Source organism: Hemitrygon akajei, chromosome 7, assembly GCF_048418815.1.
Source record: "Hemitrygon akajei chromosome 7, sHemAka1.3, whole genome shotgun sequence".
Taxonomy (NCBI): domain Eukaryota; kingdom Metazoa; phylum Chordata; class Chondrichthyes; order Myliobatiformes; family Dasyatidae; genus Hemitrygon; species Hemitrygon akajei.
The window spans coordinates 161,903,626-162,017,602 of record NC_133130.1 but is presented as its reverse complement, the minus strand read 5'-3'; the positions used below and the strand labels follow the sequence as shown (position 1 = coordinate 162,017,602).

The 113,977-nt window shown below is 43.7% G+C and overlaps 2 protein-coding genes across 4 annotated transcripts; one reads left to right on the top strand and one right to left on the bottom strand.

The window, feature by feature from the left end:
* Positions 1 to 18,775: 18,775 nt before the first annotated feature.
* On the bottom strand, positions 18,776 to 62,922 carry LOC140731114 (inactive phospholipid phosphatase 7). The gene is made up of 2 exons (XM_073052412.1): positions 62,359 to 62,922; positions 18,776 to 19,386 (listed from the first exon to the last, which is right to left on the bottom strand). Exons 1-2 carry the CDS (start codon positions 62,798 to 62,800, stop codon positions 19,016 to 19,018), a joined length of 813 nt encoding a protein of 270 aa, XP_072908513.1. The 5' UTR covers positions 62,801 to 62,922; the 3' UTR covers positions 18,776 to 19,015.
* A 17,611-nt stretch (positions 62,923 to 80,533) lies between these two features.
* fam78ab (family with sequence similarity 78 member Ab) lies at positions 80,534 to 113,427 on the top strand. 3 transcript variants are annotated; one of them, XM_073052408.1, is made up of 2 exons: positions 80,534 to 81,774; positions 110,798 to 113,427. In XM_073052408.1, exons 1-2 carry the CDS (start codon positions 81,443 to 81,445, stop codon positions 111,321 to 111,323), a joined length of 858 nt encoding a protein of 285 aa, XP_072908509.1. In that variant the 5' UTR covers positions 80,534 to 81,442; the 3' UTR covers positions 111,324 to 113,427. The 3 variants fall into 3 exon arrangements, with proteins under 3 accessions (XP_072908509.1, XP_072908510.1, XP_072908511.1); XM_073052409.1 differs by lacking the exon at positions 80,534 to 81,774 and adding an exon at positions 81,776 to 81,877; XM_073052410.1 differs by lacking the exon at positions 80,534 to 81,774 and adding an exon at positions 81,916 to 81,932.
* The last annotated feature ends 550 nt before the right edge of the window (positions 113,428 to 113,977 follow it).

Below are 113,977 nucleotides of genomic sequence, written 5' to 3'. Positions count from 1 at the left end.
AACAGTGTTCATCCCTGCAGTCAGTGTTCCCAGTTCTGGTTCTCCTGATGATGCTCCCCATTGTCTTTGATGCTTTCAATTTGCTGCTTCTGTCCTGTTTGACTGCCAGGAGCCCACGACTGCATCAGTTTGAGTGAGTTCAGAGCCTGTGCAGGCTGCCGCCCATGGTCATTAATTATACATCGGGCAGATGCGAGGAGCTGGCACCTGAATTGTAATTTCAGACGTCGGCCTCCCCTCCTCCCCCTGACCTCTGGTTTAACGTTTCCTCTCTGCCTCTCAAGTCTAACTTGCAAACAAGTATCATGCAGGCTGGGCAGCGACCGGAGTAAACAGGAAGGTGTGAGGGAGAGTCTGCTGAGGGTTCCACCCCTTTGCCCCGGCATCTCGGACTGGCTGGGCATTTTGCCTGTGCCCGCTGGTCGTGGAAACAACCCTCAGTGAAGGAGCCGTCATCTTCTGCCATTGGCTGCCGTGCAGAATCATCTCCCCCAGACCTCAGCAGCCAAACCTCCAGGACCGCCTAGAGTCTCTCGGGATCAAAGATTGTTCTCCAGGTCACTACGCTGGGCAACACCGTAGACAGACCATAATCTATTTGTGATGCAAAGGGACAATCTCATTGGCTTGGAAGGGCAAGCTATGATGATTGACAGGTTAGGTGACCAATGACAAGAATAAATTGATGGAAATGGGAAACCCAAGAATACGTCCAGGTTCCGTACGGTTGTCGTAGCCGGGTGGAGACAGTGGGGATAAGCTCACTATCTATTGAATGCTCCCAATGGTGTGTGTGTGTCTCAGATAGTTTTAGGGCTACTGGTGCCTTAAAACCAGCCGCTTCGGGCGGATGGGGTTTGGCAGCTCATCAAAGAGAAGGAAGTCTCTGATCTCAAACCTCCGCTGCCTGGCGGTTATACCCACTCATGGGGAAGGCTTCAGGAGTGAACCCCGAGGGGAATGTCTGGAGCTAGAGTCCCTAAGGCAGTCCTATGTGTACTGGCAATTCCTGCAACGCCGCTGGTGTCAAACTGTATCGGTCTCTGTCATACGAGAGGCTGGTGCCCACGATGGAGCTGACTACTCTCCGTAGCTTATTCCCATCCTGTGTAGTAGCCCTACCCCCCAGACGTTGATGCAGCCAGTTAAAATGCTCTCCGTGGTACATCTGCAGAAATTAGTGAGTATCATTGGTGACATACCAACTCTCCTCAAACTCCTAATGAAATACAGCCTCTGTCATGCCTTCTTTGTAGCCGCATCGATATGTTGGGACCAGGTTCGATCCTCAGAGATGTTGACACCCAGGAACTTGGAACTTCTCACTCTTTCCACCCCGATCCCTCTGTGAGGTTTGGTTTGTTTTCCCTCGACTTACCCTTTCTGAAGTTCACAATCCGATATTCGGTCTTAATGACTTTGAGTGCAAGGTTATAGATGGTATTTGAGCTGTGCCTAGCCGCACAGTCATGGGTGTACAGAGTAGAGCAGTGGGCCAAGCACACATTCATTCGCGTTGATTGTCAGCGAGGTGGAGATGTCGTTTCCAATCCACACAGATTGTGGAGCTTTTCGATCAGAACTGTAGGAATGATTGTGTTAGACACTGAGTTATGGTCAATAAACAACACCCTGACACAGGTGTTTATATTGTCCAGGTGCTCGGCAAATTTCAGTGGCTCCAGTCCTTGCTGAGACAGGAGTTAAATTAGATCAGATTGGATTCAACTTTATTGTCGTTGTGCCGAGTACAGACACAAAACCAAATGAAATGCAGTTAGCATCTAACCAGAAATACAAAGGATAGTGTTATTTACAAAATAACTGTGAATAAAAAGTAAGTGCTACAGCACACAAATATAAAAGTACTGAAACAGTACAGTATGGGTGCAATACTGTTTAGCGCTGTGATGTGAGGTTCAGCAGGGTCACAGCCTCAGGGAAGAAGCTCTTCCCGTGCCTGCTGGTGCGGGAGCGGAGGCTCCTGTAGCACCTACCGGATGGGAGGAGAGTAAAAAGTCCATGGTTAGGGTGAGATGCATCCTTGATAATGCTTTTCGCCCTGCCCAGGCAGCGTTTATGGTAGATGTTCTCAATCTAGCCATGATCAATATCTCAAAGCACTTTCTCACCATAGACGTGACTGCTACTGGACATTAGTCACTGAGGCAGCTCACCCCTGCTCTTCTTGGGCACTGGTAAGATTGTTGGGAACTTCCCGCTGAAGCAATGAGAGATTGGAAAGGAACACACCCACCTGTTGGTTGGCACAGGTTTTCAGAGACCTTTGGGGCCTGTTGCCTAGCAAAGGGTTCACCCTCTTGAAAGACAGTCTGACGTTGGCCTCTGAGACAGTGATCACAGGGTCACCAGATGCTGCAGGGGTCATAAGAAATAGGGGCAGGAGGAGGCCATCCGGCCCATCGAGCCTGCTCCACCATTCAATAAGATCACGGCCGATCTGGCCATGGACTCATCTCCACCTACCCTACCTGCCTTATCCCCCTAACCCTCAATTCCCCTACTGTGCAAAAAAATCTATCCAACCTTGTCTTAAATATATTTACTGAGGTAGCGTCCACTGCCTCATAGCTGTAGTTTTATTCTCCCTTTCAAAGTGAGCGTAAAAGACGTTGATCTCAGGTAGAAGCAGAAGAAATCCCAAGGTACTAATTTAGAGAAGAACAGAAGTATTCTCCTGTGTGTCTAAACGTACTGTGTTGAAGACACATGATCTGGTTTTTGTCACCCTGCTGTTTATTGGAGCTTGCTGTCTGCTTTATACTCGACACTTGTATTTACGTTGGAAAAATGTAGTTGGTTGTGAAACGTCTCAGGGCTATTTGAGGTTGTGAAAACATTGTATTGATGCAAGTTTGTCTTTTTAGTATTCTCGGATGTCAGCACATCTTTTCCTCTGGTTCTAATACTCAGCTTCCACTGTGAATCTTGCAGAGACAACCTCATCATGTGAATTCTCACCAGTGAAGGGCATAAAAATGGAATTTGTATTTAGGTTGAAGATACTACAAACGTGGATGGAAGCTTTCTTTGCCGGTGATGGATTTGCTTTATTTTCCACTTATCCCTGCGACTCTGTTCCCCTTCAGGGAGTGACCTTTCAAAACCAAATAACGTCCATGTGCATCAACAACAGGCTGGGTAGATCAAATGATCTCCCTTGTCTGCTATTGTCAGTCTCTTTGTGCTCTTATTATAATCCTCTCTAAAGGAGAAGCCCACCCAATACAGCTTGTTAAGTTAATTTTCTTCTTATATAGGGTTAAAAGTTGTTCTACCCCAGCCTGGCTAGAATTTGATTCAAATTCTCTCAAGTTGAACTCAGACCATATTTACTGGTAACTCTCTGTTCCTGCACTCCATTTTATGGGCCCGGCTGATTTGCAGGCTGCCGTATAATCAGCTAATATAGCAGAAAATGAAAAGTGAAGCTGCTATTAGTACATTCATTCCACAGCGTTCACTTTAGGGAAGAGTATGATTTATGAATTTAATGGATTGAATGAGGTTGAAAAGATTGGACACTGGGAGCTGGGCCTTAACACAACACTGAATGTAAAAATGATGTTCAAATATGTTCCCCAAGACCTTAATTCAACAGAGTTAGTAACTGCACCTTCAGGGAATCGCGAGGGATCTTAGCACAGTTTACATTTTGAGAGAGACAGAGACACTATTTGCAGAATGTTCCTAGAAGCAAATTATTTACAAATATTCTCCGCAATATGTATATTATTAGTAATATACTGGTGTGGTCTTTGCTTGCTTTTGCATTAATTTATTTTAGTATACATTTCCTATTGTAATTTATAGTATTTTTATGTACTGCTGCTGCAAAACAACAAATTTCGAGACATACATCAGTGATATTAAACTGGATTCTGGACTGAGGGTTGGTTAATGGACAGAAAATACAGAGCACATTGATATTTGTCAGTCTTCATCCATTTACGTATAGTTCTTTCATAAAATTCTATTCCTTACCTGTATGTGCCTGCAAGAAAATGTACCTCAACTTAGTGTATGGTAACATATTATATAAAGTATTCAACCCCCTCCCCCCCACCCCGGAAGTTTTCATGTTTTATTGTTTTACAACATTGAATCATGGTGGATTTAATTTCCCTTTTTTGACACTGATCAATAGAAAAGTGAAAACAAATTTCTACAAATTGGTCTAAATTTATTACTAATATTAAACAAAATAATTGATTGCATAATTACTCACCCCCTTTAAGTCGATATTTAGTAGATGCACCTTTGGCAGCAATTACAGCCTTGAGTCTGTGTGGATAGGTCTCTATCAGCTTTGCACATCTGGACACTGCAATTTTGCCTCATTCTTCTTTACCATACTGCTCAAGCTCAGTCAGATTGCGAGTGAACAACCCTTTTCAAGTCCAGCCACAAATTCTTAATTGGACTGAGGTCTGGACCCTGACTTGGCCACTTCAGGACACTATCTTTGTTTTTAAGCCATTCCTGTGTAGCTTTGACTTTATTCTTGGTGTCATTGTCTTGCTGCAAAACAAATCAGCTCCCAAGTTGCAGTTCTCTTGCAGTCTGTATCAGCTCTTCCTTCAGGATTTCCCTGTATTTTGCTGCATTCATTTTACCCTCTACCTTCACAAACCTTCCAGGGCCTGCTGCAGTGAAGCATCCCCACAGCATGATGCAGCCACCACCATGCTTCACGGTAGGGATGGTGTGTTTTTGATGATGTGCAGTGTTTGGCTTATGCCAAACATAGCGTTTAGTCTGATGGCCAAAAAGCTCAGTTTAATGAGGCTGTGGAAAATAATGTGGGGTCATGCTTTGGAGGAAAAAGGTGAAAAATGGACCTTATGTTAAGTGGTGAGGTATTTAAAAGTTTTAGTGCTGGGGGGGGGGGGTGGCTGTTCTTTTACACAAATCACTCCTGAAGTTAACATGTCGGTGCAACAAGCATTTAGGAAGCAAGTGGTATGTTACGGGAGAACAGAAATGTACAAGTGTAGATGCCCTGGGAGAAGGCCATGAGGAACAGGCGCTGGAGAAACCGTGCTTGACATACGGTACTAGTCTGGTCTCCTCACCCAAGGGTGAAGATGCTTTATATAGGAAAACAAAGGTTCATCTTATTGTTTCCTGGGGTGGGAGGGATTGTCTTGTGAGGAGAGATTAAACCGACTAAGCCTATATCCTAATCACAAACGAGAGAATATCTGCAGATGCTGGAAATCCACAGCAACGCACTCAAAATGCTGGAGGAACTCAGCAGGCCAGGCAGCATCTATAGAAAAGAGGACTCAACTCCAAACGCCCACTGCGCTCTTTTCCAAAGATGCTACCTGGCCTGCTGAGTTCCTCCAGCATTTCGTGTCTCTGTTGCCTAGCCTATATTCTACAGAGTTTAAGAGGTGTGAGCTGACCTTGGTGAAATGTACACAATTCTTCAAGGGTTTGAAAGGGTAGATGTAGGATATTGTTTCCCCCCGAGTGGTGTGTCCATCCTTAAATTAAAGCATCAGCCTTTCAACAGACGAAAGGTGAGGTGCCTCAGGAAACCTCGACCTGAGAGGGCTGTGCAGACTCGATGTATTCAAAGCAGTGAGTTTTCAAATGAATAATGGAATAGAGGTTAAGTGCAGGAGGTGACAATAAGGTGAAAGATCAGATCAGGTTTGGCTTCACCGTGGCTGGGTCACGTTTGATCTTTAGGATATCAGTATTTAGAGCAGCCTCCTCCAAAGCCTGACCGAGGAATTATCCCACTCCGCTTGGGAAATAGTGCGAGAATCGAGAAGGCAGGAGACGGGAGGAGGCCGAGAGAAATATATCGGGAAGAGACCGATAGTTTCCCAAAGACAGTCCTCACCCCCTTCAGAAGAGCCATAAGGTTTGGCTAACTTTAAAAATGTTGAGAAGCTAAATGGAAGCAAAAGTAGACGGTGATATACCTATCTCGAGAAATACTTATTATAATGTGGATTTTATATTACTTAGTTGTTATTCTTTATTCGCTCACTTACTCCTTTTTCCCCACCAAAATGAGAATATATATAATGTATATAATGTGTGTGTGTGTGTGTATATATATATATAAGGAGTACACAGGGAAATCTTTTCTGTGTAATGGATTTGTTCACTGACTTTTATGAATTCTGCAATGGGGGCCCTCAACTCACAAGTAGGAGGGGTTATCCCCCACAGCTAGACATTTCCTCTAGCTCAACGCAGGGTCATCTACTAGAGCCCTCAGCCTTGGAATCACACCTTCGTTGCCATTTTTGTTATTATTTGAGTTTCTTGGTTCTTATTTGTTCAGGGAGTAGATCGATTAAGTTTTATTCTAATTTCAATGATACATTGACAGATAAATACAGATGGCTAAGGACAAGGTAAAATTCATTTCTTTTAATGTCAATGGGCTATTAAATCCAATCAAACGTAAGAGAATTTTATCCAACTTGGAACAATTTGATTCATACCGGGAAAAATGGTTTAACTACATAATTCCTCATAGGCCTGATTTTATCCTCACAAATCAATGAATCTGTTGTAAAAATAAAAAGATCACTCCCTACTTGTACATAGTTCTTTCCTTTTGCTTGTTTTTTCTTTCCACTCTTTTCTATAAGTGTGTACCTCAGATAAATACTTTGTGGAGATTTGTGATATATATGATTATATGATATATATGTACAATGTCTGAAATACATCTTATGGAAATGTTTGTTTGATGATGAACTTCAATAATAAAATAGATTACAAAAAGAGCAGCCTCCTCCATCAACACTTCTCGAACCCCAGCGTCCTTGCATTTGACTCTCAGAAAGTGCGGAAACTTTTCAGACCATGCCGCGTTAGTATTCACGATGAATTGTAGCAGGTCTCGGGGACGGTTCTGAAATGTGTGGGGTTTACTGTTCCACTGTTAAGGTACACTGCATTTGTTCCCGAGCCTGAAATCAAAACTCTGCACCGCCCCCCCCCCCCCCCTCACTGCCACATGTAGGTGGGAGTGGGCAGGAACAAGACTGCTGCTTATTAGCCCAAGGAAACCAGGTCAATGACAGTTTCTAAAGCACTTCCACAGTCACCTCAGCACAGACTCGAGAGTTAAGCCACACGACACAGCTGGCTGAGTTTTAATTTATAAAACTGATATGGATGACGCGTCTGTGTCTCCAAACAGGAAAATCGGGGTCTGTAGCCATCCAAAGTGCATGATGTTTTATTACCTGAGAGTACCTCCACTGTCCAGATGAATAACTTCTCGAGAATGTTATGTAAGCATGTATATTTTTAAATTTTGATCAGTGTGGGGCCAATTGATGTGAAAATCTTCTAGGTTCTCAGCAAGATGTCGGAAGACAGTGTGACCTGTCTAAATATTCCTCTCTTTCAAACAGAGATCTGGCTCTCTTCAAAGTGCAGTCACTCAAAGACTGGTTTCCTATTTCCAACCAAACATGTTCCTCAACGTATTTAAAATATAAACCTGCTTTATCCCACAGTGGAATCCTGGATAATCTCTTCTCTTCCCTGCACAAATTGCTGGTCCAGAAGGGCCATTCCTCTCTTGTCACCAGCCTCTCTCCCACAGATACTTTGTCATTCAATCTTAAAACATAGGAGCAGAATTAGGCCATTCAGCCCATTGAGTCTGCTCTGCCATTCCATCATGGCTGATTTATTATCCATCTTAATCCCATTCTCCTGCCTTCTGCCCATAACCTTTGATGCCCTGACTGATCAAGGACCTGTCCACCTCAGAGTTGGAAGTTCGTGGGTTCAGCTCCCACTTAAGCAGAACCATCCCCAGCTGAAAATCCAAATACAGTACAAAGAGTGTGCCGCACTGTTGAAGGTGCCATTTTCAACCTGCTCTTGACACGTGAAATATCCCCCGACACTAGACTGAGCTGCTCTTGACACAAGTGAAACACCCCTCGACACTAGACTGAGCTGCTCTTGACACAAGTGAAACATCCCTCAACTCTAGACTGAGCCTGCTCTTGACACAAGTGAAACATCCCTCGACACTAGACTGAGCTGCTCTTGACACAAGTGAAACATCCCTCGACACTAGCCTGAGCTGCTCTTGACACAAGTGAAACATCCCCCGACACTAGACTGAGCTGCTCTTGACACAAGTGAAACATCCCCCGACACTAGACTGAGCTGCTCTTGACACTAGTGAAACATCCCTCGACACTAGACTGAGCTGCTCTTGACACAAGTGAAACATCCCTCGACACTAGACTGAGGAAGTGCATGAGAGTTCTCCCCATTGTCCAGAGGTCAATATTTATTCCTCACCTACCACCCACAGAACAGATCATCTAGCTATTAACATGAGCACAGCTACTCCCACTGGAGTTAAGTGCCACAAATCCATGCTAATAACTGTCCTCCAAAAGTACTTCATGGCTGCTAAGTGCTTTAGGATATAATGGCATGTGCAAAGTGTTATGCAAATAAAAAATCTGTTGTTATAGAAGGAGCATTTAATGACTGCATACATTTTCCATTAAATCTTCCTTATGGCAAATCCTGAAACTCTACAATGAAGTGAATGTGCACTGTTTTTGTATGCTAACACCTCAGAAGACTTTTCTCTTTCCAGACTATGAAACTCTCACCATAAATACAAAATTGGAAATTTGTCTTTCTTTCTTTATCCCCCCCAAACTAATTAACACAGGGCAGGTGGGTGGGGGGGGGGGGGGGGATGTGACATTTGACAGATACATCCATTATTCCACAGCATCAAGCAAAATTCCTTGCATTTCTATCGGTATCTGCCGAGGGACCCTCGCACAGGACGATTTACTTCCATTCCATTCCGTGGGCTCTAAGGTCAATGTAGGTCCCGCATATTCTGTGGCTGTTGAGCAGTAAACACTTGCGGAGCGAAGCTTCAAATTACATTTATCATTAAAGTACGTGTGCAGTACACAACCCCGAGATTTGTCTTCCCCACAGACAGCCATGAAACAAAGAGACAAGGAACCAACCCGTTCAAAGGAAAACATCAACCCCCACCCCCCCCACCAACTCCGTGTGCAAACAGCAACAAAAGAAAAAGGAGCAAAAACACGGAATATAAAGCAGAAACTCAAAAGGCATATTTCAGCTCGGCTCATTGCTCATCCGCTGGCTGTCTGTCCCGACTCAGAAGTCGCCCAGAAGTAGCAACAAGATGAAAGGAGCAACCGGAACTGGGACAGGTGGGCATTTTTAGGACTTTGCACTCTCCTGCGGCCTCTTGGAGGGCCTTCTGAATGTTTGCGCTATCGTCTGGTATGGAAGAACGAATGCAGAGGATCAAGGAAAGCTGCGGGTGTTTGTAAACGCAGCCAGCTCCAGCAAAGGCACTAGCCTCCCCACCACTGAGGACACCCTCATAAGGCAATGTCTCAAGAAGGCAGCATCCATCATTAAGGACCCTCATCTCCTAGGACATGCCCTTCTTTCAGTACTTGCATCAGGAGCCTGAAGCCACACACTCAGCATTTCAGAAACAACTTCTTCTCCCTCCGCCATCAGATTTCTGAACGGTCCATGAACCCTGCCTCACTATTTTGTTCTCTTACTGCACTACTTATATTTTTTTATATTTCTTGTTGTAGCTTGTAGTAATTTTTCACCTATTGCACTGTACTGCTGCTGCAAAACAACAATTTTCACGACAGTAGTGCCTTTTGTGGATAGCCTAAGATGCTTTCAGGAAGTCAGGGATCACTGCTGATCAATAGAGCATGATGTTACGTTTTGTAACTTCGAAAGAAAAGCACAGAATCGGGAATAACGTGTATGCTTCTTAGTCTCAGTTTTAGTGAGATGACATGGTGGTGTGATAACGTATGCCATTCACATACTTTTACATATAACCCATAATGAATTATGTAAACAACAAGGAATGCATAATCAAACAATATATTTATAATATTTCTCAAATATTATTGAAATATTAAATACACTACACTCTTCCGTGCTTAGTTATAAACTTAGTTATATATAACTAACTGCTTAGTTATATATATCTACTATACAGACATCCACTGCATAGTAAATTTTAATTTGTAGAGATTTAATTGCTGTAGAGGATTTCTTACTCTTGTGGGATAACATCTTTCCTGACATGGGAGATCACTCTGCTTGGCAGGTGAGACTTGTGGCTGTGAAACAATCTCATGTTCTGGGGCCTCCTCCATGCTGGCTATAGGAGTGGACTCTGAGACAGCTCTGGGTACCTTTCTTCTCTAACAATTGACGCTGCTCTCCTCAACTGATTGGTGTGTCATCTCCAGCTGACATCAGATGCAATCTCCACCGTGTAGGAGAGTGGTCCAGTTTGGTCCTTAATCTTTCCAAGCACCCACTTTTGATCACCTCGGTAGTGATTGACAAATCCTAAAAAGGACCCCACATGCGATATGTCCTTTGGCCTTGAGGTGCTCAGCACATCTCAGCACACTTGTGTAATTCTTGTGCATCGATGGTGTGACCGCAGTAAGTAATACTTGGTTTAAAGAATTTACACTTATTGTGTCATGCTCTGAGCCCATAATCTTCTAGTCTTTTTACAACTGTCTTGAGATTTTGTAGATGTTCCTCGTTATCCTAACCAGTAATAGTGAGTGCCTGGGGAGCCTTGCAGCACCTGTTCCTTGGCATTCAGACAGAGTGCAAATGCAGATACTACTTCAGAAATAAGCCCATTATAGTGATAAAGCCATTTGTGAGTGTTTACAGTGAGATAAGCTTCTAGCTCCATCTCTAGGTAGGCCTCAGCTAAGTCCACTTTGCTGAAGTGTTATCCTTCAGAAAGCTTTGCAAAGATATCTTCTACCCGGGGCAGAGGGTATTGATCTACTCTCAGTACTGGGTTGATGGTGACCTTAAAAATCACTGCAGATCCTGACTGACCTATTCTTCTTATCTACTGCGACCACTGGACTCCACTCAACCTTGGGAAAAATTCCTTCAGTCTCCATGTGACCCAGCTCATTTTTCAGCGCATCATTAAGCCCATTACTGAAGTGACGATGCATGGACAATTTCTTCAATTCAGCCACATACACTGAAATGGACTCCCCTTCCTTTTGATTCCACTTATGAAAGCTAAATTGCTCTGCAATCATCAGTGGTTTTGGTTCTAAATGTTCCTGTATTACGTTCATGATATCAGCAAAGCTCGTATCAGCTGGTTTGTTGGAGCAGTTAAACTTCTCAGCAAATTGTATTATATTCAGCAAAACTGGCACTCATATCTTATCAGGCATTCCATTTGTTTTAAAATACTGCTCAGTTTGTTCAATATACATCATCCAGCTCTGCAATCAGACGTGTCTATCTTTCTGATGTACCAGCCACTTCTACTTTTTAAAAAAGAATGTATTGTCGTTATCAGCTGGTACTCACTGTTTCTGAACCCGTGAATCTCATCCATTTTCTGCTTCTTTTTTTTTTACTCGACTGTCTCTCCCCTTTTCTGAAGAGACACATGTTGCACTATTTTTAAAATCTCAATCCGTCTCTCAATTCTTGTGAAGAAAAAAAGTGTTGTGCTTCAACAGGTTCATTTTAAAACTTCCTTGTTGCCACTGTTATGTTTTGTAACTCCAAAGCATAAAACTAATTGAAAGAACATGCAGCCCAGAATAACGTGTACACTTCTTAGTTTTGCTTTTAGAGAGGCACGGGCTTATGTCATGGTGGAATTGATGACGTATGGCATTCACATACTTTTACATATAACCTGTAATGAAAATGTAAACACCAAAGAATGCTTCATCAAACAATATGCTTATAATATTGCTCAAATATTAATGTAATATTCAATACACTCCAAGTTTGCGGATGACACGAAGCTGGGCGGCGGTGTTAGCTGTGAGGAGGATGCTAAGAGGATGCAGGGTGACTTGGATAGGTTAGGTGAGTTGGCAAATTCATGGCAGATGCAATTTAATGTGGATAAGTGTGAGGTTATCCACTTTGGTTGCAAGAACAGGAAAACAGATTATTATCTGAACGGTGGCCGATTAGGAAAAGGGGAGATGCAATGAGACCTGGGTGTCATTGTACACCAGTCATTGAAGGTGGGCATGCAGGTACAGCAGGCGGTGAAAAAGGCAAATGGTATGTTGGCATTCATAGCAAAAGGATTTGAGTACAGGAGCAGGGAGGTTCTACTGCAGTTGTACAAGGCCTTGGTGAGACCGCACCTAGAATATTGTGTGCAGTTTTGGTCCCCTAATCTGAGGAAAGACATTCTTGCCATAGAGGGAGTACAGAGAAGGTTCACCAGATTGATTCCTGGGATGGCAGGACTTTCATATGAAGAAAGACTGGATCGACTTATACTCACTGGAATTTAGAAGATTGAGGGGGGTTCTTATTGAAACGTATAAAATTCTAAAGGGATTGGACAGGCTAGATGCAGGAAGATTGTTTCCGATGTTGGGGAAGTCCAGAATGAGGGGTCACAGTTTAAGGATAAAGGGGAAGCCTTTTAGGACCAAGATGAGGAAAAACTTCTTCACACAGTGAGTGGTGAATCTGTGGAATTCTCTGCCACAGGAAACAATTGAGGCCGGTTCATTGGCTATATTTAAGAGGAAGTTAGATATGGCCCTTGTGGCTAAAGGGATCAGGGGGTATGGAGAGAAAGCAGGTACAGGGTTCTGAGTTGGATGATCAGCCATGATCATACTGAATGGCGGTGTAGGCTCGAAGGGCCGAATGGCCTACTCCTGCACCTATTTTTTATGTTTCTATGAATGACTTCTGGACTGTGAGGTGATAATCTTCAAGCCATCCTTTCCTCAGACCACAATGTCTATGCTGGTGCTGTCTGCCTTCACCAAGAGTTGGTTCCTGAGATATGATAATTATTAAAAGCATAATTATTATCATAATGGAATACACAATTCAGGAAGAGCTGTGTGAATTAAGCAATGTAGTCAGAGGTGCAGAATCTTTTTGAGAGAGTGTGCCAAATCAGCGATAATTTTCTAGAAAATCTCTTGTATTCTATATTAATTTTGTGACAAGACTATCACTGATTAATGAATTAGTAACAATAATTATGTACTTAAAGGGAAAAAAAGATGAGTCCTGTTGTTTACTTACTTGTATCATCGTTTTACTATTAGTAATAGCAGAACAGACACAGATTGAAATAAAAGAAGCATTTTAGAAAAGCTGTTCAAAAATAATTGATATGAATCTTTCAAAGAGACAACTTAAAAATAACAATTTTACGTGGCCATTTTCTGTCCAAATGCTGATGTGTTCACCAGGTCTGCAAAACGTATCATCCAATGTCTCGTGCTATCACAATGTCTAGCTGATGCCAAACCAGCATGAGCATTTCCTGTAAAAACATCTCACTGCTCTTGAGTTGTATAACATCATTTGCTGCATCATTTAGCATTAATCATTTTATATCTTCTTAGGGTTTAAAGAATCAAGGGGCATCACTGCATGCTGAGTGCCAACAGAATTTTTGCATGTACCACCTTTGGCACACGTGCCACGGGGTTCCCCATCCTTAGCTCTGACAATGGCTGGTGATGTCTGTCCAGCATAATACCACCCTGTTAGAAGGGTTGTAAGGTCTGTGGAAGACTGCAAAGGTGATTTATGGGAATGATACCAGAGGTAAGGAATGTTGGGACCAGGGAATGTTAAAGGAATATTTAATACAGGCAAAGTCTTTTGAAGACGAGTTGGGATTTAGAAATAAGTAGAAGGGTTAGTATCACGATGACATAGATTTATCTTATGGTGAAAAAGGCTCCAGGAAGATTTTTATTTAAACAGTCACTCAATGGGTGGTTATGATCTGGAAAGGGCAATACTTTAGATTCATTATAATTTTCATCAGGGAAATAGATAAATATTGGTTGCATTGGTTGCAAACTCCCTCAGAGTTTCAGGGAGCTGGGTTCAATTATGCTGTCAGAGTGGAGTTTGTATGTTCTCTCTGAGACCTCATAGATTTCTTTCTGTTTCACCAAAGATGTGCTAGTAGATTAATTAGCCATTGCAAATTACCCCTTGGTGCAGCTATCTGGGAAATAAATAATCAAGTCGATGGGCATTAGTTGCAGGGAATATGTTGACAAGGAGGGCAGTGGAATAGATGGGATTGCTCTGCTGGGAGATGGCATGGACCCACCAGACCAACAGCTCCGGTGTTGCAATAAGTATCAAGAATAACGGGGATAAGGGATGGCTCAGCAAGAACCATGCATTCTGTATGGTTCTTGATTGTATGAATTAAGAATGATAAAATTTGAAGTGTTCCTTTGAATAATTGCCAGTTTTCATGCGTCACTGGAAGGCTGACAGGTTTTGGCCGTCACTTCTCGTCCTTTATGTTGGGCCTTTGTGAGAAAGTACATGCTGGATTAGAAGGGTATTTTTCTAACACAATTGTGAATTTAAACTATGGCCAAACATAACAATGGTCCAGAACTTAAGGGTCAGGAAAAAACATAGCTCTACAAGTATTAACTTCTGCTGAAAGCAAAACTGTCTGAATAAAGATAGTCAGAATTTGTGAAATGAGATAAGCCAGGGACAAATGCTGGAAAGCAGCACAGTGAATGTGATGACTGGTTTCATTTTGGGATGATAAATGAGTCATCGTCTGGTGTTTTATAGCAACTGCCTCATTGCTGGGATGTTTTGTTCTGAATAACTATACCAGGACATAATGAATCATATTGGACACTACACTCACAGCTAGAGGCCCAGAGACATTTTAAGCTTCCTTTCATGACTTATAGAAATGAATAACAGAAGACTTAAGGATAACAACAACTCCCCCAGGAAACACAAACTACTATTTCTCAAAGACATTGGACAAATCAACAACATGTTAAACACAAGAGTTGCAAATCCATTTCAGACGTGAGATTGGAAGCCCCTTGTACCCTGTTCAGGAACGTTGCGATCAGTGCGATCAGAGGGCGTTCCGGGATTTTGACCCAGTGACAAGTGGTCAATGGCTGTCTAATCAGGCACCGTGTGTAAGCTGGTGGGAAATCAGATGGAGGTGCTGGTGTTTACATGCACTTGCTGCCTTGGTACCTTTTAAGTGAAGGAAATCTTTGACGTGGTTTGAAGAGGGCTGGTTGACACACTGAAATTACTTTACCTTCAGAACTGCTCCATTCTTCTGTTTAATCTTGGGTGACCTCCTCCTGGCCAGCTTGGTGATGATGACATACGTGCAGCCACCACACAGACTTGTATGGATGACAGAGGAGTTGTAATGTGGTAGGAGATACCAGCTCACCAAGGTAAAGCTTCTTTTCCCACAGATGCTCTTGCCAGTTACCATATTCCTCCTTCCAACTTTCGGCCAGGTAGGCAGAGGACCAGTCAAGAATTCTTCAAACACTATCCTGATGTTACAACAGTGAGAGGCCTCCAGCTTTCCTATTCCCTCCTCACTTCCTTGTCAACATCAGGGCCAATGAAAGTGGGACACCAAAGACCATGATGCTTCATCCTGCTAGCTCTGTCTAGAAAACGGTAAGTAACTAGTCAACCACAATCTTCCGGGAAATGTGATTAATAAGATCGCCTGGTGAAGAACAATGACAGGTAGAAAAAATTGGCCAAAGTTGACCTTTCATTGTGTATACAATTCAAGTCATACTCAGTCACTGAACAAGTAATGACTTTTCAACATTGCCCACTAGTCAGAAGGAAGTCTGGTCATGCCTGTAAACTATCGATGTAATTTAACCCACTACCATTAAAGATTTAGAAGACAGTATATGTCTATTTTGAAAAAATCTTGTGCTTAAAAATAAATCTGAGCATCTTAAAAAAAGATTCACATTTATATGTGACCTCAGAATGTCCCAGACACTTTACAATCAGTGAAATACTTTTAAAATGTGGTCACTACGGGAAGACCGTAGCCAATATTTGCCCAGCAACCTCCCACTAACAATAACGTCGAAACTCCTCAGCACAGAAAGAGACAACAAATCAGTGACAATTTCTGCACCTCATTGGTGTGTCTGAGGCTCTCCCACACCTACCTGAGGAAGGGAACCTCTGGAGTTCTATCAATGCTGGACTGACCAGTGCAAGACACTGCACTCCTAGGCTGACTGCTCCTCTGGCCCACCTATCTGCATGTCCTTCCTGTAGGGGACTGTCTTACCCTGTTCTAGGCCCGTGATGAGCCAAATGAAATCAACCAGTGACCATGTGGATGACTTGCCAACTGCCGTTGGATGATCTGTGAGAGCTTTTGACATATGAATTTCCGTTCCAGCCATCGGTCAGCTAACATGTCCATTTGCATCTTTCATACCAGCCAGAAGATGACTAGAACTGTTAACTGACAAACCTTGAGTCAAGCAAACTTTTTTTATTCTCCTCAACGTATTTCTCATTGCTCTGACCAAGTTAACTGGAGCACCTGGACGAAATCTGTGTGGTTCCTCTATGCAGATAGCACCCAAGGTCAGGATTGAACCAGGGTGTCGGGCGCTATGAGGCAGTGGCGTTATCAGCCGCGCTATTGGGCGGTCCCTAAAGGAGGGACTGTAAAGGCAACAGCGCCCCATCCTGCAAAATATGGTCACTTGATTATAGAAAGCCAAACCTGAAGGGGAATCTTACAGCACAAGAACTGGACAGCTAGTCCCCATCTCCTTCTATGTTGATGTCAATATAACCCAACTTGAGACATGGCCTTTATACAGCGGCTTTAAAATGTTGTGACCAAACAGACATAGAGGAATCACATCAGATGACCAAAAACTTGGAGAAGCAAGTTTGTTTTAAATGATTTTCGATGAGAAAGGGGAGTTGGAAAGCGGACAAATCTAGAGAGAGGACTCCACGGCTGCCAGTGGTGCAGTGAGGAAATACAGGGACGTACAAGAGTTCAGAGACCTTAGAAGATTAAAAACGGTGAAGGCCAAATGCTGGAGGAATTTGAATGGGTAAATTGGAATCTGGGGGGAACATAGGTCTGTACCTGCAGGCGTGGCAGTAAACTAGTCTTTGTCAGATTAAGGGCAAAAGCATGTCAGAGTAGCTCCTGTTTATGGTGGGTGGGAGTGCTTTAAGATAATTTTAGCTGCACTTAACCAAAATTTGAGCCGCTTTGTAGAGCATTTCCACCGGGCACTGGCTGACTTGGCTGTTTTAATTTTTATATCCAGTGTTTTGTTTTGATCACACTGTACAGTTATAATAGTAATCAATGAAAGCTGTAATTTACTGTTCGGGCAAGGGAGGCAATTATGTTTCATAATAAACTGTTTCAGAAATAGTTTGAGATCTCTTATTTTAAAAAAAAACCCATTTCATAACCTTAGACTTTTCCGAAGTCTGTACACGAAACTCTTGTGTAGATTGTTCAAACTGGGATTAATGACTCAATCTTGAGCTGAAATGGATTCTATAAAGTAAGTTTTGAACTGAAGTATTAGTTTGTGAGATTAGCTTTTGTTATCCTGAGTAAGCCATCTTCTTGCCCCGGCCATGGATGTGGAGTGAGAAGAGTTTTGTGATGCTGCTGGCCAGTGACTACAAGGACTCTGATCCAACGGCAATGAAGGAATAGTGATATTTTTCCAAATTGGGATGTTGTGTGGCTGTAGAGAATCCTGTACGTGACAGTATTTCTCTACAAATGAATATTAGAAGGCTGGGTTTACTCAACTCCAATCAAACGTCTGCAGCCTGAGGTCACTGTTTTGAATAGCAGCAGAGAGTTATTCCCAGAAAACAAATGATTGTACTGAAGTTCGTTGGGGGTAAGCTGTGGAGAAATGGCTGCTGCTTTCAGTGCTGTTGAGCCCGTTTTAGAAATGACCTCTTTTGTGAAGTGCTAAAGGCTTTGACGCGGTGGTGGAAAGTGCTTTCGAAGTGTGAGCTCTTTCTTCCTTCTGTAGCAGGAAGTTCTTCCTGTGTCCTGGGCCAGTACCCTTTCCCTCACCACCAGAGGCAGACTAAATGGAAATTCAGTTTACTGCAAGTGGACTCTGCTTGGGCAGTGGCAATAACTGTTCTTAATGGCAATCCCTTGCCAGGCACTTGAGAACTTTCTGAGGCACACAAGTATACGACTGCAATCAAAGCTTTACACGGAAATAATCCACCCAATATCCCTACAGAATACAAACACGTTTAATGCATCAAGGCTATAAACAAGAAAATAGTCATGCTTATTCCAAAGGGTTACATAATTGCGGTCTTCCCACAAATCCCAGTCATATTTGTACCACTGACGTGCAGCTCCCCCCATCGCCCCATTCAGAAACAGCGAACTGCATTAACAAGGCTCGTCACATCACTTTATGGCTTTTGGATCACAGCTGGCTTGTGACGGCCAGTGGGCTTCTTCCAGCTGTCTTCGTGTGGCCGGCGGTTTGGAAGCAGATGGTCAGTGGGAAGCCAACACCCATTCAAGCCCACGAGGTTTTAAATCCATGATGAGTATTCATTTATTCACCTGCAAGTTACTTTGCAACAGCAGACCACGCTGTCAGTAAGATATAGATGAAGCGATGGCAAGAACAGCCAGTTTTTGACGTCGGTCGGAAATGATAGCACCCTTCCCACATTTCTACCAGCTGAACGTTCCAGCATTTCCTATTGAACAGACTCTGGCATCCTTCACTGTTATTAAAAGTCTCATTCATGGTCTTTTGATAAGTTGAAGGTATTGCGATATTGGCAGCCAATGCAATGTCCCACCCACCCATCCCCACAACCCAGCAAATATTACAAGCAAATATTTTGAATTTTTCAAATGCAATTTTGAAGAGTTCTATCTTCTAAAGAATCTAAAAGGCAGAAATGTCTTCCACTTTTCCAAAAATGCACTATTGAAGGGCTGCAGGAGGCATTGCAAATTCTAGTTCCACCATTTCACCAATGCAGGTGCTGGTGTCCACCCCAACATCCAGTGCCCCATACCCATCTTTTATCTGCTTCATCCTTGCAGCTCCAGTGTCTGTCATATTGGAATCACTGATGCCAGTAATTGGCAGGTACCAAATGGTAACCATAGCAACTCCACAAAGTTGAACTGTAAATAGCCAATGAGAAACCCGCAGAAGACGTCAGTCAGGTGATGTCGCCCAATCATCACACGAGAGAGGCCGATGACGCCAGCCCAGATAACGAGCAGGATTCGCAAGGGCACCGCTAGGACCAGGTGGTTGAGGAAGAATCGCGTCACCATCGCTGCTCTGCTGGCCTGAGCAGCTGGGAAAGCAAACACATCCATGACGACGTAATCCAAAATCCCCCGAGTCACCTCAGAAGGCCCTTTCCTCTTCACTAGCTTCTGTACTCCTGCCCCCACCAGCATGTCGAGGATCAAGGCTGGAAAAGTAAGCATTCACACGGTCAAAAACTTTTTGTCAAAACACATGAGAGGAAACAACTTATCCAGATGTTAAATACATCATTATGTAGACCTATTAGCATAATAATAGTCTGAAGGCAGGACAGCTGCGTGAGAATGCTGGGTTTATATATGGTAAAGTTTTATATCTTTCTTTCAATGTATACTGCATAAAGTTAAAATGTCTATCTTTCTTCAGGCAGTTCTCCTTACGTGATTACAAAAGCTTGTGTATTCATGTTGGTGATCTGGAAACTAACCTTTAATTGCTGGAGGTTCCAGGGTAATTCTGCAATGTCGGAAAGCTCTATTCATGGACCTGCTTCAGCATCGTTCATGGAGAAACAAGCTTCCAGTAAGAATAACAAGAAAGTTCGAGAATTTGAAGAGGTAACCAATGAGGAAAGGAATAAACAAAATGTCATTAGGGTGTCATGAGATACACAGAGTAGAGGAAGTTTGTGGTGTATTTTGCTGATTGGTCCATTATAAACTCATCTGATAAAGTGGAAGATGGACAATCTACACTCTACCACTGTCAATTGAACAGATCCAGAACGGATAGTTCTTCTTTTTGTAAGCTCATATGATACTGGCCTGGTGTTTGACGGAATGATGGTGGAAATTGCTGCAGCTTTGAAAGACTACAGCTTAAACACTTTAGCAATACCAAAATGTTGGACGGAAAGTTGAGGTTTGAAAAAATATTCTGTGACCTCACTCTAATATTACCAGCTTCATCAGATCAGATTCTGATGAACCCGATATTTTAGAACGTCTGGCTTTTCCCATGACTTGTAAATAGCACATACAGCTATTTTCAGATAACTACTGCTATATATCCTTAGAAGGATGCCTTGGGTTGGGGTTTTTATGAGATGCATTAACTTTCTAGCAATTGTATTTTACCAGTTTTTGGGTAGCTCAGAATTGTGCCAAATCAGATAACCCTGCAAAAAGGCAAACAGAATTAGTCAAAAAGGCAGTTGAAATAGCTTTAGGGTGAGTTAAACCCAGAGAAAAATACTATATATGACTTGCAGTTTCCAACAGGACCATGCTCAGTGCAGCTGACTGCCTGCTGGACAAGCATCGGAGAAGAGGACAACTTCCCCAGGGTAACAGCTTGTATTATAGCCGCCGTGCAGAGGGAGCTGAGGAAATGGAGACAGTTCCAGGACTTTTGCAAGTGAGATAAAGCCACAAGCAAAATGCTGTGTGCTGGAGTTGGGGGTGGGAACAAATGGGCAAGAAATCCCAAGTGGACAAACAAAAAGTGTTTGGCAGGAGTGACAGGAATGGTCTCCTCCAGGAGGGAGAATCGCCAGACAACAATGGAAGAATGTTACAGAATATTTCATGTTTTCACTAGATATGTGGAAGTGAACCAAACCAGAATACAGACACACGCACGTACGCACATGGAGCTCCTCTACCCACAGACCACACATTCCAATTAGCCCCTTCCCGCACATGAAAGGTGAAACATTGCTCCTCAAGCCTTCAAATATATTATAATGAAATAGTTTAAGGCAGCACCTTCCATACTGCCCAACCACTTGGCCCATCAAACATCTCATGCTTCGCCTCTGTGTGGATCTCACTTTGGCCTTGTTGAACTCACAGGACTAAAATGGAGGTAAAGTCATCCTTGACCTCAACTCAACAGCTGGCTGCAGCATGGCACTAGATGTGCTGAAGGGGTCCACACATCATATAGCCCCCGAGGTGGCCCATGGTCTCACCTTCATCCGACACTAGGCCAGTCTACCTTCCAGTTCATTGTAGATAAGTACATATAAAGCATTGCCAAACTTCTATAAGGAGCCCATGTCTTCTCCTCTATAGCTACCCTACACATGCCTTTTTGTCATCTGTTTATCTCCCACCCCAAGACTAAAATGCAAATCTACACCAGGCCTCCTGATGTCATCTCCTGGGGACTCATTCCAAAAAGACCAAAGCAGTTTTCACGAGTATCCCAGCCAATGCTTATTCACCATCGAAATTATCCCCAGTGTGGGTTCTTGCTATGAGCAAATCACAGACTGTATGTCCTTCAACAGTGATGACACTTCATAAATATAATCATTGGCTGTAAGCATTTGTAGAAATGCTGAGCTGTGGCACCATTTTATTGCTACTTCAGGATTGAAGTTGCCAAAGTGTCTTTTTGCAGTTTTTTTCCCCCTTTCTCCTCCCTCACACATGCCTTCTGTTTTTCTACTTCCATTCAGGCTCTTAGATACCAAGAGAATTAAGGAAGATAAGGTAAATGCAGGAATGAAGGGTTTAGCTAGAAGTTCAGATGGAATTCCCATTCTGACACGTCGGTCCATGTGCCCAGATGAGACCACCCTCAGGGTGGAGTATTCCATCTGGGTAACCTCCAATCTGATAGCATGAATATCGATTTTCCCTTCCAGTAAAAAAAATCCCTCCCTCCTGGCCTCTTAACTCTTCTCATCTGCCTATCACCTCCCCTGGGGTGTCTTCACCTTCCCTTCCTCCCATGGCCCACCCTCCTCTCCAATCAGATTCCTTTCTCCCCAGCCCTTTATCTTTCCTATCCACCTGGCTTCACCTATCACCTTCTAGCTATCCTCCTCCCCCCCCCCCCCACCCCCCCGGCATCTTTTCCCCTTGCTTCCCAGTCCTGAAGAAGGGTCTCGGCCCAAAATGTCGACTGTTTGATCATACCACGGATGTTGCCTGACCCGCTGGGTTCCTCCATCATTTTGTGCAAGTTGCTCTGGGCTTCCAGCATCTGAATTTCTTGTGTTCAGATGGAATCTGTCTGAATGGCAGGAAGAGGGCAGAGCTGGTCTGAAAGCTTAAAGACTTTAACTGGTGTGAAGGATTGAATATCCTGGTGCCAACATCTGCACTGGACGTGAATAATTGTCAATGCAAAAGAATCAGTTAATAACCTGAGATGTGCACATGAACATTATTTCATTAATTTTGTTTTGTTTATTTTTACAGTAATAACTCATTTACCAAACTTGTAGCATAAGTCCTTACTTTACAATTCAAACATATTGATAGTTGGGCAATGGGTAAAGCAGCTAACAACTTAAGCTGTCTGGTAGGCCAACACATTTATCTTCAGCCAACAGTAAAGCTAGATGTTATTCAGAAGATCAAAGTACATCCATGTCACCATATGCAACCAAGATTCATTTTCCTATGGACAATCTCAACTAATATAACGGCAAAGGGTCAGCCAGAGTGCAGAAGACAACAAACTGTGCAAATGCAAATATAAACAGCAATAAATAACGAGAACCTGAGATAAAGTGATAGAGAGTCCTTAAAGTGAGATCGTTGGTTGTAGGAACATTTCAATGATGGCGCAAGTGAGTGATTAAAAGGGTATTTCAAGAGCCTAATGGGTGAGGGACAGTAACTGTTCTTGAACCTGGGGGTGCGAATCCTGAGGTTCTTGTACCTTTTACCTGATGGCAGCAGCGAGAGAAGAGCACGGCCTGGGGGGGTGAGGATCTCTGATGATGGATGCTGCTTTCCTGTCTTACAACCATGTCATTGTTCTGTGCTGGATCTTTGAGAGATTTAAGCAATATCCCACTCCTCCTACCTTTCCCCAAAGTCCTGTAAACCTTTCCCTTCCAAGTAATATCCATTTCCCATTTTAAAGTTATTACTTCACCTGCATTCCCACCCTTACAGCGCAATCCAGATAACCTATGTATACAGTATACTTTTTTCAAGTTCAAGTTTATTGTCATCTGACTTGTACCTATATACAACCAAATGAAACAACATTTCTCCGGACCACAGTGCACCCACAAAACGTGTACTACACACAGCACATAAATCAAAACATTACCATAAATAAGTTAATAAAATATAATTTAAAAATACATGTAGTAAACCACAGCACTGGTAAACAGTAAACAGCTCGCTGTCCTAGTGATGAGACCTTGGTGGTGGCAGGGTATTCACTAGTTCACAGTCTGAGGGAAGAAACTGTTACTCATTCTGACAGGCCTGGTCCTGATGTTCCTGTACGTCCTCCCTGACGGTCATGGGTTAAAGAGATGTGGAATGGGTGGCAGGGATCCTCAACGAAGCTTTGGGCCTTTCGTCTACAACGTTCACAGTAAATGTCACTAATGGAGGGTAGGGCGACTCCAGTGACGCTCCCGGTGGTTTTTACTGTCCTCTGTAGGGTCTGGTGTTCCATACACAATGATGCAGCCAGACAGGACTCTCTCAATGGTACTCCTGTAGAAAGTTGCTAGAATGGGGGTGGGGAGCCTTGCACACCCCAATCTCCTCAGAAAGTGTGGGCACTGTTGTACCTTCCTAATTAATGATGAGGTGTTGTAGGTGATGCACCATCAATAACTCACTCTGAGACGTAAGAAACGAGGTATCGGCTTTTATTGACTGGAAGAATGAACAACACTACATCCTGGGGAATGAGTCCGGGCACAGGCCTCAATCGCCTTTATACAGGGGTCTGTGGGAGGAGTCACAGGAGCAGTCAGCGGGGGTCTGTGGGAGGAGCCACAGGAGCAGTCAGCGGGGGGGGGGGGGTCTGTGGGAGGAGTCACAGGAGCAGTCAGCGGGGGTCTGTGGGAGGAGCCACAGGAGCAGTCAGCGGGGGTCTGTGGGAGGGGCCACAGAAGCAGTCAGCGGGGGTCTGTGGGAGGAGCCACAGGAGCAGTCAGCGGGGGTCTGTGGGAGGGGCCACAGAAGCAGTCAGCGGGGGTCTGTGGGAGGAGCCACAGGAGCAGTCAGCGGGGGTCTGTGGGAGGAGCCACAGGAGCAGTCAGCGGGGGTCTGTGGGAGGAGCCACAGGAGCAGTCAGCGGGGGTCTGTGGGAGGAGCCACAGGAGCAGTCAGCGGGGGTCTGTGGGAGGGGCCACAGGAGCAGTCAGCGGGGGTCTGTGGGAGGAGTCACAGGAGCAGTCAGCGGGGGTCTGTGGGAGGGGCCACAGGAGCAGTCAGCAGGGGGTCTGTGGGAGGAGCCACAGGAGCAGTCAGCAGGGGGTCTGTGGGAGGAGCCACAGGAGCAGTCAGCGGGGGTCTGTGGGAGGAGCCACAGGAGCAGTCAGCGGGGGTCTGTGGGAGGGGCCACAGGAGCAGTCAGCAGGGGTCTGTGGGAGGAGCCACAGGAGCAGTCAGCAGGGGGTCTGTGGGAGGAGCCACAGGAGCAGTCAGCGGGGGTCTGTGGGAGGAGCCACAGGAGCAGTCAGCGGGGGTCTGTGGGAGGGGCCACAGGAGCAGTCAGCGGGGGTCTGTGGGAGGAGCCACAGGAGCAGTCCAGACAGGTATATGTAGTTCACCACAGTAGGTTAGATCGTCTGTTACATGCACACCAAGGAACTTGATGCTCTTCACTCTCTCCGTGGCAGAGTCATTGATCTGCAATGAACAGTGGTTGATGTGTACCTGCATGAAGTCCACAATCATCTCTTTTGTCTTGTCTATGTTGAAACTCAGGTTGTCCTCACACCTTTTTACAAGCCTCTTTACCTCCTCTCTGCTTGCCGACTCATTATTGTTCTGAAGAGGCCAACTATCGTTGTATCGTCAGTGAAACTGATGATGCAGACTGAGCTGGGTTTGGCAGTGGAATCGTGAGCCAGCAGGGTGAGCAGCATTGGGCTGATCACACAACCCCGGGGGACACCAGTGCTCGGTGTGATGGAGCTTGAGATGCTGCTGCCAACTCAGACTCACCGGGGTCTTTCCATCAAGAAGTCCGAGATCCAGTTACAGAAAGGGCTGTTGAGTCCCAACAAAGACAGTTTACCCACCAGCCTCTGAGAATGATCGTATTAAGTGCCGAGCTGATGTCGTTGAACAACATCCTGGCATATGAGGCATTGTTCTTCCAGGTGGGACAGGATGGAGTGGAGGGCCGAGGCTATGACATCATCAGTGGACCAGTTTGAATGGTAGGTAAAAACTGGAAAGGGTCCAATGTAGCTGGAAGGTGGGATTTTATACGATCCATTACCAGCTGCTCAAAGCATTTCATGATTGTTGAAGTAAGTGCCACTGGGCGGTAATCATTTAGGCCAGTTACCGTCGCTCTCTTGGGTACCAGAATGATGGTGTCTGCCTTGAAGGCTGCTGTAGACTGTCTCAGAGCGATATTAAAAATGTCCATTAAGACTTCTGTTACCTGCGCCTCACAATCCCTCAGCACCTGACCAGGTGCGTTGTCCAGCCCCGCAGCTTTGTGTGGATTTACCCTGGCTAGGATTCCCCTCACCTCGACTGCAGCCAAGGGGAGAGGGAGCTTTCCCCAATGTCACAACACTCTTTGCTTCAAATCGTCCACGGAAGGCCTTCAGCCCACCAGGAAGGGAGGTGTCGCTGTCATTGGCGTGCAGCGTGGACGTATAGTTGGTTATGGTATGTACACCTTGCCGCATACACCAAATCTCCCTCGCGTCACAATGGTGTCTCTGGATTTTCTGTGCGCCTTCACCCTTTGCCTTCCTGATGGATCGGGAGAGCATAGCCCTTGCTGACCTTAGAGTTGTCCTACAGCCTAAACTGAAGGCAGTGTCCTGATCCCAAAGCAGTACACAAACCTCTGCGGTCAGCTATGGTTTCTGATTTGCCCTGGCAGTGTAGTGTTTAACCACGGAAATGTCCTCAATGCATTTTCCTATGTAGTCAGTCATCAAACCCGTGGGAATAAAAGGATCCTTGTCTGGTTGGCTGCCAGTGACTAGTGCTGTTCCACAGGGGTCGGTGTTTGGACTGCTTTTTTAATGCTGTATATCAATGATTCGGATGATGGAATAGATGGCTTTGTTACCAAGTTTGCAGATGATATGAAGGTTGGTGGAGGAGCAGGTAGTGTTGAGGAAACAGCTAGGCTGCGGAAGGACTTAGACAGATTAGGAGAATAGGCAAGAAAGTGACAAATGAAATATAATGTTTGGAAAATAAATGTGCAGACTATTTTCTAAATGGGGAGAAAATCCAAAAATCTGAGATGCAGAGTGACTTGGGAGTCCTTGTGCAGAACACCCTAAAGGTTAACTTGCAGGTTGAGTCGGTGGTGAGGAAGACAAATGCCACGTTCGCATTCATTTCAAGAGGTCCAGAATACAAGAGCAGGGATGTGATGCTGGGGCTTTATAAGGCACTGGTGAGGCCTCACCTTGAGTATTGTGAACAGTTTCGGGCTCCTCGTTTAACAAAAGATGTGCTGGCATTGGAGAAGGTTCAGAGACGGTTAACAAGGATGATTCTGGGAATGAAAAGGTTATCATACAAGGAATGCTTGATGACTCTGGGTCTGTACTTACTGGAATTCAGAAGGATGAGGGAGGATCTCATTGAAACCTTTTGAATGTTGAAAGGCCTAGACAGAGTAGATGTGGAAAGGATGTTTCCCATGGTGGGGGTAGTCTAGGACAAGGGAACACAGCCTCAGGATAGAGGGGCGTCCATTTAAGACAAAGTTGCGGAGAAATTTCTTTAGCTAGAGGGCGGTGAATTTATGGAATTTGTTACCTCAGGCAGCTGTGGAGGCCAGGTCGTTGGGGATATTTACGGTGGAGATTGATAGGTTCTTGATTGGACACGGCATCAAAGGCTATGGGGAGAAGGCCAAGGAATGGGGTTGAGGAGGGGAGAAAAGGATCAGCCATGTTTGAATGGCGGAGCAGACTCAATGGGCCAAATGGCCTAATTCTGCTCCTATGTCTTATGGTGTTATATTCATCAATGTTGATGTGATGATCGTAGGTAGCCTCCTTCCTGAGCATGCTCCAGTCTGTGCTCTCAAAACAGTCCTGCAACACCAAGGTGGCACCTTCTGACCAGGTCCTGATCTTCCCCCAAGATGGTTTGACTCGTTAAACCAGTGGTCTGTATGCAGGGATTAGGAAAATTGACATGTTGTCTGTGTATCCAAGAAGAGGGTGAAGGGTTGGGGGGGGGGGGCAGCCTTGTAGGCTCCATGAACATTGGTATAAACCAGGTATAATATATTTTCTCCCCGAGCTGCAAAGTTGACCTTCCAGTAGAACTCTGGAAGAACTGTTTTTGAGTTGGCATGATTGAAACATTAACAACAATGAACACACCATCCGGGTGAACGCCTTCAACATCGCGGAATGGCGCAATTCAGCTCCTGCAGCGCTTCCCCAGCACAAGCACGGTCGGTGGGGGGGGGGGGGGGGGGTGTAAACAGCAGCAATCACGATGGCAGTGAACTCACTGAGTAAGTAGAAGGTCCTGCACTTCACCATTTTATCTATGGCATGCAGTGGGTCATTATCATCGAGGTATCATCGCATCAGTTCTTAATGACATAGACACACAGACCTACTCCGCGGTTCTTGCTGGAAGTCCCAGCCTTTATGTCTCCCCGAAAGGAGATTAGGCCTTCTAGCTGAATAGGAGACCTGAAGCCATGTTTCTGTCAGGACAAGTGTGTAGCAGCCCCTCATCTCCTGCTGGTTCAGACGCAGGTAATTCAGCTAATTTTCTGGTGATCGGACATGCATGAGCAGAATCGTCAGAAGCACAGGTCTGCCGGGATCCGCTTTAATGACTTGCTCACACTTCTACATCCCTACACACCATTTCCAATGGCCACTTCCTCGAGTAGCTGTAGTAGGCAGCAGCATAGAGAGAGAGGGCCCACTCCACGCGTTAGACCGTTACTGTGCAACGCCTTCGTTATCCCATGAGCTGGACTTCAGTGTTTCTTATGATCAGCGCTGTTTTTTGATCATAGTAAAGACGAATAGGATGAGAAATTTCACCACTGATTGGAGCCACTGCAACCATGGGTATGGCCATCTTCTGATATTTTCCCCTTGTTCTTTTGCCAAATCTTATAAAGTTATGTCCTCTGACTACTGATTTTTTTGTCTTTGCTTGTCTCTACTAAATCTCACCTTAACCCTCTTTGCTCAAAGGAGAACACCGATCTCTCCAGACAATTTAAGTGCCTCATCCCGGATAAAACTCTGAATAAATCTCTTGACATTCTTCCTGAAGCATAATAGCCAAATTTGGACACAATCCTCCAGCAGGGGCTTAACTATTGGTTTTGTATGATTTATATTGTGTCAACAAGACATGTCGAATTTTGAGTTTGGCTGACTTTGGATACCAAAAATATGACTGGTAATTTTCACAGAACATACATTCCTTAGCTCAGATCTTGGCAGAAACATTAACCACCTTATCCTTTTAGGCACAGCAAATTTCCGGTATTTATACAAGACATTCTGAATGGAAACAGGCTGGAATCATTTTACTGATGGGACTGAAACTATTTGACAAAAGAACCATCACCAATGCATCTCCCTCCCACTAAAGTCAGTTCTTTTTTTAAACTCGTCCATTTCCTCTGCATAATTTTCAAATTTAAATTCTTCTACCCATACGTCTAAGTGAACTCTCACAATCTCGGGGCATCTCAAAGTGCTTTTCCAGCCAATTAAATACTTCTGAAGTATTGCATCATAAGGAGACATGGCAGCCAATTTGCACAGCAAAATATCTCCCAAACAGCAATGAGATACATACATGACCAGATAGATCAGCTATTTTGGTGATGCTATGTGAGATTGAAATTGTTGGCCAATCACCAAATATTAAACTAATACTAAGTGAAAGGTAAGATTTGCTGACTGTTAGGCTATATTGTGTTTTTAAATCATGCTAAAATGTTGCTGATTCATTAGTCCTCAATGATTAATGCTTGATACTTAGAGACAGTTAGATTCTAACATGTATTTTAATCATAGGTCAAGAAATCCTGCACAATACCAAATTATGTTCGTGAAGAATAGATAACAATGCTTTTCCCAAAATTGTCCACCGCAGGAGATTACTGATCTCATACCTGGGCCTGTTGCAGAATAACTCATAAATATTGTTTAGAAGGGAAATCAAAGACCGTTGCCATTGATCACCACATTGGTGGGATGACGAGCTTAAGCATTTACTACTCACAAATCCTTTAATTCTATTTTGTTTAAAGAAATACTGAAACAAACATCTTCTGCCCATTTCAATTTCTCTCCCCCACCCCTAAAAAACTTGCAGATGCAAGAAATCTGAAATAAAATTTTTTAAAAATGCTGGAAATGCTGCAGGCGAGGCAGTATCTGTGGAAAGGAGAAACAGTCGATGTTTTAGGTGAACTCAGCAGAACTGGGGGAATAAAAACAGATTGTAAAGTTTTAAGTTGCAAAGTAAGTGGCAGAAAGGATGGATAGGACAAAGGGAACGTTTGTGACGAGTGAGGAAGGAATGAGTTGTCTGATCATAAGTGTTAATGAGGGTAGTTAGAAGGTGATTATTTTAATTTAATTTATTTTACTGAGATACAGTGCGGAATAGGCCATTCCAGCCTGTCAAGGCAAGCCATGTAGCAATCTCCCAATTTAACACTAGCCTAGCCACAGGACAATGACCAATCAACCCACCAACCAGTACGTCTTTGGAATGTGTATTGTGTTTATAGCAGAACCATGGGACATGCCCAATTAGTCAGGTTATATGAATGGAGAGAGAAAATCTGAGCCAATATTTCAGATGGATGACTGCTAGCAGTGCCAGAAAAGGCAGGCTACTTAAAATTGTGAAATGCAATATGGAGTCTGGAAGGTGTACAATTGGAAGTGAGGGGTCATTTCTCAGGCTTGCATTGGGCCATGGGAGGCTATGAGCAGACGGGTCGGAGTGGGAATGTGATGGAAAATTAAAGTAGCAGAAACCTCAGGGTCACTCCAGTGGAATGAATGCAGGTGTTTCACAATCTGATCAACCAATCTATGTTCGGTGAAGGGAAAACAAGGACACATCAGAGGCACCCGTGTGGAAATTCTCGCTATCAAAGTGAATGTAATGGAGAAGGATGAACTGAGGGAATGGAATTGAGTCCTCACAGCAAGTATGGTTGGAGAAAATATAGCCAAGGGAGTGTGGGAGTCTAAGATGGCAGCGGGTGTCTGCGGCTGTCTGCGGCTGTCTGTTGCCTGAGATCAGCGGTCCCGAACCTTGAAGCCTTACCGAGCGGTTTGTGGACCCCAGGCTGGAGACCCCTGCCTGGAATGGAGATGGGCGTTGTGAAAGTGAAAGCGGGAAGGAAACTGGCAGCAAAGGTAGTGACTTTGTTGAGTTCTATGTGAATGCAGAAGTAACCAAGTGCAGCCACTGATGTATTGGTCGAGGTGTTAAGGGACAAAGCCAGTGGAGGGCTGAAAGAGACTGTTCCACACATCCAACTAAAAGACTTCGATAATGAGCTCATGTGAGCCCCCACAGCCACACCTTTGACCTAGACAATGAGAGAGGAGTTGCTTAATGGGGGGCAAATTCCCTCAGGTGTAAGAGTACACTGGTGAAGAGCCTCATTTCACGGAAGCAGCTGATGTCTGAAAGGAAGGAAAGAGTTGTCTGCTGCAGAGAAAGAAGGGGAAATGCCCAGAGTGAGATAGGGTGAGCTGACACAGATCAAGAGCAGGGCATTATCTGCGGTTCTCAGGTGCGATGAGAATAGTGCCTCAAGAAACGCTGAATAGTTTGAATTTTCCCGTCATCCTGGGTGGGTCTGAATTGTGAAGGTGGGACTTGAGATGAAATTCAAGGAGGATAAGCTAGAACCAAAGACATTTGCTAATGCAAGAGGCATGGCTGTAGAAGCGAGTTTCGGTCAATATCTTATTCAAGATGAGAGAGGACACAAAGCATTGAAGGTGAACGAGGCAAAAGAGACAGATGGAAGTCCCATCGGAGAATGGAGGAGAACTTTTCAAAGGTTGGCATTCTTGGAAGTTGCAGTGAATTTGACAGTAAATGAAATAAAAGCAGAAAATGCTGGAAAGATTCAGCAGGCCAGGCAGCATCTACAGAAACAGGCACAGAGTTAAACATGCATCAGAATTTGGAAAGAGAGATAAAAGAGTAGTTTCAAATTGCAGAGAAGGTGATGAGAGGGATGAATAGGTCAAACAGAACTCCTGTGAAAAAGTGAGGCCAGGACTGCCATGGAGATAAATGATTTGGTCAAAGGGTTAACAGACGTTGAAGTTATTTATGCTTCTTTTGCTTTACTATTAGTGGACTGAGGCACATTCCAGGAGGCCAGACTATGCCAATGGAGAGAGACAACCTCAGCCATTGTCACAAATGGCTAACCTTCAATAGAAACGGCCAGTTCTGATACACACAACGAAAATTAAATCCCTGAAGTTGGAGAACTTGTTATTGAGTCTGAGTAGCTGCAATATGCCCAGTTGGAAGATAAGATATTGTTCCACGAATCTGTATTGGTTCTTGTTGTGACAGTACAGGATGCCACAGACAGGTAGCTCGGATAGGACAATTCCTTTCCTCCCACAGATACTGCCTAACCCACTGAGTTCCTCTAGCAGATAGGTTGTTGCTTCAGATTCTCACACCTACAGTGTCTTGTGTCTTCATTGTACCACCCCAGTGCAAAGTTTCTTCAAGGTATCTCTCATTGCTTCTCCTCTGCTGCTGTCCAGCTTTTTAAACACCTTCTAACCAAGACATTCATCACCTGACACCCTCCTCAGTCCACCATCAATGTGGACTCCTCTCTCATCACTCCACTACTCAGCTCTATACAGGCCGTCGTGCCTCTCCCACTCAGTCCTGTTGCAGGGTATCAACCCGAAAAAAAAAAGTCGACAGTTCTATCCTCCCACAGATGATGCTCAACTCGCTGAGATCCTCTAGCAGTTTGGTTGCTGCTCCAGATTCCAGCCTCTTGTGTTTCTGGAGTCAGAGTGGGTGGGAGAATTAATCCAGGAGGCAACAGATAGGTTGGGATTGCTCTCACGGACTGAATGCAAATACTCTACAAAGCAGTCACCCAACCTGTGTTTGATTTCACCCAGACTGAGGAGACCTCATTGTGAGCAGCAGATGCAGTCCATGAAATTGGAAGAAGCAGAAGTGAATCTGTGCCTTTGTTGTACTTGCTCCAAAGATGAGACTTTCCAGAGGAACATCTGAAGTTCACCAGGGCTTTTCCTCGAACATTGCCAACAGCGCATTTGACCACATCTTTTCTATTTCCCACTCTTATGCTCTCTCTGCCTGTGCTCCTGGAGCGAGTTCCTCTGGGTCCTCACCTTACACCTAAAATCACATTTAATTTCTGTTGGTTCCAACGAGACTCCACCACCTGACACGTTTCCCTCCCCCCACCTTTCAGCAGTTTACGACAGTACAGCACGGGACAGTCCATTCAGCCCATGTTGTGCCGATCTTGACTGCAAATTTACACTAAATGTCCAATTCCCGTGTGTCTCCATAGCCACATGAATATGAAGAGATTGGAGGGTCATCTAAAAGCCTCCTCAACTTCAAACTACCCCTGGTAACCACTGGGGTGGCATGATAGCAGAGCGGTTGGTTTACTGCGCCAGTGACCCAGATTCAACTCCTGCCACTCTCTGTAAGGAGCTTATATGTTTGCTCTGTGACTTTCCTCCCACATTCTAAAGATGCATGGTTTAGGGTTAGCGAGTTGTTGGCCTGTTATGTTATTGCCAAAGGTGGGCCTCCTCTCTAGGGCATCCTCAGACAGTGTTAACTGTTGACACAAGTGCGCATTTCACTAAATGTTTTGATGTACGTGTAACAAATAAAACTAATCTTTAATGTAACACGCTGTAAGGTTTCACTGCTAACGTAATGGCTTCTCTGTAATGTTCCACTGCTAAGGAAATGGTTTCTCTGTAGCAGCAATGTTTGGGTTCTGACTAGAGATAACGGGGCGTGTTAGCCAATGAGCGGATGTTGTTCTTGCTTGTGTGTCTGGGAGCTGGGATTTTGTGGTCTTTTGCCAGGGAGAGATGAGGAGAGAAGATGCGAATGGAGAGAGTTGGCAGAAGACAAAACATGTGTCTGTGCTTCCATTACTGTGAGAATGGTCTTGGTTGGAGTTGAAGAATCAGATCTCATACTGGGTCACATCACCCCAGATCGACCTCGTCTTCTCCACCTGAGCCATGTCTCCCTTTTCGACCTCTGCCCGGATCATCTCGCTGAGCAGCTGCCACTTCCCCAGGACTCAATTCCAGGTCACGTCACCCACATACCGATGTCAGCATTGCCAGCTAATTTGTCTTCGGAGCAGTCAGGTTACAGTAAACTTGGGAAATGGCGTAATCAGAAGCTCCCAATTGATCCACTGCTCAATCCTGCCCCTCCTTTCCCTCTGCCCGGCCAAAATTAAGAAATCTCATTTGGGTGGATGCTGCGCGACGTGTCCCCGTTACAAATCAGTACCACGAAATAACAAACAGTACACAATATCCGATTAAACGATTGAGCTTTATAATTCTTAATTTGACTATATGGTCAGTAACAAAAAGAAGAAAAAGGGCCCATTCTCATGAAACAGTCTAATGCACAAACGTTGGAGCTCAATGATAAGGCTGTACATCCACCATCAACCTCCTCCGATCGTCACTGACCTTCAGACCCTCGTTCCAAGTCCTCTCCGTCCGAGGTCTACCAACTCTCCATTTGCATCTTCTCTCCTCAACTCCCCTTGGCAAAAGACCGTGAAGTCCCAGCTCCCAGAGACAGAAGTAAGAACAAGAATCTCTCATTGGCTAACATGCCCCATTATCTCTAGTCATAACCCAAACATTGTTGCTACGGAGAAACCATTACCTCAGGAGTGGAACATTACAGAGAAGCCATTACATTAGCAGTGAAACCTTACAGCATGTTACATTAATCTTTTAACTCATTCCAGAGCGTATTGGGCTCTGTGGAAAAAATACGCCCCTCACATTGCCTTTAAACATTCCCCCTCATCCTTAAAGGAATAGCCGCTGGTGTTTGACACTTCTATTCGAGGGAAAAGATCATTCCTGCCCACCTTATCTATGCCTAAACACCTCTATCAGGTCTCCTGTTGGCCTCGACACTCTAGGGAGAATAACCCAGTTTTGTCCAACCTTTCCCTAATGCCATTTTGGAGGGATCTCTCTCTCTCCCTTCACAACTTGCTGGTCCACTTTTCCAACCCAACAATTTCTCCGTCCTTGACGCCACAGGAGATGAAATGCCTGAAGTTTCACCTTTTGCACCAGTGTAATGCAAGACTTTTTACTGAGGTGCAGCAATGCAAGAACTCGTGCAATGAATGGGTCTGTATTGTGTGGTGTAGAGACAAAGAAGGGCCAAGGATTGTACAGAGATAACTAAAAGTGGCAGAAATATCAATAGGATGGTTATACAGAACATCCAGAGTGCTTTCCTTGGCTAGCCAAGGCATTGGACATGAAGGCAAGAAGTTTATTATACAACAACAATATTTAGCCTACATTGTTCTGATCACTACAATGCAGAAAAGTTGTCGCTGAGAAGAGATTACATGACTGGAAATTAAGTTTGGATAGGCTGCTGTTGTTTTCTTTGGATCAGAGGGGAGACTTAACTGAGGTGTGCAAAATTACAAAAGGCTCAATAAATAGGGAGGAATTATCTGCCTTGGCAGAGGGGTAAAGATAAAGCAAGGGACAAACTCATAGAAAGATATGAGGAAAGATGAGGATTTTAACCAAAGATTGTTAAGGTCTGGAGATCAATATCTGAAATCTTGGTGGAAGCAGAAATTTAATCATTATTAAAAAGGATGTGAACATGTGCTTACATAGCCCTGACAAGAGGGACTACAGACTAAGGGATGGTAAGTAGCCCTTTTTCAATGGGTCTACACATGACAGACCAAGTGTCACGAAGTTTCTATGATTCCCTGTGGATCAGTGTCAAATATTTTCTAAACACATTTCTGTGAAGAGCCTTGGAACTTTTAACTCTGATAAAAGCGTTATATAAATACAAGCTGTTGCTGTTGAAATCGGGAAGTGTATCAACACTCCTGATATATTTAGGGCCTGTTCCGCACTTTTATTTTCTGCCAAATTGATAACTCAGCTTAATTAAATGCACCATCTATTTTCTTAATTGACCGTAAATACACCACCCCCAAATTTAAACATCACCCACACACTCTGATCTAAGTCAAATTTGCTCCTCGTCAACTCTACATATTTCTTACACAACAATATCTTCTTATAGTTTATCTATCTATCTATATCTATTTACTTATTTAGAGATGCAGAACTGTCACAAGTCCTTCTGGCCCAATGGTCCCGCATCTCCCAATTACACCCATGTGACCAATTAACCCCCCCCAACCTGTACACCTGTGGGAAGTGGGAGGAATCCAGAGCAGAGGAAACCCACCCGGTTACGGGGAGAGAGAACAAACTCCTTACAGACAGTGGCAGAATTGAAACTGGGGTGCCTGCACTGTAATAGTGCTCTGCTTGGCATTATCAAACCCTGTATCTACCCAAAGGAGATATATTCAAAGGCAAAAGCCCACACTATGCCAATCTACCTCATCAGTGAACTGAGTTGTTTAAAAATCACTACCTGGATTCATAAGTATGCATATTTGCCCAAACGACAGAGAATGAGAAAGCAATGCAGCAAGTATGATGCAAGTAGAAGGTAGCGAAAGAGAGAAATAGTGTCATTTGTATGTGTATTTATCAGAGAGGTGACTTTGAGAGAGAAATGTGAGTCAAATAGAGGTACAGGAAGCCACCTTCTCAAGCTCTGATCACACAGAAGCTCAACCACGAGTAATGCATGGTGGTTGAAGATCTTTCTGCTGACTACAGTACAGCTCCGACCCAGGTCAATCACCAGCACCAGGAGCAGGCTGAGTTTGGACAGAACCTTGTCACAGTCGATGCTTGAGGGTGATGGTGCCCTTTCATGCGATTCTAACAAGCCTACAGCTGGAACCATGGAATTTTATACTTGCAGCCGGTCTGGACCTTCTCACAGAGCCAAGTACAACTCAGTTGACAAGCCGGAGATTCCCGGAATTGTATTTTGCTGTAGAGGAACAGATCGGCCATGTCAGCCGATTCAGATTTAACTGGTAATTATGAGATTTATAAGCCAATTAAATAACATGCCTAGCACTGTGATTAGCAACATACAAATATCTTGTATTACATATTTGCAAATTTTATGTGTAGGGTATATTTTTGGAAAAAATTAGCACAGGAGAGTGAGAAGAACCACGCTGTTATAAATGTGAGGGAAGAAAAATAGATGTATGAAATGGAAAAGTATGAAAGGTTTGTTAATGTGAAAACTAGGAAGGCTGTGATGAGGCAAGGAGTGGTGTGTGAGAGGGAACAAGTGGATGAGAAAATAGGAACAACATTTTAAGACTATATTGTTCCAGAGACAGGATATGTGAGAGATGGATCTGTGTGTGAAGAAGTAAACATAAGAAACATAAGAAATAGGAGCAGGAGTCGGCCATCTGGCCCATCGAGCCTGCTCCACCATTCAATAAGATCATGGTTGATCTGGCCATGGACTCATCTCCACCTGCCTGCCTTTTCCCCATAACCCCTTATTCCCCTACTATGCAAAAACCTATCCAAGCTTGTCTTAAATATATCTACTGAGGTAGCCTCCACTGCTTCATTGGGTAGAGAGTTCCACAGATTCACCAGTCTATGGAGGAGTTCCTCCTCATCTCCATCCTAAATCTGCCACCTGAATCTTGAGGCTATGTCCCCTAGTTCTAGTGGGTGTTTGAGTATGAGGGGGAAGTGTGGGTCTGTGGTGTGTCGGGCAGGCATGTAGAAAGAGGACAGAATCAGTAGCAGCATTCATTTACAACAGGGTGCTCTGATGCAGGCCATGAGCACGGGTGATGTCCAGCCTATCAGTGAGAGGTCAAGATATTGGATGTAGCAGTGAGTGAGAGACTCATGTGTGTATGCAAATAGAAGAGAATGGAGGCATATGTTTAGAAATTTGGCATCAAGGGCACCAGGCTTTGGGAAAGCAGTAACAAGGGAGTAAGGTTCCAGCAGCTGATCTGCGCTGGCTGCAGAGAAACCTTTTTTTCCCCATTCAGTTTGTGGGTGGGGGACGGTCGTCATCCTAAAATAACCGAAGCAAGCTCTTGCAGGTCGCTAAACCCCAGCCCCCGGGGTCTGGGAGCTGAGGGAGCAGCTTGCTGACGTGGCCTGCCCCCGCTCAGAGCCAGGGATGGGCAGCAAGAGCCACAAACATCAGTTAAATCCTGCTCCTCACAGTCTACAGCTGCAGCTGACCCACACCTCGACTATTGCTGCCTGCGGGACCACCCCCTGTATCTCAGACATACACAGGAGGAGGCAAGGGAGAGCGCCAACCCTCTCCCACCTGTAATGGATCAACATTCCTAATGCTGCCCATTAATGGTAAACCAAATGAATATTTAATATTACAGCTAATTGCGTACAAAGCTGGCTTTGTACGGACAGATTAATCAACAAATTGCAGAAGATTGCAAATTCCTACTTGCTCAGGGATTCAATTAGTGAAGTTGGAAAAGAAGCAGCCCGAACCTACTCTATCGTTTGCGGAGATGACAGCTGATCAGCCTCTCAACTCCTTTTAGTCTTTGCTCTCCTTCCTCTCCCTCTCTATAACGTTGGTACATTTGTTTGGGCCAGAGTGCAGCCTCAGCACTCAGAATGTGAGCTTTGACATTTTCAGCAAAAGAGAAAATGCTGAAACACCAGCAGGACAGGTAGCATCTGCAGAAAGAGAAACAGAGTTAATGTTTCAGGTGATACAGCCCACTAAGTTTCCTCCTAGCAACAACAGTAAGGCAAAGGTTCAGAATTAGGCCATTCAGCCCATCAAGTCTGCTCTGCCTTTTAAACATGGCTGATTTATCTTCCCTCTCAATCCCATTCTCCTGCCCTCTCCCCATAACCTTTGATGCCCTTATTAATTGTGAACCTCACAGCCTGTGTTTTAAATATACCCAGTGACCTGGCCGCCACAGCCATCTGCGGCAATGAGTTCCACAGATTCACCACCCTCTGGCTAAAGCGATGTCCTTCTGAGGCCGTTCCCCCCAGTCCAGCACTCTCCCACTATTGGAAACATCCTCTTAATGTCCACTCTACCTCGCCCTTTCAATGTTCAGACAGTTTCAATGAGATCCTCCAGTGAGTACACGCCCAGAGCCATCAAGTGCTCCTCATATGTTAACTCTTACATTTCTGGGATCAGTCTCATACACCTCCTCCGGACCCTTACCAATTCTGGCACATCCTTTGTTAGATACAGGCACAAAACTGCTCAAAGTACTCCAAATGCAATCTAAGTAATGCATTATAAAGCCTCAATATTACGTCTTTGCTTTCACAGTTTATTCTAGTCCTCTTGAAATGATCGCTAACATTGCATTTGTCTTCCTCACCACAGACTGAACCTGCAAGTTAACCTTTAGGGAATCCTACACCAGCACTCACACTCCTAAGTCCCTTTGCACCTCCAACTTCTGAATTCGCTCCCCGTTTAGAGTACACAGCTGTATCAATCCCATTTTATTCTCCACATTCCCATCACCTCCCTCGATATTCTCCCTCATCTACACACAAGGAGCAATTTACAATGGCCAAATTAACCCTCCAAACCCCTATGTGGGAGGTATTCCACGTGGTGACAGAGGGAACATGCAAACTCCACTCAGAGAGCTTTGGTGGGTAGGATTGAACATGTTTGCTGGGGTTACAAGGCAGCAGCTCGATTAGATCTTTTTCTATTTTTGGTTCATCTGCTGTCCTTTCAGAATTCTCATTTGACACTTTCAACTTGCCTCAAGCCTCAACAGCATTCTGAGACAAAGGTGTTGCAAATTTTCATTTATCTTTGTGCTGAAAAAGTGCTTCTAACATCACCTTGAATAATCTGACATTAACTTTAAGGTTAATTTCTCCCTAAATACCCCTCAGCTCCATCAATCATGTTAACTTCTATAGTATGATCACAATTTAGCTTCCGACACCTCGAGGAGAAAAGGTAAATGATCCTTCTAAGTTAATAATTTAGCCAATATATCATTCTGCATCCACTGTTTATGGACAGTGCAGATGAAAGCAGCTCTTTGCAAATACCGCAATCAGTTTCACAGGATTCAGCCACGAATACTGATGAAATCATTAAGAGTTTGACTAGTGCAGTACTATTAAGCTGGAAAATGACTCAATGTGTAATAAGGCATAAACATTTATAGAGCCAAAGGAGATCTTTGGTGAAGCAGGAGGAAAGTTCGAGAAGGAAGTGACAGCGTGCCGAGAGAACTGTGGATCAGGAAGTGTGACAGTGAAAACTAGTGGGTCAAAGGGAACGAGGCACAGTGCTGGATTGTCAGAGAGCTCCAAGGGTGTTGGGTATGAAGAGAAGAAAGTTAAAATGCAGGTTTTCAAAGTTCAAAGTAAATTTATTATCATGTCACCATATACTACTCTGAGATTCATTTTGTCAGCCTCCACAGTAAGTACAAAGATACATAACAGAATTAATGAAAACCACACACAACAAAGACAGACTAACAACCAATGAGCAAAAGAAGAAAGACAGACAGACAGAAAGAAAATGAATTGTAGAGTCCTTGAAGTGAGTCCATTGGTTGTGGAATCAGTTCAGCGTTGCGGTTCATGAAGTTGAGTGAATGACTCTGAATGATTTGGTAGGGACATACTCATCCATGCTTGAATTTATAAAGTCTGTGAGAACTGTGGCGTTTTCACTCAGACCCTCCGATGAGTCCTTGAACGTACCCCAGTCTACTGACTCAAAGCAATCCCGTAGCCGCTCCTCGGCCTCCTGTGACCACCTTTTTGTTGCCCTTGTCTCTGAAGCCAATGTAGCTCAGTCATCTAATGAATGAATCATTTAAGGACAGAAGTTGGCTTTAAATGTCACGTCAGTAACATATGAAAAAGACAATACTTTCACACAAACATTCCACCCACAGACAGAGTGCAGAGCAGCCAGGTTTCAGCTGCAACGTGAGATGGAAACTTTTCACCAGAAAAAACAACTGGCCCAAACATCACTCAACAGAGATCTGATGCTAAGATAGACTGGATATTACTTTCAAATCTGCATTTCAGATCAACTCCTACTCTGAAGTTGCTGGGACTCTGCAGACATGAGAGACGATCATAAGATGATCATGAGATTGAAGTTCAAACACCCACAGAGGGAGCCCACAACTTCAGTCAAAGGCCATGTGGAGAAATTGAACACTCCAGATCACTCTTTACTTTCAATTGCATCAACAGCAGACGGGGTTCAAAGCTGTGGTCTGATATCCTGATAAACATTCAAAAACATGCTAGCATTTACATATCGTAAGGTTGCATTATATTTACCGAGGTAATGCTCTTCAGCACTTATTCTGCTATCTTTTATAAATCTACCGGTTCCTACAGTTAACTTGACAACATTCCTCCATCTGGCAGAACTGGTTCTCACCCGCAACAATTTTTCTTCCAGCTCCTCTCACTTTCTCCAGGCTCGAGGGGTAGCCATGGGTACCTGCGTGGGCTCCAGCTATGCCTGCCTTTTGGTTGGCTATGTAGAACGGTCCGTGTCCCAAGCCTTCCCCACTAATGCGCCCCAACTCTTTCTCTGCGACATTGACGACTGCATTGGTACTGCTTCATGCACCAATGCTGAGCCCCTCAATTTCATTAAGTTGCCTGGAAATTCCACCCTGCCCTTAAATTCACTTGGTCTGCCTCTGACTCCTCTATCCATTTTCTCGATCTGGAGACATCTGTCGGCCGACCTCTTTTATAAACCTACTGACTCCCAAGACCATCTTGACCTCTTCCTACCCTGTCTCCTGTAAAAATGCTATTCCATTTTCTCAGTTCCTTCATTCCCCCACATCTGTTCCCAGGGTGAAGCTGTCCTTACCAGGACATCAGAGATGTTCTCCTTCTTCAAAGAACAGGAGTTTCCTTTCTCCACCATCGATGCTGTCCTCATCCATATCTTCTCCATTTCTCAGACATCCACGCTCATCCCTTCTTCCCACCAGCTTAATGGGGTTAGAGCTCCTCTCGTCCTCACCTATTGCCACATGAGCCCCTGCATCCAACGCATCTTTCTCACAACTTTCACCATCTCTAAAGGGATACCACCACTCTTAAGAGCACCAAATTTCTTGGTGTTCACCCAGTGGAGAATCTCACCTAGTCCCTCAACACCAGCTCCATAGCAAAGAAAGCCCAGCAGCGTCTCTACTTTCCGCGAAAGCTGAGGAAAGTCCATCTCCCACCCGCCCCCCCCATCCTCATCACATTCTACAGGGGTTGTACTGAGAGCATCCTGAGCAGCTTCATCACTGCCTGGTTCGGAAATTGCACCATCTCGGATCACAAGACCCTGCAGCAGATAGTGAGGTCAGCTGAGAAGATCATCCGGGTCTCTCCTCCCACCATTACAGACATTTACACTACACACTACATCCACAAAGCAAACAGCATTATGAAGGACCCCATGCACCCCTCATACAAACTCTTCTCCCTCCTGCCATCTGGGGAAAAGGCACCGAAGCATTCGGGCTCTCACGACCAGACTGTGTAACAGTTTCTTCCCCCAAGCCATCAGACTCCTCAATACTCAGAGCCTGGACTGACACCAACTTACTGCTCTCTACTGTGCCTATTGTCTTGTTTATTATATATTGTAATGCCTGCACTGTTTTGTGCACTTTATGCAGTCCTGGGTAGGCCTTTAGTCTTGTGTAGTTTTTTTTCTGTGTTGTTTTTATGTAGTTCAGTGTAGCTTTTGTACTGTTTCATGTAGCACCATGGTCCTGAAAAACATTGTCTCATTTTTACTGTGTACTGTGCCAGCAGTTATGGTCAAAATGACAATAAAAAATGACTTGACTTGACACATACTTCCCCACTTTCTCTGCTTTCCACAGGGATCGTTCCCTCTGTGACTCCCTGTCCATTCGTCCCTTCCCACTGATCTCCCTCCCGGCATTTACCCCTGCAAGCAGCCAAAATGCTACACCTGCTCATACACCTCATCCCTCACCTCCATTCAGTGCCCCAAACAGTCCTTCCAAACGAGGCGATGCTTCACCTGCGAACGGGGCCACCTTTTGTGTTCGCTACCCCGATGCAGCCTTCTAGGCATTGCTGTGACCCGTCGTAAATTGAGCACCTCAGCTCCAACTGCCAAAAGCAAAAACTACCTTCCTGGCGGCCAAACATGTTAATCCCCATTCCGACATGCCGGTCCATGACCTCCTCTTGTGCTACAATGAGGCCACCCTCAGGGTGGAGGAGCAACACCTTATAGACCGTCTGGGTAGCCTCCAACCCGATGGCATGAGTATCGATTTCTCTTTCTGGAAAAAAAATACCCTCCCCCTCCCATCTTCTTCTACTCCACACCCTGGCCCTCCTACCTCTTCTCACCTGCCTATCACCTTTCGCTGGGGCCCCTCTTCCTTCCCTTTCTCCATGGTCCACTCTCCTCTCCTCATCAGAAACCTTCCTTTTAGCCCTTTACCTTTCCTACCCACGTGCCTTCACCTATCACCTAGCTAGTCCTCTTTCCCCTGTCCCCACCTTTTTATTCTGTTGTCTTCCCCCTTCCTTTCCAATCCTGAAGAAGGATCTCAGCCCAAAGCATCTACTGTTTATTCATTTCCATAGATGCTGTCTGACCTGCTGAGTTCCTCCATCATTTTGTCCCTGTTGCTTTGGGTTTCCAGCATCTGTAGTATTTTTTGCATTTATGACTTACTGAGGCAGCTGATTAACTTCAGTTCTCTGCAAAATTATTTCTGTGAATTATCACCTGGAGCAATAAAAATCAACGAGCAATTAGGAGGGCAAGAGGTATGTTGGCCTTCTCTGCAAGAGCAGAGAAGTGTTGCTGCAGTTATATAGGAGTATTGTGCACAGGTCTGGGCCATTCTCAGCTACACTTCCAGCATTTGTCCGCAGCTAGTCAGGTCTGGGCAGAAGCAAAGTATGGTGGTCACATCGTCCAGTGGCACTTGCATCCACAGTGATGACATGCTTTGTGAAGCTGGTCATGAAGCAAACACCAGGAAATCTGCAGATGCTAGAAATTCAAGCAACACACAAAATGCTGGTGGAATGCAGCAGGTCAGGCAACATCTATAGGAAGAAGCACTGTCAACGTTTGGGGCCGAGACTCTTCGTCAGGACTAACTTAAAGGAAAGATAGTAAGAGATTTGAAAGTAAGAGGGGGAGGGGTAAATGCAAAATGATAGGAGAAGACCGGAGGGGGGGGGGGGGGGGGGTGGGGTGAAGCTGAGAGCTGGAAAGGTGATTGGCAAAAAGGATACAGAGCTGGAGAAGGGAAAGGATCATGGGACAGGAGGCCTAGGGAGAAAGAAAGGGAGAGGGGAGCACCAGAGGGAGATGGAGAACAGGCAGAGTGATTGGGAAGAGAGAGAAAAAAAGGGGGGGGGGAGAAACTAAATAAATCAGGGATGGGGTAAGAAGGGGAGGAGGGGCATTAATGGAAGTTAATCCTGCTTTCTCTGAATTAAAATGTGTGGCAGGATCTCCCAGTGGCCACACATTTTAATTCCATGTCTCATTCCCATTCTGATATGTCTATCCATGGCCTCCTCTACTGTCAAGATGTCCCTTCTCCAGTTCTGTATCCTTTTTGCCAATCACCTTTCCAGCTCTTGACTTCACCCCACCCCACCCCATCCCCTCCGGTCTTCTCCTATGATTTCGCATTTCCCCCTCCTACTTTCAAATCTCTTACTATCTTTCCTTTCAGTTAGTCCTGATGAAGGGTCTCAGCCCGAAACGTCAACAGTGCTTCTCTCTGTAGATGCTGTCTGGCCTGCTGCGTTCCACCAGCATTTTGTGTGTGTGGCTTGGTCATGAAGCACATCAACTCCTGCCTGAGGAGTGACTTGGATCTGCTCTAATTTGCCTACCATCGCAACAGGTCATAAGCAAGTGCCATTTTATTGGCTCTTCATTCGATCCTGGAACATCTGGAGAGTGAAGATGCATACATCAGGATACTCTTCATTGACTACAGCTCTGTACTCAAGTCGATCATCCCCTCAAAACTAATCAATAACTTCCAAGACCTAGACCTCAATCCCTCCTTGTGCAATTGGATCCTTAGTTTCCTCACTTGCAGATCCCAGTCAACATGGATTGGCAACAATATCTCCTCCAAAATCACTGTCAGCACAGATGCACCTCAAGGCTGTGTGCTGAGCCCTCTGCTCTACTCACTTTATACCCATAACTGCGAGGTTAAGTACACTCCCAACGCCATATTGAAGTTTACTGATGGCATCACTGTTGTTGGTCGAATCAAATGTGGTGACAAATAGGCATGTAGGAGGGAGACTGAAAATCTGGTTAAATGGTGCCACAACAATGTCAGCAAAACTAAAGAGCTGATTATTGAGAACAAGAGGTCAGGGGTCCATCAGCCAGTTCTCATTCGGGGATCAGTAACTTTAAATTGCTTGGAGTTATCATATCAGAGGATCTGTCCTGGGACCAGCACGTTAGTGCCACTTCAAAGAAGGCATGGCAATGCCTCTACTTTCTTAGAATTTTATGCAGATTCAGCATGTCAACTAAAACTTTGGCAAACTTGTATGGATACACAGTGGAGAGCTTCCTGACTGATTGCACTACAGCCTGGTATGGAAACACCAAAGCTCTTGAAGGAAATGCCTACAAAAAAAATGGTGAATGCAGTCTACCTTCACAGATCACAAGAAATGCCCTCCCCACCATTGAGCACATCTTTAAGGAGAACTGTCACAGGAAATCAGCATCCATGAAGGACTCCCACCATCTAGGACCTGCTCTACTCTCGCTGCAGCCATCGGGAAGGAGGTACAGGAGCCTTAGGTCCCACACCTCCAGGTTCAGGAACAGTTATTACCCTACAACTATCAGGCTCCTGAACCAGCATGGACAACTTCACTCATAGCTTGTGTAGATTGGAAATAACACCTCCTCCTCACTGACACCCATGACTGTGTGGCTAGGCACAGCTCAAATGCCATCTATAAATTTGCTGATGACACATCTACTATTGGCAGGATTTCGGACGGTGACGAGGGAGTGTTCAGGAACGAGGTCGAGGGGCGTCACAGCAACAACCTTTCACTTAGTGTGGACCAGGAAGGGGAACTTGAGGGAACACACACTAGTCCTCTTCAAGGGATTCAGAAGTGAAAAGGGTGAGCAGTTTCAAGTTTCTGGCTGTTAACATCTCTGAGGATCTATCCTGGGCCCAACATATTGATGCAGTTACAAAGAAGGTATGACAGGAGCTATATTTCATTAGGAGTTTGAAGAGATTTGGTATGTCACTAAAGACACGATGTACGAGGGGTGATCGATAAGTTTGTGGCCTAAGGTAGAAGGAGATGAATTATTAACTTCAAACTTTCTGCATAATAACGCAGAGTTGAACTGCATGTGCATGTAACGAGAGCTGTATAACTCATCTCCTTCTACCTTAGGCCATGAACTTATCAATCACCCCCACTGTGGACACTTTCTGGAGGTCCAAGATCCATATGCTCCACGACCGCTGGACTAAGTGTGTAAATATAGGAGGGGACTATGTTGAAAAGTAAATGAGCTAGGTTTTCTAAAATTGACTCCGTCTACCTTAGGCCATGAACTTATCAATCACCCCTCGTATGTCACAAATTTCCTCAGAAGTACTATGCTGAGCAGGCAAGCTGGTGGCATCACCTTCTGGTGTAGAGGGGCCACTGCACAGGATTGGAAAAAGCTGCAGAAAATTGTCAACACAGCCAGCACCATCATGGCCACCAGCCTCCCCAGCATCGAGAAACCTTTGAAAGGCGATGCCACAAAAAGGCAGCATCCATCAGTAAGGACTCCCACCACACAGGTCGCGCCCTCTTCTCATTGCTACCATCAAGGAGGAGGTACCCTCAACATTTCAGGAAAGGCTTCGTCCCCTCAGCCATCAGATTTCTGAAAGGACAACGAACCCATGAACAGTACTTCTGTATTTTTCCAACCTTTTGCACTATCTCTTTAATTTAATGAGTGTGAATGTAATTTTTATTATTTTGTATTGCGTCGCACTGCTGCCACAAAACAACAAATTTCACGGCATATACCAGCGATATTAAACCTAATTTTGATTCACTTCAACACTGATCACTGAACCCAACCTATGGACTCACTTTTCAAGGACCTTACAACTCATGTTCTCAGGATTATTTATTTATTATTATCATTATTATTTTGTATTTACACAGTTTGTCTTCTTTAGCACTTTGGTTGCTTGACAGTATTTGTGTGTGGTTTTCTCATCAATTCTGCCGCATTTCTCTGTTCTACTGTGAATGCCTGCAAGAAAATGGATCTCCGCCTCGTATGTGGTGACGTATACGTACTTCGATAATAAATTTACTCTGGAATTTGAACATTAGATGTTTGCTCTGTGGTAACTGGCTTCGTGCTGCCACAGCCAAGTGACTGTGATGGAAAAGATACAGAGAGTGTCATCAAGTGGAAACTCATTTAATTAAAATGTTTGAGGAACTGAAAAACAAGCCAAGGATAGGACAGCTGAGACTACGCAGTGATCCTATTACAACTGCGCAGGGCTGTTCCTAGTGCAAGATGATCCTAACGCCCAGACCACACACGTATTTACAATGCCTGCTAGAATGAATATTAGGTACTGTTCTCACAGTCTTAGACCCAAAGTCTTTGCTCAAATTTGTCTTTTGCCTACTTTTTATATTCACACAGCTCCTCCCAAATCTACCACCTCCTCTATCTGGACCAACTTGGTCAGCAGCCACTCGGGAACACCATCAGCTCCCACCATGCGTCACCGACACTGAAACTCCTAACAAAGAACCTTCAGTACTCTGGGGCCAGCCATCAGCTCCTCAAGGGGAAGCCCAGCAAGGTCAACAAATGCCAGTGTTTCATTTATCCTGAGAATAAGCTTTTTAAAAAAATTAACAACAACTTGCATTGTTGTGCTGAAGGCAGTTTGATTGTCCGGCCTCGTTTATCTGTAAAGAGTTGGATTGAGGAAGTCTGGTGTTTGCTCAGACCTTCATGACCCAACTCTTGCAAAGTGCTTACTCACTTCCTATTGTCATCTGGACTTGATTGACATTCTTGCCTTTGAGTCAGAAGGGTGTGAGCCCAAGTCCTGTTCCAGAGACTTTTTATTTTATTGAGTTTTCAATGATTACAGAAGAAATAACAAAAAAGAGTGTTATTTGATATTTTGTATTTATTCTTTAATTGAACAAATTACATTAAAATACCTCCGTCAAAACAATCTCCTATATATCTAATCCCTTTTTGAAACCAGTTGTATAAAATTTGATTGTCCATTGTAAAAGGAATAAGTTTATATTGAATTAAAGATCTCTTTGCTAATAAAGATTTCCTCATCTCAACGTCAATATTTATTCTGTTCCAGAGACTTGACGAAATTTCATACTGACTCTGCTCCAAATGAGGCCTAAGTTAACCTCCCTCCCTCTGCTTTCAGGTGGGTCTATGTTGCAGAGCAGAAAGGTGTTCTGGCCTGTGTTTAGGTAGCACTGATTGTCACCAAAACAATGGCTGTAATCACATTGCTTCCGTGGGAGTCTCTAACACTAGCATAGCACTGCATTTGTTGTAGAACACATTGAGAAGTCTTGAGGTTTTGAAAATACTATATATGCTTTTCATTTCCTTTCTCTTATGAGATACATTATTTGTAAATATATACAAAATGGCATATGAATACCATCAGGGTGCCGACCCAAAACGTCAACTGTACTCTTCCATAGATGCTGCCTGGTCTGCTGAGTTCCTCCAGCATCTTGTGTGTGTTCTCAAATACTATCTGACCATTCTACTCTAGTCTAGCCCTCTGTCTGCAGGATTGGCTCCTTCATTTCTCAAAATCCATCACCTGTTATTTAATTTCTGATTTTAGTCAATTGTGCAGCCATGTTTCTAATAATCAGAGCCAGTGGTGGTGTCAGCACTGTCCCCACCTAGAAACAGATGTTAGCATCACAGTCCTCTACATTTTCCCTACAGATTTCTCCACCATCACTAGAATAGATGATCTGGCCATGATCGCATTGTTGCATGTGAGATGGGGCTTTGCACGAATTGGGAACCTTGTCTCCCTAAATGACGTGGGTGATCACTCTAAAGTGCTTTGGAGCATCTTGGCGAAAGATGGCTTAAAAATGAAATAAGTTTCTTTAAAAATCTTTTCATGGGCTTCTGGAGGTGATGCTGATGCTTAGCACAATGATTTTTCTTAATGTTTGTACCTGATAGTTCAGTGATGGATGTTAATTGTCTAGAAGCCTTGTGGTTATCAATGGTTGGTTATGAAGCCCAACAAATGTTCTAAGGTCCAGTGATTGGTTGGTTATGATCATAGGATCCTTGTGCAAAAGTGGGGTGGAAATGAGATTTTGAACAAGTTTCCACTAGATTGATCAAATTGATATAATCCTTTTCCATGGTACAGTGTAAATTAAATAGAAAATTTATCAAAGCAGCAGAATTCTTTGTCAGGGGCTGAGGATATACTTGTATTTGTTGAACACAGTGTGCTGGTGAAGCTGTGTTTAAACAAGTTTCTACAATACAAATGATTGTGTTCTGTTTGTAGTGCCTCTTTCCTGTGTGTTCTCAATGTCAGGGATCAAATGCGTAAATATTTAAACACCTTTAAAAGGTCACATGATAGCTTTGTGACTGACTGGGACTGCAGAAATTAATAGTTGATTAGAGAAGGAGTATCTAATCTTTAGGGCAGGTATGTAACCTACTGCCCAGCAGTGGAGTAATCGAGAAATGGCTACTTGGGGCTTAGGTGGCTACAGGCTTAAGAGGGTTCTGTGTTCCAAAATCAAGATGGAGAAACCGGACTCCATTCCTGTGCGCTTTAAATTTCACAAGGCTCCTGCAAAAGAAGAAGAGTCTGAATATCGCACCGAAGTCCCAGTCAGACACTGTGCGCTGTGGGGTTCTGGGCGAACACAAAACCCACAGCCTCTCTAAACCATTCTTTGTTTTTTTTATGGTTCGAGCTCCAGAAGGATACGTAGACCCAGAAAGAGGAACGGGAAGGGAAAAGAGGGTGGAAATTGTGAGAGAGGAAGGAAGATAGCAATGTGAAAAGCAAGGGGTTCAACAGGACATTTTTCCTGTAACTGCCGGAACAAAATGACTCATTGCCGCTTCCTCATTCTTGTTCCAAAGGCCAGTCTGTGTATCAATAATGATCTAATTGTCATTCAATTTTAAGACTTTTCAGATAGAAACCTTCCTCCTTCTGCCATAATCCGCGTGTAGTAACTTTGTAACTCTGCCAAGATGATAAGTTCTCCATGAGCAGGAAGCCTTAACTCTGCAATACCATGGAGCAGGGGATCCCAAGCTAGAGTCCAGGCACCCCTTGCATAATGGTATTTGGCCCATGGCATCACAAAGGAAAGAAACCCCAGCCACAGAGGCGTATACACATTTGTGTTATAAAATTAAAATGATATCTAGCTGAAAATGGGGAAAAAAGGGCAATATATTCTAATGATGTCACTGCTCTCTCATGGCTATCTCTGAAATATCTTACAGATTGTGGGTTAAGTGGAAGAGTTGTGGGGGTGTTAACAAACGCCTGTTGTGCCAGAAACCATAGAGAATGATAAATTTGTTATTTTCCACTCCTATTCATAATATAGTTTGTATGCAGTTACATCCCTTCAGTTATAAATCATTTCCTGTGCTGTGTATGCGTCTGAGTACAATGTTTTTATCTGAGGCTTGGAAGCTGCACTGGCAAAGGAGTAGCAGGCTGTTGAGAGGCCCCGGGCTGCTATTTATACAGCAACTTTGCATCTGTTCCTTCACTATCAATTGTTCAGTGTCTGGAAAGTCCAATCCAGACAATCTCTTAACTGATTTCAATTGTTAATGTTAAAAATATGAAGGGCTTGATCTAGTTGAAAACGGGAATAATCCACAGTATTGTCCCAAGTATCCCGCAAACGTTGGGGAGGAAGTACTCTGTGGGCTGGGAGTTGCCACATTTTGGATCACTTTAATCTGTCAACATGATAACTCTTGATGACTTCCAATCAAACTCACTTAGCCAAAAATTAAATAATTGCAAGCGAGGATTTTTTTGTCTTCAGATAGCGATTTCTGTGGATATTTTTCAGAAAGTACATTTTATATTTAATTTTTTTTCTATTTCCCCTTTCTTCTCTCTTGACCCGAGTTCCCTTTCTCACTCTGTTTTTATTTCTGACTTGCCATTGCCTTTACTCACTCCTTCTCAGTTCTTCCATTCCTTAATAGTCAATTCTCAAATTTCACTGATTAAGAGAATAATTTGTTGGTTTTGTGATTCATCAAGGTCCCAGATGTCCTACTGCTTGTTCAACAGCCAGCTGGGCAATTTCTTGTTGAAATTTAATTGTGCTCAAACCAGATTAGGTAATGAGGCATACCACAAACAGCCCGGCTCCAGCAAAATGTGGGCCATTATTTTGGCAATGCACATCACGGAATATTAGGCTGAGAAACGTCGACTGCACTCCAGTGGTACAGTTTGACAACTTAAATGAGGTGTGAATGCAAGGCTGTCAGCCATGGCTCAGTAGTGGCCGCCTTGCCCCTGTATCAGAAGGGTGTGGGTCCTAAATCCCTGAATAGAGTGAGGTAATGAAAGAGCACTGCACTGCTGAACGTGCTGTCTGCTGGAAGATCTATCCCTCTCCCACACACACACACAAGCAGACGTGAACAATTCAGCAAATGGAAAACAGGATATCCTGCTAACACCATCATAATGCAGAAGTTGGTCGATAAATTAGGCAGAATAAAAATAGAAGGTGGTTTTTGAAAGGTTGCCAACACCCCAAGTGAAATAAGTCATACAATCCAGATGCAACGAACCTAAGGATGCTGGTGGAAGGTGGTGGGTCTCCATCTTCCTATCCTTCTCCGAGATGTCAGATCAGAATCAGGTTTAACATCACCTGCCTGTGTCGTAGAATTTGTTAACTTAGCGGCAGCAGTACAATGCAATGCGTAATAGCCATAGGGAAAACAATAAATACATCAATTAGTTGGTAAGATGTGAGAGGGACTGAACAATTACAGATATTACGTTTTGCCTCCAGAAGGAGAGAGACTGAGAGAGTGAGCGAGAATCAGAATCAGGTTTATTATCACTGGCATGTGTCATGAAATTTGTTAACTTAGTAGCAGCAGTTCAATGCAATATGTAATATAGAAGAAGAAAAAATAATATTAATAATTAAGTAAATCAATTACACTATACATATATTGAATAGCTTTAAAAATTGTGCAAAGAACAGAAATAATATATTAAAAAAGTGAAGTAGTGTTCACGGATTCAATGTCCATTTAGGAATTAGATGGCAGAGGGGAAGAAGCAGTTCCTGAATCGCTGAGTGTGTGCCTTCAGGCTTCTGTACCTCCTACCTGATGGTAACAGTGAGAAAAGGGCATGCCCTGGGTGCTGGAGGTCCCTTAATAATGGATGCTGCCTTTCCGAGACACCGCTCCCTAAAGATGTCCTGGGTACTTTGTAGGCTAGTGCCCAAGATGGAGCTGACTAGATTTACAACCCTCTGCAGCTTCTTTCGTTCCTGTGCAGTAGCTCCTCTATACCAGACAGTGATGCAGCCTGTCAGAATGCTCTCCACGGTACATCTATAGAAGTTTTTGAGTGTTTTGTTGACTTACCAATTCTCTACAAACTCCTAATGAACTATAGTCACCGTCTTGCCTTCTTTATAACTGCATCGATATGTTGGGACCAGGTTAGGTCCTCAGAGATCTTAACACCCAGGAACTTGAAGCTGCTCACTCTCTCCACTTCGATCCCTCTATGAGGATTGGTATGTGTTCCTTCATCTTACCCTTCCTGAAGTCCACAATCAGCTCTTTTGTCTTACTGATGTTGAGTGCAAGATTGTTGCAGTGACACCACTCCACTAATTGGTATATCTCACTATTATACACCCCCTTGACTCCATCTGAGATTCCACCAACAATGGTTGTATCATCTGCAAATTTATAGATGTAATAAATTTAAGAATATAAAGAACAGAAATAATATATTAAAAAAGTGAAGTAGTGTTCACGGATTCAATGTCCATTTAGGAATTAGATGGCAGAGGGGAAGAAGCAGTTCCTGAATCACAGTCATGGGTATAGAGGGAGTAGAGCAGTGGGCTAAGCCCACACCTCTGAGGTGCACCAGTGTTGATCGTCAGTGAGGAGGAGATATTATCACCAATCTGTACAGATTGTGATCTTCCAGTTAGGAAGTTGAGAATCCAATTGCAGTGGGAGGAACAGAGGCCCAAGTTCTGTAACTTCTCAATCAGAATTGTGGGATTATGGGATTGAACGAGAGTGACAACCAGCACTGGGCAGGGAACCTAACAGTGGAAGAGACCAAATTATTTGGTAAAATATGAATTAATAATTGAGGTCATTGACTTGTTGGACATAATGGTGTTTAACAGATTTAACGGAGTCGTTTGGTGGAGGATTGTGAAGGTGGTGCAGATAGTGCTGTGCAGACAGACACTGACAATGTACGATGTAATAAATGTGATAGCAAAATTGAAAGAATTGTGACCGTGTAAGTAAGGAAATTGGCCAAATGCCAGTAAGCAGAGAATATAGGTCATTTACTTAAGAGGAAAGTGTGCAGTGCTGTTCCCTAAGAGTCAGCATTGGGTGACTGCTCTTTTTGATATATAATAATAATGCACTGTTCATCGAAGGAATTGTAACTTGGAATTGTGAAGGACACAATACTGAAATGGACACATGCACACATCCATAACAGACAAGATTTGGCACAGAAATGGCCATTTTGGAAGGAAATCTGAAGAAAAGCGACAGAAACTAAATGATGCAGATTTAATGGAGACACAGCATCATAGATATATGGCAGGAATTTTTGAGAGTGTCATGATCTCATAGGTTTATTAAAGAGACAAATATAATCCTTAACATTAGAAGTGAAGTAAAGGAACGAGAAAGCTATACTAACCCTCCATGACACACTGACTGGGCCACAGCTGAAGTTTGTGACTAATGTAGGCACTGCATATTTGGATGAACGTTAAAGCCTTAGAGAGGATGAATGAATAATGAGGTCAGACCGGAAAAGCTGGATCATTCTCTCTACATCAGGATAAGTTACAAGAAAATTTAATGGATATACCGTATTCAAAATTATGAGGGATTTGAAATAAGGCAAAGCAGTTTCCACAGGCAGAAGGTTTTGTTAGTTGGCCAAAGTTTCGGAGGCAAAATTCCCACGCAGGCATGTCTGTCCACAGCCTCCTTGACTACCACGATGATGTCAAATGCAGGTTCGTGGGGTAACACCTCATTTCATCTGTGTAGCCATCAACAGCAATTTCTCCAACTTCTGATAACCACACCCTTCTGTGTTCCTTGTTCCCCCTCATTCCTTGATCCTCTCACCCATTCTCTTCTCCTCCCTGCCCTCACAACCTGCCCAACACCACCCTCTGGTTCCCCACCTCCTCCTATTTCATTGGCTACTATCCTCTCCTATCAGATTCCTTCTTCTTCAGTCTTTTGCCTCTTCCACCTATCTCCTCCCAGCTTCTCACATCTTTTCCTTTCATCCCTGCTTCCCTACTCACCCACCTGGAGTTACCCATCACCCGCTAGCTTGGGCTCCCACTCCTCCTCCTCCTCCCCACTTTATGTCCCCTTCCTTTCCAGGCCTAATGAAGGGTCTCAGCCCAAAAATGTTCATGTGCCTCCATGGATGCTGCCTGACCTGCTGAGCTCCTCAGTATTGTGTGTGTGTGCTGCACTTCCATTTTTTATATCATGGGTTATTGTGATCTAGGATTCCTCCACAGATGCTGCCTGACCTGCTGAGTTCCTCTATTTTGTGTGTGTTGCTTGCCTTTTTTTTATATCATGGATTTTATATCCAGAATGAACTGCTTGAAAGGCTGTTGGATACAGACTCAACAATAATTTTCAAAGGGCAGCAGGAAAAATAGTTGAAGAAGGACCTTCTCAGAGAGATGAGAGAAATGCAGGGTGGGTTGTTTAGAGGTTCTTCAGACAGCTGACATGGGCAAACGGTCCAAATGGCATTCTTCTTTACTACATCATTGTACCATTTATGAAAAGTATTATAAAAATGCAGTTTTCCCTATCTTTTTCCTATCTTAATTCACCAATTTCAGGTAGATGGAGCTTGTCAGCCTGGGAAGGCAGTCCAGCTAAGAGAGGGAAAACTCTGATTTCAAACCTCTGCTGCCGTGGCCATACCACTCATGGGAAAGGCTTCGGGTGTAAACCCTGAGGACAAATCCGGAGCTGGAGTCCCTAAGGCAGTCCGCCATTGCCTTCAATCTCACTCTGGCAACTCCTGCGACGACACCGGTGCCAAGCTGTATTGGCCCTTGCCCTTCCCTTGGACAACATCGGTGTTGTGGAGAGGGGAGACTTGCAGCATGGGCAACTGCCGGTCTCCCACACAACCCTGCCCAGGTCTGCACCCTGGAGAGAAAGACTTTCCAGATGCAGATCCATGGTCTCGTGAGACTAACAGATGCCACCAATAATTCACCAATGGACAGCCTACACAGAAAGGTAGGGCTCTCAATTAGCCGCTCATTATATTCTCAAGGAAATTAAAGTCAGACTGCCTCTGGCATATGATATGATCAAGTATTTAATAGATTAGATTGAGTAGTTATGGGGTATCTACACCTTCTGATCAGGACACCAGGCCTTTTAACAGTGAAATCAGGAAGCACTGTACATACTATGAATCCAAATGCTGAACAATAATTGGAACCTCCAGGTCCAAAACTGGGTGAACTTTGTTAGGTATAAGTATTAAAGAATATGGGTCAAAACCAGGTAAATTCATGCAGGTAAATTACAATCTACAACCATTTGACAAGTGTATGCTCCATTCAACTGTCCTCACATCTTGCATTGTTTAATCCCATTTATTATGCCATGGACCAAAACCATTAAGCAAGGGGTCCGTGAATGCTAGGTTGGGAACCCCCTACATAGTCATCATTCCCTGTTCCTTTCACCCTCAAGTATTTAAATACAGTGGATTTTGGTTAATCGGGACACAGCAGGACCAATATATTCTGGCCCAATTAAGCCGCTGTCCTAATTAGCTGAAGTTTCGTGGAAATAGTTAACCAGGTATAAAAAAAGAAAAACTGAGTAACATATTGGAACACTACCAATGCTACTGCAGTACTATAAAACTGTGTATTAATTCCTAATAGTTACCGTTGGAAGAATTCATCCGTGTCGCATTCTTTTGACCGTAAATGAACAAAATCTGTGCAGACACCCAGTGCAGATAATGAACTGCCTTGATACGGTGAAGTTGACAAGTGCACTGTCCAAGTTTACATTTTCATTGTGATGTTCAAGATGATTGTTGATGCCTTCAGATTCTGCCTAATTCCTAACTTGTTGAAGTAGTGAAATTGTTTCATTTTCACTCACGGCCGTTTCTTGCATGTCCAAGCCTGAATGCTTGAAACCGCAGTAAGCAGAACAGTTCTGAATTGTCTCACTACTTACTTCTCACCAAATGTCAGTGGCAAAAAAACTCTTCTTTCTGAACACAAGCAATTGACGCTATTTAAAAACTCTTCGCTCGAAGCATGGTGTTGAGTCTAACAGCCAAGTGTACAAGATTTACGCTAGTTAGAAACTGTTTGGCAACACTCTCCTGTCCCAATTAAGTGGCATAGTGTCCCAGATAAATGAAGGGAATCCCGGCTATTTTCTTGATTAGCTTTTATTGGTTAAGAGTTGTCCCAATTAACTGACGGCCCAATAATTGGAATCCAGTGTATATCTTTGTCATTTGCTTCAATCGCTCTACATTAGTAAGCAGAGTAACTGTGTGGGGCTGAATGGTCTATTCTCTTTTTTTGTAGCAGGCAATTTCATTTTTACGAGGTTGAGTTGCTAGCTCGACGCTCAACCCAGCACGGATGGAAAGTATGCACGGGAGCCGGCTGGATTCGAACTCGGGACCTTCCGCCCCGAAGTCCAGCACTGATGCCACTATGCCACCAGCCAGCAACTATATTACTATGCTTCGGTAATAATTTGAACTTCCTCTCGATCTTTCTTGGACTTATTTACAAAATTGTTTTTGACGCCTGCAGGGGAATAAATGCACATTCAATGGTCCTGCCTTAAACACAAATTGCACAAAAAAAAATTAAGATCCACGAACATTTGCATTACCTATATCCTTCCATAGGTTTTACCTATAACTTGGTTTCACAAATCCATAGATTGCCAATTCTCTATGGTGGTCCTGGTCTCCAGAAACTCAAGATTAATTTTCAGGGCAACTTCATGGTAAAATTTCTAGGTTCCTTCAAACATTTCATGTATTTATCTCAAAATGTTAGAGTTGGCCAAGGAAAAATCACTGGTGCAGTGGTGTGGGAAGACTGCATCACAGGGATGGGTAACAACTGGCTGTTAGCATTGAGGTGGGAGGAAGGAATTATTGGCGAGATGAACTCATGTGATGAAATGAAGTCTTTAGAATTACATCCAACCAGATTTTATAACCCCAATGTCCTTAAGGAAATTCCATTATAACAAAGTTTGGGCTGTTAATTGGTATAACACCAACTGTCACCAGTTTTGTTGGCTTCCAATTTCATGAGTTAGATGGGACATAGTTAAAATTTTAGACTAGTAATCCAGGGGACCAATCTAATAATCCAGAATGACACAAGTTATTCTTGCATCATTGGTATTAGTAAAAATGGCCAAGAAGCTATGGCAGATTAATTCACTAACATCCCTTAAAGTTAGGAGACCAGTCACGGGAGCTGTAAGACAGGTAGTGTGAGAAATCATTCAGGTATACCTGCCACCCAGAGCTGGTAATATAAAAACACAAACTCTTACATAGGTCTTCATCTCCAGATCTCATGGGTGTAGCAGTCTGACCGGCCAATCAGTAAAGTAACACTGGCTAAGCTATTGTCAGTTCTGGGTGCTTTGTCTAAGGTACTTTAAATTTTGTGGTCTACAACACATGATGGAAAGTGGGGCAAATAGCCTGTAGCTTCCACGTAATACTAAGTACTCTGTGTCCTTTTGTACCCCATTGATGAAGTTATTTCTGGGGCCCATGACATCAAAAGCACACGTTTAAGTAATGTTTTGGCCTACACTAGGCTTCATTATGCAGAGATTGTTAAATAGTTGTCAAATAGGCTTCCCAGATTAGAATGATCAATACTGCTTGCACAAAAATTGGGAGCTCAGCAGAAAAAGTGAAATCATTCAAAGTTATTCCCAAGCCTCGGTTAATAAGAACAACAGATGTTGTCTGTTCATTGTGGAAGTTTTACGCCGTTCAAGGATCATATCTGATCACCATCTCATTCCCTGTCTTGATTCTGTAATTCTTACCACATCATACCAATGATGACAAAAACATCAATCTCAATTCTAAACTTTCAGTTGACCCCCTGACCCTCAACAACTTTCTGTTGCCCCTTTTCCACATCTCTTTTACCCTTTTGTGTTAAGTTGTACTTCCCGTTGTCTTCTGAAAAGGTCTCGGCAAAGTAGCAAGGAAACATTTCTAGAGCTGTTTTCAAGGTTCTGCAGAATATTTAATGGCCAATGGAACTTTTCTGTAGGACTGCAATACAAGTAACATGTAATTTCTGCATTGCAAAACCCACATACAGAAGGTCATAAACACCAAATGATCTGTTTTAGAAATGGCTCATGTTGAGATAAATATTAGTCAAGAGTCAAGGGATAACTTTCTGGCTCTTCTTTAAAATTAGTGCCACAAAATCATTTGCTTCCAACAATAGAAACATAACATTAACATGGTATATTAGTCTACTTATTTTAGCTTAAAGCTGTATAATACATCAAGAACCTACTGCTCAGTCACAGAGATCTTTCATTTCTCTTTTCCACTCTAATGCAGCGACAGCAGGTCTATTAAAAGACACTTGAACTCTGTTCCATATCAGGTTGCTTCAGCATGTTTACAAGGTAGCCCAGCTGGTAACAGTCTTTGGATCTCAATATTATTCCTGTTTATCACGTTATGTTGTGGGAGCTCAATGGAAAGGAAATGTGACCTGTCAAGATTTGGTCAGTCAAGTTTTGGACCAGGTGTTGTCAATACCAGGAACAGCCTATAGTCCATATCCTGACCAGCTCTAGATAGCTGGGAGATGGAAACAGTTTAGCAAAAGTGCAATCAAAGGAAAACATCAAGAGTGCAAATTAAACACAGGTCATTAGGTTTCTAATGCTTCACAAAAACAGAAATGAGCAAAACCAGAACAATCACATTGGAACAATAAACCATTCAAATAGGTCAGAGTCTGTGTTCTGAAAGAGCTCTTCCACTTTTACGCAAGTGTTATTAAATATATCACTATCAAGTATTTATTCATTGTTTTTTTGTGAGTAATTAATGAATCTACTTTGGTTGCAAAAATCCAGACCATAGCAATATGATGTCTGAAGTTATCTCTTCTCAAATCCCAGGGTTTGTCTCTTCTCCTGGTGTCAGTTATTACTCCCAGCGTTGGTCTCTGCTCCTGGTGTCAGTTATTACTCCCAGCGTTGGTCTCTGCTCCTGGTTTAAGTTATTACTCTCAGCGTTGGTCTTAATTACTACTCTCAGTATCAGTTGTTACTCATGCTGTCAGAATCAGAATCAGATTTAATATCACCGGCACACATCGTGCAATTTGTTATCTTTCATGATTATGCGGGCAGTGGGAGATTTATCCCTCTTACATTCCTTGATCTCATTCCTGGAGATTCAGTGCCATGTGACCCTGCCACGTTAACCTGGTTCAACACTTTCCTTTATTGGGAACTTCCTCCTCCTTGCCCAAATTTTCAGGTTTATGGTTATGAATATGCTAAGGTGGGGGGGGGGAGTTATTACTTACGGTTGGTGTGGGAGGGGGTGATGTTGGATTGTTGGGAATGAGTGCTCAGGTGTGGGGGTGTGTAGGCAAGGGTTGGTCAGGGTGTGGAGGCAAGGGTTAGGTTTAGTGTTAGGGGTCAGTTACATTTATTATTCCTCTATTTAGTTGCTACCAGGTTCCTTAAGGTCATTATAGCCGAGGGAGGTAGTGGGGATGAGTTTCTGCTACCTACTAAATTCTCCCAATGGCTTGTATCTCTGACAACCAAGACCAGCTCCAGGCCTTCATGTATGGATGAGCTAATAAGCCCGGCAGAGCTGTTTCTACTGGCAGTGGAAGGGGCAAAGCCGGGTTCTTGGTGCATTAAAACCAGTCGCTTTGGGCAGATGAGGCTCATCAGCTGTGGTTGGCAGCTCATCTAGGAGAAGGAAAACTCTGATCTCAAACCTCCGCTGCCTTGCGGCTGTACCCACTTATGCGGGGGAGGCTTCAGGAGCAAACCCTGAGGAAAAATCCGAAGCTGGAGTCCCGAAGGCAGTCCTACGTTGAGTTGAACACTGACTGGCAACTCTGTGACAGCACTGGTGCCAAATTGTATCAGTCTCTGCCATTCCTTTGGGTTCATCAGCTGTGCGGAGAGGGGGAGCCTGCTACACGGGCAACAGCTCGCTCTCCATAGCATGCTGCACTGGCTTGCATATCGTGTAGACAGTTAGGGCGCAACATCCATGGTTGACCCCAACCAACGGAAGGCCCCAGTTGCCACCAGTGCCATATTTGGTTCCCAATGTTGGTGTCAGTTACGGCTCTGGGTATCAGTTGCTGATCCCAGAGCAAGTACTAATCATACAGTTGCTGATTGCTACCACCATCAGCCATTGTTCTGGGTATCAATGTCACCTCCGGCTCCCAACGTTAATTATTAATTCTTTCAACTGCTGCCACTACATAGGTATCAGCTCAAACTCCCGCTCTCGGTTCCTGATCCCAGAGCCAGTCAATGTCCCTGGATTCAGTGGGCAGTCGGGCCGGGTTCAATCCACAAGTTACTGCTTCCCGTCACAATAACTGTTCCCGGTCCCAGTATCAACTGTTCACCATGTCACTTGCTGCTCCCGCTACCAGTTGTGCTCATTGTCGGAGACCATTACTGTTCTGTAGTCAGTAGCAATCCCCTGCTGTCAGCTACTACTAATGGTGTCACTGTCAGTCAGTGCTCCTGATGTTAGTGTCAGTCGCTGTCCCCTGTCAAAGTCAGTTCTCATATTTCTTATAACGTAAGAGACAACTCGGCCCTTCAGGTCGATGCAACTCCAGGAGCATCCCATTAGTTCTGTTTCCTTGTAACTTACTCAATGTCACACCGACACGAACTCCAACTTGATCCTCTTTCCATCTACGCCAGGGTTCATTAACAGAGGCCATAGAGCTTACCAGTTTGCACCCATTCACATCAATTCCCTACATTCCTCCCACCTCCCCCAGGGTCCTTCCACTCATCTGCAGCACAAGCAGAAGTTCAGGATGGCCAGTTCATCATCTAACTCACCGCCTTTGGGAATCGGAGCGCCGTGAGGTCACCCAGGGAACATGCGGACTCTGCTCAGGCCGAACTGGAGGTGGTGACATTACAGCTCCCGCGGCCTACAACACCCCACTGTGTCAGGCATACACAACTGCTCCGATGCTGTGCCTTCGACTTACCCCAGCACCGTGCTCTTCATTACGTACCCTTCTCATCCACGTCGTCAGCTCCAGCAGCACAGAGAATAAAATGCAGAAAGTCACAAGGGCTGCTTTGATCTGTGGATGCAAACTGGATTTAAGTCTCCACCAGAGACTTAAGGACTAAATCCAGGCCAGTGCTCCCTGTCTTCCTGAGGAGGACAGCCCAGTCAGAAGGCTCTTTTCAGCCAATTTCTTCACTGCCTCCTTGGACGACTGTAAGTTCACAGAGCCAATGTTTTGAAAAAGAGCAGTGGATTTCTCCCTGGTGTTGGAGGTTAATTGTACTCATTCCTCACTCTGGGAGGTCTGGAGTTCCCTCCCAAGATCTCTCCATCCTTCTTTAAGACACTCTTTAAAATCTGACTCTTGGACCAATTTTTGTACACTTGCTCTCACATTTCATCCTGTTGCTCAGTGTCACGTCTTCCTCAGATTTATCTGTGTCTCAGTACATTAGCGATTCTTTATAAATGCAAACACCACTGTTATTACATCCTGACCAACAACCAGAATGGATTGCATTAGAACTGTTCCAGCTTCATGAACCAATAGGAATACACAGCAAGGTATCAGGGACAGAATAAAATACTCATTTACATATTCAAAGTGTAACAAAATGCTCATTTGCATATAATTCACTTTGTTATTACTGACAGGCTCGAAGCTCTGATTTAGGGATTCATTTTCCAATAAGGCAACCACATTAAGAAACGTTTTCCCAGACTCCCCAGTCTATTATATTCAAAGTGTAATATCAAATAATCATGGTCACAGAACGCATAGCAGAGGTGCCAGCTTTGGTTAGATGTATTCCTGGGGTTTGTCCTCTCAGTGTCCAGCCTGGGGTAAAAGCTCTTTCCCCTCTCCAAGACGTTACCGAAACTCCCAGTGATTCGCCACCCCCTATATTCTGCTCAAATCAGTAGCCCATGGACTAGTCTACAATTCTGAGTGAATCCAAGGTTGGGGTCCACATCTCCAGATGGGAGGAAGGGCTGGTGGGGCAAGAGGATGCTTGGGAGAGCCTATGGGCTGGAGTTTGCACACAACATCATGGGACAAGCAGAAGCCAATGCCTCTGAGCGAAGCCTTCAACATATACCCCAAACCCAGAACCTGCTATTATCCCAGAGAGTGACCACTGACCCAATTGCCTTTGCATTTCGCCTTTCTGGTGGCAAAAGTGCTCAGCTGATCTCCAGTGGCATCTGCTGCAGTCAAATCTGTGGAAAGCAAGTGATTGAGAAATACACTCTGTTTCTGAAGAGAACAACTCACCCATTAAAAGATTTAGAAGGACCTCTTGCCCGGCCTGCGTGTTACTTTTGGTCAGGCAGAAGACTGTGCCGCCAATCCAGGGGATGCCATGACCCGTGATTCCAATAAGGTTGACAATGGGCCTGGCGCTGCTCCAGGTCGAGGAGCTTCTGGCACAGACTCCCATCCTTTTGGACAAGCAGATATCAATAGCCAACAAGGAGTTAATAGCAATTCCTTTGAAGGAAGGGTTGAGCTGCATGCAGTCCTCCTCTGGAAGCGGGGCGGACTCCCTGCTGTCTCCGGGAGCCTGCTGCGGATGCCCCGTCTGTCCGCTGGACTTCCTCGGCGAACTTCTCCCCTCATGAGCGCTCCTCAAGGGCTGATTGAGAGACATGAACTCGGGTCTGTTCAGAACATTGTTTCTCTCCTTGGCCCTAGATCTGTTATGCTGAGCTGGCATTGCAGACTATCCACTTTTAAACCCAAATAGCGAGGGGTGGGGGGGGGGATAGAATCTATGATGCGGGGAATTGAGATTTGTTAGCACTGCTCTTTTCAGGCTGCTGCACCGGTTAAAATTAGACGAGAAGAATTCAAAACCTATTTACTGTGCAGCTCATCCTAGCCTGACAGCTGCACATGCTGCAACTGATTGACATCAGGCCCAGCCAATCAGCAATTCTATCCACCTTTGGCAGCTCAAAGCCTATAACAGCGAGGGTTGGTACTTCGGTTTATAGCTGCTCTTTCATTGGCTGGGCTGGCAGTGCCTTATGGGTTGTGTAGTTCCCAAATACAACAGGGACGACAACAATAGAATTTGAGCACGTTCCTTATTAAAGATTTGGAAACACTATTTTTGGAAAAATGCTGGGCAATTACTTATAGTTATATTTAACATGGGTGGTCAAGTGACATAGGCAACAATTTAAACGAAGTATGATACAGATCACCAGAAGGTGTTTAGAGTTGCCAGATTGACATTGGCTGGACTTGTTCAGCAACTTGAACGTCACAGCACTGCAGCAAGTAGCCTAGGAGAAAACCCATAAAGCCTCCCTATTTTCCACATTACAGCAGCTAATGCACTGCAAGAGTTGATTTTTACTCTGCTCAGAAAAATCCCAAGGCTTGCTTTTTTTTTAAGCATCTCTTCTTTGTTCCGGGATGAAGAAAGGTACCATCTTCCCCTCAGGTGATAAACATCAATCACTTGCTGTGATCGTTGTTATATGTCCCGAGAGATATAGGAACTTACTGTCTCTGAAGATCACTTTGAAGCATTTGAGTTTTTACAAAAATACAGCACCAAACGTGGCTATTTTTACCCGCAAATGACCAAGTTTGTAATGTTGTTTCACAATCTGTCACAGTACCACGAGACATTAATGCCAGGCTTTGACTAGATGTTTCGAGTTCAGCTGGAAGTGGACCACCCTTTAGGGTTGAGAGGGAAAATAAGTCAGCCATGGAGTGAATGGGGGGAGCAGGCTCAATGGGCAAAATGGCCTAACTTAGCTCCTATGTCTTACCATCTTTGGGATAATTCGCAGAAGTGTAACAAATTTTCTCAAAGTTCTGGGTCAATGGTCCTCCCTCAACAACACTACAAAGTTACAAACAATTAAGTGTCATTCATAGCGCAGTGGTTAGCAGAAGGCTATTTTATGTCAGTTCCACTGCTGTCTGTAAGGGGTTTGTACATACCACCCGTGGTCACATGAGTTAGCTTTGAATGCTTTGGTTTCCTCCTAAATTGCAAAGATGTATGGGTTAGTAGGTGAATTGGTCACATGGATGTAATTGGGCGGTGGGGGCTCATTGACCAGCAGGTCTTGCGACCCTGCTGTGTCTTGAAATAAAATCAATACGTCTCAATTGGCATTGCTGGTACCTGGATGTGTGGAAATGAATTGCCCCTGACAGTATCTAAAGTGTTTTGGCTTGGGATATCCAAGAACACAGCCAGCAGGGCAACAAAGAACTCCTTATAAAACTTTCAGCCCTCAATCAGGAACCCTCTTGCAAGAAGATTAGCACCATTCTCCCGACATAATTGTTCTTGGCAACTTTTTCTGCAGAAGTGGTTTGCCGTTGCCTTCTTCTGGGCAGCGTCTTTACAAGACGGGTGACCCCAGCCATTATCAATACTCTTCAGAGATTGTCTGCCCGGCGTCCGTGGTTGCATCACCAGGACTTGTGATATGCACCAACGGCTCATACGACCGTCCACCGCAGGCTCCTGTGGCTTCACGTGACCCTGATCGGGGGGGCTGAGCAGGTGCTACACCTTGCCCCAGGGTGACCTGCAGGCTAGCGGAGGGAAGGTGTGCCTTACACCTCCTTTGGTAGAAATGTATCTCCAGCCCGCTTCCTGGTTATATCCAATAATGTATGCATTACCTTACCCAAAGCAGGGTTGTAATTGATTTGCCGTCTTATCTGCCACATTGACATCATAAGACAGATAACTAATTTACTGTTCATGGTTGGGTATAAGGATTTTGAATTATACTGAAATGGAAACAGTTATATTTCTATTTTGTTTCTTCTGGCATATGATGCATAATGCCATCTGATGGCAATCAGAAATCTAAGCCCACATCTGGCTATCTGTGGAATACGAAACTCAGTGGAATTCAAGACGTCATAGAGGGTGGCACGATAGAGCAGTGGTTAGCACAACGCTTTACAGTATCAGTGACCTGGGTTCAATACCCACCACTGCCTGTAAGGAGTTTGTACGTTCTCCCCGTGACTGCGTGGGTTTCCTCGGGATGCTCCGGTTTCCTCCCACAGTCCAAAGGCATGTCGGCTGGTAGGCTAATTTGTCATTGTTCATTGTCCCGTGATTAGGCTGGGATTAATTCCAGGGAATTACCAGAAAGTGCGGCTCAAAGGTCTGGAAGGGCCTATTCCGCGGTGGATCTCAATAAATTAAAAATAATTCTATCTACCGGTCCCCCAACCCCTAAATCTTGAGCACACAATACAGACAAACTTACCCGGTGCAGTGCTGCCCCTCTGATAAAATAGCAAGCTGAGTCCACTCTCTCAGGAGGGGAGAAACGATTCTATGGTGTTTTGAAGGGAGTGGGAACAGGTTAATTATCCCCAGTCTCCTAAACAACAACAAAAAACAACAATATCTGATCATTATCAAATTACATTTAGTGGAGCTTGCTGCGCACAAATTGGCTGCTGCAGTTCTTATTTTGCCACAATAATTGCAATTTACACGTACATTTTGGTTGTAAGTTACATTCGTCCATGGTAAGATCATGAACGAGGTTGAAGTGTGTATTATTCATATGGACAGAGTCAAAGTGATGGCTTCCCTGAAGCAACATCTCCACTCAAGGCAGGAATGGAATTTTGTCTGAGCATGGGCCAAAAGCTCTTCTGAGAGGACCTGTTTTCCATCTAATTTCCTCGGTCGCAGTGCTTACCCTTTCATGGTATGTGAATTGTCGTAAGAGAGCAGTGACTGATCTTATTCCAGCTCTTCATATTGCCACAGAGCAGAAAAATCAATCCCCAGTCGCATCAAGAATGTGTGCTTGCTCTCGGCTTGGCACCCTGCCAAGTTCCTTTCTGCACTTTGGTTCCACTCGTAAGCCTAGAGCAAGATTCGTGTGTTTCTTGTTAGCGAAACATTAGCGGAGCCTGGTGATTCCAGGTGAGCTGGAGAACTGACAGACAGCTGGCTACATACATGAAAGGTTTCTTACTCTGCCCTTTGGTTGTAGGTAGTATTAAAGAAAGAGTAGGGTAAAGAGTTAGAAAAATAATTCCTGAATCTGAATGTGGGAGTCAAGGGAGACTGGGATGTACATTGTCATATCTGAAGGAATCAGATGTTTGGAAGAGGAATGGGCCTGGAGGTGATTAGATAGATGAAGAAAATTTAGGCCACGGAAGGGTTAGGATTCAATTATATTTTTAAATATAAGGCACAGGGATAAATTATCGAAGAATGGGCATGATGGATGTAACAGCAAGCTGGCATTCAAACTCACTGCACTCCTGACCACCAGTCGTAAACCTCAGTGCCCACGTTATGTATCAAAGTAACCCTGCAGTGCAGGAATAATCTCAAGAAAATTCCCTGATTTTGTTCTTGAAACGGCATAGTCCTGGGAAGGGACCATCTCAACTGGTTCCATGTCGAGGAATATGTCATTGGGTTTCCTGAATGCAGGGTGGGGGAGCATCATCTTATATTCCGTCTGGGTACCCTCCAACCTGATGGTATGAATACCGATTTCTCCTTCTGGTGAACAAAATTTACCCCCCCCCCTTTTCCCCACTCTAACCTTCCACTTTTTCTCACCTGCCTATTACTTCTCCCGGGGACCCCTTCTCTTCCCTCTCTTCTATGGTTCGCTCACCTCTCCTATCAAATTCTTTCTTCTCCAGCCCTTGACCTTCCCCACCCACCTTCCAGCTGGCCTCCTTCCCCTCCCTCAACCCACCTTTTTATTCCGGCATCTTCCCCCTTCCTTCTCAATCTGGAAGAAGAGTCTCGGCCCGAAACGTCGACTGTTCATTCATTTTGATTGACGCTGCCTGACCTGCTGAGTTCCTCCAGCATTCTGTGTGTGTTGCTTTGGATTTCCAGCATCTGCAGGCCTTCTCACTCTTGTAAGTCACTTTTGTAGTTTGTATGCTTAAATGTTCTGGAAAGAGAACCGTACTTGGGGACTACTCACTATGTTTCAAAGGTTCAAAGGTCCAATTTAATGTCAGAGAAAAGTATACAATATACATCCTGAAATGCTTTTTCTTGACAACCATCTACGAAAAGAGAGAAGTCCCCAAAGAATGAACGACAGATAAACGTAAGAACCCCAAAGACCCCCCCCAACTCCCCTCTCTCCTGTGCGTAAGCAACAACCCCCCTCCCCCCACCGGGAAAGAAGAGCAAGCATTGGCCCCATCACCGAGCACTCAAGTGTGAGCAAAGCATTAGCAGAGGCACAGGCTTGCAGTTACCCCAAAGACTTGGTGTTACACCCGGCATTCGACATTCCGCAGATTCTCTCTCCCTAATAGGGAGAAAAAAGTGTCTCTGTTTTCCCAGTGAGCGGGGAGACATAACAAACAACTCGCTGGTTTACAATGTTAAAGAGTCCATTATGTCGCTTTTTTTTGAGCTCTGTGCCCAAAGATCACAAAGATCCCGGGTCTTTGGGTCCACGGCAGATATCCTGACTTCCCCGACAACACACGGATCTCCTGTCGTGACACTGACTCTCGATCTGCCCGTGTCCAGACCCTCAAAATCTGAGGCTTCTGAACTCGAGCTGGACTCTCAGGCCGATCCCTTGGTGTGCCGGACAACGGCCAGTCCTGAAACCCCGAGAGCGGGTCCCATTCCCGCAAAGAACCGAAGTCAGCGTGTAACTCCAGGTCACGGTCGTCAAAGGAACCCTGAAAGGGAAAAATAAAGGTATTAAAGATGGAAACAGAGCTGTTTCCAAAGATGCAAGCAAAGGAGACACCGTTTAGCGCCATCATAACTGATCCAGAGTAATGGATCAAAACAGGCAATTCTTTCATCCAAGATTACCATGTAACTATACTGGGCTGTCTTAGAACGTATCGCAGCTTGCTGCATTCTTAACAATAGAAACTGGAGAGTACCAGTACATAAAATCTGGCGATTACATGATTGTTTTCTGAACACGTCTATCAAGGGTTCATGCCCTGACGATCTTTCCTCCTTAAGTTTTTAATTGGAGTAAAAGCAAAGGGTACAACTCAGAGCCACAAATGCTCACAGTGCACCCACCTAAACACTAGTGGTCATGGAGGCTGCAGAAACGACCAAAGCTAAGTTTCCAGTACCGGCTGTGAGGAAATCCTGCAGCCAACGTGCTGACGTTCATATAGAACGATAAGCAAACTTCCTGAATGCCTTCTTATGGATGCAAGTTGAACCTGTCATACCCACTAGCCACAGCTGTTATCGCTAGGCACAGAACCATTTTGACCCATTATGCCTCTGCTTAGCCATGTAAAGAGTTACCCAATGAATGCCACATCTGCCCACTCTTTATCCGTACCTCTGTAATTACCTTTTCTCTTGTGGCATTTACAAAGTATACTTTCAATTTTCAGGTGCATTTTAAACTTGTTAACAACAAGGCTGTAACACTCCAGTTCCATTGATGCGCAGTTCTGTCCAAGTTAAAGGGAGAAATCACATTCACGTTGTACAGCTATTACAGGATACAAAATGCAGAGACTGCACTTCCCCCATCTTCTCATCTATAAATAGAGTAAGACTGCAGATTAAAAACAATTGGTCCAAACAGATTGAACTCATGTTATCGGTATTAATAGCAGCTCTGCTCTTATTCCTACCCTAAGATGCTTTTATAATTATGGATATGAAGAAAGGGAACAAGACAAATTTTATTTTGCTCCCCCCCACCCCCCACATCCGAGCAACACATGCAAAAAGCTGGAGGACCTCAGCATCTACAGAAAAGAGTAAACAGTCAGCGTTTTGGGCCAGGACCCTTCATCAGGACTGGAAAAAACGGGGAGAAGTCAGGGCAAGAAGGTGGAGGGAGGGGAGGAGGAAGCTGGCTGGTGATAGGTGGAGAGGGGGAAGGAGTGAAGTAAAGAGCTGGGTAGTTGATTGGTTAAAGAGATAAAGGGCTCCAGCATTTTGTGTGCCTTGCTTTGTAGTTCCCAGCATCTTCAGGTTTTCTCGCGTCTGTGATACTTCCCCTGAACCCAGGAGCACGACTGCCTGGTGTTATATCTGCTCCCATTGCTCAACTTCACCTTCTCAGCTCCCTCCCTATGCACTAGGAAATTCTGTGGTAGAGGGGAAAAGAGCAGGCATGGAGGGACGGGGAAGAATTGGGATTAACTGATAAGCACTTTAAAAGGGTCGACATTGTGACTGTGGACTGAATGGCCTTCAGTTCTGTTGCATATTTTCTCAAGTCTGCAGCTTTCTGCCTTTCAAAAGTAATTGTATATTTATTCACCTTTATTAATAAAATTGGATGCTTGATGCCACCACCTACACATGAGTAAAGCAGAGAACCGCTTTGAGGAGACTTAACAGAGCTATTCCAAACAAGGAGGGAATGCTAGTCAGCTGATGTTACAGATTTAAGGTGAGTGTTGGGGTGTGTAGGTGGTAGTGGGGATGAGATGTGGAGGTTTTATGTCCTCCAAGTAAATTTGTCATCAAACTATATATATAAATATATATATATATATATATGTGTCACCATATACAACCCTGAGATACGTTTTCTTGCGGGCATACTCAATAAATCCATTAACCCTAATAGAATCAATGAAAGACCTCACTCAACAGGGTGGACAGGTGCAAAAGACAACAAACTGTGCAAATACAAAAGAAATTAAAAAATAATAATAACAATAAACAAATAAGCAAAAGTTATCGAGAACAGGAGATAAAACGTCCTTGAAAATGACTCCATTGGTTGTGGGAACAATTCAGTGATGGGGGCGAGTGAAGTTATCCCATCTGGTTCAAGAACCTGATGGTTGAAAAGGGTTCGATTCTTATCAATAAAGATGAATGTGCATACAATTACTTTGAAAGTTATAATTGAATCTCAGGCAGGAAAGCTCACAGCAGAATAACTGGCTGAATAAAATGAAATCTCCCACACCTCACCCCCACCACACCCACACACCCCATCACTCATCTAAAATCTGCAACGTCAGCTTACTGACATTTCACCTTCCCCCTCCCCCAAACCTCTCAAACTTTGGAACGCCTCTGTAAACTTTTCTCTGAGCCTTTCCCTGCTTTACTCATATGTAGGTGGTGGCATCGTACAGTCAATTGTATGAATAAAGATGAATAGCTTGTTGTTACCATTTTACTATGTTTTTGTTTCTCCAAAGATTAGAAAGGCGAGTCAGACTGAATACAGCTCCTTATGCCGTGTGTCCTTTGTGATGTTCTGATTAGAGGTGGCTCCAAAGCCCAGGAGTATGTTATATATATCCCTTATCCCAGGAAACTGAAATTAATTTAAGAATCTTTCTTTTGGATCGAATATAATTAGGCAGAATCAAAGTAAATCGAGAAGACTCTTTCTCTACCTGTCGCCCCCCAGGATTTGGTTTTGAGCGGGTCCTCTTCTCCTGAATGAGTTTGGTAAGTCTGCAATCGCTTTTATCCCAGTGCTCTCTCCATTGCTCGGGGAGAAAGATGTGAACTTAGTTGACTTCCTGGGCTTTTCTGTTACCTTATGCTCACAGAAAATCTGTAGATACCACGGGGATCTAGGTTATGTTGAGTGGAGTAAGGCATCAGTTTCAGCTGTGAAACCATGCAAAACCAGGTCAAGCCAAATTAAAATAATTTGTATTTGTAAGACAAAACCATGCCATTAAATAGCATCTGAGTGATTTTGAATCGACTGATAAGGGCAGGTAAAACCGGACCTGCCCAGGGGGCTAGAACTGGAGGTAGTTGTGCAGTTACTCGGAGGAGATAAAGATAAGGATTAGCTTCATTTGTTATATGGACATAAAACTTACAGTGAAACGTGTTGCTCTGCATCAAATTAAATCAGCGAGGAATAGACTGGCAGTCCTCAAGTGTTGCCACGGTTACGGCGCCGACATACCATGCCTAACCTGTAACTCTAACTGACTGTGGGAGGAAACCAGAGCACCCAGAGGAAACCCATGTGGTCACGGGGAGAACGTACAAATCTCTTAGAGCTGGTATTGTAAAATGTTGCACTACCTCATCGCACAACTCTACCCTCCCAGCTCCACTCTGTGTCTCACCCTGGCGGTGAGAGAGGGAGTTCATAAAGGAAGATGACAACATGAATGGTGTCGGTAAGGCCATGAACTGACACCACTTTCCTCACAGGAGTGAACAAATTTTGAGACCCAACCATAAATGGGCCCATTACAGCAGGTGAATAGCAGCTTGGTGAAATAGGTGGAATTTACAGCTGTCTTAAAGGAAGGACAGATATAGAGAGGCACAGAGAGTTGAGAGGGTTTAGGGTATAGCCGAAGCCACAGCTACCAAAGGTGGATCTATGCAAGTTGGGACATGCAATAGCCATAATCTATCTCTTGTCACCTGGGGCTTCCCAAATCCGTGACCAAGATGAAATGTTCATCTTCGTGAAAACAGCCCTACTTCAATGCCACTGCTCACTGCGTAGCCCCCTCGATTGGGGTAAAAGACTACAGGTGTAAGTCGGTGCTAGAAATTTAAAAATAAAGGCTGACGTTCCTGTAGGAGGTGCCTTCTGTTTGCTTGGGTGGGACATTAAAGCATCCAGAAATGGTAGGGAATCAAAACACCATTGACATTAGTTGTTATAAAATCATGAAGCTGAAAGAATTCAAGCGTTGCCCTTTGCTGACCGTGATACCTATCTGCACTCATCCCATGTGCCTGCATTGGATCCCTATCCTTCCCCCCCTTACTTATCCAGCAACATGCCTAGATGCTTTTTCAAATACTGTAATTGTGCCTACCTCTATCACTTCCTCCAGCAGATTGTCTGTCATCACCTTCTGTGTGAAAACCTTGCCCCTCAGATCTCCTATAAATTGCTCCCCTCTCACCGTAAACCTGCAGTCTCTAGTTTTAGACCCCTCCATTCCAGGCAACTTCCTGGTGAATCTTTTCTGTACTCTCTCCATTTTGTACCGCATCCTTCCTCTGTGATATGATCAGAGCTGAAGACACAGTGCTCCAGGAGCGGCCTGACTAGTGCACACTATAACTGCAACATGGCCTGTCAGTTCTTCTGCTCGCAGCTCATTAAGGCAAACCTGTTGAAAGCCTCCTTCGCTACTCCATTCACCATTTTCAGGGAGTCATAAACTTGAACTCCAATGTCTCTCTGTATGTCAACGCTTTGCCTACTATTTGCATTTGTCCTTTTAGTAACTGATGTTTCAAAATACAATACCTCACACTTAACTGGATTAAATTCCATCTGCCACCGGTCCATTTAATTTTCCAATGACAATGATCTTAACACTAAAACTCCTGTGCTATGCCATTGAATACAGGCTTGCAATCAGAAGAACACCTATTGACCAATATCCTCTGCCTCCCATCACAAAGCCGGTTTTGAATCCATTATGCCCGTGCACCCTGGATCCCATGTGTATTAACTCTCTGGACCAACCTACCATGTAGAACTTTGTCAAAAGCCTTGGGAAAGTTCCCAAGTTAACCACACTGCCTGCACCAATTGTTTCCGTTACCTCAATCAGATTTGTGAATTGCACAGAACCATGTTGACTCCTTTTAAACAATCCTTCCATTTCCAAGTGACCTTAAATCTTGTCTCTTAAAACTTTTTCTGGTAATTTCCCTGCTTTTGATGTAACTAGAACTCACTGGAACTTGTTGACATCTGTCTGTCTCAAAGGACAATGAGTGATGATAATAGACAATAGACAGTAGGTGCAGGAGTAGGCCCTTTGGCCCTTCTAGCCAGCACCGCCATTCACTGTGATCATGGCTGATCATACACAATCAGTACCCCGTCCCTGCCCTCTCCCCATATCCCTTGACCCTGCTATCTATAAGATCATCATCACAAGCTTGGGTGAAGCTATGGAGATCCTGAGATGCCCAGTCATCAAGATTTCCCTCTTGGCCTCACCAGTGTAGTCCAAAGGAAAGTTTAAGAAGCAATACGTTTGCCACCAGCTTGGCTGCAGGAGCTGCTGGAAGGATGTTCAATGACGTCCAGCTGCCTTAGGGGATCCACTCCGGATTTGCTGTCTGGATTTACTGCCATAGCCTTCGTCTCTCCCAAGACTGCCCACAAGGCAGTGGAGCTATTTACCCATAGCTGGGGATCTGGTTCACAAGCACCAGGGTGTGTCCACATGCCAGTGGGCCTGCATGCTACATGGGCAGGGGGCACACCTCCTCCCTGTCCTCTGTAGTTCAGCCTGAGGCCACATGGAGTTCAGTTTCCATGTATCGCTGGCAAAGAAGCACTACATGAGGCTTGCTGTTGGAGAGGCTCTGTACTGGCAGGGAAAGTCTTGCACATTCAACTCTCCATTTTACAAGACTGCTGGCCAGTGGCGGAAGCTGAAAGCAAGAGCGTCAAGCACTACCCACCACACTACCACACGGTGCATTTTGACACTGGAACTACACCATGGCTTAACCCTACTGCCTTTGGTTTTGAATAAGGGAACAACATCAGCTATCCTTCAGTCTTCTAGTACATCATTTGTCAGTAACAAAGGTGCAACGATCTCTGTTAGTGCTCCCAGAAATCTCTTCCCTCGCTTTCAATAATATCCTGGGATAGATCCTGTCGAGTGTAAAAAAGACCAAATCTATTATCAAGTAAGTGAAAATAAGACCCTAAGGAAAGATCAATGGATTAGACAATATCAACACAGAATTATGAAAGAAAAATTGTGTTTGACAAGCTTACTAGATCTTTTTTGAGGATATACTGGTCAAATAGATAAGGGCGAACCAGTAGATGTGATGTATTTAGATTTTTCAGAAGGCATTTGAATGAAGTCCCACACATGTGCAAACTCAATGCACAAGGGATTGGAGGCCATATTAGATTAGATTAGATTAGATTCAACTTTATTGTCATTGTGTCGAGTACAGATACAAAGCCAATGAAATGCAGTTAGCATCTAACCAGAAGTGTAAAAGAATAGTGTATTTACAAAATAACTGTGAATAAAAAGTAAGTACTACAGCACACAAATATACAAAGTACTGAGACAGTACAATATGGGTGCAATACTGCTTAGCGCTGTGATGTGAGGCTCAGCAGGGTCACAGCCTCAGGGAAGAAGCTCTTCCTGTGCCTGCTGGTGCGGGAGCGGAGGCTCCTGTAGCACCTACCGGACAGAGGAGAGTTAGAAGTCCATGGTTAGGGTGAAATGCATCCTTGATGAGATGAATTGAAATCTGTGCTGTTTGGGACTCAGACACTCACAATCTACACTCAGTGGCCACTTCATTAGTGTAAAGTACATAATAAAGTGGCACTGAGTGGATGTTCGTGGTCTTCTGCTGCTGTAGCTCATCCACTTCAAGGTTCAATGCGTTGTGCATTCAGAGATGCTCTTCTGCTCACCACTGTTGTCAATGCATGGTTATTGGAGTTACTGTCAGCTGAACCAGTCTGTCCATTCTCCTCTGATCCCTCTCGTTAACAAGGCCTTTTTGTCCACAGAACTGCCTCCTTCTGGATGTTTTATTTGTTTTTTTTTACTATTCTCTGTAAACTCTGGAGACAGGTGTACATGAAAATCAGAGATCAATAGTTTCTGAGATACTCAAATTACCCTGTCTGGCACCGACAATCATTGAAAAAGTGATGTTTCAGTCAAAGGTCATTTAGATCACATTTCTTCCCCATTCTGAACAACAACTGAACTTCTTGACTATGTTTGCATGCCTTTATGTATTGAGTTTCTGCCACATGATTGTTTGATTATATATGTGCAATAGTGAGCTGGTGTACAGGTATACCTAATAAAATGGCCACTGAGTATATATCCATGGTTTGGATGTGAGAACCAAATGTAATATTTCAGAGTAAGCTGATGACACAAAACTAGCTGGGATCGTGAGTTGCGAGGAGAATGCGAAGTGGCTTCAATGTAATTTAGGAAGTAGAGAGCGGGCAAATACATGGCAAACAATATTACACGGTTAAAAGTGAAGTTAGGCTTACCACAAAGGCAGAAAGTTGTTCAAACAGTGATAAACCGGGAAATTTTGATTGCATTTTCACACGGCCATGAAAAGCAAACATGCAGGTTCAACAGGAGGTCAAGAAGGCAAATGGCAAGTCCTGAAGAAGGGTCTCAGTCCGAAATGTTGATTGCGAACTCTTTTCCATCGATGCCGCTTGACCTGCTGAGTTCCTCCAGCAGTCTGTGTGTGCTGCAAGTGGTAGGTTGACTTTTGTTGGTGGCTTTGAGTACGAGTGCAAGGATACTTAGCTACAACTGGGCAGGACCTTGGAGAGATCTCATCCTACGTACTGTTCTCCAGAGCTGAGAAGGGATGCACCAGCCGTAGAGGAAGTGCCACGAAGATTCCCAGGCTGAGCCTGTAATAATGGGGCAGTCATACAAAGAGCAGCTGCGTTGAATAGGCGCAGATCCACTAGAGTTTACAGGACTGAGAGGAGTTGCCAATGACGCGTACAAAATCGTGACAGAGCCCGAAAGACTGGATATAGGGAGATGGCTGCCCACCCCCAGCTGGAGGGCTTAGAACAAAGGGTCATGGCCCGATGACAGAGGATAAGACACTTAGTACTGAGATGAGAAGACATTTCTTCACTCAGAGGGTGGTGAATAGTGGAGTATTCTACATAGTGGGGTTCACCAAGTGCTGAATATGAGAAGGAAAAAGGTAGACTTTTAGACACAAAGAGAAGACTCGTTCCTGGTGTCCTCATCAATATTTATCCTTCATTAACTACACTAGAAAAAGATTTACCTACTCGTATCAAAATGCAGGTCGTGGAATCTTGCTGTGTACTTAATGGCTGTTCCTTTCATTTCAACAGTGACTAGGCTGCAAAAGTATTTCCCTCAGTGTCAAAGGTTTGGCACACCTTGAAGGCACGAAAGCACTTGCACTTTGTTTCTCGTTCAGCATTGCAAGCGTGGACTTTAGTATAACAAGAATAACTATATAACATCAGTAAGTAGCACTTTAGTTTTATTAGGTTATTAAGTTTGCTTATGTTTGATAAGTGTATCTTGGCTGTTGAGATGCATGTCTTTTAGGATATAAACCATCCCACACTTCTGCGATTGCTTCTTCAACATACCCATCTCAATACTGTCTGGCTTTCCTATAGGAATCAGAAAGTCAGAGACTCTGTGCTGGACTGAATGATATTTAACTGTTTATTATGCAGCCTTTATCCCCAAGACCAACTAAGTTCTAAGGGAAAAAAAATAAAACTCCATTATATTATTCCTGCTGCAATTTTTGATTTTGAGATTACAGCCTTCTCTTGTCTTTTTTTTTTGTTTAATTCCTGGAGAGCTTAAAGTAATCCACAAAATTGGAAACTTTACTTAGGAGAGATAAGAGCAGTCTGCCCGCGGTGAAAGTCAGCAGTATATTGGTGTTAATCAAAGGCAGCAGCTTAGGGCAATTTAATGGGATCCCTGGAGGCTGCTGCAGATTCCTAGTCACAAGCAGGACAGATGAACTGAGCAACAACATTATCCCAGTGGTTCTTTCAACAATAACGTTCTTCAAAAGATGGATGGTTTCTTTTGAAATATACTTCGGAGGGATCATTAACTGTTTAATCTATTTCTCTACTTAATTTATCCATACCTTCATAAGTTCATAGAAAGAGTAGGAGTCTGTTAATCTCCTCAGACCTATTCCAACATTAAATTTGATTACTGCTGGTCTATATCTCAGATCTTCCTGGTATGTAACCCTTGCTTCCTTTACTGGGGTTGAGACTCATCCATCATTGCTATGATAATAAGGTCATTACAACTTTGCATTTTGCAGGACCATTTGCAACACAAATTGGCTGTTACATTTCCAACATCAACAGTGACAAAAATACTTTAAAGGCTCTTGGCTGTTCGCCACTATGAAAGCCTGACATTGTAGAAGCTTCAAAAGATGTTTTTCTTTCCGTCCTGCCAACCTACCCATCTCAGATTCTGTATCAAAGCAGCAACAGAGTTAACGTATGACACCTGGGTGACTGGAAAATGAAGACACGCTGAAATAATTTGTTTAATACAGTGAAGGATTCCGTAACTGATCTTTGCTGATTTAGAACCATCAAAGTAAAAAAAAACAGATTGAATCAGCGTTTCAAAATTTTTGATGGTTTAAAATATTTTGATTAGATATCACTCAACCTTCTGAACAAGTGAATAAAGAGCATGTTTATATAATGCATTTTTTAATCCTGGTATCATATCTGGTGAACCTACCAAGACCAATATATCAAAACTGAACCTCGATCTGTAGCTGGATCCTGGCCAGTAGTCGTAAGAACTAACAAGGCAGTTCCTTCCTCACTTCTGTATTTCAACTCCCAATTGTCTCTAGTACCCGTGTTTCATCTTTAAATAAGTTTTACATATCAAACTTTATATGTTTATAAACATATCAATCCCTTTGCTACTCAATGGTGTATTGTCTCTCCACATTGAGAAAATGTTCTGATTTCTCTTTCTCAATTTCAAAAGACCTTGTTCCTGTCCACATCGGACTCCACCCACTCTAGGCTTCTTTTTCTTTGACACCCTATTTCTCTGATTATTCTGACACATAACTGGTTGGTTTCCTTGTAAGAAAGAAGGCATCATATATTCTGCTGTCTGTTTACTAATTTGCACTCGTTCATTTTTACTCATCTAAAATTACTTAAGGCTCTTGTCTGTCCCTATCCCTGTAAGCTCCTCTCGACCCTGAAACTCAGCACGAATCCTGGCTCTTGCTTCATCCCTGATTTTAACTGTTCAACAATTGATAAAATGGTTGGTAAAACACACTTCTTTGATCAATGACATTTTTTCTTACAGCTAACTATCAAATTTTGCTCCTCACGTTTCTGTATTGTACGAAGTGCTTTGGGATTTTAAAAATTATTGTGCTACAAGAATCCTTTGGCATTAGGCGTAGATATTTCAGGGAATATGCCAGTATTTGCAGGGGTGCGCCTTGAGGAACGTCAGCACGTGGGGTCTCCAGGAATTTGTCAGTAACAGCAAGGACCCTGAAGATGGATGTGTTTGGGAAGCAGAAAATATTTGGGGTCACCCAGAGTGAGTAAATACCTCAGGACCCAAAGACTCTCAAACTCGACATGTGTTGATATTTATAAGGGTCTGGCTGGAAATAAATCTGAATTTAAATGGGGTCCTATGCTGTTTAAAAAGAAGATTGACATTTTCTGGAATAGCATGGTATTTATAGGGGTTCAGAGTTGTGAGAAGTGATTAGTAATACATCAACATGCACAGGGAGTGTTCTATTATTTACATGGGGTATAGCTGAGAGAGGAATTGTGAGAAACAAAATTTGATACTGAGCTGTAAAAAATGCAATTGATCAAAGAAGTGTGTTATAAGGAACATCTTATCAAATGCTGAATCGTTTCAGGGTTGGGGGAGCTACAGAGGTAGGGACAGACAAGGACTTCAAATAATTTTAGATAGGGTAAAAGGAATTTGTGTAAATTGGGAAATGGACAGCAGAATGTATGATGACTTCTTCCTAACAAGGCTGAGTCGGTGGCACGAACCTCCTCCAAGTATGATTGAAAGCATACAAGCCAGTGTTCAAAGGCAAGAGCTGCTTCAGGGTCTTGGGGGTCCAAATCTAAGCGTTCTGGGCGTAAAACGGTTTCCATGTTGTAACTTCCAGTCAATAAAATTGATGCACCATCAATATCTCAAGCTGAGACTTAGGAAGTGAGATATTGGCTTTTATTGACTGGAAGAATAAACAGCACTACATCCTGGGGAAAATGAGGGAGAGCAGCAGCCCACAGTCGCCTTTATACAGGGGTCTGTGGGAGGAGCCACAGGAGCAGTCAGCAGGGGGTCTGTGGGAGGAGCCACAGGAGCAGTCAGCAGGGTCTGTGGGAGGAGCCACAGGAGCAGTCAGCAGGGGTCTGTGGAGGAGTCAGCAGGGGTCTGTGGGAGGAGCCACAGGAGCAGTCAGCGGGGGTCTGTGGGAGGAGCCACAGGAGCAGTCAGCGGGGGTCTGTGGGAGGAGCCACAGGAGCAGTCAGACAGGTATATCTAGTTCACCACAGGTATACGTTGGAATAATCAGAGAACTTAGGGAGTCAGACTTTGGTAGGTGGAGCCCAGTGTGGGCAGGAACAAGGTCTTTTGAATTTGAGATACGCCTCTACCAAAAGAGGTGTAAGGAACTCCTTCCCTTTGCTACCCCACAGGTTACCCTTGGGCAGGGTATAGCACCTGCTTAGCCCCCCCATTCTCCTCCCCCCTCAAGATCAGGGTCACATGAAGCCATGGGAGCAGGTGGTAGACGGTTGTATGAGCACCTGGTGCATACCACGTCCTGGTTTTGCAATCACTGACAATCTTTGAAGACTATTGATCATCGCTGGGGTCACCCATCTTGTAAAGACACTGCCCAGAGGAAGGCAATGGCAACCCACTTCTGTAGAAAAATTTGCCAAGAACAATCATGGTCACCATGGTCGCCTACATCACACAACACGTTACGTAACGATGATGATAGCTGTGGGGAAAACACAGGTGTTGCTACTTGGGAAGTTACAGTATTGACCTTGTCGTCATTTTTTCCAGGATGGGAGTTGGGGGAAGTGGTTCTCCCCTGGAGTGCATCAGATTGAGGGGTTCCCAGGAAGAATATGTTGACAATTATGAAGGGGAGGTAGTCTTGAATTTCAAAGGTGAACTCCCGGGATACTGTATGCAATTTTATAAGTGCATTGATATTTATAGGAGATTCCCTGGAGAGAGTGTTCACTGGGAATTCCTTTAGAGTGTACTGACTGTTAACAAGACTTGCAGAGAAACATTGTGAAATTTCTGAGGGCTGAGGCTGGTGGGGGGTAAGGGTGTGTGGGAAAGATGGTATGGTCTATGTGTTCCTATTTACAAATACCCTCAAAGGGTGTGTTGATACTTCAAGATGTCCCTCTGGGGCGTGTTGAAACTTACGGGATGTCTCTGAGAGTACGTTGTAATGTTCTAGGGAACCCCAAGAGATTGTGTTCATAGTTACGGGAGCTGCTATATTACAGCATATGCCATAGTTACGGGAGTGTTAATATTCACAGGTATTCCAGGAGAGAGTTAACGTTTTGAGGGGATGGAAAGGAGGTCAGGGAGACTAGATGTTACATTTACTCAAAGTCCCAGGGAAGTGCGTTTATATTTTCATGGGTCGTGCCAAATATTAAAAGCTTGCACCTTGAAAACCACTGACGGAAAGATAAATAAATAGCATATATATGTATGTATTTAAAAAAAAACTCAGTGCTGTAGAAAGAACAGGACACGAATTTAAGCAGCACGAACACTTGAGTGAAGTATGACAACCGAGGTAGAATAATCGAGGGCGGGGTGGGACAATAAACTACATCTCCCACAATGCTTGAAGATCGTAAATCCCGGAAATAGCCCTGAATGAAGATAAAGGGTCCAGCAATTCGGTGAGATACGGAGATCCTATTTCAAATCACCTTCAACCCAGGAGGTCATTCATTCCATGTCAAAGAGAAACTAGACTGGGGCGTGACAGTGGAGCGAGGGGACGGGGAGCAGTTATAATATTTGTTATGTTACTGATACCGACACAGGGGCGAGAAACTGACGCGGTGCAACTCAGGGACATTAATTTATCCCAAGCAGTGACCCAACGGCAACGCGGTGTTGTAATGGGCAAATAATGTGAAGTATTGTGAGCGGTAGCGACAGTGTGAAGCTGCTGGCCGGCCAGGAGATGACTACAGTCAGCAGCCGCAGAAGGGTGGGTTCAGAGAGAGAAAGCGATAGGAAGTCAGCAACATCCTCAAAACTGTTACCGGCAGCCCCAGGGCGCACGCACACACACTCACGCGGGAGTTTCGGCGTCCACCTTCTATTCTGCCGCTGAGTCGAGCTGATAGGACACTCTGGACAGGGCAAGAGAGAGAGAGAGAGACCGCGGCAGTCTCAGCTTCACTTCCTCGCTGGGACATGGCCCGGAGCAGGCGAGCCCGAGCCGAGGAAGCTGCAACCCAGCGACCGTGCACTGGCAACCGGGTTTTATGTCCTTCTCACCTGAATGAGAATTAGTTCGCTCCTCGCTTCGGGACTCAACGAGAGAAAGGGACGAGGAGACATCGGCTCTCCCATTCAAATCTCCTCTCCACAGAAACCCTCCCCCTCACCAAAAAAAAGGGGGTTAAGGATTTTCTACACGAAAGCGGTGTTATTTACTTACAGTGTGTTTTAAAACACAAAAGCTTAGGGCCTGTCAGGAGCCGATTTCTCTCCAGCCTTCAGTAGAAGGTTGAATGAACGTCTGCTATGGGAGCTTGTTGACCGAGTTCTTCCCTCGGTGCAGATGTCAATGGTGCGCCTGGTGACTTGGGGGCTCGCGTCTCTCGCTCTCCTCGTCTTCCTACAAAGTGCCATGGGTTGTATCAACAGCCTCGCCTGCAAGCCGAGAGTGTGCCGGGACTCCATCTCCCTGCAGGAGGTGTCGGCCAGCATCGACAGTAACCCCACCAGCATCGACGAGTCGTCTGACATCGTGCTGCGCTACCGGACTCCCTACTTCCGAGCCTCGGCGCGGGTCTGCGTGCCCCCGATCCTCAAGGCGGACACCTGGGTGGTCGGCTGGATTCAGGCGTGCAACTACATGGAGTTTCACAACGCGTACGGCGATGTAGGCATGTGAGTAATGTGCTTGTGCGCGACTGAGCGAAGGAGTTCAAACCGAGAGCGGCCGCTGACAGGTGGAGGCGCGGATCTGACATTGTGTGCGACTCCGTGCTTTGTACGTGATGTGAGCATTACCGTTTGTGGCCGCGTAATGCACCTACAGTGTGAGTGTGAGTGTGTTTCCTCTGTGCGTGACAGTGTGCTGGTAATGTCAGGGGCTCGCACGGGAGGCTGGACAAGTGCTTTAAAAATGCCAGCGGAGTGAGCCACCGGACGGTGACACGGAGTGCCCCGATCGAAGCCGGGGTCTGGGCCCGCATCAGCACTGGTCCCTGGGGATCGGAGTTGCCGTTAGGGTATTTCCAACACCTCTGACTGCTTCACGCAGCGAGCGTGGCCCTGTTCCGCTTTCAATTCCGCGCTATTCGACTGTAGCTGGGCGAGAGGGTGAAGAAGAGATGGCTGGAATAGATTCACAGCTATGTGCAGATATGTTTAACGAAACAGTTCAGGCTAAAGTAGCACCCACTCTATTCTCACAGTGACCGTGAGGAGCGACTAAGCATCGGAATTTATCTTAAACCATGTCTTAACTCGACTATAAAGAGCCATACAGTCAGAGTGAGAAATACAGTTGCAACACCAATCTAGAATAACTAAGCTGTCTCGGTCAGAATGTAATCATTTTGCAAGGTGTATGATATTCGTAGGCACCGGTCGGGAACTAGTATTAACAGAGCATCTTGATTGAGAGGCCTTGGCAGGAAGATCATCGTCAACGTGTTAAGCAAAGCCGAACATGGGTGTAAGGGTAGGTCATCAAACTACCAATAGAAGTGGGCTTTTGGGGGTATTTTAGAATAAGAAAGGGAGAGTGAGAGATTTAGAATGTAGGGTGTGTTTTTGTGGACGGGGTTCCTGGTGGCTTGGTCTAATATCGGCGGTGTTCAGCCGGAATTGGAGGCGCGCAGAGATCTGGTGGTCTTCTGGTCTGCAGGAGAGAGGGGGCTGGGAAGCAGCCATGGTACGATTTGAGAGCAAGGACGAGAGATTTAAAGTCCAGGCATCGTTTATCCTTTGTATCTCGGCGACCACAGGAGTGACGAGGGAAATGAATTTAGTGCAGGGAAGGATTGACCAGCGGGGTTCTGAATAACCCCGACTTTCTGGAGCGTGGAGCCTTTGAGAGCAGACAGGAATGCATGGAGGAGAATTCCAGCAACAGCTGAGCTGGGACCACTCCCAGCCAGGAAACAGGTAGTTTTAATGTTGTCATGGACATCTGCTTGGGGTTAAACGTGGCCCCGCTGTTTTAAAAGTATAGTTCAGCTTCAGACACTTGCTAGGCAGATGGATAGAGTCAGTGGCTAGGGAATGGTGTTTGCAGAAGGGACTGAAGATGGTGTCTTTAATATTCCCATTATATATTGGGAGAACATCAGAAGTTAAGAAAACTGTCTACAAATTAGGGACATAAGAGATTGCACAGATGCTGGAAATCCAGAGCAACACACACACACAAAATGCGGGAGGAACTCAGCAGGTCAGGCAGCATCTATGGAAGAAATAAACAGTTGATGTTTTGGACCAAGACCCTTCAATAATCCTGAAGAAGGGTCTTTGCCCAGAACTTTAACATTTCGTTTCCCTCCATTGATGATGCCAGATCTGCCAAGTTCCTTCAGCATTTTGTTAGAAATTGGAGATAGTTGGTGAGAAGAAAGTCAAGTGTCATCACTGTGAATGTAGAAACCGATGCTGTATTTTCCAGTGATATTGCCAAGAGTAACACGTAGATGAGAAATTGTTAGTGGAAGGACTGGAGTCAAAAGCATTGGTGCGATCAAACACTCCATGGACTTCAAACAGGTCGAGAAGTATGAGAAGGGACACATTACCTTTAATTGTGACTGCTATGCCACTGTTAGAGGAAGAAGAATAAACTGGAACAAGGAGTTCTAGAGAAGATTGGAGACGGCAGCATTTTCCAGGCATTGGATTGGGAAGAAATGGGGCAGCTGTTTGTGAGGAAAGTGGAGTCAACAGTAGGCTTTTTGAGGAAGTGTGGCGGCAGCAGGTTTGATGGAGGTGGGTGGTGATGGAAGGTGACAGAGGACCTGGAATTTACAGCATCATACATACAAGCAAGGTCAATCCTTCAATAACCAATAAAAGGGAACAAATATAGTCCTGAGTGGAGAGTTAGAGGCAGGGGTAGCAGAGTCCCTGTACAACTAATGGGAAACATACAAGAACAGATCTTGGATAAGTCACATCACATTTATAGGCAGAGGAACAGCCATGTGATATACATATAGAGAGAATATAGTCACTGTATAATATTCACAGTATAGTCCTTGTGAAAGTGGTATGACCGATTTCTATTCTGTTCTGCCGGTCATGACTACCTTACCCATCTGTGCATGCTCCCTTGCTGCTGTCATGCACAGAGCTGGCGGTAGAATGCAACTTGATACATGCACTGTGGTAGAAACTCAGCTCAGCAGGATCGACCTGCAGCACGAGTGAGGATTCAGTCACATCTGCCCGATCAGATAGCTCTGACACAGCGCTTCCTGGCTGACACTTCACGATAGCGGGGTCTGTACGGAGGCTGCAAGTTTGTGGCACACTAAAAATATCATCCAACGTGACTGCTTTGTGGTGGGAGGACACAAGTCCTTCCTACTGATCCCGATCGGAGCAGCAGGAGATGCCCCTAATAGTCAGCCACATAACACAGTGTCAGAGAAGTAACAGTTGAAATAGTGGATCAGAGCAGGGCTTATTAGGAGAGAAGCCTGGCATACTAATGAACTTGGAGCTTTCGGCGGTAGATTCTAGTTTAATTCAAAGTCCTAACACTGATCTGCACCAACTCTCTATATGCCTGACTGTCCCGACCTTCGACTCACACATGGGGATACAGAGGCAGCTGTCCCATCCCCAAGTGGTGTCTATAAAGGCTGAGGGATAAAATTAGCTCAGGCAGGGAATGAGGCCTGGGAAAACAGGCACCAGAAGAACTGCTATAGTTGAAGCTAGTAGTTCCATCACTTCCTTCCTGGAGACAATAAATATTGGATCTGCCAAAAATATCTACATATGGTGATTTTGGTTAGTAACAGAGAGTCTCAGGGGAGACAAATATATTAAACATAGAACAGTACCTCAAAGGAACAGGCCATTCGGCCCACAATGTTGTGCTGAACCAGCTAAAAAGCAAATCAAAAATACCCAAGCATTAATTCCTCCTACCTACACCACGTCCATATCCCTCCACTCTCCTTACATCCATGTGCTCTTGGAAGCCTTTAATACATTTGCCTCTACCACTGCACTAGGCAGCACATTCCAGCCATCCATATTCTGTTCTGTAAGTACATTACAAAGACAGTCAAAACATTTTCACCGTCGGTTACGTCAATGCAATGTGAATGACGTTCAAAAGCAATTTCTTAAACAACATCACCACCTCATTTATCCTAAAACTACAATTATATTTTGGATCGATCCAGTAATGAAGCAAAAACAGAAATTGCTATTTAACTCTTCAAGCCTGTTCTGTCACTTAATGAGACGTCAACAGAACCGTCAGTATCAGTCTTGTAAAACAGATTTTGCCAGCTACAGCAGTGGAACATGAATGCTTTACCAAAGAAGCGGTCCTTTTCAGTGATATCATTTCAGCCGAATGGCCTTCGGAGGGTATGGTCTCAGAATAAGGGGTATTCACTTCAGACAGATGAGTTTGAAAATAGATTTCTAATCAATAAGTGAAGCAGAGGTAATAGGGTAAGAGCAGAAACGTGGATTAAGAATGTTGGATTAGCATGATCCCATTGAATGGCGGACCAGACATAACGGACGGAATGGTTTAGTCCTGTCCCTGCTTCTTATGTTATATTTTGGTTTTTTTTAAAATAGTTTAATGTTTGATGGCTATATGTAAACATTCCTCAAAGTTACAACACACAGGACTAGGGTCATTTATTCCTGCAGGCGGGTCCACACAGTGTTTATGTTCCATTGGAGCCTCCTATTACCCACTCTTCATTTCACCCCGTCAACATGCCCGTACTTCTTTCTCTCTCACAGAATCACAATGAAGCAGACACAACAGGAGGTAATTAGTCCCATCCTGGCAAAAGCTATCAAAGCTCTGTCTCTGTCCATTTTCCTTCTCCAAGGCCTGGCAAGCACCTTCTCGTTTTTATCCCCTTCCCTTCGGAAAGATCCCACTGAATGTGCTTTCACTGTTTTCATTTGGCTTCTACTTAAATGTACACACTTGAGATTCAGCCACTCATTGTGGTAAATTCTACAGTCTAGCTTCTCTCTGGGTATGAAGTTTGTCACAAAATTCCCATCGGATCTATTAAGCACGCCGACTGCAAGTTACTGGCTAATGTCAATATCTTTGGGTCCTCTGTGACCCATGAGGTGACAATCGCATGACTAAGAGCTCCTGCATTTTTGTTATTTGTTAAAGGTGGAATGAATATATTGTAAATTAAGGCACGTCCATCTTTGTAGCACGTTGGCAGCTCATTTCTAATCGAGTTTTATACTTGCACCTGAATAATGAATATAAAGCAAAGGTCTATTAACCTTCTCAGTAGCAAAATTACATTGCATTTCTTGCCTTTATTTTGCAAAGTGATTTCCCAAGAGAAACAAAACTATTGAAATGCACATGGTTCAGAAATACTAAAGCAAGAGGTTAAACTGGAGTGGATAAAACAGCCCTTGAAACTTGTGTAAACGGCATGAATTTGACAAAAATTACATGTGCCTAGTGAGGATGTCATAGCAGAGAAATAATTCATGAGGACTGGAAGGGTGTGTGACGACAGGACAGACCCAACCTTGGCATATCACAGTTCCGTTGTGTCTGATCAGATAGCATTGATCCCTGACTCCTAATGAATTGTAACGTAACTGAAGGGGTGACTAGCACTCGAAAACCATAGCAACAAGCTACTCCTGGGAGAATTCTGTTACTTTATTTAGAATAGGGTTGAAGTAAACCAAGTCTCTCTCTCCTACATCCTTTTCTGAAACTATTTGATACTCAAACAGTGGAGCAAGTGCAAGGGGCCTGATGCTCTCCTCAATATTTTATTTATTGCTCTTAGGTTTTCCCTAATGACATCTTCTTGACCTCATAAAGCTCCAGGTCAGATGGCAACTAAGAGCTGTACCTGAACTAAAAGTAAAGCAGGGTGCAGGGCTGCATCTGACCATGAATGATTCAGCAACAGTTAAGAGCATCAACCAAAATATTAACTCTTCTCTCTTGCTCTGCAGATGCTGCCTGACCTGCTAAGGATTTCCAGTATTTTTATTTTGGAGTTCCACCGTTAGTAGTTTGTTTTGGCTTTTTGAATGGTTCAGTTGTGGTTGAAGCTTTTGTGCATGGAAGGGGGGAGAAGGGGCTTTGGGGTTCTGACGCTTATATTATTCATACTGTGGGTTAGTTTTGCTGCATGGATGTCTGTGAAATTTATTGTGTACAGTTCTGGTCACCGAATTATAGGAAAGATGTCAACAAAATAGAGAGAGTACAGAGGAGATTTACTAGAATGTTACCTGGGTTTTAGCACCTAAGTTACAGAGAAAGGTTGAACAAATTAGGTCTTTATTCTTTGGAGCGTAGAAGGTTGAGGGGGGACTTGATAGAGGTACTTAAACTTATGAAGGGGATAGATAGAGTTGACGTGGATAGGCTTTTTCCATTGAGAGTAGGGGAAATTCAAACAAGAGGACATGAGTTGAGAGTTAGGGGGCAAAAGTTTAAGGGTAACACAAGGGGGAGTTTCTTTACTCAGAGAGTGGTAGCTATGTGGAATGAGCTTCCAGTAGAAGTGGTAGAGGCAGGTTCGATATTGTCATTTAAATTAAAATTGGATAGGTATATGGACAGGAAAGGAATGGAGGGTTATGGGCTGATTGCGGGTCAGTGGGACTAGGTGAGAGTAAGCGTTCGGCACAGACTAGAAGGGCCGAGATGGCCTGTTTCCGTGCTGTAATTGTTATGTGGTTATAAATGTAAGAATTTCAGGTTGTATACTGTATAAATTCTCTGAAATTAAACTGAACCATTGAATCATTACTGAAGTCCCGTTCACTATTCTATGAAGGTTCCAAAAAATTCTACTGCCTTTTAGAAAAGCCAGTCTTCCCACGGCAAGGATCAGAGGAGACACTCTTACCTTTAAATGTGTTTTATTTATCTTAGTTCAGATCATAGGAAATATGTAGATGATAAAAAATGTGCAACGATTGCAGGACTCAGACACCTATAAAACTTTGAAATTTTGCTCTCCAGCTAAAGTACGGCAGCTTCAGAACCAAATTTACTGCTTTAAATTATAATACTGTACAGAGAGAAAGATGTGGTGAACTTACCAATGAGAAAGGTTGACTGGGTATTTGTAACGTTGCATCACAAGCACCACAAAGGAAGGAACAAAAATAACTTTCTCAACCCCCACGCTAAATTTATAAGGCACTCAGTTGTAAAATTAACAACCCTGATCACTGCTTCATCTTACCCACTCCTTCCTCTATCCTCTCCTGTCCTACAACACCTCAAAGACTTTGCCTCCCCCCCCCACCCCCACAAGCATTCAATGCATCCCTAATTTCCACTGGGTTTAAGTGTTTGGCATTTTATGAAAATTCCCCAGGGTCTGGTCTGGGGGTTACTCATGCACCAATTGAAGCCTTTCCCTAAAAAGTCTTAGAGTGAACGTATTAGAAAGATTTTCAAATCTGAATTGTAATTGTGCCTTCAACTACTTTTGCCTTGAGATCTGGACTTCCCCCTCTAAATTTGTCCATTCTCAACCCCTCTGTTAAGATGCTTCTTAACAAAAACTCCCTCTTTGACCAAACTTTGTGTTTCCTGTCGTAATAGCTACTTATGTGATCTGGTGTCAGATTTTGTTTAATTTACACCGTTGCGAATCATTTGGGAGATCTCTCGACAGATGCTCACAGGCATGATGTTGAGACTGATTACAAATGTAAACCATCACTATTTGTCTGGTTATCAAAACTGCTGCAGGCAGCAAACAAGATCTACCACCTCGATATGAACCTTGGTGGCCAGTTTTACGCACAACAATTTAAGCAAAGTTGCTAACGTGAACAGGTAGAAAAGGCAATGAAGAAGAATTAGTGTACCGGCATTAGCCTAGCTAGGAAAGAAAGACTTGCATCCTGGGAAATCCTAACATATTGAACAGCCAATGAGTTATATTCTGGAACTGGAGTCACTGTTGTAATATAGTAAAGATGAAAGTCAATTTATGCACAGCTTTATTGAGATACAGGGCAGACTAGGCTCTTCCCGCCTTTTCAGCCCTGCTGCCCAGCAACCTCCAATGTAATCAACGGACAATTTACAATGACCAACCTGTACGTCTTTGCACAACGGTTGGAAACTGGAGCACCCGGAGGAAACCCAAGCTGTCACCAGGAGAACATGCAAACTCCTCACAGGCAGTGGCGGGATTTGAACCCCGTAAAGCGTTGTGCTAACCACTACGCCACCCTTCTAATGAACAGCAGTGAGATGGTAGCCAGGTAATCCGTTTCCTGTAATCAGGAGCTGGTGTAACCGTCTCCCTACCTCATCATTTGGGAAAAGGATATGTGCAGCTTAGAGGAGATTTTTATTTTGCTCTGGTCTGTTTTACCCAGCCTAAAAAGCTGGTGGAGGTACAGTTAACAACCATCAGTTGGCATAAATACCTGAAAGGGAGGGAAGAGTGCAGGGCCATGTGAAAAGATGAGAGAAGTAAGTACAGCACCTTAAAGACTAAATAATTATTTCAGTACCAGCGCAGCAGGTTGTGCTGAATAATGTACAATACTGTATGCTTCCATCTGAGGATCTCCATACAGGTCTGACAGCGGGGAATCACAGAACGCTGCCAGTTTCCTATTTGATAAGAATTAAAACTTTATTCCCTGGAGTGCAGGAGAATGACGGGAGATTTCAGAGAGGTGTACAAAAATATGAGGGCTACATACAAGGCAAATGTTCGAAGGCTCGGGTGAGACTAGAAGTGGAGGTCAATGGTTAAGGGTGAAAGGTGAAATATTGAGCGGGAACAACTTCACTCAGAGGACAGAATGAGCTGCAGGCAGAAGTGTTGGATGCAGGACCAATTTCAATATTTAAGAGAAATTTAGTTAAGTACATGGAGGGGAGGGGAATGGTCCAGGTGAGTGTCCGTGGGACTCAGCAGAATAACAATTTGCCAGTAAAGCTGCCAGATTACACAAAGCAAAATTATCTTTGCAAGTGGAACAAGTGCCACACCTCCTCCCTCATGACCATTCAGGGCCCCAAACAATCCTTCCAGATGAGGCAACACTTCACCTGTGAGTCCGTTGGGGTCATAAGACCATAAGATATGGGAGCAGAATTAGGCCGTTTGGCCCAAGGAATCTGCTCCACCATTTCATCATGGCTGATCCGATTTTCCTCTCAGCCCCAATTTGCTGCCTTCTCCCCAAATCCCTTCAAGCCATGACCAATCAAGACTCTATCGACCTCTGCCTTAAATATACATAAAGACTTGGCCTCCACAGCTGCCTGTTGCAAGGAATTCTACAAACTCACCACTCTCTGGCTAAAGAAATTCCTCCTCATCTCCACTCTAAAAGGAGTCCCCCCAGAGGTTGTGTCCTCTGCTCTTAAACTCTCCCACCATAGGAGACATCCTCTCCACATCCACTCTATCAAAGCCTTTCACCATTCAACAACACACACAAAGTGCTGGTGGAACACAGCAGGCCAGGCAGCATCTATAGGGAAAAGCACTGTCGATGTTTCGGGCCGAGTCCTGACAAAGGGTCTCGGCCTGAAACGTCGACAGTGCTTCTCCTTATAGATGCTGCCTGGCCTGCTGTGTTCCACCAGCATTTTGTGTGTGTTGTTGTTTGAATTTCCAGCATCTGCAGATTTCCTTGTGTTTGCCTTTCACCATTCGATAGGTTTCAATGAGGTCATCCCTCATACTTCCAAATTCTAGTGAATACAGGCCCAGAGCCATTAGGCACTCTGTATACAGTGTTGCCTCCATAATATCAGTGAGACCTGATGTAGATTGGGAGACCACTTTGCTGAGCACCTACACCAGAAGAAGTGGGATCTCCCGGTGGCCAACCATTTCAATTCTACTTCCCACTCTCATTCCAACATTTCACTCCATTCCCTCCTCTACTGGCCCAATGAAGTCACATACACCTTCATATTCCATCTGGGTAGCCTCCAACCAGATGGCATGAATATGTATTTCTTGAAATTCTGGTAATGTCCGCCCCCCCCCAACTCCTTCATTCCCCATTCCTGTTTCCCCCTCTCACCTCATCTCCTTACCTGCCCTTCACCTCGCTCTGATGCTCCTCCCCTTCCAAGGTCTTCTCTCCTCTTCCATCAGATTATCCCTTCTCCAGACCTTTACCTATTTCACCAATCAACTTCCCAGCTCCTTACTTCATTCCCTCCTCCCTCCCAGTTTCATCTATCATCTGAGACCGTGTAGTTCTTCTTCCCCTCCACCCGTTTTCTTACACCGACTTCTCTTTTTATCCCCAGTCCTGATGAACAGTTCACTCTTTTCCATAGATGCTGCCCGGCCTGCTGAGTTCCTCCAGCATTTTCTGTGTGTCACTTTCCACAAGGCAAGCTTAAGCAAACAGTAGCGTGATAGTGACGGATAAGACTATATTGGTGGAAGGATAAATTTTAGCCAGGCCACCAGAGAGGATACACTTGATCTTTGTCAAAACGGTGCCTTGAGGGCAATGTTGGATTCTGATGTTTTTAATCCGGGGTTCTTTCAGAAGTCAGGAAAGAGGCACAAAACCTGTTGCTTTACGATTGTTTTATTAAGCACTAACAGAACAAAGACAATTAAAAAGTGGACAGTGATAGAGGCTAGTAGCAGAAGGTAGAGAAGAAGCAAAAGAAGAAAAAGATGGCATCACTGTGTGGTCAGCTCTTATATTGCACAGAAAAGAAGCATTCCATTTAAAGTTGCAGATAAGAGTTAACCAATCAGGTAGCTCCTATTCAAATAACACAGCACCAGAGAAACTTCCAGAGCTTTCCATAATGACACAAAAACTGTAACCACAAGGGCACACACTGAACAACTACAGTACATATACATACTATGATCACTGGGAAACATACTAAACAGTTACGTGTATACTAGTAGTCATATAAAAATACTAGCAGGAATAAATTGTTAAAATGCAATGACAATTAAAGTCTAATCTAAGAATTAAACAGACCAATCCAGCAGTAGATAGGGCAATGGTTTAATGTGCATTCCTAATACCTACGGATCCAAGAAAAAATATCAGCCTCAGTTCTGTCCTTGAGTCTCCAGAGGTGGAAAACAAACAACCTGCTGACACTGAGGTGATAATTCTGCCCACTGAGCGACATCTGACAGTGATCCAGGTGTAGAATATCCACCAGTTGTAGAGTGCTGAGCTGACCAATTCAAAAGGTCTTCCACACAGTCACGGCGTTCCACTGTTACTGCTGCTCGAGGTTGTCTACAATCAGTTAAATAGCGGTGGAAGGAGCTGAGATTCAATTTGGTCTTTGGCAATGATTCCAAGATATAATATTACATTTACGCAGCTAATGTGAGATAGCTATGCCTCTCAAAGTTCAATCTACCTTTTGGAAGCTCTGTTGAAACTGGAATGATGCTGAAGCACTGGAAATAGCCACAGTCAATGTGATCTTCTGTGTAGCACCTTAAGTTCAATAATGACTGCCCTTTGGTTATCTCCTGACAAAATACTGTATCAATAATAAATAGTGCATCAAAACATTTACAACAACTGATTCAAGGCCAACAAAACATCAATTACACCAGCTCGTTTCTCTCTGCAGGAGTATTTCTAGGAATATTAATAAATTCTGAGGAACTCCTTAGAAATTCTGGCCAGCTTTCAGGCATCTGCTATATTCCAACCATTCCAAATCCCACATGCTCACGCATGTTTTTGGAGAGAGTCTGTAAATACTGACACCCTCTCACTGACCTCTGTAAATAATGACAGGGACTCCAGGATTTTTCACAAATTCTGACATTCTGGGAATCCCTGGGCAGCAGAGAATACCATCTGCACCCACTGTATATCAGTGATGGAGAGGATTTGTTTTTAAGGTAATCGTCGGCCAACACTCATGCCAACCCTGCCCAGGGTATACACGAGATAATTGAGTAATGTGTCGTTTCAGTCGTACCGGTGAGGGTTTGGGAAGTCAAGAAATGAGTAATTCGCAGCAGAAGGTTTAACCCTGTCCAGTCGTCGCATTAACATGTCTGATTTCAGTTACTGTTTTCAAATAGCCAAACTGACTTTGGCTTGCCCAAAGCTCTTTGCTGCCACATTTACTTGGTGTTGAGACAGTCACACCTGCCCCCACAATTCAGTACCCATGTCCGTTTGGCTCAAGGCTGTAATGAAAACCGAGAGGACCTATCAACAGCTTCTTGCAAATCTTTACAGGAACATCTGATAACAGGGTAGTCAATGCTACTTAGCCTCTTCCTCCTTGTTCTGCTCGTGTTATCGGATATCATCATTCTTTAACTTCTTCATTTTGTCATACAACTAAACTTCCCTTTTGAACATGTGTCATTATCTCACAGAATTAAGACCATAAGACACTTGAGCAGAATTAAGCCATTTGGAGCATCGAGTCTGCTCTCCAATTCCATCATGGCTGATTTATTATCCCTCTCAACTCCATCTTCCATGCCCTATTAATCAAGAAACTATCAACCTCCACCTTAAATATGCCCAATGGTTTGGCCTGCACAGCCGTCTTTGGCAATGAATTTCAAAGATTCACTACCCTCTGGCTACAGAAAATCCTTCACATCTCTGTCCTAAGTGGATGTCCTTTATCCTGAGGCTGCACCCTCTGGTTCTAGGCTCCTCCACTATGGAAACATCCTCTCCACATCAACTGTATCTCAGCCTTTCAGTATTTGATAGGTTTCAATGAGATTCCACCCCCCCCCCCCCATTCTAAACTCCAGCAAGTACAGGCCCAGAGCCATCAAAAACTCCTTATATGCTAACCCTTGCATTCCTGGGACCATTCTCCTGAAGCCCCTCTGAACCTTCTCCAATGCCTTATACAGCCTCAGCATTACATCCTTGCTTTGTATTCTAGTTCTCTCAAAATGAATGCTAACATTGCATTTGCCTTCCTCACCACTGACTCAACCTGCAAGTTAACTTTTAGTGAATCTTGCACGAGGACCTCCTGAGTCCCTTTGCACCTGAGTTTTGAATTTTCTCCCCTCTATTCCTTCTGCCCAAGTGCATGACCATACACTTTGCTGCTCTATATTCCATTGGCCACTTCTTTGTCCTTTCCCCCAATCTGTCCAAGTCCTTCTGCAGACACTTTGCTCCCTCAACACTACCTGCCCCTCCACCTATCTTTGAACCTGCTATGTTTAATAACTCAAAAACATTAAACTAATTCAGCATCTTCTCAACCACTGAAGGCAGGCTAACTGGCCTACAATTTCTTCTGCCTCCCTCTATTATTAAAGAGTGGAATGGTATTTGCAATTTTCCAGTCCTGAGGGACTATTCCAGAATCTAGTGATTCTTGAAAGATTATTTCTAATACCTCCACAATCTCTTCAGTTACCTCCTTCAGAACCTTGGAGTGTAGTCCATCTGGTTCAGGTGACCTACCAACCTTCAGACCTTTCAGCTTCCCAAGCACCTCCGCATCAGTAACAGCAATGGCACTCTCAAATTTCTGCCATTCTGCTAGTGTCTCCCACAGTGAACACTGACACAAAATACTTATTAAGTTTGTCTACATTTATTTGTCCCCTATTACTACTTCCCCAGCATCACTTTCCAGTGGTCTGTTATTCACGCTCAGCTCTCTTTTACTCATTATATATCTGGGGAAAAAACTTTTAGAATCCTCTTTTATATTATTGGCTAGCTTACCTTCATATTTCATCTTTTCTCCCTTTATGGCTTTTTTTTAGTTGCCTTCTGTTGGTTGTTAAAAGCTTTCCAATCCTCTAACTTACCACTAATCTTTGCCTTCTGTTTTGCTTTTATGCTGTTGTTGACTTACCTCATCAGCCATAGTTGCCTCAGTCTTCCTTCAGAATACTTATTCATCTTTGGGATGTATTTTTCCTGCACCTTCCAGATTTCCCCCATAAACACCAGCTGTTGCTGTTCTGCCATCATCCCTGTCGGTGTCCCCTTCCAATCAACCTTTGCCAACTCCTCTCTCATGTCTCTGTATTTCCCTTTACTCCACTGTGATACTGATGCATCTGATTTTAGCTTCTCCTTTTCAAACCACAGGGTGAATTCTATTGTATTATGATCACTGTCTTCTAAAGGATCCTTTTCCTTAATCAGATCTGGGTTATTACATAGTACCCAATCTAGAATTGTTGTTCCTTTAGTGGGCTCAACCACACAATGCTCTAAAAAAAAGACATCTTGTAGGCATTCTACAAATTCCCTCTCTTGGTATTCAGCACCAACCTGATTTTCCCAATCTACCTGTATATTGAAATCCCTCATGCCTATCATAACATTGCACTTTTAAATGCCATTTCTGTCTCCTATTGTAACTTGTAGCTCATATCATGGCTACTGTTTGAAGGCCTATATACAACTCCCATCAGGGTCTTTTTACCATTGTAGTTTCTTAACTCTTCCAATCCTATGTCACCTCTTTCTAATGATTTGATTTCATTTTTTACCAACAGAACCACCCCACTTCCTCTGCCTATTTGTCTGAACTTTCGATACAATGTGTATCCTTTTAAGTGAAGCTCCCAACTATGATCATCTTTCAACAATATAATATATCATCACTCTTTATATTTTGGCCCCCTGTTACACTCTAACTATCCCACTGACTGCAAATTTGCCCTACCATCTGCCAGTCCTTCTTCACAGTCTCTTGACATACTGCATCTACACATCCATCCTCAGGCCGATCACTCCAGTTCCCATCACCCTGCCAAATTAGTTTAAACCCTCCCTCACTGCTCAAGCAAACCTGCCCACAAGGATATTTGCATCCTTCGGGTCTCATCCCTTTGTACAGGTCATACCTTCCCCAAAAGAAAGGCTAAAGATCTGGAAATCTGAAACCCTGCCCCCTGCACCAATTCTTCAACCAAGCATTCATCCTCTTCTTAACCACACTGGTGCATGGCACAGACAGCAATCCAGAGATTACTACCTTGGACATCTGCTTTTCAACTTTCTGCCTAACTCCCTATATTCTCGCTTCAGGACCTCCTCCCTTTTTCTACCTATGTCATTGGTATCACAACTTCTTTCACCTTCCTGCTTTAGAATACCATGGTATTGATCCGAGACAGCTCTGATCCTGGCACCTGGGAGACAGCATACCATCCTGACGAAGGGTCTTGGCCTGAAACATCGACAGTGCTTCTCCTTATAGATGCTGCCTGGCCTGCTGTGTTCCACCAGCATTTTGTGTGTGTTGTTGTTTGAATTTCCAGCATCTGCAGATTTCCTCGTGTATACCATCCGGGTGTCTCTTTCACATCCACAGAATCTGCTTTCTGCTCCTCTGATTATAGAATCCCCTATCACTACTGCACTCCTCTTCTCCCCCCTCCCCTTCAGCCAGACTCCGTGCCAGAGATGGGATTGCTGCAGCTTCCTCTTGGTAGGCCATCTTCTCCAACAGTATCCAATGCGGTGCACATTATTGAGGGCAACAGCCACAGGGGTAGTCCTGCACAGGCTGGCTGTTCCCTTTCTGTCTCCTGATGGTCACCAGGGTATCTGACTCCTGCAACTTCGGAGTGACTACCTCTCAGTAGCTCTGACGTGTCACCTTCTCATTATCCCAGAGGAGCTGCAGCTCCTTAACCGGGTCCCTAAGGAGCTGCAGCTTGACGTACTTCACGCAGATGTAGTTATCAAGGAGACTGGAGGTCTCCCAGAGTACCCACATGCCACACAAAGAACATGCCACTACCTCCTGATCCATTCTCAGCTATGTACAAAGAGAAAAAAAAAATAGGATGGAAGATGGGAGAAGTCCTAAAATGTGAGTTAGTTACAGTGGGAGATTCTACACTTTGAAAGATATGAAAACCAGGAACAGGTTATGTGTGGGCTCTGTGAAGTTAACCAGGGGTGTGCGAGTCACACACATTACAGCGCTCGTTTATGAACAAGAATTGCTCACAAACAAGTAGTGATTCTAACCAGATCCTCCACTGGCACTGGTTCAATCAGATTCTGGGAGTGTTACAGAGATAATTATTATCACGTTTCAAGTGTGAGGCAGTGTCCCTGGCACATTGCTCAATACTGTCAGTACACATTATCCTTCATTATTGAAGTACTGTTGAATTGCATGTCACGTCGAAGGATTTTAAATCAACTTTTTTTAAAAGGCTTTATGATAAAACAGTCCAGCAGTCAACTTCAGATGATTAAAAAAATGATTTAATTGTTCCAATTTGCTCTGAAATTGGCCCACGTTGAGAATATTGGCTTTGATGTAACATCACACGTACAGAGTGCTGGAGGAGCTCAGCAGGCCAGGCAGCATCTATGGAAAAGAGTAAACAGTCCATGTTTCTGACTGAGACCCATCAGGACTTGGATTCCTGAAGAAGGGTCTCAGCCCGAAAAGTCAGCTGTTTAAGTTTTTCCACAGATCCTGCTTGGCCTGCTGAGTTCCTCTAGCATTTTCTGTGTATTACTTTGATTTCCAGCATCTGCAGAGTTTCTCTTGTTTGATCTAACGCCCTGTTTCTTTTGAAATGTCATTGGTATGTTCCATTGAAGCAGGGAAAGGATGGAAAAGTAAAAGAACCATGGTGTACACAGTTCGTAGAAAATCTAGTTAAGAAGAAAAGAAAAGCTTACAAAAGATTCAAGAAAATAGGTTCTGTCAGAGCTCTAGAAAATTACAAGGTTGCTAGGGAGGAGCTTAAGAATATGTAAAGATCAATAGGATGAGCCATGTGAGAATAGGACCAATCAGGTGCGATAGTGGAAAGGTGTGCATAGAATTGGAGAAGGTAGTGGAGGTACTTAATGAAAACTTTGCTTTAGAATTCACCAGGGAAAAATACCTTGGCAATTGTGGAGATGACTTACAATGGACTGAAGCACTTGAGCATATAGATATTAAGAAAGAGGACGTGCTGGAGCTTTTGAAAAGCTTTAAGTTAGATAAGTCATCGAGACCAGATGAGATATACCCCAGGCTGCTGTGGGAAGCAAGGGAGGAGATTGCTGAGCCTCTTGCAATGATCTTTGCGTCATCAATAGGGATGGGAGAGGTATGGAGGATTGGAGGGTTGCAAATATTGTTCCCTTGTTCAAGAAAGGGAGTAGAGTTAACCCAGGAAATTATAGACTAGCAAGTCAGTGGTGGGCAAGTTGTTGGAGAAGATCCTGACAGGCAAGATTTATGAGCATTTGGAGAGACATAATCTGATTAGGGATAGTCGGCATGGCTTTGTCGAGGGCAGGTTGTGCTTTACAATCCTGATTGAATTCTTTGAGGAAGTAACAAACACATTGATGAAGGTAGTGTAGTGTATATGGATTTCAGTAAGGCATTTGATAAGATTCCCCATGCAAGGCTCCTTCAGAAAGTAAGGAGGCATGTGATCCAAGGAGATCTTGCTTTGTGGATCCAGAATTGGCTTGCCCACAGAAGGCAAAGGGTGGTGTTGTAGATGGTTCATATTCTGCATGGAGGTCAATGACCAGTGGTGTTCTGCAGGGATCTGTTCTGGGACACCTCCTCTTTGTGATTTTTATAAATGTCCTGGATGAATAAGTAGAAAGATGGGTTAGTAAGGTTGGGGATGTTGTGGATAGTGTGGAGGGCTGTCAGAGGTTACAGCGTGACATCAATAGGATGCAGAAATGGGCTGAGAAGTGGCAGATGGACTTCAACCCTGACAAGTATGAAGTGGTTTATTTTGGTAGGTCAAATTTGAAGACAGAATATAATATAAATGGTAAGACTCTTGGCAGTGTGGAGGATATGAGAGATCTTGGGTTCTGTGTCGACAGGACACTCAAAGCTGCTGTGCAGATTGACAGTGTTGCTAAGAAGACATATGGTGTGCTGGCATTCATCAACCGTGGGATTGAGTTCAAGAGCTGTGACGTAATGTTACGCCTATATAAGACCTTGGTCAGACCTCATTTGGATACCGTGTTCAGTTCTGGTCACCTCACTACAGGAAGGATGTGGACACTATAGAGAGAGCGCAGAGGACACTTACAAGGATGTTGCCTGGATTGGAGGGCATGTCTTATGAGAATACATTGTGTGTACTTGGCCTTTTCTCCTTAGAGCGACGGAGGATAAGAGGTGACCTGATAGAGGTGTGTAAGATAATAAGGGACATTGATTGTGTGGACAGCCAGAGGCTTTTTCCCAGGGCTGAAGTGGCTAACATAAGGGGGCATAGTTTAAGGTATTTGGAAATGGGTACAGAGGAGATGTCAGGAGTACGTTTTTCACACAGAGAGTGGTGGGTGCATGGAATGCACTGTTGGTGGTAGTGATGGAAGTGGATACAATAGGGTCTTTTAAGAGCCCGTTAGATAGGTACATGGATCTTAGAAAAATAGATAGCTATGCATTAGGGAAATTTTAGGCAGTCTCTTGAGTAGGTTACGTGGTCAGCACAATGTTGTGAGCCGAAGGGCCTGTAATGTGCTGTAAATTTCTATATCCTATGTCATATCTTTGAACTACCATGTGCAAAAGACTTATTGCCCACAGGGTAAACTTTATTTATTTATTTACTAACTTACTTAGGTTACAGCTCAGCAACAGGCACATCCGGCCATACAAGCCCATGCTGTCCGTGGACCTAGTAACCCAAACGTCCTTGGAAAATGGAAGGACACCAGAGCACCCAGAGGAAACCTCACATAGTCATGGGGAGAACATACAAACTCCTTACAGGCAGCAGCGAAATTGAATCCGGGGTTGTTGGCTCTGTAATAGTTTTATGTTAACCACTTCAGAGAGGCATTGCTGGGGCCTTGACCAGTATCCTCTTTATCCTCAGTGTCCTCTTTAGCCACAGACAGAGGACTGGTGAGTAGCTAATGTTATTGCATTATTCAAAGAGAGAAACAAGGTAATCCTGGAAACTATAGACCAGTGAATCTCACGTCATTGGCAGGGAAGTTACTGGAGAGGATTCTTAGGAATAGAACTCATGAACAATTGGAAAACTATGGCCTGATTCAGGACAATCAGCTTGACTTCATGTGAGGCAAGTCATGTCTCACTAACTTGTGTTTTTTGAGGAGGTTATGAAGGAATCTGATGAAGATAGTGCTGTGGATGTTGTTTACATGGATTTTAGTAAGACGTTTGAAATGGTCCCTCATGGGTGGCTCATCCAGAAGATTAAGAATTCAGAATTGTCTTGTCTATAGAAATGAAGGTAGTGGTTGATGGACCTCAGTCTGGCTGGAAGTCTGTGACTAATCTGGGATCTTTGCTGTTATATATATCGATGACCTGGATGAAAACACAGATGGGTGGGTTACTAAGTTTACAGATGGATACAAAGATTGGTGTTGAGGGTAGCATAGAGCGAGCAAAGGATACAGTAGGATATAGATCAGTTGCAGAAATTGGTGGAGAAATGGCATGTGAAGTTTTGCATCTTGGAAGATCAAATGTAAAGAAATGGCAAGACCTTTAAAAGAGCTGATGAGAAGGAGGATCTTGAGGTCCAAGTCCATAGTTCCCTCAATGTGGCAACACAGGTTGATGAAATGGTTAAAGAAAAAGGCAAGCTTGCCTTTAGTAGTCGAAGAATTGCTTTCAAGAATCAGGAAGTTATGTTGCAACTTTATAAAACTCTAGTTAGGCCATATCTGGGTTACTGCATTCAGTTCCACTTGCTCCACTATAGAAAGGATGTTGAGGTTTTGTAGAGGGTGCAGGTTGCAGAAGTTTCCTGGGATGCTGCCTGGGTTAGAAGGTTGCTTTCTCTGGAGTGGCAGAAGCTGAGAGAAGATCTGATAGAGGTTATCAGAGGCATAGAGAGTAGACAACCACTACCTTTTCCCTAGGGCGTGCTTTTAAGATGAGAAGGGGAAGTTCAAAGGAGATGGGCAGGGCAAGTTTGTTTTACAGAAAGTGGTGGATGCCTGGACTACACAGCAAATACAATAGGGGCATTCTAGGTGCACATGAATGCATACCAAATAGAAGGATATGGATATTGTGTAGGCAGAAGTGATTAGTTCAATTGGGCATTTGATTATTAATTAGTTCAACACAACATTGTGGCTTGCGGGCCTGGCCTGTTCCTGTGCTGTACTTTTCTATGCATTCCCTCCAACTGGCATTACTACGCTTCACTTTGAATACCCCTGCAATTGGCCTCAACTGCTTTGTGTTGTGAAAAATAATTCTCCCAGTTCCCTACAGGATCTATTTTCTATTTGTAGTCTCTTTGATTAGAGAAGATTTAGGGAGCAGATCAATCAACTTAACGGGTGTCACATTTCATAGCAACTCTCAAATCATTTGTGCAGAGTTTGAATGTTGTCTCTTCTGTACAGTTTGTACAATTAATGACAGTACACTGAGAAATTCCATTACATTTAAGATGAGCAGAGAGATCAATTTAGTCAAATTCTTCTTGAAGAAGAATCCACACCTGAACGTTACAGAATTCAAGCAAGCTTTAAGCAAGGACTAAAGGAGAAAGGAAGTGTATTGGCGTGATTCATATAGAGCTCTGGTCCAGGTCTTGCTTGTGGGAAGAATGGAGAAAGAGTATACGACTGCATTAGCATTACGCAAAAAGTGTGCTTAATAGCCCAAATAATTTTAACCATTTCATCCCATGTTCTATTAGAAAATATTGCAGCAAACTTGTTTGCTGATTATAGCTGCTTGATATTTTGTCACCTGCCTTCATTATTATTTAATTTTTTAAAAAAGGTTATCCTTAGTTTCTGTGAACAATTTACATAGAAAGAAACATAGAAACACATACAGCACAATACAGGCCCTTTGGCCCACAAAGTTGTGCCGAACATGTCTCTACCTTAGAACTACCTAGGCTTTACCCATAGCCCTCTATGTAGCCATCCAGGAGTCTCTTAAAAGACCTATCGTTTCTGCCTCCACCACTGCTGCTGGCAGCCCATTCCACGCACTCACCACTCACTGCGTAAAAAACTTACCCCTGACATCTCCTCTGTACCTACTTCCAAGCACCTTAAAACTATGCCCTCTCGGGCTAGCCTTTTCAGCCCTGGGGAAAAGCCTCTGACTATCCACATGATCAATGCCTTTCATTATCTTGTACACCTCTATCAAATCACCTCTCATTCTCCGTCGCTCCAAGGAGAAAAAGCTGAGTTCACTCAACCTATTCTCATAAGGCATGCTCCCCAATCCAGGCAACATCCTTGTAAATCTCCTCTGCACCCTTTCAATAGTTTCCACGTCCTTCCTATAGTGAGGCGACCAGAATTGAGCACAGTACTCCAAGTGGGGTCTGACCAGGGTCCTGTATAGCTGCAACATTACTTCTCGGCTCCTAAATTCAGTTCCATGATTGATGAAGGCCAATGCACCGTATGGCTTCTGAACTCCATCAGCCACTTCTCAGTCCATTTTGCATCCTATCAATGTCCTGTTGTAACCTCTGACAGCCTTCCACACTATCCACAACACCCCCAACCTTTGTGCCATCAGCAAATTTACTAACCCATCCCTCCACTTCCTCATCCAGGTCATTTATAAAAATTACAAAGAGTAGGGCTCCCAGAACAGATCCCTGAGGCACACCACTGGTCACCGACCTCCATGCAGAATATGACCTGTCTACAACCACTCTTTGTCTTCTATGGGCAAGCCAGTTCTGGATTCACAAAGCAATGTCCCCTTGGATCCCATGCCTCCTTACTTTCTCAATAAGCCTTGCATGGGATACCTTATCAAATGCCTTGCTGAAATCCATATACACTATATCTACGGCTCTCAATGTGCTTAGTCACATCCTCAAAAAAAAAAATCAATCAGTCTCATAAGGAATGACTTGCCTTTGACAAAGCCATGTTGACTATTCCTAATCATATTATGCCTCTCCAAATGTTCATAAATCCTGCCTCTCAGGATCTTCTCCATCAACTTGCCAACCACTGAAGACTCACTGACCTATAATTTCCTGGGATATCCCTATTCCCTTTCTTGAATAAGGGAACAACATTCACAACCCTCCAATCCTCCAGTACCTCTTCTGTCCTCATTGATGATGCAAAGATCATTGCCAGAGGCTCAGTAATCTCTTCCCTCACTTCCCACAGTAGCCTGGGGTACATCCTGTCCGGTCCCAGTGACTTATCCAACTTGTTGCTTTCCAAAAGCTCCAGCACATCCTCTTTCTTAATATCTACTTTCTCAAGCTTTTCAGTCCATTAAAGCATCAAAGTCACCTCTACAATTGCCAAGATCCTTTTCTGTAGTGCATACTGAAGCAAAGTAGTCATCAAGTACCTCTGCTATTTCCTCTGGTTCCATACACACTTTTCCACTGTCACACTTGATTGGTCCTATTCTCTCATGTCTTATCCTCTTGCTCTTCACATACTTGTAGAATGCCTTGGGGTTTTCTTTAATCCTGTCTGCCAAGGCTTTCCCATGGCCCCTTCTGGCTCTCCTAATTTCATTCTTAAGCTCCTTCCTGCTAGCCTTATAATCTTCTAGATTCCTATCATTACCTAGTTTTTTGAACCTTTCGGAAGCTCTTCTTTTCTCCTTGACTAGATTTACAACAGCCTTTGTACAGCATGGTTCCTGTACCTTACCATCCTTTCCCTGTCTCATTGGAATGTACCTATGCAGAACTCCACGCAAATATCCCCTGAATATTTGCCACATTTCTTCGGTATGTTTCCCTGAGAACATCTGTTTCCAGTTTATGCTTCCATATTCCTGCCTGATAGCCACATAGTTCCCCTTACTCCAATTAAATGTTTCCCTAATTTGTCTATTCCTATCCCTCTCCAATGCTATGGTAAAGGAGATAGAATTACCCTTTACCCTTCTAATTTTATTTTAATCTGAAGAAAGATGCAATTTCCATTCCCAAACTTTCTAAAATCCCTGTACTTTGATGCTTTATTGCCCCAGAGTTGTTGAGCTGATTGCCATTTTATCATTTAACCTGCAGGTTAAATTCAGGACACTTTTAATTCAGCAATCTGGATTTCCTCCAAAACTTTATGCGTGAGTCATAGCTCAGTGGGTTAGCATGCTTGGCTGTGAGTTTGTACGGTAGTGTGTTCAAATCACCACTCTACTGAGTTGAATAAAGAATGCAGCCACAATGAACATAATTCACATCTGTTTTGAACATCTGGCATCAAGTGTCTTGTTCAAATGGAACAACAGTTTGTCAGGCCTGTAAAGGTCCCATGTATTGACCACTTCACAGGCTTATGAAAACAAAGTCTTCTTCCCACGGAAATCCTCTATTATGCTGTTTGGCATGTCAGCTGGGGCAGAAAGAGTAGGCCAGATCAAAGCTGCAGAGGTGTATCACATTAGCTGTAGACGATTAAACAGCCAAAAGAAGGTGGTGGCTCCAAGTGCCTTCCCACCCTTGTTCCCAGTCCCAACAAGTGAGTGCAAAAGGCAATCATGTTCAACCACATCTTGGTGGTAGGAAGAAGGGAGAAGTATTGGGCAGGTGATCCACCTCAGCTTCCTGCTGAAATCCCCACCTTCAGGGAAGACAATCTGTTGCTATTTCAATGCACTTTACTCAATATAAAGCACTGGATGTGGCAAAGGGCATGGGACCAGACAAAAACATGCTCCAGAACTAGACTTGATTTTAGCCAAATTGTTCACAGATGCTCAGCCACGCCGAAGGCTGCCTAAATTCATCCCCTTCACAAAAAAGCCTGACATTCCAATCTGACTAATTCTGATTCCTCAGTCACTGAAGTGATGGAAAATAACATCATTTCAATCACTTGGAACACACTCATTAATAATTTGTTCACCAACGACCAATTCTTTCGGGCCAAGATCTGAACTCCGAAATTGAGGTGAGGTGTCCAGGTAGCATTTGACTGAGTGTGGCATCGAGGAGCCCCGGTAAAACTGAAATCAATGGTCATCTGGGAGAAAACACATTTGTACAAAGGAAGATAGATGTTGGAGGTCGTCCATCCCAGCTCAGGACACCCTGCTGGAGGTTTTCCGAGCTGTGTCCTAGGCCCATCGGTCTTCAGCTGCATTGTGAATAGCCTTCCTTCTGTCATTAGATTAAGAGGGAGGGATATGTTCGCTGACAAATGCAAAATGCTGAATTCCATTCTCAACTTCTCAGTAAAATAGGTAGACCACACCTGAGTATAGCAAATCCATGAAACATTTGAAAAGATACTGTTAAGTGGGAGGTAGTATTTGTCCCACAGAAGTGCTAACAGGAGAGACGAACATCTACAAATGGACAAATATCAATGAATGAAAGAATTGCTTTGTTGCTTGTGGGAGGCTGCAGTGCACAAAATGGGTGTTGGAATTGAGATGCCTTTATGCTGTGAAAGATGTTGCAGCAACGCAATCCTTTCTTTGTCTGCTGTTTGTTAATATAAAGCGGCATGAGGTAACCAGCCTGCACAAAGGCTCCAATTAAAGTTGTGGGTTGTGCTTTAAGGAGTTTACTTTTCTATTTCTGGGCCAAAACTATGAGTAAAAACCTGGCCTCTAAAATTAACAGGGCAGCAAAGAGCTGCGGTGTCTCTTCACATCAGAAAGAAAACACATTAGAAGTCAGTCTTTCTTTGTAGTTTTGCCAAGCCCATGAGTTTTAGTAATTCAGTTTCCGAAAAAGATGGTTTTTAAAATTTTCACTGGGGAAAAAAGAAAATACCATCTTAAGATATGCATCTTCAGTTACTCTACAATACTGTAATTATCAGGTTCCATAATTTTATGACAATAACATTTACTTAACATAGTGGGATATTTTAAAGCCAAGAAGCCAAGTACTATGAAGGCACAGAGAAAGAACTTAACATTCTTATATGTTGATTTCCAATTTAGAATGTCCTGTTCAGTTTCAAACTAATGAAATACTTTCCAAGTGTGGTCAGTGTTGTAATACAGGAAACACTGCAGCTATGGCCAGAGGGTGGGGGCAATGTAGCAAATTCGTTTGTGCCACAAAGAGCCAGCACAAGCACAACAGACTGAATGTCATTCACCTGTGTGGCGTGGCTTATCGATAATTTCTCAGTGCTTTTAAAACAAAGAAAATTATAAATGGTAATTCCCTTCATACATTTTTTTAAAACTGCTAATAGAAAGTGTCCTCTTATTTATATTATTTCTTCACATTCCTCCCAGGTAACATTTCTCACCATTAATATTCATCTGTCACTTCCACCAATCTGTCAACATATTGAAGTCTATTATTACATTCCTCACAGTTCCATTGCGCCTCCAAGTGTCACCTGCAAATTTGCAAATTTGGAAATTGTAGGCCCAAGTTCAAAAATGTGTGTGTGTGTGTCTCTCTCTCTCTCTCTCTAAAAACAGTGGTCCCAGTATGAGACATTGGAAACTTTATTCTTCATTTCTATTCAGTCTAAACAACCTGTCACTATTACCCTCTTTTCCATTATTTAGACTACTTTCTATCCAGGTGACTACACCATATATCTCTTATTCAACGGCCTTCAATCTAATGTCAGAATCAGAATCAGGTTTACTATCACTGGCATATGTCATGAAACCTGTTAACTTAGCAGCAGCAGTATAGAAAAACATTAAAAAATGAATTACAGTATGTATATATGTATATTAAATAGTTAAATTAAAAATGGCAGTGCAAAATAAGAAATAACAACTAAAAGTGAAGTAGTCAAATAAACTTCTCATGCTTCCAGCTGGGTATAGGTGTCGATTTTAACTGACGTTTCAATGACAAACTGTCATCTTCATCAGAGTTTGTCATCGAAATATTGGTTAAAATCAATACCCATACCCAGTTGGAAGCCCGACAAGAGTTTATTCGTCATATATGCTGGGAAAGCACTAGATCCTTGTTCAAAATGAGGTAGTATTCATGGGGTCAATGTCCATTTGGAAATCTGATGCATGATGATCCATCAAATGCTTTCCGGATCAGCCATATTATATAAACTCTAGTCCTCTTATCAACCCTCTGTAACTTAATCAAAAATCTTCATGAAGTTCATTAGTCACAATTTGCTTTTAACAAATCCATGCTTGACCAAATGACTGCTAATACCCCCCCCCCCCCCCCACCGATTATTGTGTCTGGAACTTTACCAAGTATACGGGTTTGTGGTTGCTGGGTTTGTTTCTGCAAGTTCTTTGCCTGAGGTTGTTACATTTGTAGTTTTCTAATCCTCAAACACCATTGATGAATCTATAGGTGTTAGGAAGATAATAGCCAGGATCTGTGCAATCCCCAACCCTCAACAACCTAGAACACCGCCCTCTGGATCCAGGTGATTTATCCTCTTTGTTTAGATAACCCCTCTTGCACTTCCTTTTTACCCCTTTCAGAAACTGCTTTGCCCTTTCTGAGACTTTAACAGCAGCATTTTCCTTGGTGAGTCCTGAAAAGGTCAGGGTGTGGGGGCCTGAGGTGAGGGATGGGCCAGGTCAGCTCGCTGCTCCGCTCTGCGCTGAACTATGGACGGATCGCGGACTTCAGAATGCTGCTTGCTTGTGTTTATTGTTTGCATGATCTTTTTTTTTTCTCTTCTGCACATTTGTCTTCTATTTTTTAATGGGTTCTTTTGGGTTTCTGTGTTTTGTGGCTGCCTGTTAGGAAATGAATCTCAAGATTGTAAAATGTATACATGCATTGATAATACATGTACTTTGAGCTTTGATAGAAAGTACTCAACTACCTGCTCAGCCAAACCCCGAGTCTCCCTAAATAAACTTTCCCGTTTAGTTCTGATCAGCCCCACCTCTCCTCTTCCAACCTTTTTTCTGTTTATATGCCCAGAAGGTATTTTTTGGGTTTCCTTTAATGTTTGTTGCCAGCCTTCAACTTAATTATTTCCCCTTTCCTTGCCACACCCAAACTTACTGTATTCAGCCTGGTTCCCACTTGTACAAATTAATAGTCTCTGTTTGCTCTTTTCTCTGCTCTATCTTTTGTATAAGATTTGTAAAGCTTAAGTCTTATGTTCGTTATTTCCTAAATTATTCTTGCTCTACCTGGTCTGGCTCATTTTCCTGAACACAAGTATATCAAAGACTAGATCATATGTGGATATGCAGATTGAGAGATGAAATTGGCCAAGTTATTGGTCATAAGTCCATGATCTTTTTGAAAATGACGCTACGGGGTCCCCTTTATTACCAGAGAGGCCTCAAATTAACTTCTCATTTCACATATTTATTTACCTTAGTGCTGAATAGCTTGTCAGCCTAGATTTTTGTGGTTAAATCCCTGGATTAAGACTTGAGCCACAATTTTCTGACAGGCTTATGAAAATAGAGACCTGTCTTTGACTGTGACAGATTCTTAGTGACATCCTCTGACACACTGAGTTCTTTGTCATTCAGTTACCACCCAATTCTCAGCGCGGAAGTAGAATTATGTAAACTGTACAACTCAGGATCATGCCATTCTGACCAGCTAATTTACGCTACTCACAAGCACTTCTTGCTCTCTCTGCTTCTTTATGTCCTATCAGCATAAATTTTCTTCCCTTTTCCCATGCAAATTCATCAAGCTTCTCCTTATACTATTGACTAACATCTACATTTCTTGCTTTATTCACAGGGTACAATTTTTGATGGAATTTGTTGCCTATTCCTAATAGCCACTGAGTTGATGAGGCACCACGGGGCAACAAGTTGTCCATAACTTTACAAGTACTTTGTCTCCCCCACATGTGAAACAACAACTTGCAAAAGCTTTCCTAATTTTCTAAGCTCTCTGACACATCATTTTGTTTTTACTTTCCTTGGAGAAGAGTTGCAGCCTGTTCAATCTCTCCTTTTAGTTTCCGCCTCTGATTCTAGGCATCATTCCATACCTTCGTTTGCACCTTTTCTGGTGCCTTTTCGAGCACTGGGGATTAATTTGATCAGGTCACTGGTAACATCTGATGCGAGGAAGTCCCAGGATTTTCTGTCACTTCTCATTCTCCTTGGCCATTCTTTTCCCACCTTAAATATTGTCATCCATCTGTACTGTGCAAAAGTCTTAGGAACATACATATAGCTGAGGTGCTGAAGGCTTAAGTGCACATATATAGCTAGACCTTTTGCACAGTACTGTAGTCATTTTATGTATTGCATTGTACTGCTGCCACAATAAAAAACAGATTTCATGACATATGTCAGTGATGATAAACCTGGTTCTGATATGGGTCTCTATTGTGACTGGGAGCGGGAAGGGAGCAGGGAGAAGGGAGTCATGGTTGGGAATGGGGGAGGAGCGAGGGAAGGGAGTGGGAAGCACCAGAGAGATATTCTATAACGATCATTAAACCTGTTGTTTGGAATCGAAGACCTTGCTGGGTGTCTCAGGGCGGGAAGTGTCTGCATCTGCACCACCTTCCACCACTGGCAGTCCTTCTCTGCCACCTAACCCACACCCCTCCCATGGCGCTCCTCCCTCACCATTCCCAACATCCTTTGCTCCAGCAAGATTTACAAACGTGGTTTCCGCTCCACGTCGACAAATACAGTACTGTGCAAGAGTAGCTTAGTCACCCGAGCTATACAGTATATGTGCCTAACACTTTTGCACAGTTATATAGCTGTAGCTCAGCAGGATACTAGCCCATTGGTCTCACCACTCAAATTTCAATGGTTCCTCCTGCACCCTTACAGAGCTCAAGCACTGATCCCATTCTCATCCTCAACCACACATTGCAACACTTCATTTGTACAGCATCTCAGACGTATTTAGATTGTTAGAGTTCGGAAAAATTAACTAAAATGCTTGCTCAGAATAATAGATTTAACAGTTCAATAGTTTGATCTTTGAGGAGATATTAGTGCTACTGTGACTGAGAAGAAATTGAATAACTTTGGGCTTAAACAGCTAAAGGTGTGGCCACATAAATGACTGCACTTCTCCTACTCGTATTGTTGGTGTTTCTATTGTATCCAACTATCGATCTAGATGCATTTTACAGAACTTTTCATGGGCTCAGATTGTTTAAAAACTCCTTACAGCCAGTTAAATACTTTAGAAGTATAAATATCATTGCCATCGTTCTTCTCCAGACAAATTAAGTCAGAAGTGGAGCTGTACTAATGGGTACTTTAGACATCCCAACCACTCCCCTCCATTCATTCTATCCTCTAGCAATCCCCCTTCTGGAGGCTGGTAAGAACACTGGCAGACATCAGAAACAGCTTTAGTCTGCAGATATATTCAGCAAGACACTATTATAGTGTGATAGATGTACTGATATTACAAGCAATAAAGATTCTTTAGAGAATGCCTATCCATTTTTGAAATTTTTTGTTCTTTGCTCCTGTTCTTCATCTACGTTTACAGCTCACAACCGGAACATTATCAAACTGTTGAAACTGCAGGTTGCCAAATATATCAAAGAAATGTTTCCATTATCTTCTTTGACCCTTCAGCAGTTTAACAGCCAACACAATTTCATTTGCATTACAGTTAAGCAGTTTGTGGTTAGTAAACATCCTGTTAGCAGAGGTGTCATTTGAACTTAGCTGAGTTGGTGAGTTGTTGATGAGGATGTTAGGCATCTTGAACCAAAGAGAGGATTGTTAAATTCTGTTTAATTATTTTTTAATAACCATTTTAATTAAAAATATATTTTAATAGTAATAATAAAAGCGGGAAAGGAATTGAGATTAGATTTCTGTTCATTGAGAAGAGGTTTTGAATGTGACTGAATTTTATGATTATTTCTCTCAAAAACATAGGTCCAGCTGGGAGCTGCCGGATCTCAGAGATGGAAAGATCAGTGCAATAAGTGACTCTGATGGAGTGAACTATCCTTGGTATGGTAACACAACCGAAACCCACACAATAGTGGGGCCCACCAGAAGGGAGGTCCACTTTACCGTCAGCATGAATGACAACTTCTACCCGAGCGTCACCTGGGCCATCCCTGTCAGCAAGTCCAACATACCCCAACTATCCAGTATAAAGAGAGACCAAAGCTTCACCACTTGGCTGGTCGCCGCCAATCAAGATACAGGTGAGATAATCATCTTGCAAACAATCAAATGGAGAATGAAACTTCACATTGCTGTGGATCCGACAGAAAGCCTGGGACGGCGTGCTGTTCTGATGGAGCCCATCAGTCAAGAACATCCTGTGATTCTCACCAAGAACGAGCCAATTCCACACAACGTGTTAAAAAAACCCAACGCAAATGATGCTCAGGTGCTGATGTGGCGGCCGACTTTTGGGGAATCGCAGGTAGTCATCCCTCCGAAGAACTGAACGAACAAAATCACTAGCAATGTGTTGATGCTCCTGAAATACAACACAGCACTGGATGTTCAAAACCAACCTGTGCACTAATCATATAACAACTGCTCTACCTTAAACCAAAACAGTAGAGAACAACATCACTGTGCTGAAACTGATTTGTTTGCTGAGCTAAAGGCCATCACACTGTGGGATCATCTCATCTTAAAGACTTCAGCTTTGGCTTCTGGTCCTCTGTTGACGCATCGCACAAGTCAAAGAAATTTTTATTGAATGTCGGTCAAAACTGGAATGCAATTGCACAATGAACAATTTTTGCAAAATTTTGTTTTTGTACTAGAAAAAAAACTATCTCCTGACCATGCTGCCTTAAGTTAGCAAAAGCATCTCATTGCAAGTATTTGCCTTAAAATGTCAAACTGAATGCTGTTTCATTATGACTGCAATATGCGATTGTAAACCAGCCTGCTCTTGATCTGTGAATAATGTTTCTTCATAAATAACACGTTTCATTTTGTGGTGAGGTCCTGAAAGTGAATTTTCAAGTGGGATCTAATTAACCAACCTTAAAATCTATTCATTGATAGTCAAGAAAACGAATGGGGATGTGGTAATGTCCAGAATGGGGTGATTTCAAGTAATGGTCAACTTAGAACAAACCGAAGTAGACCACAATATTCCAATATCCAAGACCCTGAGAACCACCAATATCTCGGTAGATTACCAAGATGTTTTATACTATTCTTTCAATTTTCATGGAAAAGATTTCATAGACAATGTAGATCCAATGCATATTATTAATCTAGTACCATGGATCAACAGGGTCAGGCTTGAATAGGCTCCTTCAAATCCTATGTTAATGTTTCTTGTGAAGACCTGAAAGACTAAACCTTCCAGCACTAGGTAGGTGATCATACAGTAAGATGGGTTTCTGATGTGTTTACCACAAGGGTTATTACAGTTGTTCATGTGTTTGTATTTCCTTTTCAACAACTCCTACCACAGAACTGTCGAGAATTTACAACACAGAAACCCATTTGAGTCTAACTGGTTTGTGATAATGTTTAAGTCCCCTTTGTAGGACTTTATCCAACACTTTTACTATACCCTTCTACTTCTTCCAGTCTCATAGGTTTTTCTAGTTTACCCTTAAATATATCTTTGTTGTTGAATCACTCCATGAGTTACTGAGCTTTGCATTTTCATCACTCTGGGAAAACCTGCATTTCTCCTGAACACCACAGTAAATTTATTAGTGACAATTTTATGTTCATTGCCTGTAGTTTTGCGTCGCTCTGCCTCCTGCATCACAAGTGAAACAGCGTCTCCACATTGAACTTTATCAACATGTTAAAGCCATCTCTCAGATCACAGGGGAAGAGGTGATAGCTGTAAAATGGTTTGATGTAATCCATATGACAATCAGGGTATTTGTTTAGAAAATGCTATGTCAGACTGAGGAGCCGATAATTTAGTACGTTAAGACTACGTGCCCCTTAACTTATTAATCAGCATGAAAGAGAACGTGTTAAGGGCAACAAATCCTCAAGCCTGCAATATTAATTTATTGAACTACTCGGCTGTAAGGTTTTTGGAAATTATGTAAACTTGATGATGTTGCTATTATTGTGAAACATTGCAACATTTGCACCCTGACAATTGAATCTAAAATGGATCTGGTTTTTTTTTGCTGAAGTTGTGAAGGCTACAAAAGAAAAAAAGCTTGAAAAATACAATTAAAAAAGTGAAATTGCGTACTTGTCCTCTCAACTTGTTGTCCCCATTATTCTCTGCATTTACACCCCTGTGTGGAAATGAGAAGGAATTAGGATTAACTACAGGCTGTTCCTGGGTAACAAATGGGTTTACTTTTACAAATGTCCTTCAGATTGAAAATACACACGATCTGTTAACCATACCTCCAAGGTATGTTAGTGAAAAGTACACAGTGCTGTGTATTTAATATTTGAGTAACATAGTAAATATATTATTTGATTAAGTATTCTTCGTTGTTTACATAATTCATTACGGGTTATATGTAAAAGTATGTAAATGGCAAACGTCACCAAGTCATTGGTGCACGCCTCACTAAAAGTAAAACCAAGTACACACGCAATTCCTGGGCTCCCGTGTTTTTCTTTCAATTAGTTTCAGAGTTCAAAACTTAACAGTGGTGATGAGCAAGCTTTAAAACAAATCCAAGATGACTACCTACCTGTTGAAGCACAGCACGGTTTTCTCCCCATTCAGAAGCACAGCGAGATAAATTAGTTTTTTTAAAAAAAGACAGAAAACAGATGAAATTCACCAGTTCATAAACAGTGAGCACCAGATGATGATGATGATAATAATAGTAGTAGTAACAACTCTGCATCATGTTCCCTTACCGGTGCAAAGAAAAATTACACTCAGACTGACAGAGAGGCCTTGAGTCTTGCTTGGGACATAAAACATTTTAACCAGTATTGTATGAGAGGAAGTTTACCTTCATTACTGACCATTAACCACTGGTGTTCATTCTCAATCTATAGAAGGGTGTTCCAGTAACAGCAGCGGCGCGGCACAAATGCAGAGAAGGGCTCTGTTTCTTGGAGGGTACAAGTACAAGGTCGAATTCAAGAGGACAATGAATCATGGAAATGCTGATGGATTGTCCCATTTATCCT

Coding starts and splice junctions, on each gene's coding strand:
- fam78ab (XM_073052408.1), top strand. CDS start 81,443: ATGTCAATGGTGCGCCTGGTGACTTGGGGGCTCGCGTCTCTCGCTCTC. Junction 81,775..110,797: donor GCGTACGGCGATGTAGGCAT/GTGAGTAATGTG, acceptor TCAAAAACATAG/GTCCAGCTGGGAGCTGCCGG.
- LOC140731114 (XM_073052412.1), bottom strand. CDS start 62,800: ATGCCAGCTCAGCATAACAGATCTAGGGCCAAGGAGAGAAACAATGTT. Junction 19,387..62,358: donor CCTTCTAAATCTTTTAATGG/GTGAGTTGTTCT, acceptor TTACTTTTCCAG/CCTTGATCCTCGACATGCTG.